Below are 144179 nucleotides of genomic sequence, written 5' to 3'. Positions count from 1 at the left end.
GCAGGTCCTAGATTCAATTAAAGCAAGTAATAATCAAGGGACTTTATAATATCTCCAGAAAGGTCCGCATTCCCCTTGATCTCAATGGTAGCTGTTCAGTTGGTGCAGGACCCCTCAGAAGATCTGCCATCTTAGTCGGTTTTGTGGCTAATATTAGACACAGTTTTTGGACTCTTTTGATAGTAACACGGATTATGCCCTTGTGGTGACTATTTTGAGCTGTGACATCAAGGCAGCACAGAGAAAAATATAATTCCAATTCACAGCTCACCAAAAAATGAACTGTCAATAGAGAAAGATGTTGTCTGCTCCAAGAATACTATAATTATGGTATCTAGTAGCAGGGGTAACTGGCCCATGCAAATGAGCCAAATCTTGACCCCTTGGTAATGATAGCCATTGCTCTCTAGCACTACTTCTGTTGGGTCCAGACCTGCTAAATGGCAGTGACATCTTACAGTAGAGTACATGAGATGGATCACAGAACAGTTATGTCCCTGACCTCTTAATCTCTAGGTCTCTGTGGGCAACTATGAGAGAGATAAAGATAGAGATGGGAGGAAGACAAGTGCGGAGAGTATTTAGGGATCAGAATGGTACAAATGTCATTATCTTTTAGTTCTGTACGTTTTTTGTTTGTTTGTTTCAAATAAGTACACATTTGGCTAGGGCAATGTGGAAAAAATAAAATCTAAACTAATTCATAAAATCTGAACTAATTCAAGAAACCAGTTTGAAGTTTAACTAGTCAGAAATGTAACTACAACATGAATAATATAATATAATCTTTATTAAGAACTTGCAAAACCCATAAAGTTATATTCCAAGTGCACCACATATGGTGTGTAAATGTAAAACAAATTCACTTGTTAAATATCTTTGCATAAAAGATTAAATATGAAGACAAATAGTGGTCTTAAATTTAAGTCTGGTCTTAAATGAGTCATCAGATGCAAAGTTCACTTTTACATGTTGTTTGAACATTAATGTGTGTTGGCAGTGTATGTACAAATCTACCCTATAATGATAAAAATCCATGCAGTGGTTTTTATTTAATCTGTAAAAGTAATATCCCCTTTTTCAAATCAAGCCATTCTCAGATGCCTGTCGGTGTGGCGTCACACCCACAGAGGCCGCTCTCAGATCAGCTGTCACAGTCTGACCTCCATTGTTTCGATGCTGGAGCAGGGATGTAAATTAGACAAGAATATCTCCGATTGAGCGATTGAGGTGTTGTGTTGCTGGATGTAATAATGAACGTAGTGGTCGTCATTTACTCCCGACATCTGAGCCGCTGAAGATACAGTGGATTACGTTTGTTTGTGAAGGGAATGCGCCTCCCGATCTACATAAATACATCTATGTTCGTGCAAATCATTCGTGATCCAGTTTCACCTACAGCAGAAGTGAATATAAGGAGTTTTTTTATGAATCTCTGCAATCACCTTTCCTAATAACGTGCTAGTTAGCAAGTTTAGCTGCTAAACACGGCTAAATGCAGCTAAAGTAAACAGGCTCGTCACTCCACAGAGAGAAGAGAGGGGCGGGGCGAGCAGAGCTCATTAACATTTAAAGCAGCCTCGACCAGAATGGATTGATTTTTGCAGAGCTGATTTTGGCAAGGCAAAAATGGTGTTGTTTTACACAACCGTTGAGAATTTTTAACCAAAGTATATTATAGACTTTTTATTAAGACCCTAAAGAATCATATCAACTTGTGGAAAATGGGCATCCGATGACCCCTTTAAACATTTTCTGCATAAACTAATTTAAAATAATAAAAATGCTAAATATTTCTTGGCCAAAATGTAGATGTTCAGTTTTAGAAGTCAACTCAAAAAGTCATGGGAATTCTACCGAAGGTTTAAAGCAGCTGAAAAAGCTTGAAATTAAAAGTTCAGACAGATTAGACAGCATTGCTACCATGATGTTAGCATGTTTCTAGCATGGTTACTATGTTGCTAGCTTGAGTAGCGTATTGTTAGCATGTTTTAGTGTGATGTTTTTATTTTGTTTTAGCGTGATTACCATGTTGCTAGCATATGTTTTCTGCATGATTAACATGTTATGCTTTTAACATAATTAGCATGTTACTAGCATGTTTTAACGTGTTGTTCACGTTACTAATATGTTGCTAGCATGTTTATCATGTTGCTAACATGTCCAGTATGATTAGTGTATTGTTAACATGTTCCTAGCATGTTGCTAGCATGCTTTAGCATGGTTGGCATATTATTAGCATGTTGCTAACATGTTTCTAGCATGATTAACATGTTTTAGCATGGTGCTAGCATGATTAGCACATTGCTAACATGTTTTAGTACATTGATAGCATTTTAGCTTGTTGTCTAAAATAGTCATTATGCTTTGCTAGTGATTGCAAATCATATTTTTGAAGCACTCTATGACCTGGTTTTACAGAATGGCCTTAGACTAAACCAGGATTAGGCTGTAGTTCAATTAGGACAAGTAATTTTTACATGCCTTAGAAAAAAGAAAACATTACTGGTGTCCATTTTGAGACAAAACAAAGGCATTAATAAGTTTTAAGATCAATCAGTGCAAGTTTCTTTCAGCTGAAACAGCTCAGACTTACATTTTAGCACTATGCTTAAGCCTTGTCTGTAAAACCAGGGTTATAAGTCTTACTGTACCAAATTTTGACCCCCTCAATGAAAGTCAATGGGATTTTTGATGTTTTTTGTAGTTTGGTTTTTGAAAACCGTTGGATCAGTTAGAAAAGATATAGCAACTAACTTCGGAAGAGCCTGAAGTTCTGACCCCAGTTTGGTGGTTGGAGCTTTAAAGCTCTAGCTGGATATACTGACTAAATTTTGGCTCAGAAGTAGTAGAAGAATAAGCTTAGATAGCAGATCAGTATGTTGTAATTTTCAAGCCAATCTAATGTTGACGTCATATAGTCGAATCATTTATTTATTTTTATTCAAAGCCATGACCTCAGTCACAAAAAATTGTCAAATAATTACATTCAGATTAATTGATAAAATCAGAAAAATCACTAAGTCCTACATTAGCTATTTGTATTTCCTTCTCCTTGTCTAATGTGATATTCCCTTGTGATATTATAACAATACATGAGGAAAACATCTTAAATGTAATGTAAATATGAATTTATGTATTACGAGACATGCAAAGGCTAAACTTCCTATTAGCTCTACATTTATTTGGCTTTTCTTTACTGATGCATTTTTGCAAATGAGAGGTATGAAGGTCATGCATATGGTGTGTGTTTGCATGCAGGGTCATTTCCCAGAAACGAATATCACTTTGGATTAGGTTAACATGACCATGCTCCATATCACGGCGTTTTGTGTACATGCGGGGGGGTGTATTTGTCCAAATCTTAAATCTTTTTTATGTATTATATGTGCATGTAAATGTGCCATCAGAGCCTTTATAATTGGGTTGTGTGCATGTATGCTATCTCTGTAATGATTTGGTATCCCAGCAAATCACACTCCTCATTAATTGACCCTTGAGAACATGGTAATGCTGGTCATCAGGGGTCACATGGGTGACGGTGGTACATTTGACTCCAGCCTTTGAGCATCGTATTGCTTTTTGTGTGTCATACAGATATAATTATCTATATCAGAGCAGCCAGCTCCATAATGTGATCATTATACAGCTCAGCTCATTATCAAAGACTCACAATCTTTGCTTTTTATTGGGATAATGTTGGTAAGACTGTAGGGGTCCATGTTATGAGGCACCCCTACAGAATTAAAACACTGAATATTCGGTGACACGTAGAAGCTGGATACGTTTGACACACCAAACACTCGTGACCTCTCTTTTTCTCGAACACACACCTCTTTACGGATTTAATGAACATTGCAAGGGTCATGTGCAGGTCACAGTCAATTTACCAGACTACTGACAAAGATCTGCACACGTGCACACAAAAACACAGACTCATTGTGTACATAACCCCAGTCTTTCTTGCCTGCTGTTTAGTGTTGTAAATCTGTTTTCCAGTGTAAGTAGTTAAAGTGACTTTTGGCTGTACTGTGGCATCTCTGTGGTGTTTTAAGCTGTAGGTGGTTCTTGTGGAGCTGGTCATCTCAGTGGGAGAGGCGCCCGCTCTCTTTTATCTGTTCTCACTGACTCAGAGACTACAGAAGACTGAACTTAAAAAAGAGACTTGGATCCAACATACACAGCCAATGAGAATCGCTCTTACTGTGTTAGTGATGCAGCTATTTTTACGTTCGTTTTTTGGTGAAATCAAAGGACAGCTGTTTGTGCAGTTCTGTGAAAATATTGCCCCTCTCTGAATTTCTTCTGTTTTTATGCACAGTGGAGATGAAAATTAAAGAACAATCTATAATTTCCTAAATTTCAAGGTCACTGGTTAGTCCTATTTGGAGTAGAAGGGCAGTTTTTAAGCATATTTGTGACCATGGACTACAAAACTAGTCACAAGGGTCAATTTTTTTAAATTGAGATTTATACATCATCTGAAAGCTGAATAAATATCGATGTATGTTAGGACAATATTTGGCAGAGATACATTTACGGTAGGAAATGTATAAAATATCTTCATGGAACATGATATTTACTTGTTATCCTAAAAATTTTGGCATAAAAGAAAAATGGATCATTTTGACCCATAAAATGTATTTTTGGCTATTGCTACAAATATACCTGTGCTACGTATGATGTTGCTACGTATGATGATGGTTTTGTGGTCCAGGGTCACATTTGATAAATTAATTGTATTTTGAAGCACAGTATAAAAACCCTGAATTGTGTTCAAAATTAGAGAACACTTACAGATACATTCAAGTTATGGGTATCAGTATGGCACCTAGTGCTAATTTCCTGAATTATATGACAAACCATATTTAACTGGCAGCATTCCTCCAACTTTCACTTAGATTACAAAATGGCAGACTGCTCTAAGGTGACTGAAACAGGTGGTTGTCTAGATGAAGGCCAAAGTGATGAACCTTTCAGTAATTGCAAGAGAAGTTGGTCATTCCAAATCTGTAATTTCTCCAATATTGCAGGTTTACAATGACACTAATTCATTTAAGTCCCCCAAAAAGGCTGGTCGTCCATGTGAGACAAGTGTATGAGAAGACGGGATAATGCAGAGACTCTCAATGGGGAAATGGTTCAACACTGCAGCTGGAATTGCTTGTCAGTTCAGTACTGAACAGGATAAGGATCTGTCCCAGCAGTCAGACTGAAAGAATCAAAAGACTAAGCTCACCTTTGCTGTGGAGCATGTGATGTGGAGAGAGGAGAACTGGTCCAAAGTTCATTTTAGTGATGAGAGCTAGTTTAATTTATTTGGGTCAGATGGGAAACATTTTGTTTGGTGTCAAACTGAGGAAAGACTTGAGTACCAAGTGAGTAAAGAAGTTAGTGAAAGGTGGAGGAGGAAGTGCCATGGTTTAGGGAATGTTTTCTGAAGTAAGTTAGTTTCTGAAGTTTTCTAAGGTTAGAAGAACAGTGGTATACTTACAGCTAATATTCCTTCAAATTTTGAGCAATGAAGATTAACAATATTTCAGAAAAAATTGTTCTCTAATTTTGATCTCCACTGTATATTTCATACTAAATAACTTCAGAGCTTCAAACGAAATCTAACATAAAAGGAATCCAAGTAAACAAATAGTTTTTTTATTTACTGAAGCAAAAAAGGGTTATCTAACACCTATAACTAAACTAAACGGAAAGGTAACTTTTAGTAGCAATAAATGGAATTGAGCTGGATTTTTGGCCTTTTAATTGCAGAACTTCTTTAGTTCAGCCACAATGGATGGTTTTGAGAGGTCAACTTATTCCCATGCTTTGGATCATTGTCTTGCCACATAATCTAGTTGCACTTGAACTTCAACTTAAAGACTGAAGACCGGACATTCTTCTTTGAGATTTTCTGGTAGAGAGCAAAACTCTTGTTTCCATCAATTATTGCAAGTTGCCTAGGCCCTGAAGCAGCAAACAGTTCTGTCTTCCAAACAGTTCCACTCATCAGTCCACAAAACGCTTTGAGGATCATCAAGGAGATTTGCCAGAATTAGTGGTGTCATTAACAGTGACCTTTATTTGATGTAAAAGAGGTCTACAGTTTCTTTATTGTTGTTCTTGGGTCATTTGTGGCTCGCCGGATGAGTCGTCGCTATGCTCTTGGAGGAATTTTGTAAGGTCGGCCAATTCTGGAAAGGTTCACTACTGTGCCAAGCTTTTTTCCATTTGGAGATAGTTTTCACTGTGGTTCTTTGGAGTCCCAAAGCCTTTGAAATTGCTTTGTAACTGTTCCCAGACTGATACACACTCAACAGCAACTTTATTAGGTACACCTTACACCCAGTTGGACCCCCTTTTGCCTTTAGAACTGCCTTACCTCTTGTTATGGATTTAACTGGGTGCTGGAAACATTCCTGACAGATTTTGGTCCATGTTGACATGACAGATATCATGCAGTTGGTTCAGATTTGTCAGATACACATGCATAATGCAAATCTTCCATTTCACCACATCCCGAAAGTGCTCTATTGGATTGAGATCTGGTGACTGTGAAGGCCATAAAAGAAAACGTTTGAGATTATTTGAGCTTTGTGACATGGTGCATTATCCTGCTGAAAATAGCCATCACAATGTGGTTACATTGTGGTGATAAAGGGATGGACATGGTCACCAACAATACTGAAATTGTGCTGTTTAAATGATGCTCAGTTGGGGCCCAAAGTGTGCCAAGAAAATATCCCCCACACCATTACACCACCAGCAGCAGCAGCCTGAATCATTGATACAAAGCAGGATGGATCCATGCTTTTATGTTGTGTATGCCAAATTCACCCCACTAATCGAACATCTCAACAAACCAGGCCACCTTTGTCAATCTTCCGTTATTTAATTTTGGTGAGCCTGTGTGAATTGTAGCCTCAGTTTCAGTTCACAGGAGTGGCATCTGGTATGGTCTTCTGCTGTAGTCTATCTGCTTCAGGGTTCAGAGTGTTGTGCATTCAGAGATGCTCTTCTGCATAACTCAGTGTTTTTTTGTGTTACTGTTGCCTTTCTATCAGCTCTAACCAGTCTGGCGGCTGGCCATACACCTTTGACCTCTGACGTCAACATGGCATTTTCAACCCACGGGACTCTAGCTCACTGGATATTTTCTCTTCTTCTGACCATTTTCTGTAAACCCTAGAGATGACTGTGCGTGAAAATCCCAGTAGATCAACAGATTCTTGAATACTCAGACCAGCCCATCTGGCGCCAACAAGCATGCCATGTTCAGAGTTACTTAAATCACTTTTCTTCCCTGTTCTGATGCTCGGTTTGAACTTCAGTGGATCATCACGCCATGTTGTAATTAAAAATTACAAAGTCTTCACACTCAAATTTATGCATTTCTGTGGCAACACTATCAACAACAAAGCATTATCATACTCGCAGAACTTACAGTTTGTAAGCTATGATTGTCCAGAAATCTATGACTTAAAACACGAGACCGCTGTACCACCTGACTGCCGCCAGATTCAGTTAAGTACTACTAGGTGCTAGAATGGTTTCACCATTCTGCCAACTTTATACTGTTAAAAAAAGTTCTGATTTAGCAATCAGGCCTAGTTGTGTCTAGTCCAGCTGAATCCCATTATGAATGTAGTGTCATACATTTGGGAATTAGGAAGTACAGGGGCAAATTTTCACACAGGGCTAGGTGGTATTAGTTTACTTTTTATTCAATAAATAAAATAGACATTTAAAAACTATTTTCTTTTTAATTAGGTTGCCTTTGTTTTATTTGAGGTTTCACAGAAACATAGGGAATAAGGATGGGACAAACACTTTTTCACAACACTGTATATCTGTGCATATGTAAAGTGTTAATTGTCTTTATTATGTTCTTGAACAGGAATGGACAATTTATCAGTTATTAGATTATTTGAATTATTTTTTTTAGATATTGGCTATTTAATTATGCATGCTTATTTTTCTTTTCTTTTCTTTTCTTTTCTTTTCTTTTCTTTTCTTTTCTTTTCTTTTCTTTTCTTTTCTTTTCTTTTCTTTTCTTTTCTTTTCTTTCCTTTTCTTTTCTTTTCTTTTCCCTTTGCTGTAATCTAATGCTCAATGGAGTGAATCTTTAGGAACAAGAAACTCTTGATGCTAATGTTTAAAAGTTTGGGGTTGGTATGATTTTTTTGTGTTTTTGAAAAAGTCTCACCAAAGTTACATGTATTTCATGGAAAATGCAGTAAAACATTAATATTGTGAAATAATATATTGTAATGGCCAAACAGAATTTTCAGCGGTCTTCAGTGTCACGTGATCCTTCAGAAATCATTCTCATATGCTGATTTGATGCTTAAGCAAACTCAATATTATACCGTTAATGCTGAAAACAGTTGTGTTGCTTAATATTTAGTTGAAAACATTTTTTTGCAGGATTCTTCAATGAATAGAATGTTCAAAAGAACAGTGTTTATGTGAAATTATTGTTGTTGTTTTGTCTTTACTGTACTTTTGATCATTTTAATGCATCTTTACTGAAAGTATTCATTTTCAAAAATTGTAAAGGTTTTACTTTTAATCTATTTAGAGAAGAATAATACAGAACTTTTATGTCTGCCCTTTGTTCTGCTATAAAATGAAAGTAGTTATAAGCTCATTGATAGAATATGTTTAAATATAATGTTGGTGTACTTTGCAGATTTTTTTTCACAAAAGCAGCTTGTAACTATCCACACCTTTGTGGAACTGAGAAATAATAGGGAGAGAGTTTTATTCTGTGTTCTGAATGCATTTCCCATCTGTGAAATACTAAGAAAATTAATTCTAATGCTTTCCGATTTGAGGCAGTCATATCCTTTATTATAGCTATCAAGAGCCAATGAGCTATTGCAAATATTTTATAGGAAAATTTAATGAAGCTGTGTCTTCCTGAAATTATGTTGCAAAAATGGCTCTTCAGTCGATCACACTGGAAGAGCAATGGCACCATTCCTAAGTATCCTTGAGTTTTTACTTAAATGTTTTTGCTGGACAGCCTTTAGCAAATGGTCCATGGAGGCAGACTATAAAAATGAGCAAGCGGCAGCGTGCGTGAATGAATATGATGGTTGAAATGATACTGCGTTCGCTGCTATTCATCAGCGTTTTCCATTATTTATTTGACCACATTTCAAGTTCTGCCAATAAATTACTCTGTAACAATCTGATATGTTGCTGTTTGCTTATTAAAAGGCAGGTCACTTTTCTGTTTCGCAGCTGGTATGTTGTTTCGAAACATGGTGCATAAACAACAAAAATCGAATCAAGTATCAGGCGCACACGTCGCAAAAAACAATCATTCTTAATGTCTTTAAATAATACACTTGAAACAAACAAACCATTAAAAATCTGACTCCAATCCTCCATCTAGCGTAAACACGCCTCATATGATGTCTTATCATTTTTCCTCTTTCACCAAATAAAGCAATCAGTCTGTCTGTTGTTGGCACAGTTATGTACTAACAATTAATTATCATGCCATCCTATTTCCCAGCACGGGATTGTGATTAGAATAATGATGTTTGTTGTTTGAATGAGGACATCAGCTCAATGTCTCTATAGGCTGCGGCTGCATTTCCTGGTGTGCTACAACAGTGCCATCTAGTGCGAATGATCTTCAGAACCCAAAATGGCTGTGTTTGTGGTATTCATTTGTTTTTCATTTATTTGTTTTGCATATGCACATATTTTTCTCCTGTCAATGAATTATGCAGGAAAGTTGTAGCAAACAGTTTAATTAGGTTCTAATATCAAGATATATTTCTCTGTGTAAGCATTTAAATTAATCCATGTTTTTGTTAGATCATATTTCATGTATTTGCCCTTAGCTCGTACATTTTTAGATGACATTTATTAGGGTGGTGTGAATATATTTAAAGGAATAATCTTGATTCATTTGTTGGTCTAGAAAACTAGAAAGCTACTGTATTTGTTAGCATTTCCATTCATCTCGATGGCAATTTGTCAGTTGGTGCAGGCCAGGGCACTTGGAATGAGACCTGGATGTTGTTGTGTTTGCTCATGGGCGCTCAATTTCAGGAACATTTGTAATGTGAATGATTACTTGTCAAAGGCAGCAGATGGGGGAAGTATTTCCATTAACTTGCAATTCATGTGTTGCTTAAAGGAAAAAAAAATAAATTGTCAGAATGCATACTTTTGATTGGCCATCACTAGAAAAGGTGCTCATAATTAAACATCTCATGACAGTTCACTTCCAGAACAAAAATTTAGAGATAATGTACTCACCCCTTTGTCATCCAAGATGTTTCATGTCTTTTTTTTCCTCAGTCGTAAAGAAATCTTATTTTTGGGGTTTTTGCCTTGTATTGATAGGACAGTAGTGAGGAAACAAAATGGGAGAGAGAGAGGGTGGACGGGATCAGGAAAAGTCCTTGAGCCAGGATTCGAACACGGGACGCCCGAAGCGCAAAGGCTACGAGGCTATCGGTGCCAACAAGAAATCATGTTTTTTGGAGGAAAACATTTCACGATTTCTCTCAATGTAACAGACTTCTGTGGTGCCCCCAAATTTGAACTTCCAAAATGCAGTTTAAATGCAGCTTCAAAGGGCTCTAACGAATGGTTATTTTCTAAAAAAAAAAAAAAAAAAAAAAAAAAAATTACAATTTATATACTTTTTAACCTTAACCAGAGCTAGACTTGTTTAGTCTAGCTCTGTGTGAACTGTTTATTTTTCCGGTTATGACAGTTACGGTACGTCTAAAAACTCCTGTCTCATTTTCTTCTCCAACTTCAAAATCATCCTACATCGCTGTTTTTACCTTTTTTGTAAAGGGTGTTTGAGCTCCTTTGTATGTTCACTTTGTAAACTCTGGGTTGGTACTGCTGCAGTGATGTAGGATGATTTTGAAGTTGGAGGAGAAAATGAGGTGGGAGTTTTTAGATGTACTTTAACTGTCATGACCGGAAAAAAACTAGAGCTAGACTAGACAGGCATTTGAGGTTAAAAAGTATATAAATGGTTTAAAAAAACAACAACAATGATCGTTTCGCTAGATAAGACCCTTTTTCCTCGGTTGGGATCATTTAGAGCCCTTTGAAGCTGCATTTAAACGTTCAAATTTGGGGGCACCATAGAAGTCCACTAATCCTGAAATGTTTCCCTCAAAATAATATTGTACAAATTCATGTTACCAGCTCATAAAATAATTGTATTTTCCTATGTAATTGGGTTGTCATAATGGTGTAGTTACAGCTGGTACCAGCAGAGGCTATTACCAGAGACCTACAGTATGACCGGTAACAGCAAATCCCTTTACTTCATGAAAAAGTAATGAAATAATATAACTAATAGATTTCTTAAAAGGGTAAGTTCATTGATTTTCAACCAGCTTGGTATTGTTAAAACACTGGTAGTATAAATAAACAAACTATGTGTAATTAGAATGTATTACTTTTCTGTTACCTGCACAAAGTATCCCTATTTATTCATAAGCAAAATCTGTGTTTTACATCATAGACTTTTACTCCAGGGCTTTTGTGAAAAACTACAGATCATACCCTGGCATTTGTGTATCCCTGTTAACAGGATAGTCTGATTGAGCCCAGTGCATTATGGGTGTAGAAGTTTTCCCACCTTTTTTTTTTTTTTTTTTTTTTTCTCTTTTCTCTGTTTTCCATAGCTGTGTAGCACCAATTTATTGTTTCAAGTTTCTACTAACTACTTAGACATCCAACTTTTATAAAACACCATTTTACAAGCAGTAAATTAATGCTTAAATGTTAATTATTACATTATTTAGCACATTTATTTTCTTCATGAGGGTTAACCCCACAATGTAGATCATTTCTGGTTTTACTACTGTTGTAAGGACATTGAGATACCCTTGTTCATTCATTCGTTCGTTCGTTCATTCATTCATTCATTCATTTCTAAAGCACATTTAAAAACAACCCAAGGTTGACCAAAGTGCTCAGGTCAGAATGCTCAAATAAAAAACTAAATCTATAGCAACCTATAAAACAATCCACATAAAATTAAAGTAGTACATTGGAAACTCACACTAAGAAGATGTGTTTTAAATTTTGATTTAAAGAGATGACACCATTCGGGTTGATACTGGTAGGCTATTCTGTTTCTTCTTTATATTTGCTATTATTTTATGCTACTATCCTAAAACCTAACTTATTATTGAAATGAAACCTGCATACCAGGTACTGTATATTCTATACATATTATTCCAGTGTATGTTCACTTGTATATAGTATGTCACATTGGAATACTGATCAAACAGCTTCACCCAGTGGTAGTCAGCAGGTATTACAAGATGTTAAGTAAATTATGTGTGTATGCAGGTTTTTTGAAATTGGTGTGAGAATGTGTGAACACAGTTTTTGTATTTATTTGGTCTTTTTTAAGTCTCAAACAGTTGCACTATAGTGGACTGATTTATACAGTAATGAGAAATAATGTCTGTTGTATGTAATTGTCACTAATTGTAGGCTCTGTCTTGCTTAGTAGTGTAAATTATGTACTTGGAGAGTTACATGGTATGTGCAATAAAACTTGTCTTTTTTAAATAATTTATGTTCTTTGATAACTTTTGTCCTGCAAAGCTCCAGTGTGTTGTTTGGCACAAATAATGGCAAATCAAAGTCAGTTCCTCCAACACATTGCATGAATATTTAAACATGTTTGTAATCTAGTTGTGTTATTAGCAGTCAGTGAGCTTTCTGCAGTCCATTTAACGTGACTTTAGATGTTTTTAGCTTTAATTGTGTAGTTTAACAAACTGAATATTGGGTTCAGTATACAGACAATACTGCAAGTAATGACATAACATTACTTACATACATGCAAGTTGCTTTCCAGGGATGCATTTGAGTGAATCCATGGGAAAAAACTCATTTGCTGGCTCAGGTGCGAACATGGCAACATCATAGCCCAACAGCCTGAGTCTTGTGCACAGCAGTAAACCTCACAATCGGATGTTATCAAAAGAGGCAGACAAATCCACTAATCCTGAATCCTTGTGTGAAAATGCTTAAATGCTGACCTTAGGGAGACTGATTGCCAGCGTTTGCATTTCAAATCTCCCTTCTCATGAGGCCGGTCAATTACTAGAGATGGAAAGTGATCTCAAACTAATGAGAGCCTGGAAGAGAGGTTTTCCAAGCCCCCACACTTCAAACAAAGTGCACGGGGACGGTAGGATTATTCATGTTTTAATTGGCGAGAGATTAATTAAAACTGTTTATCACCAGGAAGAATGTTTTTGTTTCCTGTGTGTGTTTTAGGCCTACTGGGTACATTTACTGTATACACCGTCAAACAATTCAGTAACCCAACTCTGAATGCCCAGTTCAACAACAGCAAGCAAGAATCTGTTGTGCTGTTTTTGGTCTTGATTCGGTACAATTCTCTGTACATGACCTGTCAGAAATTTGGACACACGTATTTATTGTTTATTACAATTTCAGCCATCTTATAATACATTTAGAATAAAAAATTATAAATGTTAAACTTATGGTGCCTGAGAGAGCTCAATGTGCTGCAAATGAAAGAAAACATGTTCATCAGTTTGACAACACATGCTGCAAATACAACACAACCAAATACAGAAATGTGCTGCAAATACTCACAGCACAACCAAATACAGAATCACAACACAACCAGATACAGAAGCACGTGCAAATACTCACAGCATGACCATATATACAAACACAATGCAAATACTCACAACCAAGTTACAGAAACGCGCTGCAAATACATACAACACAGAAAGGTGGAAATTTTACAGTAAATTTCGGAAACATTACAAGCATTTTGGAAAGCTTAGAAACACACTGCTAATACTCACAACAGAACCAAATACAGAAACATGATGCAAATATTCACAACACAAACAAATATAGAAACATGCCGCAAATACCCACAATCTGACCAAATACAGTAACATGCTGTAAATACTCGCAACACAACCACATATAGAAATGTGCTGCAAAAACTCACAGCTCAACCAAATACAGAAACGAGTTCCTAATACTCACAACGTGACCAAATACAGAAATGTGCTGCAAATACAACAACCAAATGCAGAATGGTACTGCAAATACTCACAAGACCAAATACACAAATACACTACAAAGCAAGCTACACAAACACAAATGTGCTGCAGATACTCGCAACACAACCAAATACAGAAACACACTGCAAATACTCACAATTTGACCAAATACAGAAACACGATGCAAATACTCACAATTTGACCAAATACAGAAACACACTGCAAATACTCACAGTTTGACCAAATACAGAAACACGATGCAAATACTCACAACACAACTAAATACAGAAACATGATGCAAATACTCACAACACAACAAAATACAGAAACGCGCTGCAAATACTCACAACACAATTAAATACAGAAACACGTTGTAAATACTCACAGTGTGACCAAATAGAGAAGCAGGCTGCAAATACTCACAACACAACCAAAAACAGGAATGCACTGCAAATATGCACATCGGAAATGTTTAAGGGAACCATAGCAATGGCGAACATGGCAGGTACATGCTTATCAATGTCTCTTCTGAAAGGTGAGATTTTTGTTTGTTTTAACATCCTGATCATATGATTCCTTAGCTTTTAAACCATGGTAACCACAAATTAACCATGTTTTGCTTCATTAACCGTAGTTTAACCATGGCATTTGTGCAACTGTGGTTATACATTTGGTTGTTTACTTAATTTGCTGGTGCTTTTTCTATTTTCATGAGTTTTCTTAAGTTGCAGTGTGTTGAGCTGTCTTGGCCAACGTATAAACTAATTAAAATGGTCTTTTATTTTAACTTTTTCAACATTGCCACCTTTTGTCCGGTTTACAGCATTGCACACAATTTTCTCAGCCAACCATAATCATCAAACTTTATTGAAGAAGTACATTTTTTCCTTCACTATTTGGTCTAGCTCTAAACAAAACAAAACAAAACAAAAACACAAAAATATAATTAAGCATGCAAGCAAAACCTGTAGTAAAATATTTTTAAAAGGAAATGAGCCTACTAGACAGTGAAACTGCTTGACTCTACTGTGAGTGACAAAATAGATTGATTAGTCATTGGCTTAGTCAGTGGCTAGGGATGCATAGTATCACAGCACTTGAATAAAATTGTAAAAATTATATATTCAAAACGAGTGTTTATGATATGCACAAGGTCTATAAAGTATTTTTAAACAGCTTTATTTATTGAACATTATTGAACAAAAAAATTGCTAAAACAAGTTGAGCAGTTCAAATGCATATTTATAAATACCAAACACGTTTTCACTTGAAGCGCTCTGATGTTCGAGTATTCACACAGTTTACATGTGATGGTCATTGTGAAATAAATTCAAACGGCTGCCTCCAAGACTATCGGCAAGAGTAACATGAGGGAACGGAGAGTGAGTTTATTACGGGTCTTTAGGTTTATATTTACTCCGTGAAAAAGTTAAAGCCTTTACTTTATCATTACTGTTTAAAGGAAGAAAGTGCGGCGGCTGTGTACCTGATAGTCTTATATTTCACCAAATAAAACATTGATGCAGCCTCTAAAGGTGCCATCCTTCTTACGAGCCAATTCTCAGACAATAGCACTTTGCGGGTAATTTGTTTCAGCCAAGATTTATGGCATTGTAAATATTTAAAATCAAATTTGGCAAAAAGACAGAGATGAATGTCATACCCTAGGGGTGCTGTGGAAGCCTCTCTCACTCCCTCCCTCCATCTTTTTCTTTTCACCCTCCTATTCGCCATCGCATCTTCAGTCCGGTTCAGTTCAGCCACTCTTGCCGTCGCCTCTAGGTGGCAGCAGAGCCTCAGCGCTGATTTAGCTTGGCTTTGGGCTGGCATGTGCAGACAGTGTGTCATGGGATGACAGAACAGGGAAGACATCCAAACATACCCACTGTGTGTGTTTATGTGTGGCCAGCACACTCCAGTGCAGCCCCTCTCTGACTCTGTTTGTTGGTGTTTGTGTTGGAAGAAACAGAAGTTGGAAAACACAAGGCAGTCAGCAGCGATTCAGGCCATTCATTCCGTCTGTCTGGAATGCAGACACAGGAACACATTACCTGAAATACAAGAAACCTCCTGCTGTTTGGTTAAATGTGCATTTAGTATGTGAAAAGCTTTATATTTGTAGCGAGCTAATCGAAGTGATCAGGTAAAGAAGCCAAAACCACAACCTGATATCATCTTAAGTGATGTAACACTACAGGAATGGTAATATCCAGACCAGACACTGGCTTCCTGGAAGCTGGATGTTTTAAAATCTGATGTGTTTGATGTATGGCCACAGAAATGCTTCCACATCTATCTCGGGCCAATAGTAAATGTTGAATTTTGGGGCTTGCCCCCTGGCCTGCTGTGATGGATGGCCTGCGTTGAGATGAAGGATAATGGTAGTGTATGAGTAATGTGCATCAGGGCACACTGTAAGCCTGTGCAGTTTCTGCTTACCTCTCTATGGTGACCAACACACAACACTATGACCACTAGAGACTAAAGTGAACTGGTCTCGCAATCGGATGAGTAAAACAACTCCTTTATGTTATAAATCAGTGTTATGCTGTCTATGCAGTGTATTCTCTTAATAAAAGTTTTATGTGTGTTTTTAGAGGTGAAGAATGCACCCCTGTGGTGAAGTCCTGCTTTAATATTTTATGCGTCATAACAGGTTTCTTACTTCTAGAGGAATTTATGTAGTGAGACATACAAACTGGAATTTTATTTTTTGCAAATGATTGTTTTAAAGGTATAGTTCACCCAAAATCATTGTTTACTTACTCTTATCTTGCAAACCTTTTTATTTATTTGGTGTAAGACAAAGAGAAAATATTCTTTAGAATACTGAAAACCAAACTACACTGAACCATTTGAATTTCATTGTATGCACAGAGGAAGTTTTCAATATATATATATTTTTAATTTTCCACAAAAGAAGAAGAAAATACTCACTATACATACTAAGCATTGTTATTCCAATTTTTTAGGGCTGTCAACCAATTAATCGCAATTAATTGCATCCAAAATAAAAGTATGTGTTAACATTATGTATGTGTGTATACTGTGTATATTTGTTGTGTATATTTAAATACACACACAGATACACGTGTATATTTTTAAATGTAAAATTTATATGTATGTCTATTATTATGTAATTTAGATTATATATAAACATTTTAGATATAAATCTAACTTTTGTCTTAAATATATATATATATGTATATTTATATACATAATAAATATCTACAGTACACAGGCATATTATGTAAACACAAACATTTATTTTGGATGCGATTCAATCGTTTAACAGCCCTAGTTTTTTATTTTTTTTTATTTTTTAAATAAATAATAATTTCTGGGTGAACTGTACTTTTAACAACCATCTTGACTATAAAAAAAGTTCCTGATTTTTTGTTCCTGATTATATATATATATATATATATATGTGTGTGTGTGTGTGTGTGTGTGTGTTTTAACAAATAATATAGAAGTAAAAAGAAAGGGGAAGCCAGTGTACAGAAGACAGTGTACATAGAGTACCATAACACATAACATTAAGGTTTTCTCTCTTAATATTGATGATATCAAGCGTTTCGGTCTCTTCATAAGGTTGTTGCCACTGGGGGGAGCCGTGTTGTTGATAATTTTGTACTTATTCACATACTCTAAAGTTATTAAAAAAAGCAACTCAAGCAAGATTAAATGGTTCCATGATGTGTTAGGCATTTGGTAAACAACAGAGTAAAGGAGGGGATGGCACGTGTTTGACTCCCGGAGAGTGGGCACACTGTGCTGGGGACCAGGTTTGGCTCTGCCCCCTGTAATTAAACCCAGCCCTGGAGCTCTAGCAAGGCCATGTTGGAGACATTAAGGATCTATGACGTGGTAATCAAATTGCATAAGGCCTTGTGATTAAAATGTGTCTGTGCCGTCTTTAAATGTGCCTCGGTTTGAGCGTGTTAAAATGTGCTAACTGTATATAGTGTATACTAAACAAAAAATTAAAATCTGTATTATGTTGTATGCACATTTACAATCAACTGATTAAAGGAGCAAGTCTAATTTTAAAATATAGGCTTAATTAAAATGTTTTTGAAGTGATTTTTACGTTACGCTGAGTCAAACAAATATAAAACAAAAGTAAGGCTCTTAGAATGTTCTTTAAACATTTTAATCATCATAAGACAGGATTGTGATGATATACATCAGAAAAACAACACACAAAAAGTACCGCTGGTACCTTGGATGTGTTACAGTGCAACTTTACATTTATCTAAAAAAAAACAAAAAAAAACAATCAATGACTGCTTAAGGTATTTAAAAAAAAAAAATAAATAAATAAAAACTGGCCACAAGCCTGACGTGATGCGTTTGATCTGACTGATCTCAAGCCATGTGACTTTTCCTCTTGGCCTCTCTTGAATACTCTTGACTGAGAACATGAAGTTGGCTAACTCAGCACACACACATACACCATTGTGACAGTTTGTATGTGATGTAGCCATCCTTCTTCTGCAGATAAAATCAGAGAGAGCACACACACATTTACCCAGATGACCTCGTCTTTGAGACGAGAACGCTTTATTAAAGCAGTTTGTGACACAGGACACAGGAAATGGATGCCAGACACGATAGTTCCCTGACCTTATCATGACCTCTGCTGTGGCCTGCTTGTGCGTATATGTATTTATACAGTGTCATGAAGCTGAATTAATGTAGGTCAAAGTGAATATGCCTATGCTTAGATGCAGATTTTTTGTAAATCAGCCTAGCTAGCTAATAATTTTTTATTTTATTATTTTTTTGAACAGCATAAAAGGTAATATTTTTAATCTTTAATCTTTTTTGGTATTGTTTATAAGTAAAGTCAGTACCATTTTAAACTTTAGTAAATGTATTTGATTAGTACATTTTATATTGAGCTTGATAAGATTTTTTTGAGGCAGTATATCTTAAATTGTTTTAAATTAAGTTTTTCTTACCATAAATACAAATAAAAACATTTCACCGGTCTAAGAGAAATAAACTTAAAAAAATTCACAATATATAAAAGTAAGGTTTATTGGAGGCATTTTGTACCTCAGTTGTAGTAAAAATGGCCTTATACCTTTAATGACAGATAAATAATATAATTTAATCTCAAATCAGTATTTATATAATTATTTATTGAAATGAGCTGACTACATTTTCTCCCTTATATTTGAAAACATGCCCATTTTGCACAGTTTTATTTATCAGGTAAAAAAGTCTTCTCTTAATCAATGTTTTAATCTTGTTTTTCAATGTATACTGTATAGATTTCAGAAAACAAGATAAAAATACTGATTACGACAATAATTTTTTGCTGTGATGGCCACTAAAACCAAATGGAAAAGAATATGGTGATGTAATGATTGTAATGGGAATGAATTTGCTGTAACATCCTTTATGAGAATGAGCTGTTTTATTGCATGTGAGTGGCCGATGAGCAGGCTCCAGTCTCAGAGTCTCCAGTTAGAGGGCGAGAGGTCGAGATGGCCTGGAATGGTTTATCTCTTCATGAGCTAAACTCACAACATCAAAACATAATGTTGTTTTTTTCCTATTTACTTCAAATATAAATTCTGTCATTATTTACTCAGTGTCATGTACTTCCAAATCTGTGTGACTTTCTTTCTTCCAAGGAAACATGAAGAGAAGATTTCTTTTCCATTTACGATTACACTGAATAAACCTTTGAAGCTTAAAAAAGTGACAAAATTATCATAAAAGTGCATTCTAAACCGTATGATAATAATATGCAAATAACTCATTCAGGTTTGGAACGACATGAGGGTCAATAAATCGTGACTGAATTTTCATTTTTTTTGGATGAAGATTCTTAAGTATGTTAGGCTCTATTAGGGGCAACGAAAGTGAACATGGGTGAATCAAAAGAAGGAGGGGAGCAGAAAGAGAGAGATGAGAGGAGGAAAAAGGTGAGAGAGAATCAGAGAGGAGGAGGGGTAGAGGAGAAGAAGAGCTTTTAAAGCAAGCTGAGCTCTCCGCCGCATCTCTCCTCTTATCTTAATAAGTAATGAGACTGCCATGGGCTGACAATGAAGTATTCTGAGAATAGTTGTAATGTATGGATGTGAATAGAGCGGCCAGGCAGTGATATATAGAGCAAACAGGGATGGAAACAAGTGAGATATTAATGACCCGTTTCCCTGCCAGTTAATGTGGGAGTTACCTGATTACTGGTGTGGGAGGGGAGGGGCTGGAGGTAGGAGGGTCATGGATGGCTGGAAGGTGAGATTGAGAAGTTTTGTGTGTGTGTGTGTGTAGCTGTGTGTGTATACACACAGGGATACCTGATCTGTTCCCAGCCTGCTTGGTTTAACCTGCTCTACCATGCTCCATATAAAACCTGGCATGAAACAATATACTAACATTACCTGCAATTAGCACGAGCTGTTCATCATTATTTGTGTGCTGAAACAAATGGTAACTCGTGTTCTCGAGTATGACAGCCAGAGGTGTACATGGTGGGATATTAAGTAGATATAGAGTTGAAAGAAATTCAGTGGTTTTCATAAGCGGTTGGGTACTTAAGTCGTTGTCTACATAGATATGTTACTCTCTCTCTCCCCCCGACCGTGTCCTGCCATGTGTGTCGCTCTCACACGGTGTGCTCTGTAAAAGTCCTGCTTTGGGGTCTTTGGTGGTCGAGGTGGGCAGCAGTTTTACAAATGTTTTTGAAAACTGGGTGGCCAACGCAGGAAGTGGATGAGGCAGGCAAGCTGTTGATGTCACGACTGCAAGGCGAGGAGCAGGACCGGTGTGATGACGGAGAGAAAGAAGAAGACAGGGTTGAACCATATATGATAAAATGTACTGAAACTTAGTTGCATTTTTATTTTTTCTCTCTTCATATTAAAGGACTTTCAGCTTTAGAAATAGAAATCAAGTGAGTCCCTAATTTTAATATATTTCAATCTTTACTTTGCATTTGTGTATATGTGACCCTGGAAGCAATAGCGAAAAAAAAAACATTGTATGGGTCAAAATTATCGATTTTTCTTTTATGCCAAAAACCATTAGGATATTAAGTAAAGATCATGTTCCATGAAGATATTTTGTAAATTTCCTTCCGTAAATATATCAAAACTTAATTTTCGAGTAATAATATGCATTGCTTAGAACTTCATTTGGACAACTTTAAAGGTGATTTTCTTAATATTTAGATTTTTTAACAGTTTTTTTTTACGGATAGATTTTTTAGTTGTGTCTTGGCCAAATATTGTCTTATTCTAACAAACCATACATCAATGGAAAGCTATTTATTTGGCTTTAATGTTATGTATAAATCTAAATTTTGGAAAAATGTACCCTAGTGACTAGTTTTGTGTTTCGTGGTCACATACATGCTTTGTAGGAATTATGCCTTGGTTTAATGTAAAGGTAAAGTTGTGCAAGTGGTTATATGGTGGTTATATGGACCACAGGAGGGCAGCAGAGTGACAGGTTGCAGGAATGTATTTATCAAATGTAGAGTAACGCTCCATCTTAAGATGCCTCTATATATTATCCATTCTACTTTCCAGGCAAATTGTGAATTTCAGGCGCTTCATTGTTGTGCTTTTTTTGTTGTTCTTTCCCATGTTCCTTTAAAGTGGTCTTTGTGTTTTGTAATCCTGACCTGTTAGTGTTGTTTTGGTTCATGTGTGTTATGTATCTGCACTTAGTAACTTGTTTGTTCTTTCTCTCTGCTGCTGTTTCAGTAGCGCAGGATAGATTTGGATTTGGCTTTCTCAGATAAGTGGTTCCCAAACCTTTCGGAATGCACATTTCCTCATTATTCTTCTCAATAGTTGTCAAACACCCTCATCTGCCTTTCTCACTTTGACATCAGGTATGTTTTTGGTGGAACAGACAAATCAGCATTTATTAGAATGTACATATTTCAGTTATAAATAATAATATTTGAATGGGTGTCTTTGAACGCTTACATCCAAGTTCAACCAATTTGTGAGATACAGATGGGTTTTACTTCTTTAAACCTTTTTTTTGTATTAACTTGCACCAATTATGGAAGACAAAATGCAAGTTGGTGTGTATTTAATTCATCTGACATAGATTTGGTTAAAATGATGTAGCCACAATTTGTTCTTATTCATCTTAAGTGTAAATATCTCACTCAGTGTCTCTTGGTAATTAAACAAGCTTGATAGAACAAACTCTTTTGTGAGCACCTAGCGCAATAAATAATCATTATCAATAGCCATAATCTAACAACCATAAATAAATGCACTTTTATAACAAATAGACATAGAAAAGCTTTTCTGTTTTTACTCTCTGGCTTTACATCTCTAGCTCTGTACTGTTCTGCTTTACTATTGAAATTTGATTTTGTGACACTTCTAATATTGTGGCTTTTTTAAGATAAATTGCTTGCGGTTTTCCTCATTTTTAAGTCCATTTAGATAAAAGTGTGTGCTTATTGAATAAATGTAAATTATTTAAAAAATTTGCTGATGTAGTAAGTGGAATTACACTGTAATGGAATATTGACAAAAACAATTAACCAGTTTTTACATTCATAGATTCAGGAATTGTTTTTTGGATAAGCAGCGAATGCATAATACATTGGGTATTATTATAGCAATTATAATCAATATTAATTCTGTTGTCTCTGCATTGCATTTTCAGTTGTCAGATTGATACATTTTGATGGTTATATACAATAAAAGCAGAAACTGGCAGAAAAAAAGTGTTTATAATCATGAGAAGAGATGAATACTAATTTGGTGCTTGAATGGCTGTTGCCAGTAAAGCTTGAAATTTGAATCTTTATTTCTCAATAAAACACTAACATATGTGACCCTGGACCACAAAACAGTCGTAAGTAGCACGGGTGTATTTGTAGCAATAACCAACAATGCATTGTATGGGTTTCATTAAAATTATCGATTTTTCTTTTATGCCAAAAATCATTAGGTTATTAAGTAAAGATCATGTTTCATGAAGATATTTTGTAAATTTCCTACTGTAAATATATCAAAATTTAAGTTTTGTTTAGTAATATGCATTGCTAAGAACTTCATTTGGACAACTTTAAAGGTGATTTTCTCAATATTTAGTTTTTTTTTTGCATCCTGCATAGTTGTATCTCGGCCAAATATTGCCCTACCCTAACAAACCATACATCAATGGAAAGCTTATTTATTCTGCTTTCAGATGATGTATACATCTCAATTTAAAAAAAAAAAAAGTACCCTTATGACTGGTTTTGTGGTCCTGGGTCACATATGACATCGAGTAGCCTACTGTACGTCAAAATGCAATTTATACTGAAACTTTCTGTCCTAGAGGACACTCAGGACATCTTCGGAAGTGCCTTTACCAGACTGAGAAGGATGGATAGCTGTTGTAGTTGCGCATTGAATATGGAACATGAGGCTTAGAACAACACTGACGTTCTGGATTAAAAAGTTCCGTTCTGTAATAACAGTGGCACACGGGATGCTTGGAAATGCCATTCAAGCACTGGAGAGGTCAATAGTTACAATAACTTTCTCTGTGAAAAAGAAGGAAGAGAAAAAAAAAAGAGTAAAGAGACTTGGCCGCATTATCACAAATTGCTTCCAGATTCTTTCTCAAAGCAAATTATTTCTGAAATTGAGTGCAGACTCTAACACTGTTCCTGCGGAATCAAACAGAGGACTTTGAAGTGCAGAATACAGACTCGTCCATGGAATCGGAGAGCTACACAAGCCCTTAAAGTTCTGCCTCATTTGCACTATCATTCGCTTACCCTCCTTAACTCCCTGTTTTAGTTTGCTTTAATTTTCAACAACAAAGGGAAGATCAGGAATGATTTTTGATCATGGAAAATTTGGGGAATGCTATAAAAATCACTCCTGCTTTTTTTCTGCGTGGATATGCCGAGAGGCTGATTCACTCCATATTTGGGTGGATTGTCTGATAAAACACACTTTTATCAAAATACAGAAAGGGCTGTTAGTTACAGTCGCTGTCTGCGAGGATAGAGTTAAAGCGTTCCACATGATAAAGACTAAATGCAAGGAAAGCCTTTGTGTGTGTGTCTGTGTGCGATTGGAGGGCTGGTGGGACATCTGTAAGGAAAATGAATTGAAAACTGCATGTTCCAAATAATAGTTCGCTCTATGCTTTCCTAAAGCGCTCTTGGAATTTGTCAAATTTAATTTGAGTGGCATTTGACATGCTATGACTGATCCAGTTACATGCTTGTGTATGACAACATCTAACAGATTTAACAGATTATCTTTTCAGAAGTACTACGGTACAGTCGTTACATGGACTGATTGCTTTAAGTACCATAACCGTGTATTTTAATAGTTAGCGTTGACTTCTGTTCTGCGTGTGTGTTTCAGACCTTGTATTACTGACACATTTGAAGCTATATACTCTACATTTATAGAAAGATTGTGTTCTGTTTGTTTAGCAGGACACTTTCTCTCGTCGTCACATGCTAGCGACCCTAACTGCCTGAGACTAACAGTGAAAAAACAAATGTAGGGTGCTAAAAAAGACAACACAGCACCCGAACTTTGATAAACGTCTGAAGAGGCGGGATCATCTGTGTTTGTGTTTCAGTGCTTTTCTCCTCTAAATGCGAACAGAAAAGTTGCTAACTCCACACTCAGTGCAGTCTACTCCTTCATGATGATGTATGTGTGTATGAGTGGGTGTTTTCTCTGTCATACCCGCAGAACTGTCCTCCTTTTTGCATCATCAAGTAAATGCACATTAAATAGAAGCAACTTAATCAAATAACAACAGCTCGACGTGTTCACCTGCGTGGGCCGTACACGTTTCAGCTGTAATATCCTGCTCCAGGGTCATGTTAGCTATGGAAGAACGCACTCCTGTCCCGTGTGGTGCCCGTGGCTAAAATGAAAAGCAAATATTAATAACGGCTGGTGCTTGGGAGTTCAACAACTAATTTCTCCCTGCTACTACAGTAAATATATTGTAAATGCTGAGCTGACACTTCAGAGTGCTGATGATATGGGTGGGAGTCATCATAGAGGCACAATTTTTTTGGGATGAGAAAGATAAACTGTTTAGCCTTAAAGGAATAGTTCACCCAAAAATGAAAATTCTGTCATTCATTTCTTACACCCTGTAAGACCTTCGTTCATCTTTGGAACACAAATTAAGATATTTTTGATGAAATCTGAGAGCTTTCTGACCCTGCATAGACAGCAATGGTACTACCACATTCAAGGGCCAAAAGTAAGGACAATGATAAAATAGTCCATGTGACATCATTAATTTGTAGTAATAGCCAAAAATACATTTTATGGGTCAAAATGATCGATTTTTCTTTTATTCCAAAATTCATTAGGATATTAAGTAAAGATCATGTTCCATGAAGACATTTTGTAAATTTCCTTACTGTAAATATATAAAAACCTTTTTGATTAGTATTATGCATTTCTAAGAACTTTAACATTTTACTTTACTTTACTACTTTAATATTTAGATTTATTTTTTTGCACCCACAGATTTCAACTTTTCAAATAGCTGTATCTCGACCAAATATTGTCCTATCCTAACAAACTATACATCAATGGAAAGCTTATTTATTCAGATTTTAGATGAATTAAGGACAATTCTCAATAAAAAAAAATAAATAAAAATTCCCTTAATGACTGGTTTTGTGGTCCAAGGTCACATTTGATGTTTGAATTTTTTTTAGCTTTTTGGTTAAACAGTTTTCAGTTGTTTAATACTGAGTCAAATAAACTCAGAATTTAGCAGTTAGATTCACAAAAATAACTTTACCTAAATATTACTATTATTAATATAAGTAATTCTCAATTAAAACAATTATGAATTAATAAATATTAATATATACACTATTTATATTAATTATATTAACATTGTTAAAGTCTACAGTAAATGGTAATTTAGTTACTGTTGTTTGGAAAAAAGTATAATTCTACATACTTAAATTTTCTATATCAGTATCATTCATAAAAAGGCAATTTTGTTCTTAGTTTGTTTTATGCTAAAAATCAGTTTGGAAGTTGATTTCAGTAAAGGATACAGATAATGTGCAGTAGTGTTAACAATTTCCACTTGTCTTTTTCAACAGGAGGTTTAAAAAAAAAATCAAAAAGAAATTGGAAATTGGTTCAAAAACAATTGGAAAGAAGAGCAGAGACCGCTCAGTGTTTACCGCTGTTGTTTCTAGGTACATTTTTCAGAGTTTTCTTTGCTACATTCAGGGAGCATCGCAATGGAAAACTAGCCTCAAGAAATTTATTTAGACCAGTTGCCATTGTAATACAACCGTTTGTCTTCCCTGTGTTTTTCCAAGTCATTTTTACACATTTCGGAAGAAAGATGAACAGTTCAGCGAATAGATGTACCTAGGCAGCTCTAAGCGGTAATCTCCCAGGGCAGAAAGTGGGTTAGTATTGGACTGTATTTATGAGGGAGAGGGCAGTATGTAATCTTGGATCCAATAGATGGTCCTCACTTCAGTGCTCCCACATTACTACACCAATTACTATGTCTGTGTGTGTGTGTGTGTCTGTGTGTGTGTTATTAATGGAGATAACCTGCTGGATTGAGAGGGCTCCATATTACCCAATCTGTCTGTGTCCATGGAGACAGAATTAACCCTGCTGAGGTTGAGCAGGTCAAAGAGTCAGAATAACCACTAACCACTTTCATTGCCGCTGCGTGGGTGTGAGTGCGTGTGTGCCTGTTGAACACTGACCCCTATCACCCCTTGGCCTTTGCATGCAATTGCCAATCATTAACAAAAGGGAACAATTATGGTAATGGTGTACAGAAAAAGCCTCCACAACAGTAATAAATATCTTGCGCAATGGTTAATGTTGTAGTAAGATTACAGGTCGTGACTACACTGGTCAGTTTTGTTTGTGTTGGCCTGTATGATTGAATTTATAGTCTTCTTTTAAATCATACCCATTACAGCTCTTAAAGGGATAGTTCACCCAAAAATGAAAATTATTATTTAGTTTCTTCTGTGAAACAAAAGATAATTTGAATATGTTTATATATACTGAATTTGATTTCACTGGAAAAAAAATAAATAAATAAAGAATTTTAACTAAAGAGAAGTTCACTTCCAGAAAAAAAAAATTACGGATAATGTACTCACCCCGTTGTCATCCAATATGTTCATGCCTTTCTTTCTTCAGTCGTAAAGAAATTGTTTTTTTGAGGAAAACATTTAATGAATTCTGTTTATATAATGGACTTCTATAGTTCCCACGAGTTTAAACGTCCAAAATGCAGTTTTGGGCTCTAAACGATCCCAGCTGAGGAAAAAGGGTCTTTTCTAGCAAAACAATTGTTTTTTTTTTTCGAAAAATGTATATACCTTTTAACCTCGAATGTTAGTCTTGTCTAGCTCTGCAATGGGCATGCGTACTCAGTGTAATCCAGGTCAATCCAGTTAGGGTATGTCAAAAAACTCCCATCTCATTTTCTCTTCCAACTTTTAAATCATCCTACATCGCTGTTTTACTTTTTTTTTTTTTTAAGGGCATTTGAACTTCTTTGCATGTTGACTTTGTAAACACTGGGTCAGTACTTCAGCAGCGATGTAGGATGATTTTTCAGTTGGAGGAGAAAATGAGATGGGAGTTTTTCGACATACCCTAACTGTATTGACCCGGATTACACAGAGTACACATGCGCATCGCAGAGCTAGACAAGACGAGCATTTGAGGTTAAATCGTATATACATTTTAAGTTTTTTACATTTTTTTTTTAGGAAATTACAGATCTTTTCACTAGATAAGACCCTTATTTATTTGTACTCAGGGTGAGTACGTTATCTGTAAATTTTTATTCTGGAAGTGAACTTCTCCTTTAATGTGAAATTTTGAAGTAGTATTTTGTTGTAAAATTTCTTCTAATAATATTTGTTGTATTTAAAATAATTAGACAATTATTTTACAATGTGTATGAACAGAAACAGCTACTGTAAAACATCCTTCAAAATATCTTTTTTTGTTTCACAGAAGAATCTAAGGGATACATGTTTCAAACAACATGAGGGTGACTGAATTTCAACTATTTTGTTTTATGTATTTTGGTTACGTATGAACTAACGGAAACATAGCTTTCTTGACTTCTTCTACATGCCAGTCACTCTTCTTCAGTCTGTTCTAACTTACAAGTTAATAGAGTGACCGGATTGGCTGTAACAAGGTTTATTCATATTAGCATGGCAATGGGGTTCACGTCCTGTCAGCAGGCTTTGAGTTATTACCGTCATTCTCTCCCCTTGCGGTTTTTAAGTTTTGCCATCCAGGTTTAAAAACATATTGGTGTTTATGCAATGCACTCTATAATGATCCATCATATGGTTAGAGTCTGTGTATAAGTGTCTGTGTGTGTGTGTGTCCCCAGCAACACATAAATAAGAAGCAATAGGACCATCTGTTTGAATTTCTCTCAGTCTCCCAGGAGATACCCATCTGCTTTTACATTATCCATTACAGTTCACACACACATACACACACACACACACACACACACCCCCTCACTGTGACTGGCAACATCACAGCTCTGCTAACACCCCACAACCTCCCAGACACCCTCCACCTCACTCTATCTCCCTCACACACACATAAACACATACACACAAATCACTCTATCTGCCCTATTTGAGAACACGACACTCATCTCACCCTCTCTGTGTGTGGAGCATGTTCATTTGAAAGCAGATGTCTGGCTTCCTGCTGGCATGCTCGGTGAATTTTCTCTCTTGCCAAAAAAGAAAGTAAAAGGCATTGTGGTGTTATTTTACTGTAGTCACTTCTGATTTGAGGTGTCACCTATATCAGCACGCTGCTCACAATGTTTTCAAAGCTGTACTTGCACAGGTCTTGATTAAAGAAAACTTGTTATTGAGAATGTGCATTCTCTGAATGTGAGTTTACAATGGGGTTAAAAAGTCTCTTTTACTCTTGGGAAAAATATATTTTTGAAAATATAAAATAAATAACAATTTCAGTTAAAAGTTGAATTGAGAAATCAGGGCTCAACATTAAAGATGGCCCGCTGGCCCGGGGCCAGTGTTAGAGAGTTTGGGGCCAGATGAACCATCAGGGCCAGAGCTGCGTTGGCACTGTATGTTGCTTTTATTTGTTAAACATTTTATTTTCTGTGACATTTTTTCCAAATTCTATTGGTTCCAAACACACATAAGGTTTTGTTGAAATGGCAATGTCACTTGTGATTTATGGCATTTTTTTTCATTAGTGTTTATGTTTTTTTTTTTTTTTTTTTTTTTTTTAATAACATAATATGTGGTGGGAAAAATTAAATATTTGTCTTTTTTAATTATTTTAACAAATATTTAATAATACAAAGAAAATGTGTACTTCTGTTTTAGAAACAGAAACAAATTTAGAAATAGTTTCTGCTGCAACATAGCAGCTAAAACAACAACATATATACAGTGCTTGCGAAAGTATTCATATCCCTTCATTTTTTTGACATTTTGTTATGTTTCAGGCTTATGTTAAACTGCTTTAAATAACTTTTTTCCACATAAATCTACAGTCCATACACCATAATAACAAAACACAAAACAGGTTTGTAATAACTTTGCAAATTTATTAGAAATAAAACACTGAAATGATTCCATTGCATAAGTATTCATACCCTATTCTAAGACACTTGAAAATTAGCTGAGGAACACTCATATCGCTTGTACAATAGATGTTACTACACTTTGAGTGGAGTTAAACTGTGGCAAATTCATTTGAATGAGTAAGATTTGGAAAGGCACACACATCTCAGAAAAGGCCTAACAGCTGAAAATACATATCAGAGCAAAAACCAAGCCCTGAGGTCAAAATAACTGCCTGTAGAGCTCAGAAACAGTCTTGCGTAAAGGCACAGATCTGGGGAAGAGTTCAGAATAAATTCTGCTGCATTGAAGGTTTACAGAAGCATGTAGCCTCCATTATCCAAAATGGAAAATGTTTGGAACTACTAGGACTCTTGCTAGAACTGGCCTCCCGGCCAAACTGAGCAATTGTTGGAGAAGGGGCTTGGTTATACTGGTGACCAAGAAGCTGACGGTCAGCTCCATAATCATATATGCTTGGAAGAACAAACATAATCTAGGCTTTATGGCATGTTCTCCTCAGTGAAGACACATGAAGACACACTTGGAATTTCCAGCATCATGTTTGAAGGAAACCAAGCACTGCTCATCACCTGCAGAGTACCATCCCAAAAGTAAAGTGTGCTGGTATCAGCCTCATGCTGTGGGGCTGTTTTTCAGTGGCAGGGACCGAGGGACTCGTCAGAGTAGAAAGAAAGCTCAGTGCACCAAAATATTGAGATGGTCTTAATGAAAACCCAGTCCAGAACATTCAGAACCTCAGACTGAGCAGAAGGTTCACCTTCCAACAGGACAATGAGCCTAAGCACACAGCAAGAGTTGCTAATAGACATCTCTGTGAATGTCCTTGAGTGGCCTAGCCACAGCCTGGGCTTGAATCCAATCAAATATTTTTGGAGAAACCTGAAAATGTCTGCCAGCCCTCATCCAAGCTGACAGAGCTAGAGAGGTGAAGAGGTGAGGCGAAGAATGGCAGATAATTGCCAAATGCAGATGTGCAAAGCTTGTCGCATCATACCAAAAAGACTTGAGGCTGTAAAGGTGCTTTAACTAATTACTGAGTTAAGGGTATGAATACTTATGCAATGTACTTATTTCAGTGTTTTATTTGTAGTAAATTTGCAAAGTTGTCACAAATCTGTTTTTTGCTTTGTCATCATGGTGTATGGAGTGTAAACTGATATCAGGAAAAAAGTTCTTTAAAGTAGTTTAACGTAAGGCTGCACCATAATGTGAAGAAAAATGGAGGGCTAAGAATACTTTCACAAGGCACTGTAAACTATTACAATGAAAATCTCAGGTACTGATTATGTGCTTTATTCAATGCTTAAAGTGTCTAATGTGAGTCTAAATATCATATTGCGTGGCATTTATAGCCATACTGAAAGCAACAACAGATAGTTTACCTCAGATCTTGAAAATTAATTAAAGCAAACATCTGCATTTAAAACTGTGACCTTAGTGCGAACCGACAAGTGTTTTCCATGACAAAGATGGTATTAATCACTCAGTATGTACTTCTAATAAGAATTAAAATTTCAGGTACACGATGTAAACCTTTGTTTATTTACTTGTTTAAACTACATTTTAATTCCAGATTATTCTGAGTCTGGTCTCAGATTTCTGTATGCCACTGTGTGTCTGTGTGTGTACAGATATAGATATGTGTGTGTGGGAAGCAAACCTCAGCCAGTGGACTTTGACGCCCATTCAGATGGACGCAGGTGCTTTTGTGAAGAGTTCATGAGCAGTTCAGAATCTGTGTGGAAACAGCAGTTCTTTGCAACACTTCTCACAGATCCCCTACATCTAACGCATCTCTGCAAGCCAATAATCCCCTTTTCTCCATCCCTGCTTCTCCACCTAGATCAATCCCCGATCGAAACATCAAATAGAACCGTGCTCTCTTACTTCGTTTTTAGCCTCCTTCCCATTCCCCCTCCTGCCTTACCAAAAAAAATCACTTACTAGGTGGTATTAGACAGGCTCGCAAAAGTGTCATTACTAGAGGGACCTTGGGAAAGAGAGGCGAGATAGATTCCTGTCGGATTGTGGAATATTTCCCGTGCGCTAAGCCCCCACGTTAAGAGCGTGGTATTATTGATAAGACCGTCTTCTCCGGACCGTCCCACTGCCAAGGGACTCGGAGAAGAGCAATCCACCCGAGAGCTCTTTCATGTCCGTCTGTGCAGCAGAACAAAGCGAGGATTAATGCACTGTCTTTCATCCAGGGGTGGAGGTGTCAGGAGGTAGGCATCCGGAAAAGAGGTAGCAGTGCCACAGAGTGTCTGGGATGAAGTGGCATAACGGAGAAGATCTTGTGAGACCTGGGCCCCTGGCGGCATTGACTGATGGCTGAAATGACATTCTGGGAGAGAGAAAATTTAAAATGCATTCTCAGACAGATTACACACATGGCAGATCTAGAAAGGCCTGTCCTGAATATAAAAGGGCTCATGATATTTAGGTTGATATGTTTTACAATATTTGGGTGCTGCAGAGGTGAAAAGTGACCCCATTTCAACAGATGTCTGTACAAATACAAAAATAACTAATTTATTAATGGCATCTTATAGTTATTACATTTATATTTATGCATTTTATTCAAAGCAATTTACACTGCAATCAAAGTACATCTAATTTCGTATGTATCAAGGGAGGCAGTGTCTCCTCAAAATATTGGATGGGTACAAAAATAAAACAACATTACAAAATACAATATTAAAAAATGCATAAATCCTTTGTTTTTCTGAAGAAACATTGTCCAACAGTGACACCAGCAGGTAAAGTTACAACTGGAGTCCACGTCTCTTTCGCCACCACTGAGCCCATTGAGTTTTTACAGACCCCCTAAAGCGTGCGGTGGGTTTGGTGGGGGGTAATTGAGAATTAATGGGAGAAGGTCACATGAGAAGAGGCAATGCCTCCAACGCAATATGACTGGTTATGTTCAGCTGTGATTGGTTCATGCGATAAATCCCGTCTCTTGTGTTCGTGTGCATTTGCGAATCAGTCTGAATGAACAATATTATGGTGTTAATGGGAAGTCTAATTAAAAAAGTAAGTAAACAACTTACACACAGACATAACCACTTTGTTACATCAAAATGAGACTTAAAATGGTATGGATTGAGTGGTATGGTATGAGATTTTAGTGAGTAATCAGCTTGGTGAATATCTGTGTCTGTGACCAATATTTACCAAACTTTGATGATTGACTGATGATCTGAAAAATTCAAAAATAGTTTCAAGTTAATTAATAACTAGTTAAAAAGAAACAAAGTTATTTAATAATTAAAAAAAAAAATAGCTGAACATAAGTTTACAAATAAAATATATTGTTTAAATTGTTACAGCCTTGAGTTCTTTTGGAATGAATGTAAAATGCTTAAAAACTTTAGGAGGTTTATACCTCTAATAAATATAACATTGATTTAATTTTTAATGTAAAAAATGCGAAATGAATTTTTTTCTCTTTCTGATAGTGTAAGTAATGTTTAACCAAGAAAATGTGACTAAAAAACAAAAAACTTTAAGGACTTTGAGTTTTTGAACTGTAAATTGTAATAGTAATTTACAGTTTTATTGATTAATGCAACCTTGGTGAGCAAAAAACACTTCCTTGAACCACAAACATTGAACCACATTTTAAATAGGGGTGTAAATCAGTTGGTTCCTCATGATACGCTACACTACTATACAATTCGATACAGGAGTATATAGACTGATATATCGATATTATGGTATTATGGTATACCTATTTTAAATACCCATCTACATTTTTATTAACTCACAAATGCAAATATATAACATGAACATTTATCTGAAATAAAAGTAAAACTCAGTGTCTGTGACCAATATTTATAGAGCTTTGATGACTGATGATCCGAAAAATGTTTTTTTTTTTATATTAAAAAGAAGAGCTGAACATAAGTTCACAAATAAAATATTTTGTTTAAATTATTGCTGCCTTGAATTATTTCTGAATAAATATAAAAAGCTTAAAACATTAACTTGATATGATTCATACTTGGCTTTATTAAAACAGAATATTGACTGCATTATTAATGTAAAAATATAAAATATAATTTTTTATTTTTTTTTTTTTCCTTTTTCTATTTTACACTGAAGACCATAATGGCTCCTGGAAATTTAGCTTTGCCACCACAGGAATAAATTACATTGTAATAATAATTGTATAACAATAATTATGTAACAAGTATTATAACAGTGTTATTGACTAAATGCAACCTTGGTGGGCAAAAGAAGCTTCCCTAAACCACAAAATAACATTTCAGTTCATTGCTTAAACAACATGGACAGAACCTGTAATAAATAACAATACAATTGTCACATTGTGATTAGTTTGTAAGAACTCTGTGTAAATGTATTTTTTTTTAAAGGTTTGTTCTTTACATGTGTTTATCAGATGGTCAGTAGCTCTTTTCTTCAGCTCTGCTGTAGGTCTTGATACCTACATTAGACAAAGTTGTGGGAACAGTGCACACCTTACCGGTCTTTGTAGACGTGTATTTCAACTTCAGTCTTGTCGGTCAACAGGCATGGACCAAGTAAATCATTCTCTAAAAGCAAATCCTGGCGTGATTTTAAGCGGAAGCACAGATATGGAGGAAATCATGCTTCATCCATACGGGCGGTTCATAAGTAGATTACCTTTTGTAATTCGTTTTGTTACAGCAGTCAATAAGCGCCCGATGCAAATGCGGTTCATTTGTATCTGAATTGATGTCCTGTCCCCATTAGCTTATGCCTTTAATGCATTCTGCTACATTAGTGAATAGACCTTAGCCGGATTAATCACAAGTTCATTGGGATCATTTGCTTTCCTGCTGCCTAATCGAATCTCTGACATTGGTAATAAGGGCAAATCTCACCTGTCTCCTCAGCCTCTCACAAACAAACAAGAGTGATTCTGATTGCCGACTCCCGATCCGTTTCCATTATTCCCTTCCAACAACATTTTAACATTGATTTTTGACACACAGACACAAAGAATGATATCAGAGTATGACTTAAGTGATTCCTGCAGCTGTTTGTCATTGTTTGTGTTGTCGTGCTTTATTCCGAATTTGATATTCAGGTGGACATGTGCTGCCTGGAGTTGAAGTAGCACTTAGTGTCTCTTATCAGACTCTCTTGCGCCGAGTGTTATAATTAATGACTTTTATGTCTGGAGAATAAAAACCTCTAAATAGGCTGCTCCCACATTATTTATTTAGGGCTAATTAATTAAAGTGGACCTGTATTGAATTCAACAAGGCAAGAGAAAAAAATGAGGGTGGGAGAAAAAGAATTGGAAAGAGAGAAAGAAGGGCCTCACTGAGATGAAGCATCTCCGTTTGCAAAGGTGCTGCGACTGTCTTGTTGCACTTGCAAAGGTGCTCTGGAAGACTGCTTGGGACGACATACATGTGAAAGTTGACATCAGATTGCACTGCTCACTCTAACGTTTCTCATATTTGTGCTTGGTGTAGCCTAAACTAATCTGGAATATATTTTCATTTATTTATATTTTATGTTTAGATTGTTGTAGTGAATAAGGTATGCAAATATTGGTAACACTTTACAATTAGTTAACTGTAGTTAATGCAACAATGAACAATACATTTAATACAACATTTATTAAAGGATTTGTTCACTTTTGAATGAACATTTCCTGATAATTTACTCACTCTCATGTCATCCAAGATGTTTGAGAAAACATTCCATGATTTTTCTCCATATAGTGGAGATCAGCAGGTTGAAGGTCCAAATTGCGGCTTCAGTGCAGTTTGAAAGAGCTCTACACAATCCTAGCCAAGGAATAAGGGTCTTATCTAGCAAAATGATCATTCATTTTCTGAAAAAAATGCAAATTTAAATACTTTTTAACCACAAATGCTTATCTCGCACTAGCTCTGCGATGTGCATGTGTGTCTTCACGCATTGTAATCACGTTGGAAAGGTCATGCGTGGTTAGTTCTTTATCTGTGTATGAAGAACTCCATCTCATTTTCTCTTCCAACTTCAAAGTGCACCGACATCGTTTTATATTTTTTGTAAACGGCGTTTGACTTTCTTTGCCTGTTCACTTTGCAAACACTGGGTCGGTACTTTCGCCTACATCACGCATGAACTTTCCAACATGACTGTGTAATGTGAAATAAGCATTTGTGGTTAAAAAGTATATACATTTTTTAGAAAAATTACTGACCGATTTGCTAGATAAGACCCTTATTCCTCGGCTGAGATCGTGAAGAGCCCTTTGAAGCTGCATTGAAATTGCAATTTGAACCTTCAACCTGCTGATTTCTATTGAAGTCCACTATATAGAGAAAAATCCTGGAATGTTTCCCTCAAAAACATTCATTTCTTTTTAACTGAAAAAAGAAAGACATGAACATCTTGGACGACATGGGGGTGAGTAAATCATCAGGAAATGTTAATTCTAGAGTGAACTAATCCTTTAATGTTTTTTTTTACGTAATTAAAAGTTCAATTGTTTATTGATAATTCTTGTTAGCCCACATCCATTAAATAATTTTAACAGATGCAACTTTTGTTAATTTGTAAATGTTAATTTCAACATTTACTAATACATTAATATGACTAATAAATGCTTTAGAAATATTTTTCCATTGTTATTGTTGACTAATGTTAACTCATTTTAATAGGGCCCTATAATGTCCGTGATGCAGAAAGTGCGGATGGAATTGCATGAATCCAGTCCAGGAATCCAATTTTTTAAAAGGGTTATCGGATGCACTTTTATATGTTGTTTGAACATAAATGTGTGACCGTCTTACCTTAGACCTGCCCTGATGAGCTGTAATAGTCCGGCTGGCGTTGTTTTGACTCCGGTGCAGTGGAAGACAAGAATGTCTCTGGTTGAGCGATTGAGGTGTTCTGTTGTTGGATTCAATAATGATTATACCAGTCGTCATTTGCTTTGAGCCACTGAAGACGCAGAGGATTAACACTACTTTCGTTTTTTGAAGAAAATACACCCGGCAATCTACATAAATGCGTCTATGTTTGCGTGAATCGTTCGTGATCCAGCTTCACCTACAGCAGAAGTGAGTTAAGGGTTTTTTAATATATCTTTGCAAATCACCTTTCTTAGTAATGTGCTAGTTAGCATGTTTTGCAGCTAAAGTAAACAGAACGGCTCGTCAGCCCACAGAAGAGAGGGGCGGGGTGAGCAGAGCTCATTAGCATTTAAAGGAACATGCAGCAAAACCTGTTGATGTCTGCAAAGCTGATTTTGACAAGGTAAAAAGGGTGTTTTTTACACTACACTACTAAGTATGTTACAGACTAAGACAGAGACCCTAACGAATCATATCAGCTTGTGGAAAATGGGCATTCAATGAACCCTTTAAAAGAATATTTACCAGAACAATTATTAAACAGAACTTATTTAGGAGAAAAATGTAAATACACAACAAGAAGAAAACATAAAATAAATAAATAATATCAATTATTTAGAGATGCTTTTGATTATTAAAATGCAATGAAACCATTAAAATGGAATCCAGTATATTACTGAAAAAACAGAATTTGGTAAAAATAAAACTGAATTTGAGAAAACAATAAAACACATTTCATAGGGCCTTTAAAATTTTAAAATTTTAAATGTATTACTTTTAATAAATTGCTGTTAAATATTGTAAGTTTCATTATTTGAATTAATTACACATGCTTTTTAATCAATTAATAAAGTGTAAGTGCACCAATAAAACACTGTCTAGAAAATTAAATTAAAAAAAAAAAAAAAATATATATATATATATATATATATATGTATATATAAAATGAAGAAAATTTCAAACAGAAAAAAAATGGAGTTTGGAGGAAAAAAAGGAACTTACCTCAGGTCCATCATATACACTTTTTGTGAAAGAATTCATTTGTTCACAGCATGACCCTGATGGGCAACGTTTGGATTCTCTGGTGGTTTTGCCTGTTTTGCACGGCTTACATTACCTTTATTTAGTGTGCTTATTTTACATCATTATCAGCACATATGTTTGGATCATTTTGAACTGTGGATATTTACAGCAGCACAGATTTTCCAAAACGGTCCCACATACAAAGTAGTGCTAATACGCCAATTTGCTGGTGCGCGTTGAGACGCGTGTCGTGAATTATTCGGGTCATTTCAGTGCGTGATTTGGACTAAGCAGTTGAATCAATGAGCCTCTCTCTGATGCTCTCTGTGAGGCCTGCTCTCTAATGGCAGTTATAATGGCCAAGCAGCGGAGCCAGGCGGCAGTGTTTTATGCGTTATGGTCATGCCTGGTGGATGCTTTTGGGCCAGGAGAGAGTGTGTCTGGAATAAAAAGGCCTGCGTATTGTAACTCACAAGACCATTGAGAACATGACCAGGAATAACTACTAAACCGCTTGCTTCTTGCCCATTACCCACCCCAAGACCTCTTTGCATTATGGACACTTAATAACCAATCAGAATCAACGATCAGTAGCAGTATTGTCATGTCAGATTTCCTTACACCTTAAGAGAATTTTATCCTTAGAATCACAGATGGGATATCTGTATTAAACTTCCTGCTCTGCAAAATAACTTCGAAATGCCATGCATATCTCTTAATGTACAGTATGTTTGTTTCTGTCCTCACTTTTCAACATTTTATTAAGACTTCTGATTTCCATAATATTATTACTGAAATGACCTACTTGGCCTTTATTGAATGTGAAACAGATACGCCTGCAGAATTTAACCCCTCCATTCATGACATTCTTCTTTTCAATAGCTACTTTGTTTAATGCAGAAACAATATAAGTATGTTTTTTCTTAATTTTTAATTATTTAACTTTTAAACATGTTGTTATTTGTTTTTCTACTTTTGTTATAAATTTATGTTCATTCTGAATTTGTCCTTATTCCGCCTGTATCCTTTCGTGTCATGTGGTTTTATGCCATGTGTGTGGTATCTTTTTAAGCAACAGGCTCCCTAACAACGTCTTCCATTGTAAAAGCAGCCGTTGCCCATAACCCTCCAATCAGTGCTGTGGGTTCCCTTTGTTTTAAAACCAGTCGACCATCTCCCTTCTTTCTGGCCTGCATGCCTTCCACATCCATCAGCCTAATGGAGGCATGGGAGAAGCTCACAGTCCAGGAGCAGCTTAGGAGACGTGCAAAGAAAACAAGGCCACTTTGACCCTCTAAAAATCACCATCAATAACCTCTAGTCAAATGATGTCATAGTTAAGTGTTTGGTGTTGTGTTGACACACCAGCATGCCTGTCTGACATACGCATATACACCCAACAGAAATGTGCACGATGAAGGATGGCACCGGAAAATCCTGACACTAATGCATCAGTCAGCGAAAAATATTTTAAATGAATCTTTACACGCATATGTACACACACATGCCCAGAACGCAACACAGACATGCAGGCACTACCAAGCTCTGTCATGTGACTTTAATACAAGTTGACTGATAGATGCTAGAATGATAGAGACATCTGCTTTTCTTTTACTATTTTCTATTAGTATCTATCTATATCTATAGTATCTATATTAAATACACTAATAGTATGCTATATATACCATATGTATGTCACACACACATGCATTGTATACACTACCAGTCAAAAGTTTTTGAACAGTAAGATGTTTAATGTTTTTAAAGAAGTCTCTTCTGCTCACCAAGCCTTCATTTATTTGATCCAAAGTACAGCAAAAAAAGTACAAAATGTGAAATATTTTACTATTTAATATAACTGTATTCTATTTGAATATATTTCAAAATGTAATTTATTCCTGTTACTTCAAAGCTGAATTTTTAGCATCATTACTCCAGTCACCTTCAGAAATCATTCTAATAATCTGATTTGCTGCTTAGATTTTTTAAAATTATTATTATTGTTATGTTGAAAACAGCTGAGTAGTTTTCTTTGATGAATGGAAAGTTCAGACAGCATTTATCTGAAATAGAAATCTGTTGTAACATTATAAATGCCTTTTATCATCACTTTTGATCAATTTAAAACATTGTTGTAGTATAGGATTATAGTGTATAATGTTACAAAAGCTTTTTATTTTAGATAAATGCTGATCTTTAGATCTTTCTATTCATCAAAGAATTTTAAAATAATGTACTCAACTCTTAAATATTGATGTTAATAATAATAAAAATGTTTCTTGAACAGCAAATCGGCATATTAGAATGATTTCTTAAGGATCATGTGACACTGAAGACTGGAGTAATGATGCTGAAAATGTAGCTTTGATCACAAAAATAAATAACATTTTAAAATATATTCAAATAGAGAGCAGTTATTTTGAATAGTAAAACTATTTCACAATATTACTGCTTTTGCTGCTTTAAAAAATGTAAAAAATCTTACTGTTCAAAAACCTTTGACTGGTGGTTGAATATCTTGTATATAAAAATATATATACTGTATATTTTTCTTAAAATAAATGTACAATATACATAAACCCACACACGCATTATTAAGATTATATCTTTCTTATTTTCTTTTCCTCTTTCTCGCAGTTCTGAGCGAAAATGAAGAAAATGATAATGAGATGTTTTAATGATGGTTGACTTTGACTCAAGCTATGTATAATTCATAATAATTGATTGCCCCTGTTTTAAAGGAATACCTTTTCCCATGAAAAATGATCCCATTAGCGAGTGTTTAATCCAATCAAAGCTGTCAAAACACACAGGTTCAATTCTATTCTCCACTCTGTTCATCGTCATAAGCGCCTTAGATTGATCACCCTCATTTCACCATAGCATTTGGATGTGACATTTCATTCATAATTTTGGCGGTTTTCCCCTGTTGATCCATTTTTTACATTTTAGTAGCTTGAGGGAGATTTTAGCGAAATCACTTCTGAAGATACATTTTCATGAAGCAAGGTACTATTCATCTTAAATCTGCTGAATCTTTGCTTGGCTCGAAAGGATTTATCACATTCTGTGGACCAAACAAGTACTTTCCATTAGAAGTAAGGAGAATTTCAAATGTTAATCTAATTCGCTTTTTTTATGTTAAATAGAAAAAGTGAGTGTCTCTTTTATTTGTAAAACAACAAAGTCATTCCACGATAAATCTCAAAGAGCTGACCTCGTAATTAGTTTCTTGTCTGTGAGAGTATATTATTAGATGTAAAACTTACATTTCTCTGGGTTTCCTTTGTGTGTGTGCGTATTAGCGCTTAGGCCTTTGTCTTTATTGCCTTTGATCGCGCTCTTCCCTCTATCAAATCTCACCCGTGCTGTCTTTTAACAATGCAACCTATATTTCAAGCACACTCTGTGATCAATACCTGTTAAGAGAGGTGTGGGAATGTAATAACACTGTGATTCATGTGTTTTAGACTCCGGCTTTATTTACTATCCTCCATCTATGTCCTTTGTTTGGTGCTGGTGTTTTAACTCACTCAGAAATTGATTGGTACACAAGGTAATCAGGCACGTATGATCAGATGGAAACTAATGTTTCCCTGTTCATCAGGCTGTATTGTGGGCAAATTACAGCTTAGGCCTGACCTTTGGGCTTCAGATTTTTTTTTGACACCAACATGTTTACGATTCGTGTGTTGCTGCTTCTCCGTAAATGCGTTACGCGAATGCCTCCCAGACAGACAACAGGAACAAACTATGCGTTTACATGTGATTTAATATTGCTAATAAATTCTAAACCCTGTTTTTGACCCGGTCATAATTGTTTTAACCCGTTTACCTGCTCTTACATTGCAGTTGAAGATCATTACTTATTTGATTGAGTCTGGATCACATCATATTAGAACATGGCAATAATGCCGGATTTGTTTTTAAGTCGATCATCTTGGCACTCGCGATGGAGTAGCGTTGCGTTGGATTAGGGCCGTGAGTTATGGTATAGTTTGCGTGAAGATTTGTGACTGTTGTGCGTGGCACTCTGTCCGACCGGGCAATTCTGATAAATAAGAATCGAATTTAGTAGCAGCTTTGACACGTTGATTGATAAAAAAGCTCATGGCTAAAGCCTCCCCTCTCTCCCATCTTATTCAGCTCGCGTCAAATGGTTTAAAAATCAATACTGGCCTTGTACACAAGCATCTGTGTCGGTGCTCTGGGGAGGGAGGAAAAAAAGGAAAGAAAAGAAAAGCAGGGAAAGAAAAACACCTGCTCTCACCATGATGATTACTAATTTTTCCTGTCAGAGATGTTTGAAGACAAAATAATCATTGTGCGTATGGTTTGAGGGCAGGAGAGATTATTGTGTGATCCATTCAGATATCCGGTGAGAGAGGAAATCGCCCCAAAGCAGATGGATTGAGCTGTTGGGTAATACGTCAGAGAGCTGAGGAAATAACTCAATGAATAGACACAATAGAAACCGCACAAACCTACCGTTTTATTACTGCAAGAAGCTGAGCGAGATGCTTTTTATCGTTCAAACGGTAAAAAGGCCGATGTGAAAACACTCACACGTTTCAGGCTCAGATACATTTTACATTTCCCTTCGGGTGGTTTGACTTGGAAATGTTTCCCTTTTTCTAGTATGTATTTATTTTGTAATTATTAATTATTTGTAAAATTTATATTATGTATAAATTTAAATTTTATAGTTTCTACTTTTCATGGTTTTAAATGTGCTTCTAAGGTTGTTAAGAGTTGGCGTACCACCACTTTGGTACCACTTGCTAATTATAAAACATTAAACTTAAATTATTTAATTACTATCCTTGCATTTTCTACACTAATCTGGCACAGTGGCATTGTGGTTAGACATGTCAAAAGTGTGCAAGGGCCCAACGGCAGACTTCGGTTGGGGGGTTTAACCCCGCATCTGTTTTGACCACTTGATGACACATATGGCTCGTTGTGGTGCAGAGGTCTTCCAGGGTCTAGTCGAACACCAGAGGCCCCCGCTTTCACTGCTGGACACGGGTCCTCAGGGGCCGGGGTGGGGGGGGGGTTGGAGCCTGTGGATAGAGAGATGAGTTGTGGATTATGTGTGAATGTAATGGATGGGCCTGTCTGAAGGAGAATGGCTTCAATCAGGAGTGACTTAATGATGATAGGCTGCTTGGTTTTGACAGTGACAGACAATCGATCCCTTCAGTGTTGGATGACAAACCGTTTTCGTGAATGTAAATGCTTGGCTCCTATTAATTTAAGAAACGCAACGGTATAATATGTGAATGACAGGGCTCTGCCCTCTGAGGAAGAGCTCTGTCTGTTTTTCCCTCCTCCATCTTTCTTTGTACTTGATTGCCTTCCAACTTTTTTTTTTTTTTTTTTTTTTTTTGCCCAAGATGGAATACATATGACTTGTTCACAGAAAAGAAAGCTGAGAACATGTTGTGTATATATATATGTGTGTGTGTCCTCTACCGCCTCAATAAATAACTCTTCTGCTCAATAAATAACTTTGATGATGTTTATGAAAAGTAATGGCTATTTATGAGGGGGCCGTTAGGCTTTTGAAACCGGGGAACATGCAGGCAGGCTGTGATTGTAATGAGTTTATTGAAATTAAAGTTGAAACCACTCCGGTTATTACAGTTAACCTGTCTACGCTGCCGGGCTCCGTCGTAAAACATGGCTCTGCCGCACACTTGCACGTTGACTTCTGCAACCTTTAATGGAAAGCTGAGATGTTCATGTAGAGTGTTTATCAGACTGACTGTCTGTGCCCCGAGGACAACCCTCTATTGAAACACTATACACATCATAACGCTGTCTCGTCCCTTGTATGGAGCTCGTCCAACCCCTAATGGCTTGGAAATATTTATTTATTATCCTCTCGCTGCTGGAATGGAAACTCAATTGGACTCATGTGATGCGGCTTTTGCGCATTATGTTCCACAAACACGGTAATGAAAAATGAAAAGCATATTTAGCTGTAATTGGCACTTGGGATATTTGCCAGATCGTGTTTCCTAAGTAAATGCTTAGACTGTGATGCCTGCTTACAGTTGCCACAAACCCGTGTGAGGATGTGTCGGCCATCGTAAATTGAGGCAGACAGAATTGCTCAAGCCTTTTGGTGTGTGTTCATGCTTGGGACAGTGGGCCGCTGAGGAGAATAAAATCACCCAAATTTTCCTCCTCATTTGTAAGAGTGAACCAGGAAGTACCTTCTCACTCAGCACTCAATTAGCCTGAAGTGAAATGGTGCAGCAAGGAAAAAAATGTCCTCTTTATTATAATTGTTGCAGAATTCCCCTCCAGCATGTGTGTGTTTGTTTTAGGGAAGCGAGATTATAGTTTTGGAGGCTATTTTTGCAGCTGTCTATGCAATGAACAAATATAAGAAAGAGGAGGGGCCATCTGTTAAATGGTCAAGGGCCACAAGACAAAATGGCACTTTAGCTATGTTTCTGTAACAGGATGTGATTTACCAAATGATATAATTAATAATAATAAAAAAAAAGAGTTCATGAGTTAATAAGTAAGGATTATTAATAATAATAATGATATATACATAATATGCTGAATAATGCTGAAATTAAAACATATTCTACACACTTTGCAACTTATTTTACATTTAACTCATTTTTAAAATTGAAGAAATAGGAAACCAAAATTGCTTACAAGTCACTAAAAATTTTTTTAGGAGAATTTGGAACTAAAAAATCAAGGCAGTAAACACTTCCGCAGGACTTGCAAAATTTTAAATTCCTCGTAGCCCTTTGAGATTTTCGTTAGCCCAAATATATATTTAACTAAAAAAATGTTTTAAATAGAAAATTGGATATGATTTGAAATGCCAATCAAATTTTCAAAACACAAATACCAACAAATGTCAAGTAAGAAATTTTAATTTTCAAAAATCTATTTTTTATGATCCTTTTTAAGACTTGCAAAAATGAAACTAATAGCATATGAACTAGGGCAGGGCGATATGGACAAAAATTATCACAACATTTTTTTTTTTTCATATCGGTTGATGTCAATAATCTTTTTTTTTTTTTTTTTTAATTTCTTTCAGGTTTAAAGGCAGATTTTTCTCCAATTTGGAAGTTGTAAAAAACAGATGGTTTAAACTATTCCTTATGGTCAGAACACAACAAACACATTTACATTTTTTTGTCTTTTAGAAATACACATTTGATAATAGCTTGAGTTAGAATGCAGATGTAGATTTATGATCATTATCAAAATCTGTAATATCTGTAAAAATTGTAGCAACCTCATTTTTATACACTGTTTGAAGTATTTTATTTTTTTTTACATTAACCATTGGTCTTCCATAGTAGCATACATTTAGATAATGACAATTACAGTTAAATTCACAAATATTGTACCAATACCAATACCATGGTATAAATGTAACATGGTTTCTAGGTATTTGTATGGAAAACAGTAGTCTAAATACATTTAGTATAAATCCATAAACACTATAGCTTAATCACAAAAAATACTGTAATTATATTTCATTACTCCTCCTGCAATACCTTTAATACATGTCTACGTTAATAATATAGTAAAATTCGACACGAATACCCACATTTCTGACACAATACCATGGTGCAGTTATTGCTACTACAGTAAATCTCTAGTAAATGATGATGATTTGTAGATTAAAAAGCCTTCTGACTGTCTCGTTGCGCACAGTGTTTTGTCAGTGCTGCATCATCTGGCTCTAAACCGAGTTATTTGTGTTCTTTGCTGAATTCAAGTGCTTCACACTGGATCTCACAGCGCTGTTTAGTGACTAAGACTCATCAGTGAGTGAACGCATTTGCTCTAGTAAACTCGTGTCCCACCGCTGTTTAAACTTTGATCCAAGCAGATAAATGGTCCGAGTGGCGCGCTTCAAATGGCTAGCGCTCTTTTGTTCTGCCTTTGCCGCATAAACATTATATCGAACATTTATGTAACTCTATATTTCACAATAATTATTGTTACCGATTTATCTCCCAGCCCTAATAAGAACGGGGTAGGGCAATGTGTATGGTAATATATTAAATCGTAAAAAATGACAAGATATACAGTTCAGATACAGGTTTTCACGAAAAAAAAAAAAACATTTTAAAGAAAAGGGATGAGTCAAATGTTTACACTATATAGCATTTTTTAAAAACTTAACTGTAATTTTTAGAAGGCACTTTAACTTCTTTCACATTTACAACTTCATGTTTGCTGCATAAAAAAACATGGGTCGATTTTTACAATGGTCTGAACAAAAACTGCAGATGATCTGAACAAAAACAGCCTTATTGAAAACGCAAACTCATTCTCTGCCACTAGGTGGGGCTTTTGGAAAGGCAGAAATATAGCAGTTTTTCCGGTAACGGCTGCACACTATGCAGCGCTGCATTTATAAATGCTAATTTTTCTGGTTACTTTACAGCTAAAATGAAATGAAAATGCCATCAGAACTTTTCTGAAGACACTTGGTTCGCTTCAGAGATACATTCAAATGAAAACACCAGTGGCGCGTTTTGAACCCTGTATTTAATGGTGTGTGCACACCAAAAGTAATTCAGTTATTTGTAAGTAGATTACATATAAAGTCAATGCAAATATGCAAATTGACGTGAATTTACAGCAGTATGGTGTACGCAGTATGGTGTCTGCCACGCAAGTAGAAAAATTTCAACTTGAGCAGAAAATTTGCATGACACGTTGTTGCGCAAAAGCCAATCTTCCAGTTTGACACGTCGGGTTGTATCAGAAAATGGAGGAAAGCATTATGCAATGATTTTATTCGTGCAAGTGACATGAAAAACCTCCCGCGAGTAATCTAGAGCGATAACGCAATGAGAACATTCACGTGTAAGATAGCCGACGGGTAGGCCGTTGACACATTTTAGTAGCCTGACTGGAAGACACAATAGCCTCTGTTCTGTTAATCGGCCAAGTGAAAATGGTTATTAACCAATGTCGATAATCTCAGAATAGCCAAATATGGACTGATTGTTTGGCCTGGCCAGTGTATCACTTACTTTGAAAAGATGTGGTCTGTGTACAAATCCGCTTGCTTTCTCGAGACTGAGCGATGTAAATGAAGACTCCTGGCTGAGGAATTATAAGGCTGATTCTAGGTGGTAGATATGGCTTTATTTCCTGTAGCAGGAAAACAATGACTTATCCATAGCTGCAGGGACGGCTATTTCTCACGCGGTGACATCATCATCAATCATCAGAATTCGGCAACTCTCAGTGTGGAGCGGTGAAAAACTCCATCATGATTCTGAAACATCTGAGTCCCACTGTACTCATCTGCACAGCCCTAATGCAGCCCACTATTAATGAAAAAATAACATATCAAAGAATACAAATGAGTGCTGTAGGACTGCAAGTGCTTCAGAAATGGAGAGATAATTAGACTGTCTGCTGCAGATTGATGGATGCGCAGTAATTGCCTTTGTGTTATTATTTCAGGTCCAGACAAAAAGAAAACGTACTTCTCTTGTCTTCTCACTATTGAAATTCATTAATCTCATTAATGTGTGGAATTAATATCATTTTATCAGACATTCCAGAACTGCTGGATGTGTGTGCAGCTACGCTTGCGATCCCGAGACTGATCAATCACGAGCTGCTCACATCTGTGTTTGTGTGGCTTCGCGATTGTATGAATGAGTTGGCGTGTTTATTCTGTTTGGCAGCTCCGGACTGGTTTGTTTGCAGGTGAGCAGCATGTTTCGTATTTATATTTGGTAGTTTATGTGTATGATTTCTTGTTAATTCAACATGGGCTTCCTGAAGGATTGATTACAGCTGTCTGGGAAAACACCTGCTGTAAATACACCTGTTTGACATACATACTGTACAAAATGGCCTGTGTTACTTCTGGGTTGTTTCAGCCGGCTTTCTACTGTATTCTGTGTTTGTTATACACTACTGTTCAAAAGTTTGGGCTAAGATATTTTTATTTTTTGTTAATACTCATTTAACAAAGATGCATTAAACTGATCAACTTTAGCAGTAAAGACTTTTATAATTTTACAAAAGACTTCTACTTCAAATAAATGCTGTTCTTTTGTACTTATCATAAATCCTTGTACCTTAGTTTACACAAAAATATTAATCAGCACTACTTATTAATACTATAAGTTATTAATAAGAAATGTTTCTTGAGCAGCAAATCAGAATATTAGAATGATTTCTGAAGGATCATGTGTGCTGAAGACTGGAGTAATTACTGCTCAAAATTCAGATTTACCATGACAGGAAAAATGTTGTATGGGAGAAGAATATAGGCTGTTAATTTATCAACTGAAAACAGCATAGACTAAAAGATCAATTGGGATTTAAGATTCAATTTTGGTTCATAAAAATGAGAATCTATTATCGATTTTTTTATGTTAACCAAGCATTGTTTACATTTAGTGGCCTCCACTGTCACTGCGGGGTGTGGTGTTGAACATGAAATGTTAAGGCCCCGATATACTTTAAACGAAGTTCGTTTTCGTTCTTTGTTTGGGTGAAAAAATAGGTTCGAAAAGGTTGAGAGACGGTTTAACGTTACTGTATTTGAACATTCCGACACCCCCGCGCTGCTGGAGGCAGGCTGTAGATTCATGTAAATATATGTCGCGCCTGTCACGCGTATGCCCTAAACACAACAATGATGCGATGATGAAATGTATCTACTGTAGGTGTAAGAAGGGTATCAATGGCCAGAATATTATAGACAAAAGAATAATGATTAGCAGCAGTTCAGAGTCAAAGTATCATGTTTGTATTACAAAACAACCATTCCATTTCCGCAATCAGTCCTTTATGGGACGTGAATAGTCTGAAAACTTTAGCATGATGGTAAAAAAGTATTGTCATCTCAATAACACAAACCTGTTACTTTATTATTATTCATTTATTTTATTGAACTGGGTAAATTATTGCACCTTTTTTATATTTTATGTGGTGTTATGATTTAATTTTAATTAAAACAATGGTTTATTATTATATGTTCTTTTGCCTTTTCATTTGTTGTACATCTTTTGAATTTGCTTACTGAAAAAAACACTCTCTTTCTGTCCTTCTCTTAAGGGCCTTTGAAATCAGTATTATTTTTTTCCCCCCAAATTCTGTTTTTTCGTTTTAACTTTTTGGGATCATGTTTCAATAGTTAAAATTTAAGTAATCAAAAAGCATGTCTAATTAATTGAAATCATGAAGCTTATACAAATGAACATTTTTATTTTTTCTCAAATTCAGTGTTCTTGGATTTTTTATGGATTCCATTTTAATAGTTTAATTAAATTTTAATAAATCAAAAACATATTTGTCTGTCTGTCTGTTTGTCTGATAATCAAATTAAGGCAAAAAACATTTGTCTTTTAAAATTTGTCTTTTAATTAAATGAAAAATAAACCCTTTCGTTTTTGGGGGGCAAACACTGTGCTGCATAACAGAAGTTAATGGTTAAAAGTAAAATTATGCGATTATTCCTTTAAAAATAATGATCAAATTATTATTAATGATACTTTAAGGTAGTAATAGATTCCTGTTACAATTTCTTCAAGTTAAACCGAACTTTAATTTTGACGAGTTGCCTTGAAGATCTTTAAGTTTCTGTGTGTATAATGATAGTAGTTAAATAAAATGGTAAAATGTTCATGAAGTGACTGTCAGAGAAGTTTTGGAGATGAAGTTCATGTATTCATGTCTCATATAGTGAGACGTCAGAGGCTGAAAACATTGTGGGCGTCATTTGTGCTTCAGTATGTGTGTCGTTAATGAAACCACTTGTCTGCACTACTCATTCACACAGACAAGCAGAACATGCAGGATTCATATTTAAATATCGGCATCCTTCCTTTTGTGATTTAATATTTGAAGACGGTCCAAATACTGATTTGATTGAAGTGTACTGACCTTCTCTGATTTATTCATCCGAAATGTAACAAATTTCGTTATATTCCACATCATAAAGTAATTTTTTGTTTTATGATTGGATTCCAGGAATCTGTCCGTGTTTTGTGCACCGTGGAAATCATAGGTCCCTATTTTCTGCATCTAGATTTGTTCAGATCTGCATTGAATGATATGTTTGTATTCTAGCCCATGATAAAAACAGCTTATCATTGTAGATATTTGGTAGATTCAGTTCAGGATGTGGGTTTGTAGTAGCAGATGTAATCCCCAATGATAACATTAAAATATATTTCACATAACAGTCACTGCTGTGTCTTGCACTAGTAAGATTCACATGAAAAGTATAGACATATATAAAAATGATTTGATTGTGCTTTTATATAATAAAATGTTTAAGTATGGGTCCAGGCTAGATGGTATGGTTGATCTCTTTATCCATGTGAGTGGACATGCTGTCTGTTTCTCATTGCTCTTCTGCTGGAGAAACACAGGGCGCTGGACGGAGCTCTATCGCAGTGACACAGGCTGATTGAGTGCTGTGACTGCAGGCCATATCTAGCATGTCAGTGGTCACAGCAGCTCCTGTGATTTAGTGCGGAGAAGCATGTCAGGTGAAGGGGGATTGTGAGGCGTGTGGTGTCAAACAGGCCTTGGGTTGTAAGTTATTTCAGGGTTAGCTGAGGCATGGCGGAGAATAAAATGAGTCTCTGTTTATTCATCTTCTCTTATTATTAAGTCATTAATAACCAATTTTTACAAATGCATTGCAGGTTTGACTCTTGGAAGTGAAAGTATTTCCATTTTCTGGAAGTGATCAATGCAAAATAAGCTAGATGTAAAGTGACGTTTCTGTGAGCGTTATATCATCTTCTGGCATCTGTTGTGATAGCTGTGAGTGTTTACTGGATAAAAACTGACCCAGATTTCTGAGGAAAGTATTCTAACCATAAAGAGGACTAATATTGGAAGTGTGCATGTAAAAATGTTCTTGGATCAAGCAAATGATGTGGGAAAAAACTACTTTCTGTACATGTTGCAACTTTTATGAACAACACTTTTTTTTTTTTTTTTTAACAGTGTCTTTGAACATTTTTTTATCTGCAGGTAATGGGGACGTACAATAATGGATGGCAGGGTACCACGATGACGTCATATCCCATCCTTGGACAGGTGTTTCAGTTTGCGATTGAGAGGAAATGGGATCTTTACACCCAATTTGAAGTGAAGTGAGTGTGCGTTTACATGGAGGATATCCCGTGACCCCAGCGTAATGACTTGCAGACTACAGGTGGGCTTGCTCCTCAGTGGCACTGATGGGCCATATAAACACACTCTATCACACTTCTCTTCTCTCCTACAGACTCTCTTTACCTCTGAATACTACTGATGTGTCAGTAGACCATTTAAGTCACAACACTGGAAATGAAAAGTTTAACAGGAATGTTGTTTGCATCTTGCAGATGAGAAAGTACCTCACAAATAGTTGTTTCATGCCAAGTGTCAGCATTCAGCTGCAGAATGTGGGCGTCAGTTTTGTTTGGAGTACAGTGACTCATGTTCATATACGGCTTGGTTATGAAAGACATGATTGACACATTCACATTCAGTTAGTTTAGTGACTTTAAACCTAGACAGGCAAATTTTTAGAGCTCATACAATATGTTCTGTCTACAACTTGTCAACTCATGTTATCAATATGAAGTATGGATGGTATGAGTAGCATGCGTCGCAAATTACTCTTTGCGGCAATTACTAATGTTAAGGCTGCTGTCAACCTCTGTCAGGTTATAAAAATGTTTAAAATAGCTATAGTGCGATTGCCAAGCCAAAAAAAATTCATATTGAGCATTTGGCCACGTAAGAAAAAAGTGGGGTTGGTGAGATTTTAAATTTAAAATCTTACAAATGAGGACAATAGAATGTTCTTGAATGAAGTCTTTTATGCTCACAAATGGTAAATTTAAAATAGCTGTTTCATGTTTTTTATATATCGTGAAATGTAATTTATTACTGAATTCCCACTAAATTTTCAGCAGCTATTACTTTAGTTTTCTGGAAATTGTGATACATATTTTTTATATTTATATTTCAGGATTCTTTTGTGAATAGAAAGTAAAGAAAAAAACTGCATTTGTTTGATTTTTAAGTATTTGATAGTGTGCGTGTTAATACACTACCGGCCAAAAGTTTTTGAACAGTAAGATTTTTAATGTTTTTTTAAAGAACTCTCTTCTGCTCACCAAGCCTGCATTTATTTGATTCAAATTACAGCAAAAACAGTAAAATTTTGAAATTAGTTTTGCTATTTAAAATAATTTTCTATTTGAATGCATTTTAAAATGTAATTTATTCCTGTGATTTCAAAGCTGAATTTTTAGCATCATTACTCCACATGATCCTTCAGAAATCATTCTAATATTCTGATTTGCTCAAAAAATATTTATTATTGTGTTGAAAACAGCTGAGTAGAATTTCAGGTTGCATTGTTGAATGGAAAGTTCAGAAGAACAGCATTTTCTGAAATAGAATGGTACAGTGTACAGTATAATTAAAAAAAATCTTTTTATTTCAGATAAACATTGATCTTTGGATCTGTCATATTCATTCAAGAATCCTGTAAAAAATGTACTCAACTATTTTAAATATTGATAATAATTATAATTAAAAAAATGTTTCTTGAACAGCAAATCAGCATGTTAGAACGATTTCTGAAGGTTCATGTGACACTGAAGATGATGGAGTGATGATGCTGAAAATTTAGCTTTGATCACAGGAATAAATTTTAAAATTTTACATTTTAAAATATATTCAAATAGAAAGCAGTTTTTCTAAATAGTACAAATATTTCACAATATTACTGCTTTTGCTGTATTTTGGATCAAACAAATGCAGGCTTGGTGAGCAGAAGAGAATTCTTTTAAAAACATTAAAACTGGTAGTGTATGTTTTTTTTTTTTTTTTAAACATTATTGTACATGATATCTATTCATAAAAAGTGTATTTGGTTTAAAGTTTTGTACCGTTTTGGAAAATATAGTAGGGAGAAAGTAAAAAAAGACAACAGCATATATTTGAAATAGAAAAGTTTTGTAACAATATAAAAGGTTACTGTTGCTTTAAAAAACAAAATACACACACACACACATACACATACACACAAACTCATTTTTGTGAAAACCTCAAATTCGACCAAAAACAACATCTATCTTTCTATCTAATAAAAAAATATAAATAAAATCGAAATAATAAATATTTTATTAAAAATCTATAAATAAATATTTAAATATATATCTTATGGATCTAAACTTCTGAACAGCAGTTTAGTTTTTGGAAAAACAAAGTTTTAATATTTACTCTTGCCCAAGCAATGTGAGCATAGGCAGTGTTACTATGAAGTGTAGCCCATTACATAAAACACACATGCTGTGATGATTGGTAGATCATTCTGTCAGTGACCACTACTACATGAGGCAGCATGAGGCTACTGTAAGCTCAATAGCGTGTTGTTTTTCCCGCCTTTTCTTTTCCTACACCCTCCTACATCTCTCAGTCTCGGTCTCCATCCCTCATCCTAAGGCATATGTTGGCCATGTGAGGTGTAGCTTGGCGGGCGTGGCAGAGGCTTGTGGTATTCCCGCGCTGTGACTACAAAAGGGAAACATGGCAGGCAGTGTAAGCCAGCACTGAAAACAGCTGTTCACGCATCCTTTCTCCTTTTAATGACACTTCCGCGGCTGCCCACGGGCAGCTCCAGCTCGGAGTACAACAGCTACTTTTTCCCTAAGTAAAAACGCTGTCTGTGTTTAATTGTTGGCAGATTTTTTTTCCCTCTCTGCTTCTTACACTGTGTCGTATGCTCTCTTTCTCTCTCACACACACAAACACACTTCCAGCCATGGGGATTATTAAGGGTGTTTTTTAGAGACGAAAGCAGCTCTAAGATCTTCAGTAATGCGTTTGGACCCTGAACAATACTGGGATCCAAAGTTTTGCGTTGTTCTCAGATCCTTACAGCATTGTGGAATCTGCCTGCCACATTTTAGAATGCGTCAAAACAATTTACTTGTTAGGTACAATTTACTTATTGTGTTGATGTATTGCAAAACACTTTTGCTGTTATTGACATGGGAAACAGATAAACTTCTGTTTCGTGGTATGTAGGGGCCTATGAAATAATTTTTTTCCACTATTTTTCTGGATTCGTCTGGAAAGTTTTAATGGTAAAATTAAATTTTATTCATCAAAAAGCATGTCTAATTACTTGAAATTATGAAACGTACAATACTAAACAGCAATTTATTAGTTTAACAAAATTTTATTTAATTTTTTTACCAAATTCTGTTTTCCATTAATTTTGTGGATTTCATTTTAATGGTTTCATTAAATATTAGTAATAAAACACATCTTTAATTAATTGATTTTATTAAAAAATAATTTAGTATTATTTTAGTAATTTATTAATTAATTATTATTATTATTATTATTTTTTATTTTTTTTTTCAGAAAAAATACCTAAATTCTGGAAAAACAATTCTGGTAATTATTCCTCTAAAAGTAATATTTTAATAATACTTTTATTAGAAGTTTTACTACTATAATTACATTAAGTAATATTTCTGTCACTGTTTCTTCAAGTTAAACACCATGCAGAATTTATAATTTAAGTAGTATTGTTGTTTTGATTTAAGTGGACTGTCCTACTTTGATTTATTCATTAAAAATGTTGCAAATTCCTTGACATTCTGTGTTATACAGTAAATTCCATTTTTTTGACTAGATTCTATGGATAGATGGGTGTAGGGGTAAAGACACTTTAATTAGAGATGTAAATTAATTACATATATAGTTACATGCAGGTATTTTTTTATAAATATGTGCAGTGTAAAAACATACAGTACACAATAAGTGCATTGTATTAAATTACTTGTTAATACGCAATTTGTAAAGACACAGTATAAAGTGAGTCCCTTGGTTTTTGTCTCTAGAAAGATTTTCAGATGTTCAGAAGCAGTGAATATTAAAATCTAAAGTAGCTTGGTGTGGTACTATTTTTGGAGGGGTTCCAAATTTGTGCGTCATTTTGTTGCTTTGTCTTGTCAGTTTTCAGTTTAGTCTTTCATGTGGGTTTTTCAGAGTTGCAACAGTGCAGTCCTCTCTGTCTGTATTTGACAGCCTGTCTGCTTGGACATCAATAAATGTTGTTGAGTAAGAAAAAATGTTGAGCTGTTTGACATCCAGCTTTAAAGCATTTAAGATCTGTCGGTGCTGATGTTTTGAGGCAGCACTGGCTCAGACGATGAGTTTGTGTGAGAGAGAGGTTATCTTTGGGGACTGCATCATATGAATGTCAAATCTGTCATCCTGCCTTTAATTGGGGGTCATTAATCATGTAGACTGTCCTGCAGTGAACAGGCCTGTGTTCAGACTCCAGACAGTTTGGCCTGGCCTTGGTGTCTGTACATATGTGCAACTTTCTCTAAGCTCTCTAAAACGCATATTAATTTTGAATGATTAATGCATTTTTTTTTGTTTCATGGCAATTTAAATGCAGCTTTTAATTGACGCTGTTAATTAATTGACAATCTTTACAGCTGTACCTCAAGTCAGAGTTCCTGATCATAGCTTGTAGAAGCCAGCAATTACCTTCCATAATGAACTGGTGATTTGTTCTAAAATGTATTCTTTAAAAGCATTATGCATTGCATTAACACATGTAGTAAAGCCTTTTAGTTCAGTGGTATAAATTTCAGAGTTCAGGCCAATATCATGACCCTCAACTCAGCACAATAGATCCTCTGAGCAGATAATCCATAGAGGCTGATTTGTGAGGGTGAATTAAACCCGATCATGTCCGAATTAATCATTTTTGCTATCCCACCATAAGCCACTGGACTGAGATTGACTTAAACATTTGAGTCTTGCCTTTTTCCTATAAAAGATTAGTTCTCTCCAGAATTAAAATTTCTTGATAATTTACTCACCCCCATGTCATCCAAGATGTTCATGTCTTTCTTTCTTCACTCAAAAAGAAATGAAGGAAAACATTCCAGGATTTTTCTCCATATAATGGACTTCGATGGGGATCAATGGGTTGAAGGTTTCAGTGCACCTTCTAAAGTGATCTACATGACCCAAGCTGAGGAATAAGGGTCTTATTGAGCTAAACGATTGGTCATTTTCTAAAAAAGAAAATACAAATTTATATACTTTTAACCACAAATGCTTGTCTTGCACTAGCTCGACTTCACACATTATGTAGTCACATTGGAAAGGTCACGTATGATGTAGGTGGAAGTACCGACAAATGTGCAAAGAACGTCAAACGCCCTTTACGAAAAAAGGTAAAACAATGATGTTTGATAACTTTAAAGTTGGAGGAGAAAATGAGATGTTTTTTGCCCTACCTGACCTTTCTGAACCAAAGTAGACAGACAAAGAAGTAACCATGCGTGACCTTTCAAATGTGATTATGTAATGTGTGAAGCCCTGCATATGCATTGCAGAGCTAGTACAAGATGTGCATTTGTGGTTAAAAAGTACATTTTTTTTTATACTTTTCTTCTTTCAGAAAATGACCGATTGTTTTGCTATGTAAGACCCCTATTCCTTGGCTAGGATCGTGTAGAGCCCTTTGAACCTGTATTGAAACTGCGATTTGGACCTTCAACCCATTGGCTCTCATTGAAGCCCACTACATGGACAAAAATCCTGTAATGTTTCCTGGGATCCTGGAAACTTTTTTTTGAACTGAAGAAAGAAGGACATGAACATCTTGGATGACATGGGGGTGAGTTAATCTTTTCATGTGTCTTGAATCTTAAACCTACAACCTTAAAGAAAAGCACATTATTTTAAAGTCATATTCATATGTGTGGTTTTAATTAGTATGTTCTTTTTCCTATAATGCTTACTTATTTATTTATTTTCAATATTTTTAAGAGTAGATTTGGCAAGAACAGAAGGACTTGTCATTATGTTGTAAAGTATATCAGGAAATGAAAGATATGAATTAGTTGATTCACGTTAGAAGCCCCAGCTGCACTTACTCAGGTGGTTAATGGTAAGGTAACACCACTGCTGAATTCCACTGTGTAATGTTTGGAATGTAATTATGAAAAAAAGCCATCCATCATATTTAAGTCTACTCTTCTCACCTTCTCACCCGACTGAGTGTCACCTCTGTCCTGCGAAAAGATTTTGGAAATTAAAAAATTTGAAATAACATTCCCTCAATGACTTCTTTTTCTGCACTGCTTTGATTTGACGTTACCTAGTTGGAATGTTGGAAATATTATGGTTATGAATACCTGCTCTTGTTACTGGCTGAGAGAGTTTCAAATGTGTGAGGTGGTGCATAGCTCTGGCCTTGTCTCTCTTCAGGTGGTCAGCCAAGGGTCAGTTCTCATGATGGCTAAGCAGATACCTGCCCATTATTTGTATTCAATTACCGTTATGAACTGTGCAAATAAAAATCTAATGGCGTTTATTGAATAAACTCAAATGCAGTTAGTTTCAATTTCAGTACATCTCTGTCAAGCCCTGAATGGAAAACCAGTGCAGAAAAGAGAAAACGCTGCACAAGATGACATCTAAAATGAAGATAATTAGTTGATTCTAAAATACAGAATCATTACAAGGAAAGGTGTCAGAGAAGTGATGAGGAACCATTAATCATGAACGCACACGCTGTACAGACTCACACACTTATAGCACACAGAACTTTATTATGGGTTTGACACACATTTTCATTTAAAATCTGCATGTTTTGGCTACATGATCATACATTCTACACAAACTGCACATTGAGAAATTTGTAGCTCTGAGCGCAACCCATGTGACTGTAGTAATTGAGCTGGTACCTCAGGGAGGTGTGTGTTTGGTGAAAGGTTAGAGGGGTCATATATAGTCTGATGCACAACAGTTGGTCCATTGTGGATGCCCTGTGCTGAACATGTAGTCGTATTTTTGTATATAAATGAGTTTTATACTGTTAACTCAGGTTTTGAGATTTTGTTCATTACGTCTGTTGTCCCAAACATCTAATAGATTTATAGATTTATTTAATATAAAACTAATATTTATGTTCGTTTGACCTAAAATAGAACAGGCAGATATTACTTAAGCACTTTAAGTATGTTTTGATTTAAAATTTCTATAGACCCCAATCTGAGCATGAGGACCCTGAAGATGACCACTACTGAGTCATCTGACTGAACATGTGTATGAGTAAATGTGAGGCTTGAGAAAATAAGAACAAGAGAGATGGCTGGGTGTGTGAGTGTTTAAGATCGAGAGAGTTCATTTTGGGGTTAATTTTCCATTCATTTTTCATTTTTGTGATCATTTCTAATCACTGGCCTGATGAGAGCAGCCTCTGGGCAGTTTGATAACTGTTATTCCATAGTGAATAGCCTCCATTTTTAAACAGAGGATGTTATGATAGCTGGGGTCAAATGGAGAGGTCACTCTTCATTCAGATAAAAGGAGGAGGAAATGACACGTTAATGGCCACTGCCTGTCATGGTGGTCCCACACAGAGTCATCCAGCTGTTGCTTGGGTCAAGCAGAGGATCATGGGTAAAGGGTAAAATGTCTCCGATGCCCTGTTTCCATTAGGGTTTTGTATAACAAGTTACTGTTGATTGTGCACTTTCTTATTTTTGACTGAAAAGGAATGTTTTACATATGGGAGTGACATCCAATATCTAAACATCCTAAAAGACAATGTTAACATCACTTGTATTATAGATCAGTGGTTGTCAGCTGGTCCAATCAAAAATGGATTACTGGCTTATTTTGATTGAAATTAATTTGTTGATTTTATTTCTTCAGTTTCAGCATTGGTAATCCAAAGAAATGTTTTTTTGAGCTTCAAATCAGCATACTGGAATGATTTTTGAAGGATCATGTGAGACTAAAGAACTGGAGTAATGGCTGCTGTAAATTCAGCTGTGTATCACAGAAATAAATTACTGTTTAAAACATGTTACTATTGTATTTAGGACTGTCAGTTTAACGTGTTAACTCAATTAATTAGTTATGAAAAAATAACGCAATTGAATTATTTTAACGCAGTTAACGCCCTCAGACATGTACATCATCTTATATTTCATACAGATAACTGTTGACAAATATAATGCGGGGCAACAACTCCATAAATGCAGTTATGCACTAAAATTCAAGATATTGGTGCAAACAATTGTGTTTTTGCTCAGTTTTGCAGAGAACATTTTACCTTTGAAGCCATAGCAGAATTGTTGCGCCTCTCCGAGCAACACAGCAGTGTTTAGTTTCTGAATGAATCTGCGTTTCGAATGAATCATGTGAATCAATGATTCAAAGGCCTGTTTAAAAAGAGAGCCATTTACTTAATTCCTGAATGAATCAGCCATTTGAATAAATCGAATTGAATGAGTGAATGACTCATAAAGACAATTACTGCCACCTGCTGGAAGATTTTGTTTCTTGTTTAGAGTATCGTTTCATTAAATAAAACAAAAAAATCAATCAAACAAACAATAATATTAATAAAGATAAAAACATTAAAGGGATAGTTCACCCAAAAAAATTTTCTGTCATCATCATTTACTCACCCTCATGACGTTTAAACCTTTCTTTTTTGGAACATAAAATACAGTATTTTGAAGACTGTTGGTAACAAAGCTGTTTGGTTACCATGACTTTCATTATATGAAGAAAAAAATATTGAGATGTTTCTCAAATGATCTTCTTTTATGTTCCATAGTTTACGTTAGGTCGTTGCTGCCTAAATGTTTATGTGTATTCAATTTTATGTTGAATTAAATATAATATTTCTTTCTAAAGCTACAAACTGTAATGTCTACTTGATTCTTTCTCATTTAACACAAAAACAGCTTTAAATAATCTTTTGTGGGTATTTTCAAGTGTCAAATTTATTTTGCGATTAATTCGATTAATTAATCGACACATCGAGTAATTAATTAGATAAAAAATTGTAATTGACTGACAGCTCTAATTGTAGTACAATCATTTTTATAAAATATTATATAAAAATTCTCTTGTCCCATCTTCATTCTTTCCTCGCTAGCGTTTTTGAAAAAAATTCCAGCCACAACCAGCGTTTTTTTTTTTTTTTTTTTCTCATTCATCATTTTTACTTGAATTGAATGGCCCCGGAGTGTTTTGTTGTATGAATATCTGAACATGCAATACATAAAAATAAATAAATAAATATAAATAATATTTTTAAAAAAAAAAATTAAGCTTCAAGCATTATTTTTTATCAACACTTAAATGTAGCGAAGTTTCATAAAAATAAGCAACATTTTGAGCTGGCAAAATTGCGATTTTTACCTGGATCATATTCAGTACCATGATCAAGGTAAAGATGCAATAGTTCACTTCCATCAGGACCCCCAAAGCTTGCACAGTCCTAAACCACTTTCTGGATCAACATTTCACTCTGTAAAATTAGGCAGTTTTCATTTATATCCTGTTTATTGTTGATGATTGCATCATTTCTCATATGCATCTTCATATGAGATCACTCGTTTCTGTATCTTCCTCGCCTATGTTTTTGATCGGGAGATTCTGGAGTGTGGAAACCCAGAACATTCCATGTTTGGCGAGGAAAGACTTAATATTCGGAAAATTTAGGGTGGGACTATTAATTTGTCTGATCAATGGCAGATGCAGGGGAGCGTTTGGGAGATCTGTTTGGAAACGGTCATAATTTTCGCAATTCCGGTTAGTGCCGCTAGTGACAGAAATTACACAGTTCACCTTTAATTCAGCTAACTACAGGCTTGAGGTTTGAGAGCCTGAATAAATGTAAGTTGAGTTTTGCTTATCATGTGCAGTGTGATGTCTAATAGTATAGCTGTGGTGTTATTATCTTTGGGATAATTAGATGCACACATCTGCGTGTCTCTATTCTGAAATATGTGTGCGTGCATGGACGTACAGACACAAACACATGCATACTTACGACCTACAGGCCTGCCTATTTACAGCCCCATATGCACAATTACATCAGACAAATGAAAGGCTTCAGTTCGGCTTATTTTGGTTTGTTGCATATGCAGTCTTTAATATTGCCAACTCTAGCAAACGTACGCTCTCACAGCGCAGCCCGCTAAAACGGCACCGTCTGCGTGCAGCAGCCACAGACATACCCTGATAATCATCCCGTATCCAGGCCTGCGGGGTGCATTCCCCCTGCCTCCCTGCTCTATGATGTGTTGAGTGCCGTCCTAATCAAAAATCAATGCCCCCACTTGAGCTGGCCGGCCTGGCCTCATGTCAGCCGCTTATGTAATCTGATAATATCAATCATAACTGCGTTGGAGGCCATCCGTCTAGTTCCCACTGCTCTGGGGTCGTGTGGGGGGGGAAGTCGTGTCTCCCGAGCCATCAATTATTGCTTATTATGGGGCTGTGGCTCAGGCAGAGAGCAGAGGAGCTGCTCCTCCATAAATAATATTAACAGCATCACCCCCATCAATCAATAGCTGTACAGTTGTACAGCAGCAGAGTTAATGGTCTTTCTCTCTCGCTCGCTCTTCATCTTTCTCTCTCTCGATTCCCTCTCAGCCGAGATCAATGCGTGTGGCTCCTCAGTTGTACTGAAAGTAGGTAAACTGGGTAAATCTAACCCCTCCGCTGCGCTGGAGTGGGGGGAGCCGATGAACGTGATCAAAAAGGACGGTGATGGGACTTGCCACTCTCTCCCTGTCACACTGTCTCCGTCTGTCAGTCAGCCTGTCTGTCTCTTTCCCACCCTCTCTGGTCACTGCTAAAATCGTGTTGGCTGTTTCTCTGTGTCATGAATAAAATGATCCCCTTGTCTAGTTTTTCCAAATCGACTAGTCAACTAATCAGTCTTAAGGAAGCCTGGGATAATTAGGTTTCGGGGTAACTTTTTCTTTTTTTTTTTTTAAATACATTAAAACATTGTGAAAGATGTTTTTTTTTTATGTTATGTCTTTGTTTCCATCATTTTAACTAAGTGCAATGGTTTAGCTGATTTTTATTCCGTTTTTTTTTTTTTTTTTAGTTTCAGCCTGATTCAAAAGCGCAGTGAACTTTTGGGGAAACTATATATATATCATACAAATTCATATATAAATGTATATTCCACCAAAAAAATAAAATAAAATACTCCACATTTATCCTAATACTTTTATGAATTTACTTTTTACTGTTATGAGTTTACTGTTTACTGTTTTATAATTTATAATTTACTTCTTTTTTTTTCAGCTTTTGTTTGAGTGTCTCATTTTCATCTGTTATCTCTGGAATAATTTTGTTAGGCAGTATTACACTCTAAAAATGCTGGGTTATTTATTTTTTTTTTTTTTTTTTTTTTTGCCTGTTGGGTCATTTTATTGGGCTGTTTTTAATATTTATACCCAAGTGCTGGGTTATTTTATATTTTTTTAACCCAAATGCTGGGTTCAACTTTTTGGGTCATTTTATTGGGTTATTTTTAAATTTTTTATTATCCAGGTGCTAGGTAGTTTTTCTGTAACTAAGTTGCAGGGTCATTTTTAACACTGGGTTATTTTTTCTACCCAACCGCTGGGTCGAGCCTGTCTCCAACAAAACAACCCAGGCTTTTTGAGTCCTCTACAGGAAAGGGGTTCTTAGCGCCGCCGATTTGGTGTTCTTCCTCAGTGAAAATAAAGGTTTGTTTACATTTTATTTAATTTATAAAGTTTTTACTGTGCAGTAAATTGTATTGTTTTATGCAACGCAATATAAGGACGAGATGTCAGTCAGCTGCATCACTTCGCATGATGGAAACACCTTTTGCCTGATTTTGATTTTATTTGTTATTGTACTTTTGAGTTTAATTTAGTTTAATATTAAAATATGTTCACTAATGTCAGTACTGTTTGTTTATGGACAGGTTTTGGAGTCAGTCACAGCATCTTTCAGCTACAAGTGAAACAAAGCGGTCTGAAGTTCACAGTTACACTGGCGAACAGCAGCCCTTCTCAAGCTTAGATTTCGGTGACAAACTGGCACGAGAATGAATGCTATTTTGGTGAAAAGCGATTACAGAGAATGGTTGAATACACTAAAATTTAAATGCTACTTTTAAATGTGACATTTTTTATGTCTAAAATGCTTGTCTAAAATGTATGTAATATTGTAAACTATGCTGTATTCACCCAAATAAATTAAATTTGTCTTGTAGTTTGTCCATGTGTTCTTGCTTAATAATAAATGTTCATTCTTTTGATTATTGCTGTTGCCTCTAGTAATTCTGTATGATTATAAGTTCCAGTCCATTTTAAGCCAGCAATATAATAATTTTTATACAGTAGTTGACTTAAATAAAAGCATGTTTGGTAAAAACATTTAACCCAACCAGCTGGGTCAAAGTAACTCAACATGTGTTCTGTCCAATATTTACCCAGCGCTGGGTTGCCAAATTACCCAATTTGGGGTGTTGTTAGCCCAGCCTTTTTTTAGAGTGTTGCTACACACTGCATCTTCTTCTAGCTTTTTTTCCCCCTGTTTTGATGATGGATGGCAACCAGTGAGGATCAGTACCACCACCTATGTTGTAGTGTCATTAGTTACTGCTGCTGGATTATTTATAGTTTTTTTGTATGTGTAGTATTAACATGATATTAATATTTCCTTTTTTTTAATCACAGTTATCGTAAATACCAGTGTATTGCGACATCCTTAGTCCCACTGCTAAAAATAATAATTTGAAAACATTTATGATTTTGTTATGATTAATTGTATTTGATTAGTCAGTCACTGGGAGACTAGTTGGCCACCATGACCCGGAACAGACTGCTTTTAATGGTCAACAGTGTGTTTTTTGGATAAGAACACTTTTAACTCAGGTTTGAGCTCAGTAGAGAGTCGTTAGGGCTGGGCTCACGTTTAAGGTCAGTGAATTGTAACACTAAGAGGAAATGTCAGAAATGGATGTCATGGAGAATAATTAGGTGGAATTAATGAGTCACTAAAATCCCCATCTCCTACTTTCCTGTTGCTGCCTGCTGAAATGGTGCGAGGCTTCGTGTGTGTATGTGTGTGAGTCAGCCTAGCACGCACAGCATGAACCAAGACATCAGGCGGGTGTGAGATGAAGGTGTTTTATGTGTGTATGATGGGAGAGACGGAACGAGTGTGTGTTTGATAAATGCTTCCCGTTATAAGTTTTTAACTTCTTTGGTGAGATGGCGAGAGGTAGATGAATATTACAGGGTTACAGGGTAAAATGGTAATTATGAGAGTGTGTTGTCTCAGCAGTATAGTTCAAGCAAAATTAATTGGCGTAATCATCATCATGTGACTGACAAGGAGACGTTCACGAGGAGGGGAAACTACACGCGCCCACACACACTCAAACATCCCTGCTGAAAAGTCCACGGGATGCTAATGTTCCCATCGGGCCTCTTCATTAGGCCTTGGGAAAGAAATGGGTTGCTGAGCTAGACTAGCACCAAACCACATAAACCATTCTTGACCAACATGGAAATTCATGCTGTGTGTTTGTATTTTGCAGTGGAGATAAACTGTTTTTTTCATGTCTCATTACATTTAAAGGCGAATTCACATTTTTGGGGTATCTTGAGAATTGGGGCCTGCATTGCATGGAAGGAAATAAATAAATAAATAAATAAACAAACTTCAAATGTAAAATATCTTTCATACAAGGAATGCATATCTAAGTGCTTTACAATTAAAGAAAAACAACAACAACCTTGTTTTAAAAACCTGATATTTATTCTGTGTTCACCATTTATATAGGAAAATGAAAATTTGTGAGATTTAAAATGTCTTTTATAAGAGTGTCTTGGCCAAGACATTGATACTTCATTAAATATAATAAAATCACAGTTTTATAATAATGTATCATTAGGGGTTCAAGCGCGTAGCGCTTGGTCATGGATCAGCGATCTTCACGTAAAACTGATCATGCAGACCAAACCGTATGTCGTAGAGACTTGAAACTTGAAGGAATGGTAGTACTCACACTGCCTACAACGTGACCAAGGCTTGCCCCAGTCGGCCTAATGGGGGTGCTACAGTGAACAAAAGTACGAAATCGCTAATAACTCCTAAACCATCAGTCGCAGGCTCATATGTTGTTGGAAACCTTGGCTCATGCCGAAAAATATGCGTTCCTCAGAAATTGAATAACATTCTTTTGCGAACTAATCCTAGTTTTTTTACCTGATCGGAACCAAGCCAGTGCAGAAGGATTCTCTGGAAAGTGAATATCAATAATTATCAAAAAAACTGAACTTTCGACTCACGGTCGTAAAAGGGATGCCAAAACGTTCGAAAGGGGCACGGCCACTTGTAGTTAAATGCCTGTAACTCCTGAGCAGAATGAGATATCTCCACCAAACTCAGAACACTTATGTAAGAGCTCAGTCTGAGGAAAAAATGCAGAGGTTGGCCACTTGGTGGCGCTATAAGAAGGAAAAAACATAAAAATGGCTATAACTGCGGAACCATTTGTCCTTTCATTTGTCCTTTCCAGACAACTTTGCCTCTAGAACCACTGCTGACGATAAAACCGCTTGTTAAATGACTGAGGTGTAAAAAAAAAATACTTCTGAGAACTAGTCCTAGGTTTTTCGCTCAATCTGGAAAAGAGCACTACAGTACAATTCTCGGGACTCTCTAGGCCAATAGTTATCAAAAAAAATTGAAATTTACCCGTTGGAAAGCTATAATGGGGTCATTTATGAAAAGGGGTGAATTTACCCCTATAAATCCTATAAATCCTAAAGGAAAACTCAGAACTTCAGAAAACCTGCAGAACATACGTGACAGGCAATTCTTAAAAAAAAAAAAAAAAAAAAAACAAAGCATGTAAAGTTTTAAGGGGATCTGGCGATATAACAGTCATAACCATTAAAAAAACATTAGATTTCTATGGTAAATTACCTGGATTTACCAAAAATGCTTTTTAAATAATTGATTTAGGTGGTTACAAGCTTGCTAAATAATGTCTTTTTCCATATGTGCTTAAATGCTTTAAAGTGCTTGAACCCCGGTAATCACTGCTTGCAGCTATATTTTTAATAATAAATATAAAGTTATTGTTTTATAATAATAATTTCACATAATATTTTTAATAATAAATATAATATTAATTATTGAACCTATTTTATGAATTTCATGCTTAATAAAACTACAAGTGCCTTTATTATGTATGCCATACTATGACATACAGGCCCCGTTTTTGTTACATAACCCGTTCTTTCCTCATTCTTTTTTCCCCCCTCTGTCTGTCTATCTATGCACCTATCTTTCTTTCTCTGTCTTCTACTTGTGCCCATGCCAAGTATATTAGCTCGCTGGAGCCCTCGGCAGTGCTTTCAGAGACAGATGACCTCTTACTGACTTGTTCACATCAAAGCCTGATCAGCTAACCCAGACTACACATCCCTGTACCAGCAATTTGTTTAACAGGAGAGGGCTTTAGAGAGAAATAAAGGAAAAAGGGGAGAGGAACAGTGAGAGTGTGTGCCTGTGGGAGAGGGAAAAGCTACTTTGAGATGCCCTGCTAACCCTAAAGCACATATTCCCAGCATGGACCTCCGGTATCCATTCCGTTTCGCAGGATCTGTGCGGATTTGGATCGTCATTTATGTTGAGCCTCCCGGATCAGACCGCGGCCACTACTCTGCTCCCAGGACAGGTGAATTCATTAGAAGGGGTTTCTCAAAGCAGATGGGCTGAGTGTGTGTTTGCCGTGCGTCGAGCCCAGGTGAATAATGAGACCTAAGCTATGAATGTGTAAAAGGTGCGGCAGGAGATTACACTTTTCCTCTTCCCTCAGTTCAGACTTCAGATGCCGCTCTCCTTTTGAATAAATAAGCGTTGGACAAGGACACAAAATTGCATCCATAATTAATGAAAAGACACATTAGTGCTGATGCGGTGCAATCCATAAAACAAGAAGAAAGACGTCTTTTGAGAGAAAGAGAGTGAGAGAGATGTGACACACAATGGTCGAGAGGAGGACACACAGAGACAGGAAGTTTCCTTTATGAAGTGTGAGTTCCCACCGGCGGTTTCAAATCCATATCTGGAGCCACTGATGTTCAGATGAAGATTGTCGGTCTGTAGACTCCAGCCTCTGTGCCTCCAGCGCGCCATATGAGCCCATATTGACTTACATCCGCTCTGCTGCCGGCTGCATGAGCTACAGGCAGCCTGTCGGACCACCTTAGACATTTTGTTCTGTACGTTTACACAAAGTTTTTTTTTTTTTCCTGTAATTCTTCACTTTTCCTTTAATTTGTATAATAAATGTGAATTTAATCACAATAGTCTAGCATTTAATCAGCAGCAAAATGCTTATAATTAAAAATAGACGGTGCAATACATAATCCTCAGTGTCTTCATAATCATATCGCATACTAACACCTCTTTTCCTTTCCTGCTGTGTAATACAGAGTCAGACACTAGCAATCATTGTCGGCAACATCTAGATGGAAATCTAGACATTAGTAATCAGCGCAGGCTTCTAGATGAGGATACAGTGTAAAGCTACGTCCTGTATTTACGTCTGCGCTCGTTACAGCTGGCTGAGAGCTGTCAGCTGAAGATGTATGACTGGGGATTTAAAATGGACATAATTTCATGCTGAAGATGGAAACTGTTATTGTTGTTTGATTGTCGAACATTTTTGGGACAGGCGTAGTATGCCTTTCTGCGGATGAGGGGTCAATTTAAGTCCTGGTTATTTATGTGCTCAGGGAAATGATGTTTTGAAATCTGCCCCCTCTTTAAACACTGTAAACAAAGGTTATCAATCATAAACCTTGTCAGCTGTAATTGTTACCAGATCAGCAGAGGATGCTTGATGAGCTTTACGCAGTCGTTCGCATGCATCGTATCCAGTCTGGCTGTGAACTTGCACTGTATTAATGTTTTATATATACTTTATATTTCAAAAATTGTTTAATAGGGCTTAGGGAACAGTAACTTTGAGTGTTTTTCTTCTTTCTCACGTGAAGCAAGTGAGTGAATTTTGCATTGCAATCTACTTAAATGTTCTTTCTTTAGCTTATTTTATGTAAAACATGTCAGTGTTTTGCTGTCAAGATTTAATTTGTAATTGTCTTTTACATAGCATGATGTTACAGTTGAAGACACGTTGCAGAATCTGCAAAATGTTCATTATTTTACCAAAAATAATTTGTCCACACTGAGGACAACTGAGGGACTCAGCAGCTATTACAAGAAGGTTCAAACGCTCACTCATGCTTCAGGAGGAAAAACGCATTAAGAGCCAGGGGTGTAAACTTTTGAACATAATGAATTTTTCATTTATTACTGCCCTTAAGAAGCTACAGAAGGTACTTACATGTTTCCCAGAAGACAAAATAAGTTAAATTTACCCTGATCTTTAAATTCAAAAAGTTTTCACCCTCCGTCTCTTAAGGTATTGTGTTTCTTTCTGTAATAGTTGCATCCCTCAGTTGTCCTCAGTGTGAAAAGATGGATCTCAAAATCATACAGTCATTGCTGGAAAGGGTTCAAATACACAAAAATGCTGGAAAATCAAAGAATTTGTGGAACCTAAAAGATTTTTCTGAAAAACAGCGGGCAGTTTAACTGTTCAGGACATACAGTGGACTCATGAACAACTATCACAAAAAAAAAAAAAAGTATGTGTAAACTTTTCTCTAGTATTATTATGTAAATACATATGCACATCTCTTTATTTATAAAGTATATAGTGTAAATAATGCACAAGTCTGTACATAAATCTTCTGTTCCAGATTCATACACAGTATCATTTATTTAAAGTTTTTATTTAAATGTTTTTCTGTTCTGATGTCAGATACGTATGTATGTATGCATGTATGTACCAGGAGCAAAAAACCACAACAAATTCCTTGTGTGTTTGTGCACACCTGGCGAATAAAGCTAATTCTGATTCTGATTTTGAACAGGGTTTTTTTTTTAATAAATTCAATTTTTCTTCTGAACATCTTTTATGTGAAATATCTTATTCAGGTCAGTACTAAATAAAAAATAACATGCATTTTTTATGATCTCTCTTATTTTGGTAAAATTGTTAAGATTTTGCAGATTATGCAAGGTGTATGTAAACTTTTCTGTAATACATCTGTATTTATTTTATAATTATTACTGATTAAATGAATCAGGGTCAGAAATTATTCAGGGCAGAAACTGACAGCATACAGAATTTCTCAGAATGACTGAAGAAATTAAGAAGTTTGAACATGAATACAAAACATATTAGGTGAAATTGGAAATTTTGAGTTTGGTTTAAGCCATCAGATCAATTGAAAATGTTTATTTTGAGATATTTATTTTAAAAAAGGCATAATCACTAAACCTGCAGATTTTTTAAAACTGTGAGCCATCACTTTTTCTTCCCTTTCTCTTCCCTACAACAATATTCTCTCTCTCCCTCCCTCTGTCACTCTTTTCTATAGCATCTTTAGTCCCTGATTGGCTATTGCTCCTTATTGATCATGTTGCGGATAATGTTCCATGCTACTCAAGACACAGTATGTGTGTTCGGGTGTGTGTATTTTCCTCCAGTTGGAATCATTTTACTGATGTCATGAGCCCTGCTAATCCTAAACACTAGATCAAACTTTTCAGAATTGCTTTTTATGTGAAGCAATATCAATACCATCCGTGCCCCAGAGAGAGCACAATGATCTGTGTGTGTGTGTGTGTGTGTATGAGAAAGTGAATAAGAGTTAATAGATGTGTGTGCGCGCTCTTACCATTATTGAACGAGCTGGTGTGGATTTTTATGGAGCCGGGGGGCCTCCGTATTGACCTGTGGCTGACATCCACTTTTTACTTTCATAACATAATCAGCATTTGACATATGATTATAATAACTCCATTCTCTTTAATGCATTCTCTACCAACAGATTGATTTTTTTTCATGCCCCCGAACCAATTACATAAATATGTGTGGCATAATTAGTTTACACGTTACTGAATTACTGACAGATTAGAAGTGAAACCCCACAGTTCATACAAAAGCACATAACTGCCAGAGAGGAAATTAATATGGATTCAAACCCTCCTTAGAGACTCGTGCACACACACACACATGCAGAGAAAAGAGAGATCTGGCACTGGTTTGAACTCGATATAAAGAACTTCAGATGAATAGAATACGACTATGGCAGAGAATAAAGGCAGGAAAACAACTGAAATCGTGGGTAATGGGAATTGTGGAAGGAAACACTGTTTGCTGCTGGTTTCCAGTTTCCTACTGAATCCGTTAATCCGGGTAATGTAGGTCATAATGAGATCAGCATATTAATGGCGGGAGTGAGGGAGATGTAATTAAAGGCTGAGGGAAAGGGCTAGATGAAGATCATATGCAAGGCCCAGAATGTTTACACAAAGTTCAAACACAAAACTTTTGAGCGATTGCTTTCTCAAATATCAATACGGATGAAATTGCACTTCCAGTTATCAGAGAAAAACAGCGTCTGACCTAATGGGCCTCATTCACAATACAGGAGCTGAACGAATGTGTGTGTATGTGTGTGTGTGAATCGTTCATAAAAGAAGAATGGATCGTAAGAATGGATTAAACGCTGAAACCCAAAAGTTGATTTTTGGATTTGTACAAATATCCTTCCACACATCCACACGCAACACATACACACAATGTTTTCCTTGTTGTTCCTTGTTGCCTGGATCTTCCTGACCTTTGCTGGCAGTATTGATCCGACTTCTTCCCCGGCCTTCTCTGTTCAGACTAACACATATAATTGCTATTGGGTTCCAATGACCCTCTCTGCATGTCTGGGGATGCTTTACTGCTGATATAAATCAATTCACACTCACAGAAACAATATGTGGCCATTACTGCTGACGAGGGTTTGAAAAGGCTGCAGAGGGAGAGGCTTCAATAAAGGATGATTAGAGCACACAGATCTATGCCAGAGGAAGTGATAGTAAGCAAAAAGCAAGCAGAACGACAAGCAAAAGTCAATCATTCTTGATTTTAGCTTCCGTGTGCACGAGCAATTGTGATTGAACTGAAGTTGTTTAGAATTAATGTTAAGATAAAGATCGGGGAGATGTGTTTGTTCCTTTTCAATGAAACACAACGGCTTCCAAGAGTTGCGCATTACATTTTTTTCCCCAAAACTTGTTTATAAGCCAAGTTTCTTGTGTGAAAGTTTGTCACCATTGCAGTGTCTCATTTATCATTTCGTGTCTCGGAACATGGAACGTTGGTGATATGATTTGCGAACTATGCTCTAATTGTGTTCCCTTTCCGTCTCCCGCTAACGCTAACTTCCTGAGCTCGTCTCTTCTCAACAGGTGTGACTGTATAAAGAGGTAAAATCATTTTTAAACTTCATAGCCTGCGTTGTACCCACACCTCCATCTCGCTTGCATATCTCTCACCTTTTCATATGCAAAAAGGTCTCTAATATATTTATCAAAGGTGTGAGGTTGTGAACACACAGCCCTGGGAAACATTTGCATAATTATTTTGCATAATTATTATGCATGCGATTTATACAGCAAGGTTGAAAAAGTTTTTAGCCTAGGTTGCTGTCAACGTAACCTGTTTTTTTTTAAGTAGCATAATTTATAGCACAGGTGCTGATGCTTTTTTTCCACTTGGAGTTAAATACACGTCATGGGAATTTGAAACAATTTTCACTTCGAAGCTAATTATGTCACATTTCAGTTATTATATTTGAGCATATGAAGAAAATTTAGTAAAGTGTTAATTAATTCAAGACAAATGAACAACAACGTACATTTTTTGGATTGTATCATTACGTTGATGACTGAAGTGAACAACATACTTCTTCATAAGATTAACATTTTACTACAGAACATCTCTGGATTATCATTTGTGACCCTGGATCACAAAACCAGTTTTAAGTAGCACGGGTATATTTGTAGCAATAGCCAAAAATACGTTGTATGGGTCAAAATGATCAATTTTTCTTTTATGTCAAAAATCATTAGGATATTTAGTAAAATCATGTTCCTTGAAGATATTTTGTAAATTTCCTATCATAAATATATCAAATCTTATTTTTGGATTAGTAATATGCATTGCTAAGAACTTCATTTGGACAACTTTAAAGGTGATTTTCTCAATATTTAGATTTTTTTGCACCCTCAGATTCCAGATTTTCAAATAGTTGTATCTCAACCAAATATTGTCATGTCCTAAACAAACCATACATCAATGGAAAGCTTGTTTATTTAGCTTTCAGATTATTCCAGGGTCATATTTATGGTTTATAAATGTGTTTCTGTTCAAAAAGACAGTGAATGAATGGAAGGTAATACATTTTTTTTTCCTTCAGAGAGGATTAGTCCGGTAGTTTTGTTACACACACACACAGAAACATCCTCACAGCAGCTTCATTTGTGTGTGGATGTGGCCGACTTGCGTGCAAAGTTGTAATATTCAAAACTCAGTGCATTTACTTTCATTCAAGTATGAAAAGTGCCATTGCTCCTCTTATTTTGGCTTCCTGGTTAGCCATGGCAACACCATTACTGTCGTATTTTCAATAATTAATCATTCATGTTTTTAATATGACTCGTCCATTCGTTTTTTTTCCGTAGCACCTTAATGGTTTTGGGCTGTTGCAGATTTGGAGTCTCTCTTGTACCTGTCCACAGAACATTCCGGGTGTTTATACAGCTGCCGTGTGACTTGCTGTCCTCTCTCAGGCCATAGGACCTGGTCCCAAATATTTCATTTCCCAACTAAAACAACCCCCCCTCTCAAACACACACACACACACACACACACACCCAACACACACGTGTGCACACACACACACATACGCGGTGATGAATGTGTAATCACACTGATTAAGTTGTTATTAGAGGGCAGGAGATCCTCTGTAGGAAATGGGGGTGAGACACACAGATGATTATTTACATCCCTCTATTCTAACCACAGCTGGAATAGAGAGGGGGAGGCAGAGAAATATGAATGTACGGCTTGGTGGGGTCTAGGTAAGCTTTCTGTTTTCATTACGCAGTGATGAAAATGGTGAAAAGTATCATTTAATATAATCACTGTACAGTTTTATATTTTTTTGCTGATTGTTCACACTTTTTCTGCTTTTTGTTTCCTTACAGTTCATCTCTTTAGCTCTCCAGTGTCTTTTGCCTCCCTCATACATGTTGTTACCAGAAGGTGGTGCTGCTGCATCTTCACTATGAAACTTCAAAACCTCAGACAGAACAAGCTTCGTGCTGCTGCTTGGTACTCAGGATCTCTCTCTCTCTCACACACACACACTCACACACACACACACACACACAAATGGACGGAAGAGTGGCGTACAGTATCCCCTGAGAAGGGAAGAGAAAGAGATATATACTGTATATATATTTTTATTGAAAGTTTCTGATTTGTTCCTGACTTAAAGTGTTTGTTAAAATTAGATTTCCTGTTCTGGTTTTGGGTGTAAATTAGTATAAATGAGAAGATTGAGGAAAAAAGGTGTCATTACCGGCTACGACATGTAACGGTTTTTGGACTTTCACTCTTCTTTTTCTTCTCTCACACGCTCTTTCGCTCCCTCTCTTCTGTGCTGTGTGTGATGCAGCAGCATTTAGAGTGTCGTTCTGTGACATTGACTCTAGAAAAGAGATAGAAAGAGAAGGGAAAGAGAGCGAGAGAGAGAAGCAGGAAAAGAGAGAAGAAAAGAAATTGTTGTTGGTCTCGGGGAGAGTGAGGGGCAGTCGAGCAGTGATGCGGCGGGAAGCACCGGTATCATGGAGTTCTCAGTATTCAGAGGAGAGAGGTGTGTATTTATGTTTAGTGTCTTTACTGATTGTAGCATGGTAGGGAATCAGGGTATGAGGCCTACTCAAGTTTAAAACAAGTATTTTTTTTTAATTGATGATGACCTCCTTTATTATTCCTGTTGGTATTGTTAATATTAATTGTAGCAATATTGTTTTTGTCATATATGTTATCATCAACATAGCATTTTGCCTGTAAATCGATTGATAGTAAATAGCCAGCATTTTTATGTTTTGGGTGTGTAAGTGTGAATGAATGAATTGTGTTTTATGGTAATTTATATATAAATATAGTGTGAGAAGATTGTCTTTACAGCTTCAGAAAGATACAACAGAAAATGTACATATGTATATTCTGAAATATAAAAGCACACACACTCAGCGTTAGAGATGAATTGACAGGTTGGGATTGGATACCTGTTACCATGACTTTACAAATATGTGTAAAAAGAAACAAATAATATTAACAACATATATCGTGAAGATCATTTAAATACATTTTGTTCACAAGAAATGGAGCTTGAGCAAGAAATTGACTGAACTGCGCATAAAAGTAATGATATATAATATAACGTATTAAAAAATGTAGCATTTTAATACTTCATTTTTCACTTAATTATACAAATGCACACATTAAATATAACAGATCAAAATCGTGGATACATTCATATCCTGTGCAGCAGCTTTTACCAAATACACTGTCGACGTCACACCTGTGCGTGTCCTGGTGTGTGTTTATATGTTTTGTGACAGCGTCTCTCTTGACGTTCTTCTACATGTTGGCAATGATTTTAACAGTTTAAAACCGATCTCTCACTTACTGGGTTCAGAAGAGAGTCTCTTCACAGTTTGGTTGTCGTCTAACTGTTGATTGTGTGGCAGTTCTGTCACCGCTTTTCTCTTAGCTGACAGCTAATGGAGTGTATCTTTGGAGCACTGCAACTCTATTTTCAAGTTACAATTAGGGGGAAGTTGTCATTACACACTGCAGTCATTTTCATGAAGTTAATTGGAAGAGATTCTTAAAGTTCTCTTGGCTCTTCGAAAACGGTGCTCAACAGTCTGCCTAATTTTCCTGTCTTAAACTGTGTGTTCAGGTGTGCCGAAAGTCTTATGGATGATAGGGCACACACACACGCACACACACGTCAGTAGCTTTGTCTAGAATTGGATGTCACAAGCCTGGAGTCATGAGTTTTCTATCTAAATTATCTTATAGAGTAGATTCCACCGCCATATTAAATCTGGGGGAGCTCTCTTATTGGGGGAAGGCTCTGCGCTAATCCAATTGTGCAATTAGAGAAGGAACAGGGGGAGAGGAGTGACAAGAAGAGAGGTTCTTGGTCTGTACCATTGACCTTTGACCTCAACATGAGCTAATGTAGGAGATGAGCAACTTCATCGGCGCTCTTACATTGTGACCGTAGTGTGTAAAGTATCTGGTCAAGGATAGACCAAAGCTGATGCCACCCTTTACTTTTAAGCAGCAAATTATTATATTAATATATATAAATGCCGTATTTCTTGTTCCAAGATAACACAATATGTTATAATAATTAAACATTCAAATACACTTGATTTTTAACGTATGTAAAACTACTGAATGTATGTATTTTAAAGCTTATTTGAAGAATTTGTTTTTTGTTTCAGATTTTGTCGTCACATTTAATTACAACATATTTTAAACAAAATACTTTTTTATACAAGTAATGTTGTCTCAACATACGTCTTGAAATCACAGCATTAATGAAGCACTTTATATACACTTTATATAATGTGCATTATTTTGATTGTACTTATTGTAATTATTCCCCAGTTATGAGAACTAATCCAAAACTCTTTATGGATCGTCCTTCTGTAACCTTTCACAGACAAACAAAGCTGAAGGATTGTAATAAACCTATACAATCCTTTTCTGTACGCTATAATTGCTTATTTCATGTAGTCTATGTTCACACATAAAACGCCACCATGTTGCCTAAAAAAAACTGCATCTCAGCTAGTTCAGTTGATTTTTAAATCCGTTTTTGATCATGAGCCTTTAGCAGTGTTTCAGTTTTTAAAAATTGTGTTGTTGTGGAAATTTGGAGTAGCTTAATGTGACTTTTTAAATGATTTTTGATTCATTTATTTACCTAATAATTAGCAGAATAATTTTAACACAACGATTTAAGTGTGTATGTGTGTTTTTGTCATACAGTGAGAAAGGAACAGGAATTTATCTGAAACTTACATATTAAATCTATACTGTATGAGCTACGAAATGGTTTAATATTTCTCTAGGCTAATTTCAGCAATCTAATTGCTGCCCAGTCATTTTTATTGGTTACTGAATGCTATGCCTGTTTTAGTATATTTAAATCCAACGTATGCCAACATATAAAGCAGCCGTGTTGTGAGGTCAATACAGTAATTGTTTAAGACTACTGTACCGTAGAAGCCGAACTCTTTAAATATCATGTGATATTTATTTGAGGGACCAGAATTACTAAAATTTCAGACGAAATGCCAAATAAACGCTGACTCCCTTTACTTTCTCTGATTTATTTGGAAAAGGATCCGGTGGGGTCTGGGTTTCACTGTTATAGTCTGGTTTACATTTGGGCTCTTGTTTGTACGTGGCTGTGTCTCAAAGAGCAGACCATCTCCCACCCTGTTTACGACAGAGTATTTACACACATTCTCTCACTGGGCTGCTACAGCGTTTCAGTACCTGACACTGCCAAGTTTTCCCTGCTGAGAGTTCTTTTAGCCCCTAACCAGCATTTGGGTTAATCTATTATTAGTGGGATTCATTTTCCGAATAAAGGCCTGAAATTAGACCTGCTAGTATAAGAGATTAAGCTTTTTTTTTTCTAATTTCTTGAAGATAAATAACGTCTCCTGTGTGTATATTAAAACCGGTTACATTATTATATTACGTTTACACCTGTTTTGTGTAAAATAACAAAAAGTTCTTAAAGTTCAGATTGGGCATTACGTAAAATATTTTAGATATTTTATACTAACTTTTGTGTGCGTTTGTGCCCCGTTCGCTTTTTTTTTAATACCTCAATCACCCTGAAGTAAATATAACTGTTTATCTTCTGTTTTTTTTTCAAATGCTATCATCAACGTTAAACTCCCTTCCTCTTCTGACTGCTTTTGTTTCTATCTTTGTTTGTTTTTTTTCCTCCACATTTGTTCCAGCATTTAGCCCCCTGATGCATCTACGCAAACTATTGTAGCGCAAATAGTGTTTACTGGAGGCTAACCATGACATCTGTTATCTCTAATACCCAACAGACCAAACAATATGGTTTCAAATAAGATTATGATCGTCGAATAAGCCTTATCTGTGTAATTTAAAAAATATATATTGACTTAAATATGCTTTGTAGATGTAAGTAGATTAGGTAATCTGGAGTCCCTATCTGCTCTCAGGTCTGCGCTGGTGGGGGGGCACTGTTATAATCCCACGGAATAATCCTATGATTTCCACAAGCTGTTTTGTGTTATTAAATGTCGAGTGTCTGAGTTGATTTAATGTCATATTAATCCCGTTAACCACCATTTGCTGTCTGCCACAAAAGAAACAGACACTTGTCTTTTAATACATGTCTGCGTACAAAGTAATTAATGTGGCTATTAATTCAATCATTGTCCTGTTTGATGTGGATATTCCAGTCAGAATGGATTATCGTATATTAACACGTATGTTAAATGTAAATCGAATAGTGATTAAATTGAGATTAAGTTTATGGGATGCCTTGAACGTGTCTCCATCAATCTTTTTTGTTAAATATTAATTCCAGTCTCCAGTTCTACATTAATGTAACTGTACTCTAGTAGACTGAATTCAATTACAGAGAAATATTTATATTTAATGTTGAGATGTAAAATATTCAGGACCTTTTTATTATCATTATTGCTTAGTAAGACTAGTATTAATAAATACTGTGATATAATATAAATGCTATTCATATAATAAAAACGTGTTTTGATATTAATAAAACTAACTTAAAATATTCAGAATCATTTTTTAATATTAGTAAAGCTGCTAATAAGAATATATTGTAAAATATTATATACACGTTGAAACCAATATAAATAGTATTCATGTTTTATTAGATTTTTTAATCTGACTTGTGTTGTCAACGTGTGCAATTTGAAACCTTTTTGTGATTGCAAATCTTCATCTTCTCAGAAACAAGAAGTAAAATTAATCATATTGTTAACACTTTATTAGTTAACGTTAGTTAACGTGGACTAAGAATGAACAATACTTCTCCAGCATTTATTAATCTTAGCTAATGCTAATTTCAGCATTTACCAATGCATTATTAAAATCAAAAGTTGTGCTTGTTAAAATTAGTTAATGCTTTGTATTTTTATTAACTAGCATTAACAAACATGAATACATTTGTGTAATGTATTGCTCATTGTTTATTCATGTTAGTTAATGCATTAACTAATGTTAACTAATGTAACCTTATTGTAAAGTGTCACCATTGTATCTTTTGCTGTATTGCATCTGTTTACCGTGATTAAATGCTGACCTTTCTGTCTTTGACTTTGCAGCTACGGCTCTCCAGGACATGACAAGAACAAAATCCATCAGGTGGCCGGTGGAATTTGCCCTAATTGGTTTTTACAGTCATACCTTGTTTAATATAATTGGACTGTCATATAAGGGTTATCCTGGTTGTTATGCGGAGCTATTTTTACCGTACTGTTTATTGTAAGTCAATTCGGTTCCTGGAAGATCCCTTTAATGCCCTGACTTGCATGTCCAATATTATTAGGTGCTATGAGTTCAGCTTGTGCAAATCGCTTAATGCATAAGTCGGTAAGAGGCTCTGTGCTGGCAGGTCAGACTGAAGGTACAGCAGATTAATATTTGATCATGCAGGAGGGTTTGTAATCACAGCTGATTGATCCTTCAGCTGAGTGCCCTGGCAATTATCATAATTGTTGCCCACCGTACCGGCTTCTCTTTCTCTCTCTCCCTCTCTGTCGCACGTCTCCCTCGCTCTCCACGTAGCGTGGGCCGCAGGTTGAGAGTGTGTAAGACCGGAATTCCTGTACAGGACTGTTTGTGTGAGTGAATAATGCAGGAGAATTGTTGAAGAGAGGTTCATCAGAGGCGAGGTTTCCCTCTCTCCTTGTGTGTGTGTGTTTGTGTCTACAGGGGCAGTGGGACGTGGTTTGCTTGTGTTGGTGTTTCCGAGGACACACACATGCTGTATTCTGGCAGTGTTCAGAGTTAATCCCCACTCAGCCACGCTCCACGCTCACGCTGCGAGACGGCAACGTAACACACAAACGCGCAGGAAAAAGACAGGAAGCTGTCTCTATTAACACAAGACTCTTTTATCAAGAAGTCATGGATTATTTTGAATCTGTCTTTCTCTCTGGTTTGCTTCCAAACACTATGTGATTTTACTCACTGATGCTGAATTGCCTTATGGTCCATAACCTGTAATAATAAAGCTTGTGTATTATTTCAGAAATGTATGTTGAAAGACTCTAGCCTTTATTATACGCTGTGTTTGTATGTCTATATTTTCCCAAATATTTCCATTCATTCGTGTAACTTCTGGATTTCACGATGGTGTGAATTCGATTTTGTTCTTTTAAAAGCCTCTTTGTCTAAGTGGAAAAATACCAAACTGTTTTTTAGTTCGTCTGCCTTTGAAGCTGAGGGGTATAAGTGCCACTGAATGTGTGAGGCAGCCAGTGCTGTGCCACACTGTGTGTGGGTACTTCCTGTGCCATGTTTTGTGGAAGTAGGTTTTTTTTTTTTTTTTTTTTTTTTTTCAAAGTGAAGAGGCAGGAAGAGGTTTTCTATGCCAGCACACTCCCTGTGAATGGATCAGCGGAGGAGATGTGACCAGTTCTGAGGTATGAACCGCTCCGTTTGTCCCTGTGTGAGCTTCCGTAGGGCATAATTACTTTAGGTAAAAGGCGACTGACTGAAGACTGATGAAGTTTTGCCGGAAAAGGTCAATGCCGCACATGCACACGTGGGATGTGTACACGCATGGCCTTGTAGAGGACTGTTGTGATGGCTTGCAATTATTCAACTAGGCTTTTCTGTCTTGTGTATATTTATGAGAATTCTATAAAGTTTATTTAAAATATTTTATGAATGTTTGTAGTTTATACGTTCTATATAACGTTTTTTTTTTTATTCTTTTATTCAGCAAGGATGCAAATTTGATCAAGAGACAGTGAAGAAATTTATAATGTTGCAAAAGATTTTGGTAACACTTTATTTTGATTGTCCCTTTTCAACATTCTGTTGACAAAAAGTAACGTTAGGGTTAGGGTTACCTACATCTAACTCCCGTTAGAGAATTATTAGATCGTCTGCTTAATATCTGCCAACTCTTTATTGTGATAGAGTCCCAACAGACATTCTACTGACTGAGTCACTTTGCAAGTACATGTAAACATATTCTAACCCTAACCTTACCAGTCTACAAACACTAGTGGTATTTGTAGAGATAGTGGATATGTAGGTCCAACATGACTTAAAAGTCAACATAATGTGTTAAAGAGACCTATAGATTTCTATAAATGCTGTATTTTTAAACTTTTTATTCATTCAAAAATCCTGAAAAATATTATCTCAGTTTCTGTAAAGAGCACATGTCTTTGTCATTGATGATAACAAATGTTTCTACAGCAAATCAGCAAACACTCTTAAAAATAAAGGTACTTTATTGGCATCAACGGTTCTATGAAGAAGCTTGAACATCCATTAAACCTTTAAAATGCAGAAAAAGTTTGAAAAAGGTTCTTTAGATTTTTAAAAATTTCTTCAAAATGGTTCTTTCAGAAACTGTTCACCGAAAGGTTCTGGGGAACCAAAAATGGTTCTTTTATGGCATCACACCAAAACACCCTTTTGGAACCTTTATTTTTAAGAGTGTATTAGAATGATTTCTGAAGGGTCATGTGACACTGAAGACTGGAGTAATGGCTGCTGAAAATTCAGCTTTGCCATCACATTAATAAGTCGCATTGAAAAATATTATTTAATTGTAGTACTTCACAATATTGTCAGATATTTTATAGTATTGCTGTATTTTTGATCAAACAAATGCTGCCTTGGTGAGCATAAGAAACAAAAAGTTAGCTTATGAATGAATTTTTTTTGCCAGTCACAGTGTAAATATTCAACCTCTTAACTTCATTCATTTATAAAACATGTTGAAGTTTTGAGGTGAATCAATTGGTACATGTATGCTGTTAAAAAGAAGAATAAAACCAGCTTTTTTCTCAGTCGTGTTTCGGATTCTCATTGTCTTGTCTTCTCTGATGAAGTTATGCTGTGTCGGATCATTTGTCATAAAACATGTCTTTAGGAAAAGTCAGTCTGTGAGCTGCTCTCCCTGAGAGAGAGTCATCTATCTATACACACACACACACACGGGATGCAGGACACACTGGGAGATGGGCTACCATTAATCTGCTGTGACTGGGGGAAATTGTGTCTTTGTAATGAGTATTAGGTGTGCATCTACATGAATTAAAGCTAAATGAGTGTCTGATTGATCACCAGTACTAAATGACACAGAGCAGAGCGTCATTATGCTTTAACAGTGACTGTATCATATCGGGATGATTAACACACTGGGCCTGTCTGAAGAACATGTTTATGTAAACAAAAGGGAAGTGTGGCTAGCTGGAGCATTTCTGCCTGCTTTCAAAAGCATTGTAGTGGTGTGTTTTTCATAATATGTGTTAAATCCTCTTGTGAGTTATTGTGTTTATGTGTGTGTGCTGATCTCTGAAACACAGCATGATTAGTAGCACCCCAGATGCGCTGATTCCAGCTGTTTATTTAAATTCGCTGACAGTATTTATGTTTATATTTCAGCTTAGTGTTGAACTAATTGAATTTTACCTATAAACAATACCTCAAAGTCTGCAAAGGATACTCCATTTATCATGTAAAACAATGTTTATGTACGTATTTTCTAAGATACTAGATATACACGACCATTCAAATGTTTGGGGTCAGTATGATTAATAAATAAAAATAAAAATAGATTATTTTATTCAGCAAAGATTTATTAAGTTGATCAAAAGTAACAGTAAAGACATGTTATTATGTTACAGTGATTTAAAAAAAATACTTTTTTTAAATAAATGCTGTAATTCTTTTCAGCAAAGAAATCTGAAAAAAATTCCATTATGGTTTTCACAGAAATATTAACTGTTTACTAGTGATTTTTTATATTGATAATAATACAAAATGTTACTTTAGCACTAAATCAAATTATTAGAATGATTTCTGAAGGACCATGTGATGCTGAAAACTGGAATCATCTATGCCAAAAAAATTCAGCTTTCTATCACAAGAAAAAAAATCAATTTTAAAACATATATTAAAATAGAAAAAAGTTATTAAAATACACAATATTGCCGGTTTTACAGAATTTTTATCAAATAAATTGCACTGGTTAACATTAAAGACCTATTTAAGTTAAATTCATTTTTATTTTTATAGCACAATACGTATCGTTTATGTCTCGTGGAAATGTCCATATTGCAGTAATATGCAGATTTAGATAATACAAATCATGAACATTCATAAACCTTAAAACATCTTACCATCCCCTAACTTTTAAACTTTAGTGCACTGAAAATTTGCGTGATAGATTATTTTTTAAATATTAAGTCTTAACTAGTAACTTTTCATGTTGTGAATAAAAATAAATAAATAATTATATCATTATAATTACTTTTGCACAAAAATCAGCATATTAGAATGATTTCTTGAACGATCATGTGACACTAAAGACTGGAGTAATGACTGCCGAAAATTCAGCTTTGCATCACAAAAAGAAAATCTATTTTAAAATATGTTAAAACAGAAAACAGTTATTCAAATTTGTAATAATATTTCACAATATTGCTGGTTTTACTGTATTTTTCAAATAAATGCTGTATTGGTAAACACTAGAGACTTCTTTCAGTTACATTTAAATTCACTTTTTTTTTTAGCCCTTTTCACAATACATATTGTTTTGAAATGTAGGTGACTGTGCCAAAGAAATGTCCATATGCAGAAATGTACAGTTTTAGGATAATACAAATCATGGGCATTCATAAAAGTCTTACCAACCCCAAACTTTTGAACATTAGTGTACTGAAAAAAAATTGCATGATGGTTTTCACAAAATATTGTGTTAACTAGTAACTTTTGATATTGATAATAATAGAAAAAAATCTTTTGTAGCACAAAATCATCATATTAGAATGATTTATGAAGGAACATGTAACACTGAAGACTGGAATAATGACTGCTGAAAAATCGTCTTTCCATCACAAACAAAAAATCTATTTTAAAATATATTAAAATAGAAAACAGTTATTCAACTGCGTAATAACATTTCACAATATTGCTAGTTTTACTGCGTTGGTAATCAAATAAATTGCATTGGTAAACACTAGAGACTTCTTTCAGGTAAATTCACATTTATTTTTAGCACTTTACACAATACAGTTCGTTTCAGGCGACTGTCAAAAAAAATTCCATATGGTACAAATGTACAATTTTACGATAATACAAATCATGAACATTTATAAACTTTAAAATGTCTTACCAACTTTAAACTTTTCAACGGTAGTGTATTTCCCTAGTAAAAAAGTAATAGATTTAAAATGCATTTATTTTATACTAAGTATAGTCTATTAACATATTTACTGACATATCGCTTAAGACTTACTGATATAAAATAGATTAAAAAAGTTATAATTAAACTTTATTTGGAGTACTTTTTGTGCACAATGCACATTTCTCAATACTAAGCCTAAAATGTTTTAATGTCAGTATTGATGAGAATTGTGTGATCTTTAAATAATATCTGTCTTTAAATGCAAAATATTTAAAGTATACATGCAACAGTTCCACTTTAACACAATCAACTATATCTTTAGTTGGACTTCTGCACAAATAAAGTGTGTTAAGTACAAAATTAATTGTTCCAATTTAGCCGACTTTAAATATACCAGTTTAGTAAACTGGTATAAGTACAATAAAAGTACAATTGCAGGGTATTTTTATGAAGTACATAATTATGTAAATGTATTTGTAGTATACTTAGCATGAAATAAATGTATTTTAAATACATTTTAGTATATTTATTTTTCACTAGGGTTCTATTATTATTTACGTTCAAAACATGCATTGTTTGTCTACTGAGTTGTTTCTCTAAAGCTGTATAGATAAAACACCCAAGCTGAAGAGAGACAAGGAGCTCTATTCTCTCTGTAGTCACTGGCACGCACACAGACGAATGTGTGTATGCGGTGTGTAGGGTGTGTTTGATGTTTCAGCCAAATTCTCTCAGGTGTTTTTACGTACGGTCTGGCATTTATGCGCTCCAATTGTTTTGTCTGCAAGCACCTATACAGCACACCACTCCGGCTTCTGTTACTTCATAAAGTCCAGGCGAGCTGGTGCGTTGGAGGTCTAAAACTTAACTGGAAACTATGGACACATCAACCGTCTCTGTAACTCACAAATCCAATTGCTGAAGATGTATAATTAGCACAAACTTAAAAAAAAATAAACCAAGTTCTTTGTTCAAAGACATAAGACCCATGGCAGACACTGTAATTTTCTAAAGCCCATTAGGACACAATTTCACAAGGGCAGACACGTATCTAGATGCGGGCTGTGAGGGGTGCAAGGTCGCGTCACCTCGGGTACCGACATATTTACTGTACCTGGACATGTTAATGTTCCACTGTAACCACGGATACCATAATTATTCTGTCGTGCTCCCTGTTGGGCTAATTGTTCTAAAAACCGTAATTAACAGGCATCAGGACGCAACTCCTCTTTCACTTTCCTAAAACTCATTTACAACCCCCTCTTTACTTTTTTTTGCACTTTTTTTCCACACTCATTCCCTCTATCTTATTTCTTTTATTATATTGTTTGGCCGTCTCCCCTAAAGGCCACTGCTGCAAGACGAGCTCATAAATTGATTTTGTTCCTTAGATTTCTTCATAATGAAATATTATCATGTGTTGAGAGCAACACATTCAGTCTAGAGCATGAATGGTGGATTGAATGTTTTTATTTTGATTTAGTTTTTTTTTTTTATATTGAATGTAGGCCAACAAGTGATAAACGTGACAAATTCATTTAAATTACTAATAAAAGTAAATCAGCCGCTGTACATGAAAAATCAAGTCAGATATTAAATGAATGCATTTTTGATTTTTGTTAATACTTTTCCATCAGAAAAATACTGTATTAGACTAGATGAGGTACTGAACAGTAATTGAGAGGGGAAAAAAAGTCAGTTTCTGTGCCAGACTTGTTGTTTGAGCAACATGCAGTAACGAATCACTTACCATATTAAAGCTGGGACGCATAAAATAAAAGCAGTGGTCTCGTTCCAGGCCTTCAGTCATTTCGTGCTGCTTTTGCTTACTTTAAATTATTCAGTGCTTTGACTTTTTTTCTGTCAGCAACTGTGTGTTTCCCAGTGACGATATTCTGGCTGTGCTAATCGTTTCCTAGCGTCTGCCGTTTTATGACTGACATAGCAATAAGCAGATTGTCCTGATATTTATGCCTTGTGCAGCTTAGAGAGATAATTAAAGTATATAAATTAATCAAGTGCAATTAATTAGGGGCTTTATGTTGGCAGCGGTACATCCTCGCATGTATAATTTATATTTATTGATTTGTTTGCTTTCATTAGCCTATGAGATAACAGTTGAAATGCATTAGCGAAGAGGGAAATGCAGAATTAGAATGAGTGCGGGCGGCAGGCGAATCGTGCGGTCGCTCGGTAATTGATAGATCAGCGGCCGCTCAATGCTAATATGCTGCAGTGTTAACTGTCATAAGTGCACAGGATCGATGACTGATATTTTCCTCCATATCTGCTGCTTGATTAATGATGTTTTTGAAAGCAGCAACCTGGTTAATGGTAAGTTGATAGGCATGCTAAATTTACTGTTTAATCAGCTTGTGGATTTATAGTGGCAGTGCAGCCACAGTAGCTGGCCTCAAACGGGATGGTGCTGCTCGAGAAGACTATTTGCACCAGTCAGCAGCCTGTATAAGCATTTAGGGCTCTCCGCTGATTTCTCATTGACCCTACAGCTATCATTCATCAAAAACCTGTTGAGAATGAAAGCGACCAATTTACAGAGAGAGAAATTTATTTCAGAAATTCGCATGAATCTAAGTTACATATTTTGGCCCCACTTTATATCAGGTGGCCTTAACTACTGTGTACTTACATTTAAATGAGTCATTTGGTACAATGCACTTATTGTGTACATACTTACATTAAAAGACATGCACGTAATTGCATCTGTAATTCATTTCTGTAATTACTTTTATAATTACACTGTTGTCCCATCCCTTTCACCTTAACCCTCTCTTAAACCAATGCCACCATACCTGTGCTTAATCTTAATAAAGTGGGACCCATAATTTTGTAAGCAATATTTAGGTAATATGTGTAATATTTTATTCTTTATGTATAACTTGTATTGTATATGTTTAATAGCACCAAAGATCACTGATTCTTTAAAATACCTCACCTTAGACAAAGTTCTGACAGTAAGATAAAGTATAGTATCTTATGTTGCTGTTGGCTTCACATTTATTTGACAAATGTCCTGTGTGTCCGGTCAGAGGTCGTTGTTATGGTAACCTGCAGTAAGACAGATGGTGGTGCCTTAGGTCTCATTGTACTAATTGCCCAGGTAGAAGGACTCCTCGCTCTCTTTCTGTATTGATTGTGTGTGTGTGTGTTTATGTATGTGTGTTTGATAATCTTCATTGCGGTGTAATAGAAGAGCTCCTCAAAACAACCCCCATCCCCCCCCAAAAAAAAAAAAAGAAAAAGAAAATGCATCCAATAATTTTCACTTTAATAACACACACACACACACACAAACCTAGCAATAGCTATAATAAAAAACAACAATAAAAGTAATTATCAATATAAATGTGTATTATTATACATATTTATATTAATAATTACTATTATTATTAATATGCATTATTATTATCATTATTATATGACTGGGTGCACATTTCCGAGTTTGAGGAGCTGTTCTTGTGAGATGTATTATTGTTGTTGTTATTATTATTATTATTATTATTAGAGGATTGGATGCCAATTTGGGTGTTTTGAGAAGCTCTTTTCTGAAGCTTTTATTAAAATAATACATTTCACAAGAAAAGCTCATCAATACTCTCAAATGTGCACCCAGTCATCTAATAACAACATCAATAATAATAATAATAATAGTAATACATTTCACAAGAAAAGTAAATAAATACCCTCAAATGTGCTCCCAATCTAATAATAATAATAATAATAATAATAATACATTTCACAAGAAAAGCTCCTAAATACCCTCAGATGTGCTCCCAATCATATAATAATAATACATTTTACAAGAAAAGCTCCTCAGTACTCTCAAATGTGCACCCAAAAATCGAACAAATACAGAAAAATAGACAGAAGAATAAATAAATAAATAATAATGATAACAACAACAATAATAATAATAATAATAATAATACATTTTACAAGAAAAGCTCCAAAATACTCCCAAATGTGCTCCCAATCATATAATAATAATAATAATAATAATAAATATTATTATTATTGTACGTTTCACAAGAAAAGCTCCTCAGTACTCTCAAATGTACAACCAAACACCAAATAAATGAACAAACAGAAATAAATAAATAAATAAATAAATAATAATAATAGTTGTTGTTATTATTGTTACACTCTAAAAATGCTTGGTTAAAAAAAACCCAGCACTGGGTGAAATATGGACAAACCCAGTGACTGGGTTAAATGTTTGACCCAGCTTTCTGGGTAGTTTTATTTAAATAGGGTGGTTTTAATTTTTATTGTTTAAAAATTACTATATTGCTGGCTTAAAATGAAACCAAAATAGGTTGTAAATTAAAAATCAGACACATAATTAGAGGCATCATCAATAATCAAAAGGGAAACATTTTTTAATAAGCAAAACTTTTTAAAAATGTTTATTACCTAATTCTTATTTATTCAACTTCAGTTCATTATTTTAACATATCAATAAATGTTAATTTCTAACGTATTTTGGGTTGATTTTAAGCAAGAAATTCAGTAATTTTAAGTAATACTTGAGTTTAATAAAACTAACCAGAAGGCTGGGTTAAACATTTAACCTAACTGCTCAGTCAAAACAACCCAATTGCTCTGTTTGTCCATATTTCACTCAGCGCTGGGTTGTTTTAACCTCACATTTTTTAGAGTGTATTATTAGACACTTGTTTCCTTTAATATTAATTTCTCTTTTTTAAATTCTGTTTGAATTAGGCAGTGAAAATATTGAATGGTGCTGATGAGTTTACTATTAATAACAGAAATGTATCTGTTTACCCATCAGTAACAGAAACCTTTTAACCTTTTTGCTTTCTGCTATGGGTGTGCACACACGCACACACACACACACACACACACACACACACTGAACACTATCCTGGGAACAGCTGGACATGTTTGGTGTGCCGCGCTCCTGCGTCTGTCCTGTATCAAAATGTGTGTGTGGGTAGAGAAAGAGAGACCATATTGACAATACTAGCTGGCTGTTTTTTTAAACCCGCTGTGGGCTATCAGGTTTCCCACTATGGACCCCCCGGGACTAACATGGCTTCCACTTTTCTTTACGGCTGTGGAAGTCACCGACTGAAACCAACCGGGGGGTCAAATCAATCTGAGTATTTATGACCCAGAAATGTGACACTGTTTCTTAAATGCTGTTGTTCCTTCTTGATTTAGCCTTAAAGGTGCGTGTGTGTGGGGAGAGAGATTCTTATGAGTGTGTATCAGTGTCTCTTCGTGCGCGTCTGGCAGAGACTAGAGTAAGATGCTTTATGACCGCTGCACCAAATTGTCTTTTCCCCCGTCTCACCCCTTGTAAACAAAGATGGGTTAATACGTTCTTTTGATGACAGTTTTATGGAAAGCTTTTAGTCCTTGAGTATGTATCATATTTACTGTAAGTATACTTCAACTACAAAGGCATGTCACAGACTCATAAATCCACTCAGGGGGGGTTGTTACACACAGCGAGTCATTTATTCAAATATAGTGCGTAAGTATGATTGTTATCTTATTGGCTGAAGACATGAAACCTTTTGTAACTCCTCTCGCTACAGGAAGTGATGCAACTTCACAGAAACTGGCCTGTTTTCAGCTGGACTGTCTTTTTTGTAATCGGAAAAGTTTTCTTAGCAAAAGTGAACAAGGCTGTCAAGTTCATTACTTATACATAAAAATGTATCTTGTCCCTTTACAAATTTTTGTACCTGTTGACAAGGTACCGCCCCAGTGACAGCTTTTGTACCTTTTTTTTTGTTAGAAGAAAAGTTACAAAAGCTGTCACTGGGGCGGTACCTTGTCAACAGGTACAAAAATATACCCTTTAGGTATATATGCATTCTTTAGGGGTCATTCTATAATTAGGGGTACATTTAATTTGACAGTGTGAAGAATTTTTTTTCCTTTTTCCCAAAAACTCAAACATGACCTTACACAGCTACTTTGAAACTATCTATTTTGTATAAAGTGATATCCCTCTATGGTACCGTGTTGCCTCCAGGCAACACAGCCTATTTTTGTTTTTTCCTAAATAAAATGAGCCACACATTTAATGAATCAATGCTATCTTAGTGAAGAAGAAGTCAAATACTAACAAATGAAATTGCAAAAAAGTGGTCACATGACCCATAGGGGTCTATTTTGCTTCCTCTTTCAGAACATGTGCATGTCACATGACTCCATATTTTGTCCAGAGAAAGGTGGAGATTTCATCAATTTTCCTTCATATAATTGCCAACAAAAAATCTGAATCACCTTCACTGATTAGTAAAGAAGTATTTTCAAAAACTTTTCATAATATATCATCAGATATATCATAGGAAATTACAAAAAACTGCATGTTGCCTCAAGGCAACATTGTACCGTAATGGAATCACATATGGCTATACAAGGCATATAGCATAGCATACATGTATATGATATTTGTAAGAAAAAAGTTAGAATTATCTAAATGTATTTGCATTTTTGCATGATATTGTAATGCATTTATAAGAATTGTAATTCATATACAATATCTGCACATATTCTGTTGAGAGGAAGTGCTTCCTCAGCTTTCACAAGCAGTGAGGAGTCATTAGCGAGGAAGGAGATTTTACATGCATGTGATTGTGTGTGTATGTGCATGCTTGTAAGGAAAAGTTATATATTAGCATAAGGTTATGATATTTTTATTTTTTTTACTTTGAAACAACACTAATTATAATGTTTTGGTATGATAACAGATATGATAGTTTGGATATACTTGTGATTCACAATGGTACAGTGTTGCCTGAAAACAACATGTGGGTATGAAATCTCACTTTTTGTTAAATATGAGATGTGCAAAACATCAAAAGTGTGACAAATCTGTTTGTTCAAATGTTTGATTAAAGAAATTGGTGTTTTAAATAAATTGATTATTTTTTTCTGCATGAAAATATCAATTGTTTCATTTTGTCCGCTGTGGTACAATGTTGCCTTGAGGCAACAAATAAATTAATTAAAAAATTATAAAAATCTTTATTGATATTATCATAGTTTCCAATTTTAAGCAGGAAAAACATCGCAAATAATTTTTTCCTCATTGATATCATATTGCGTGCCGTAAATAAAGGTGATCTTTAGGAATATGTGCATAAAATACCCACTGTCCACCATGTTACCTTTACCGGGTAACACAGTTGACAGGTAACTTAGTTGACATTTTTAGTGTTTCGGGCCTATACTCAACATGGAAGCCTAGAACTACTGAGCATATGGTATGTTTAGAAATATATTTTCATAAACAAAACATGAATTTCAGTTAAATTGTCTTGTTAAAATTTGCAGCAATAATACTTGTGTAACACTGTTGACAGATAATTTATCACTCTTGACACAGGTTTGCTAGTTTAACCAATATTAGGGGAAAGAGATGGAACATAACTTCTAGTGTTTCATCCATGTGCTTCTAAGTATCATCATACTGTGCAAATTATGCAAAAATGGGACAAACCATTCCTTTTTGAGTGGGTAACTTGACAGTGGTTTTTCGGACACAAATAAAACAAGTTCACAATAAACACTTATTATTTTTGAAGCACACACCCAAATGTCTTGATAACCTAACTGAAGGCAAAACTATGAAATTAATTTTCATGCTTACATGCAGATGAATACCAGGGTTGTATGTGATATGAACATCATTTTTGAACAAAAGATATGGCTTTTTCAACATATAGTAGTTTGAATGGGAAAAATACAATTATGTACTAGAAACTGGGGCTTTATATTGATGAAAATATATTGAAAATAGACTTCACAGACATGAGATGTACCCATAATTATAGAATGACCCGTGTACCTTTTTTTTTTTAAATGTACACTGTAAAAAACAATTTGTTGAGTCAACTTAAAATAATTTGTAACCTGGCTCTTTAAAATTTTAAGTTCAGTCAACTCAAAAAAAAAAAAAAAAATTAAACTTGAAATGTTAAATTATACTGAGAACTTAGATATTTGAGTTGAATCAACTTAAAATTTTAAGGCAGCTGGGTTACTTACCCATCTGTTAAGTTTAGCAAACACAAATATCTAAGTTGTTAGTACAACTTAACATTTCAAGTTAAATAAACTTATTTTAGTTGACTGAACTTAAAATTTTAAGGCAGCAGGGTAACAAATTATTTTAAGCTGACTCAACAAATTGTGTTTTTTATTTTTTGCAGTGCCACCCCAATGAGTATATGATCTTTGTGTGATTGGTTAAATAACAGAAAGATTCATGCAGAAAATAAAACATTTGAGGAAAAATGCAGTAAGAGCAGCAAAAATGGGAAGGGGGGAGAGAATGCGGCAGCTCAGTATGAGGATGATTTTGAGAGGGCCTTGGAGCTTATTGAAGGAAAGGCAGTCTGACAACTCATCAATGTTCTCTGCCACTGCACTAAACTAATGAAAGTGCTATTTGATCTCGGCCTGAAAAGGCTCAATACCACTCCTGCTATCATTTAAGTCCCAGACTTCATCCAAATCTGTCTCTAGATCCCCAGATATCAGACCAGTACATGACTGAATAAACTGTATTTGTTACAAGCACTTTGTGAGTTGGGTAGTGGAGGGAGAACTGTTCTCCTTTTGCTTGATGGAAAATGTGTATCTCAGTTGTGTGAATTATTTAGTGGTGATTTTAGTCTTGTGCAATGAAAATGTCTTGTGACACCTAGCACAATAGGCAGCTTCCTTAAAGATATTTGAAATAAAACACAAAAGTTTTTTTGACAGTGGCTAACTACGTGTATGTTTGGTCAATGTAAGTCCAATACTGCTTGAACGAAGCACTTGAGGAAACTGTTGCTGCAGTATAATAATGCGGTATACTAGAAGTATATATCTCAGTTGACAGCAACCATTTTCTAGCCTAGTCTGACTGACTTCTTACTGAAATGTTGCTTCCTTAAGGGGTGTTCAGACCAAACACACCCATCATTTGCAACGTGTATAATATGTTATGTGTGGAGAAGGTAGTTTAGTATCATTGAGATACTATTGTAGTTTTTAATTTTTATATTTTCATTTTCATTTACCTAATATTTTAGTCATATTTGGGGGGGGGTTGTTTTATTTTAAACATCTATATAGTTTTTATTATTATTATTATTATTATTATTATTATTATTATTATTATTATTATTATTATTATTATTATTATTATTATTAGTATTAGTATTAGTATTAGTATTAGTATTAATTGTTTGTGCCAATTTTTTTTATTAGGGGGCAGCTGTGGCCTAATGGTTAGGGAGTCGGGCTTGTAACAGAAAGGTTGTGGGTTCGAGTCCCAGGTCCGGCAGGGATTGAAGGTGGTGGGAGTGAATAACCAGTGCTCTCTCCACCCTCAATACCACAACTGAGATGAGTCCCTTGAGCAAGGCACAGATACCCCAACTGCTCCCCGAGCGCTGCAGCGATACCAATATGGCTGCCCTCTGCTCCGGGTGTGTGTTCACGGTGTGTGTGTGCGCGTGTTTGATCACTTTTCACTACTGTGTGTGTGCACTTGGATGGGTTAAATGCAGAGCACAAATTCCAAGTATGGGTCACCATTACTTGGCCACACCTCACATCCTTTCCTTTCCTTTTTTTATTAAAGATTTTGAAATAGCCCTTATGTTTACTCTATTTTTATGCTGCATTTATTTGATCAAAAATTAAAAACAGTGGTATCGTGAAATATTATATTTATATATTATAAAAGAATAGTTTTTTTTATTTTAATATATTTCAAAATGCAGTTTATTTCTGTGATAGCAAAGCTGAATTTTCAGCAGCCATTTCTCCAGTATTCAGTGTTACATGATCCTTTAGAAATCATTCTAATATGATGATTTGATACATTTATTATTATTATTATTATTTTATTTTTTATTTTTTTTTAAATGAATTAATTTTTATGAATATAAAGTTCAATACAACAACAATTTTAAAATAATGTTTGTTAATTGTTCAAATATATTTTATATTAAAAATGATAATAACATTGTCTTTACCCTCAGTTTTGATGTCAAAATCATGTGTCCTTTTAAATAAAATTATTAATTTCTTTGGGGGAGAAATAAAACAGGGCCCCCAAACTATTGCACAGCTTTTCAAAACATAACTTTTATGGTTGCGTACATCTTTAAACACTGCCAAAATCACTTTTTTTTTTTTTAGCTTGCGTTTCAAGATCACTTCATATAGTATATGTACAAATAAAATTTTCCAAGTCTCATCGTTTCTGCTGCCAAAAGATCAAATTCCATGTTGTTGGCATTGTCAGTCCAAGGATGTTAGAAGTGAATAATGTGTATAAGTGCAGTTTTGGCCTTGTCTCTGTATATCTGTGCATCACAGATTGATAATCTTGTTTTGTGCTCCTGATGGCATAACACAGGCTAGGTTATTCCCACACTGAATCATAAGGAAAACAAAGTGTTTCAGGGGAGATGTGTGCAGGCCACCCTGATTGTAGAAAGAGAGAGAGCAAACGAGACAGAGAGAGTGAGCGAGAGACTCTCAAAGGCTTTCTGAGAAAATCAGAAGCACATAGTAAAAGAGAGCGAGTGCAATGAGGGGAGACAGAGAGCCTAAGGATGACAGATTTGGCCTAAGTCTGGTCCAGGGAAAGGGGTGATGCGTCATCGCCATACTTGAGTCCTGCGAATGAAAACAGCCCCATGCCTGCACTTGAACTGAAGTGTTTCAAGGTTATGCTAACCGAAACATGGTGAAGTAATAACATAAACAGCTTGATAACCAACCATGTGGGAGATTTCTGTCATAACTCATGCTCATAGAACGCCAAAAGACAGCTTTTTGTTCGCAGGCAAAAGTTTGGGATAAACAATATTTTCATTTTAAAAGTTAGTTTGACATTGCTTTTGCTGCATGTACATAAACATAATCTTCTTATGTTTGTTATTCTTTGAAGTTATTGTAAAGCAGTTAGGACACTCATTACGATTAAACTGATCAAAAGTGACAGTAAAGACACCTATATAATTACTAAAGATTTGTTATGAAATGCTCAGTTAAAAAAATCATACAAACATATAAAAATATACCAAACACAATACCAAAATTAAATATATAAAGTATGCTGTTGTTTAAGGAGTTTGCAGTGTTAAAGGAGCAAATGTTTCAGCTACTGATGTACTAATTAGGGCTGCAAGTCGATAAATTTGACTGTGAAAATAGGCACAAAAGCTTATTTAAAGCTATTTTTGTGTTAAATGAGAAAGAATCAAAAAAACATTACAAATTGTAGCTTTAGAAAGAAATATTTTATTTGATTCAAAATATAATTTATTACACATAAACTATGGAACATAAAAGAAGATACTTTTCGTTTTTTTTTTTGTTCGTATAATAGGTCATTGGTAACAAAAAAAGCTTTGTTACCAACAGTCTTCAAAATACCTTCTTTCATGTTCCACAAAAGAAAGGTTTGAAACGACAGGGCTGGGCGGTATGGGCAAAAAAATTATCACGATAATTTTTTCCATATCAGTCGATATCAATAATTATCACGATAAATGTCAAATCTTTATTTCTTTCAAGTTTAAAGTCAGATTTTTGCTCCAGAGTGAAAGTTGTAGAAACCAGACCATTAATTTTCCTTAACAAACTAAATATCTAAATAGAAAAATTAATTTCTGCATGTTCTAATGAGTTATATTGTTTCAAATCAAGAAAAAGGATTGAGTTGTCTGATAATGATATTATTATTGCTGTTATTATGATTAATTATTATTATTAATAATAATAATAATAACACTTTTTTTTGTCTCTGAGCAGATGCAGAAGTAAAATTTTTTTCATTATCAATCAGTGACATCTGTAAAAATTGTAGCAACCTCAGTTTATATGGTTACATTTATTCTGACCCAGTTTTTTTTTTTTTTAATTAAGCATTGGTCTCCCATAGTAGCAAGCATACATTTTAAATCATGATAAACACAGTTAAAACCACACATAATGGTACCTCAATGCCATTGTAAAAATATAACTACATGGTTTTATAGGTAGCCTATTTGTGTGAAAAACGGTAGTCTAAAACCATTCAGTATAAATGCACACATGCTATAGCTTAATCACAAATACATACTATAATTATATACCATCACTCCTGTAATTAAATTCTATGTGAATATCCCACACTGCTGCCACAATACCATGGTACAGTGAGTGTTACTACAGTAAATCCATGGTAAATGATGGCGATGTGTAGATTGAAAAGCCTTCTGACTGTCTCGTTGCAGACAGCTTTAAACTAGTTTGAATCACAGAGTCATTTGTGTTTATCATGAATTCAAGTGTTTCACACTGGATTAGTGCTCGCGTGATGGAGCCGTTCACATATTGCGTCTTTTGCACGCTCAGGTTCGTTATTTCAAATGAGGGTAAGCAAATGATGACAGAATTTTCTTTTTTTCTTTTTTGTTCAGGTGGTGGTAAATGTCTTTATGAGTCATTCATTCATTCATTCATTCGATTTGTTTAAACGGCTGATTCATTCAGGAATGAAGTAAATGGCTCTCTTTATGAACAGGCTTTTGAATCATTGGTTTACATGATTCTTTTAAAACGCGGATTCATGCAGAAACTAAACGTTGCTGTGTTGCTCTGAGATGCGAAACAATTCTGCTATGGCTTCAAAGGTAATATGTTCTCTGCAAAATTGAACAAAACACATAATATAGTGTTTAAAATATAACACAGTATCAACTTCTTATTTACTGAACTGTTGTGTAAAATCACGTTTAAGTTTTATGATAGATTGGGACAAAATCAGCTCTCGTGTCATATTGCTTTATTGCCTTTGTGATATCTTGTGATATGTGATATATATAAATATGAGACAAAACACATACAGGGCCATTTTTTTGCACCAATGTCTTGAATTTCAGGGCATAACTGCATTTGTGGAGTTGGTGCCCTGCATCATATTTGTCAACAGTCAACTATATGAAATGATGACGTACAGGTCTGGGGATGGGGCCAGCGTGTTAACTGCGTTAAAATATTTTAATCCCGTTATTTTTCATAACTAATAGTACTAATATAAATAATAATGAGATTACTTAAGATACCACAACAAAACTTTTCATAAATATGTTTTGTGTTTTCATCCTAGCAAAGAGAAATCAAAGGCAAGGTGAGAATGACAGAGAGACAAATACCAGTACAACATGTGTGGTATAATTTTTTGCCAGACCAAACTAAGGTTTAGCCCTGTGAATCTCTACATATATATTCTGCAAATTAATCCTTATAATTCCCTTCACCTTACCTGTGCTACCCTGAAGTTAAACTTCTTAATGAATCAGACATGAATCAGGTACCATTACAGCGATGTGCTGTGCATGTTCTGGTTTAAATCCCCAGAGGCAGAGGCCACCAATTGCTCCTCATTTCCTCTGGTGTGCTGGCTAGTGTCATTAGAGATTAGTAGTTAGAATTTGTTAGAATTTAATCCTTGGAATTTTAAAAAACATTTTTTCTATTGAATTTGGGTGGAAATGTGCATTGAACACTAGTGTCAGCAAGATTATGAGTCTTGATGATTTTATAGATTTGCTGTTAAAACTATAAGCTATTTTTATTTTAAGTTTATTTATTTATTCATTTCATTTATTCAATAAAATCATTATTATCATTGTTATTATTAATTTATTTATTTAGCTACTAACACTTGTGCTGGGATGTATGTATCGCTTTTTGATTTTTGTTTTTCAAAAAATCTTTAGCCTAAAGTTTTGAAATTTACCCAAAACACAACTGGATACAATTGTAACATTGTAACTAATATGTGATAAATATAACATAAAGGTGGAAAATGCTGTTTAATGTGAGTAAAGATATTTCACAGTTTGTCTACCTACTACCATTAGTCATACTAACATAAATCAATGAGTCATCCTCAAACCTCTACTGTAAATTTTAAGATTGCGCAGTATGTGCTTTTAAAGGGTTAGATCAGCCAAAAATGAAAATTCTGTCATTTGTTACTCACCCTCATATCTTTCCAAACCCGTAAGACTCTGTACGTTCATCTTCGGAACAGAAATTAAGATGTTTTTGATGAAATCTGAGAGCTTTCTGACCCTGCATATTCAGCCGGCTCCTGCGTCAGCAGTACCACACGCATGGGGCGTGGTAATCCTGTGAACGTGCGTCGAAAACTGACACGGAAGAGAATAAATTGTTGAATAAAGTTGTTACTTTTGTTTTCTTTTGCACAAAAAGTATTCTTGTAGCTTCATAAAATTACGGTTGAACCACTGATGTCACATGGACTATTTTAATGATGTCCTGACTACCTTTCTGGACCTTGAAAGTGTCAGTTGCATTGCTGTCTATGCAGGGTCAAAAAGCTCTCGGATTTTATCAAAAATATCTTAATATGTGTTCCGAAGATGAACAAAGGTCTTACTGGTTTGGCCCGACATGAGGGTGAGTAATTAATGACTGAATTTTCATTTCAGTGGCATCAGACTGCATGTAAACAAAGGAGTTGAAATTGAAAATATTTTAGTTTAAAACTAATGTAAAACATTTTTTTTAATAAATATATGTCAAAAAAAGGAGGACATTATTAATCTCTAAATGTTGTTTTTGGAAGGAGGCGGTGGATTGAATCGCGCGTCCACATACAGCCGCTGTGAGTGAGTTCCAAATTGTACATTTATTGAGTGTTCCACTTATCCCTGCTCTCACTTTACAATTGGAATAATGTAATAATGAAATGTATTTGGTATCTCAAATCTATCTTTCTCAGTGACCCGCCGGTGCTCATGTGGAGCGGCAGCACACGTAGCACACACATCCCAAGAGACGACCTCAGTCGCTTGCTGTCTTATTAACCAGTCTCCATTCAGGACCCCCGCTCACCACCCCCATTAACTCAGTCAAGGTCAATCCACCAAATCTACTGCTCCGCAGATGAGGACCAGGCCAGCACACTGATAACTGACCTGCCCCTTTCCGTCCGGGTCAGCTGTGTTGAGCGGAAAGGTCGTCTGCAGGCTGAAGCCGAAACGCTTAACAAATGAACTTGGCCCGCTGATGTTGGGGGTTCCGCCATCCTCGTTTACGCCGGCCTGTCCTGAGAGATGGGATTGTGTGATGCCGAGATTGTTTCCTCGATTAGGCAGTGGCAGAAATGGAGAGAACGAGAGAGAGAGAGAGAGAGATCTGGATCTTTCCCTCTGTCCTCGCAGAATCGGCTTCATTCTTCCGACCTCTCGGAAAACAATACCCAGCTGTCCCTCTCTACTTTGATCAGCCAAATGAAAGATGCTGGCATTTCTTATGGAGTGGAGATTGCTTATCGATCTATATCAAAATATTCATGTTAATCCGTGGGCAGACCGAGCGTATTTTCAAGCCAGGTTAGCAATCACAGCTAGCCGGTCTGTCTCAGGCAATTGGCAGAGCCATGGAAGATAATCAGACTGGGGTCCAGCAGTCAAATGCACTTTGCTGTTTAAATTTAGACCCCTGACAGTGATGGAGGAGTCCACAGAAAGGTGTTGACAAACCAAATTGTTTGTTCCAGCATTATTTTGCCAGAGATCAAGTCCAGAGTAATGTGGATTTGTTCATTACAGGGGCCGGCTATTGAAAGGGATGGGATACAGAAGAAAGAGGGGGGGTCATGAGTAGCCCTAGCAATGAGTGTGTTAGTGTGTGTGTGACAAGTATGAGATTAAACTGTTTGAAAGGCTAAGGAGGACATGAGCTCACCTCATTTTGTGCAAAGATTGTTTGTGCGCTCGAACGGACTTATGAGAAAACTCTGGAGATTCAAAGTATGAAATCCACAGACAGATTCTGCAGCGCTTTGGAAATGTGTATTAAAGTATGTCACGGCCAGAAACAATATGCGTTTGAAGGGGATATAAACCTGAAAGTGTTTTCCGAAATGACAAGTGTTTTATGAATTGACAGAATAAAAGAATCTCACTTTAGTACTGGGTTTATTCATCTGGTTCAGGTTAGACAATTTTGTGCTTAAAACAGTTAATGGAAGACAGTGCTCAGTTATGAATAAAAGCATCCAAAATAAACTTTTAGTATGATCTAAATCTGTTAAATCAAAGCCAAGTAGTATAACTTCACTGTAGCAGAATTATGAAAATGTCAAATCCTTATTTTCAGTTTGGACCCTTTCCACATTTTCGTGGATCTAAGAAATCAAAGTTGTCATAGTTGGGTAAACTTCAATACTGTTTAGTGGAAACTACAACAAATTTATATTTGTGTGCATTCTCCATTGCATTTCTGTGACTTCCCAAAAGAGGAAAAAACATGGAGAGATTGATTACCATGATCTGAAGAGATTTCTGTAATGTTAAGTTTTAGTCTTGTAATTGTACAGTACATTTTTTACATGTATTGACACAACAATAACTATTAATAACAGTGGAAATGTGTCACAGCCAACATCTATGTTTTTATGCGCATTTTAAAGTATCGCATCGGAAACAAGTGATGGTAGGGCCCTATGAAATCTGTTGGTTTTTTTGTTTTTTTTTTCCCAAATTTCGTTTTTTCCATTTTAATTTTTCTGGACCCATTTTTTATGCTTAAATGTATTAATCAAAAGCATGTCTAATTAATTAAAATCATAGAGCTTATACAATTCAACATAAATGTATTAAAAGTTTAAGGGCCTTATGATTTTTTTTTTCTCACCTTATGTTTTATTGTTACCAGATTCTGGGTTTTAACATGTCTGATTATTTGAATGCGTAAAAACAACTTTTATGTATTCTCAATAATAGCTTTATAATATTTTTTTGCTTTAGCAATTCTGTTTAAACAAATGAAAGCATACTACATAAATGTATCTTTTTAATTAATGAAAATGTTACTTTTTTTGCAAACAAAGTGGATTTACTATTAAAATTAAAACATGAAAGAAATATTGTGTGATTATTTCTTAAAAAATAAAGTTGTAATAATTTTAGTAGTAGTATTACATACATTCTACTGAACAATAGTAACGTATTTCTGGCACAATGTCTGGCACTTTGGCACAAAGTTAAACTAAACTTTTATTATTCGCCATTATGTTTGTTATAAATGCATCAAATGATGTGCAACAAGATTTGCTGTTTTCCACCATCCTGTCCAGTTATTTGGTTGTTAGATTACAGTAGATTATGTATCCCGATTTCCTCTCACGAGCTGGATTATGCCCCGCCCTCTAGCTGTGACGAACAGCTCACTAAATCTGTCTCAATAAGTTAATACTGTCATGCAATTATTGCTCTAAAGAAATCTGTGAAGAACCAGCAGTGCCAGAAAGCAGAAGCTAATCCTGCTGAAGGCCAAAGGGTAACAACTAGCGCCATATGGCCGCACACGCGTAATGACGAGCGTCCTGCTTTCAGGTCAATCATACAAATGTATTAGTGTCAGGTGCGGATTAATGCAGTAATGTTCCTTCACCCGCAGACAAAACACTCGCTACCTGATTCTGGCACTTTTCCACGTTAGGCCAACAGTTATACAGCTGTGTTTACTGCTCATGCTAAATCTCCAGTTCTAAGCCTTCGGACCTGAATGTCGCCACTAAAACCGATGCTGTTGTTGATCCACTGTTTTTGCTGAAAAGTGAGCAGAGGGATTATTTGTGCAATTGTTTGTTTTAAAGCGCAGCATTCCAGTTAAACATGATAAACAGTTCACTTAAAGAGCAGTAAAAATCTGCAAGCCGATGCGTGCGGTAGTGTAATATGCCATATCTGCTAATCAGTATGCACATTTTTATTTCAGCACTGATAAACATATCCCTTTTAATGGTCAATTTTATAATTACTATGAGGATTCATATTACACAACATTAACGTAGGCATAAATACACTGCAGCTTGTATATACATTTTCAAATTATTGTGATATCTTAAAAGCATACTTCTCTTTCTGCAATACCTCATTATGCTTCATTTATATTTTATTCAGTATTAAATAAAATAAATATTTAAAAAATCTGGAGTATGTGCGTCCGAGAATGCGACATACAGTAAGAGACACTAAGTTAGCACTGCGGTATGTATTATAACATGCAGATCTCTTATTAAAGAAGAGTGCAAATGAACTTTTGTTAAGGACATCTTTTTGATATACTGTACAATAAAGATAGAATAATGCATAGGTATTGTGCAGGCAAGTTGTTTCCTGATGTGAATACGAGCGGAAGCAAGTGGCATACAGATGGGCATATACTCAAGATATTAGGTGTCAGCAGCAGGTTTTTTTGTCACCGTATGTGCTCGAGTGTACTTGTGTGAATGTGCATGTGTGTTAAGGGTTTGCTGTAAACGTGAGAGTGAGTCTCAGGAGTGATTTTGTGCGATAACAGATGGATATGCTTTTGCATACATGTAAATAACACCGTGAGCTATTAACATACATCTGTACAGATGGTGAACCATAATAAAGAATAAACCATACGGCTGTTTTTTCTTCTTTTGTTTTATAAACTTGCAACCGTTACTTTATACGGGTATATTTAATAATGTTGTTCATCATAATTAAACATGAAAAATGGAAAAACTCATTTGATTAAAAATTTGGAGTATGATTTTTAGTCAGTTATGCTTACATCGTTGCAGAAGTACCGACCCAGTGTTTACAAAGTGAACATGCAAAGAAGGTCAAACGCCCTTTACACAAAAAGGAAGGTAAAACAGCGATGTAGGATGATTTTAAAGTTGGAGGAGAAAATGAGATGGGAGTTTTTTGACATACCCTAACCGTATTGACCCGGATTACACAGACTACGCATACGCATCGCAGAGCTAGACAAGACGAGCATTTGAGGTTAAAAAGTGTATACATTTTTAATTGTTTTTAGAAAATGACCGATCGTTTCACTAGATGTTACTAGATGAACTCCATGGATGTCCACTATATGGAGATAATTCCTGAAATGTTTTCCTCAAAAAACATAATTTCTTTACAACTGAAGAGAGAAAGGCATGAACGTCTTTTATGACGACGGGGTGAGTACATAATCTGCAAATTTTTGATCTGGAAGTGAACTTCTAATTTAATATTTTTGTGGATTTTTATAATGCATTTTCCAGTAATCCTTAATTAAATATCATTTATCTGAAACAGAAAACTTTTATAATGTTGTAAATACCTTTACTGTCACTTTGTATGAATATAAAGCATTCTTGTTAAAATAAAAAGATAGATTTTGTACAAAAAAAAAAAAAAAATCAACACATGACCATTTTTTTTGGATTACTTATTGTGCTCTTTGTGGGGTAACTACCCAAATTTGTAGTATTTTGTTGTTTGGGTGTGTGTGTGTATGTGAGAGAGGATTGCGTGCCAGTGTAAATGAATGCATCTCTTGGTGCATGTGGTATCGCTCCAAAAGCAACGGATGTGAGGAAGAGAGAAGGAGGGAGAGACTGAGCCATTTCAGGAACCTACATAGAGCTCACTCTTAACATGTGTCTCTAATGATAACTAAATTATGTGTCCACATCCAGGTGTGTATCACATATGCATGTGTTTTAATGCTGATGATGTTCGGTCTTTACATGCAGCACAACTCGCAAATGCAAGTCACCGCTCCACGCCATCCTCATGTGACATGTTCAATTGCCCTTATGTACCACACATGTTGCACACGGACCTCCTGTGTTTAGCCCCCGCATACGTATCCTCTCAGATCCCCCCACCCCAATCACATCTTAAACAGTGTTGCATACAACTCATCCTCAAATCTCACATACTCTCGAATCTCTGTACACTGCAAAAGTGTTAACAAACAACCTCAAATAGTCACTAATGCAGTGAAACGAAGATTTTCTAGGGTGTTTTCACAACAAAATACACTCTTAAAAATAAAGGGGCTTTAAAAGGTTCTTCAAGCGATGCCATAGAAGAACCATTTTTGATTCCACAAAGAGCCATTCAGTCTCTTTCTTACCTTTTTATAATCATGAAGAACCTTCTTTTGCCAGAAAGCACCTTTTGTGAAACAGAAAGGTTCTTCAGATGTTTAAGGTTCTTTATGGAATCATTTAGACAAAAAAGGTTCTTCTATGGCATCGTGAAGCATCTTTATTTTTAAGAGTGTGCATAAAATATTACATAAAAGACACTGGCTTGGAATAAATGATTTTGATTCACTTTGGCATCGTATTTCCTGTGTAGCCTCATTAGATATTCAGATTGGAGGTTTGCCAAAGGCTGGCACTGATCTTTCATGTAAATGAATGTTCAACAACATGTTCCAAAAAAAGCTCTGAGATGAAGAAAGATACCTCTAGGAAGTGTTGTTCATTAAATGTGTAACTTTTCTGCCACACACTACTAAAAATTCTACAGAGATTGTGAGAAAAGGGTTCTCTCTCGCTTTCCCGGTCTCTTTTCTCTCTCTCTCTCTCTCTCTCTGTTCTCTGACAACATTTGAAGTGAAAATTGGCAGAGTTCTTTACACATTTCCGTGTCTTTTCGCCATTTCCTAAGAATTTCCAGAGTCTTGTGTGTGATGCCTGCCTCGCAGCTATGCTGCATATGTTAAGAGTTAACCACAAAATACCGAATGCAAAGAAAAGATGCGGCTAAATGGCTCGGACATGACAAGCTGTTTGATGTTTCCTAACCAAAATTTCATTTTATAATTCTATAATACTATATAATATGTGTTATTATGCATAATGTGAGTCTTTACTGAAAACGAACAATCTAGAAAAGAATGACAAATATTTTGTGGCAAGGACAACTTTGAATTTTTTTAATTTATTTATTTATTTATGAATAATTTTTTTTTTTTTTTTATTATTCAGTTAAGGAGCATTTGTCTGTGTACCCACTGAGAGTCTGTAGCACTCAACAGGTACACACTCACACAAACAAAATGTGATTTTGCTGATCTATGCCTAATTTTGCGGAGACCCGTATGACCCACACACACATTATAAATGGTACAGATTATTCTGACAATTAGTCACCATGATGTTCCTCTCTAAAGGCATTGATTAAACCCTGACATTCAAATCTTTACCAGACCTGCATTTATTGTACACTATGTGTGTGTGTGTGTGTGCACTGAGAGAGAGAGAGAAAGCGCTGGCCTCACGCCTCAGAATATGGCTGCCTTTGATATCCAGCAGTTCCGTTTTCAGACCTTATCTACCTCTATGAAGAATTATATCAGCGTATGAATCTCAAGCTTTAATCATGTTAACCTGCGATAGGACCTTCATTGCATAATGAGTTTATGGGGTTTGTAATAGACCTTGGAGGATTTCTTTCTCCTCTTCCTCTCTTCTACAACGCCTCTCAGGCTTAAATTCTATTTATTACATGCAGGAGACTTGACATGCAAATCTGCTTTATCTCTCAGTTTTTTTTATGCTAATACAGATTCATAATTGAATGCATACATTTTATTGATCTTAATATTATAGTGTGTGCATATGCATTTATGTGTGTGCATATGTACACTGCCATTCAAAGGTTTGGGATCAGTAAGATTTTTAATGTTTTTTAAAGTCTTTTCTGCTCATGAAGGCTGAGTTTGTTTGATTAAAATACGGAAAAAAACTGTTTTCTATTTTAATTTACTTTAAAGTATAATTTATTCCTGTGATGCAAAGCTGCATTTTCAGCATCATTACTCTAGTGTTCAGTGTCAAATGATCATTTAGAAATCTTTCTAATATGCTGATTTATCATCAATGTTGGAAGCAGTTGTACTGCTTATTTTTGTTTATTTATTTATTTATTTATTAAAATGTTAAAAAAACAGCATTTATTTAAAATAGATATCTTTTGTAACAATATACACTACTGTTCGAAGTTTGGGGTCAGTAATTTTTTTTTCTTTTGTTCAGCAAGGATGTTTTCAATTGAAAAATATATGTATATATATTAAAGAAATGCTGTTCTTTTTAATTTTTTATTCATCAAAGAATCCTGAAAAAAGTATCAGATGTCCCAAAAAATTTGTTAAGCAGCACAGCTGTTTCCAATATTGATAATAAATCACATATTAGAATGATTTCTGAAGGATCGTGTGACACTGAAGACTGGAGTAATGGCTGATGAAAATTCAGCCTTGCATCACAGAAATAAAAGATATTTTAACATATAATAAAATAGAAAATGTTATTTTAAATGCAATAATATGTGACCCTGGTCCACAAAACCAGTCATATGGATCAATATTTTGAAAATGAGATTTATACATCATTTGAAAGCTAAATAAATAAGCTTTCCATTGATGTATGGTTTGTTAGGATAGAACAATATTTGGAATCTGAGGGTGAAAAAAATCAAAATACTGAGAAAATCGCCTTTAAAGTTCTTAGCAATGCATACTACTAATCAAAAATTAAGTTTTGATATATTTACAGAAAATATCTTCATGGAACATGATTGTAATATCCTAATGATTTTTGGCATAAAAGAAAAATCGATCATTTTGACCCATAAGGTGTATTTTTGGCCTTTGCTATTAAGACTGGTCTTGTGGTCCAGGTTCACATATTACTCTTTTCTGTATTTTGTTTAAACAAATGGAGCTTTGATGAGCATAAGATACTTTTTAAGACATTAAAATTGTACTGATCCCAGACTTTTGAATGGCAGTGTATATATTTATTAGTGAAAAAACTACAATAGAAAAGTGTTGTGTACAGTTCAGTATTGTGGGTTGTGTAGTGCCCATTGTGTTTGTTGCAGTGTTTATAATACTGTGTTTTTATGGTGCAGGTTGTTGTGCGATCAGTGCAGTAGTGCATGCTTTTTATTAAACATTTTTAATGTGCCATGGCTCATGGCTGGCAGCATTTCCCGACTCAGTATGGCTGGCTGGCTTGTGTGTGTGCCATCCATTTGATGCCAGACCTCCTCATTTCCTATCAGTGGTTATTAAAGGTGTTTCCGCTGTGTGTGTGTTTGCGTTTGTCTAAGTGTGTATGTGTGTGTTTGGCACCAGTGTAGTGATATTGGTAATACTTGAAAAAGGAAACCAAAGCAATATGCGTAACTTGGACCAATCGAGTCCAGTGAAACTGATAAAAGTTTACAGTTCATTTGATAACCTTGAGGGGAAAGAAAATTGTCAAAAACTTGAAAAGAACTCTTGCTATAAAAGTGATTTTAAATCACCTGCTCTTTTGGGACAAGCCTGTGTTAATTATTTGTTAATGCGTATGTTTAGACTAATTTTGTTTTGTTGTTCTGGATATGTCTAGCTGAAGCGCAGCCATAACTGTACAGTTATTTTAGCTATTCTGGGGGCATTTAAGGTGGCCTGGACAGGTATGAGGTGAAACCAGTTCAGAGTAATCTTCTAATACATTAAACTCCTTAAGAGTCATTTTAATATATTTGTGTCACAATTAAGCAGAGGCAGATTGCACTAGTCTTATAGATCAACACTAAGGCATATTGTCATTAGATTAATGCTCACCCTCTGCACGGCAGACCTGCTTCTCCCCCCAGTGCCTCTCTCACTGTGAAATATGTTTAATAAGTGCATAATTATGACATCTGTTAGCCTCATTGTACCTTTCAGTGGCAAGTGAATCACAGGAATAACAGGTTTAAGTACGTGTTAACACTATGATAGCATGTTTAATTGAAATATGACTGGGGAGCAATGAAGATTAAATTAACCCTGAAGATAATCGCCTCACACGAAGATAATTGAGTCGCAATCATCCTCGCTGTGCAATGAAGAATAGCAAATAGAGAACAGAGAGAGAGAGAGAGAGAGAGAGAGAGAGGCGGTAGCTGGGGGCCATAAATAATCAGGGATTTCTCCATCTGAAATAAACCTGTTTCTTGCTGATAGCAGAACGATAATTTCAGTCGTCAGATTAAAGTGTGATTAATCAAAGCGCTAATCCTGCATTTGAGTGGGAATGAGAATGGCATATGTCTGTTTTATGTAATTATGTTGTGCTGAGAACATCAAGGGCTTTTTGAGATCTCCTCATCATCTTTGCGTTTGAAGATGAGTTATCCGATTGGAAAGGCTAGCAAAATGTTTTCATCTCACTCTCCCGGTGTCTATCTGTCTCGCTCTCTCTCGCTCTCTCTCTCTTCCTGCTCAAAATAGCGCAAGAGGGCCTGTGTTTTTTCGTGTAGCATATGGTCCCAACACAAGTGGCCGTGATGGTTGAAAAGAGATTAGAGAGGCAGCATAGCCGATCCTATCCCAGACATTTTTGTCTGCATCTGAAATGAAAAGGATCTCATTGTCTCAATTTCATCATTAGTGCAAAATATCTGCTGAGCTTTTTAGCATGTGAGTTCATTGTACTTTTATGCAGTCCAGAATCTTATTTCACTCATCCAGCCTCTTTATGACTACTGCGTTAATATTTCTGGGAAGATTCGAGACATCAGACACATCATTTAAACAAGATGATAATAAATAACAATTGATAAATAAAAAAAAATTGGCTTTTTTTGGCTTTTTAGTTAAACTCCCATTTAGGAGATTTGTCAGATAGGCTATGTCAGTTTGTATATTACAGTGCAAATGGCTATCAAGAGCTTGAGTGTTTCTATGTTTGCACTCCAAACCAAGAAATTCTGTTAGTTAAAAATTTTACTTTTTGGAAACACTTTACAGTAGTTTCATTTGTTAACGTTAGTTAATGCTTTAGTTGTCATAAAGTAACCATTTGTACAGCATTTAATTGATGTATTTTTTTAAATTACACAATTGTTCATTTCTAATCAATGTTTGATTATTATTATACTCTACAAGGGATATTCATTTAAGTGATAGTTCACCTAAAAATGTCACCATTTACTCACCCTAATGTTGTTCCAAACCCATAAGACTAGGGCTGGGCAAAATAGCCAAATGATAAAATTTCTCAATAATCTTGATAATTATCACAATTCATTTCAAAACTTTATTTATTTTTTTTTTTCTTTTTCAAGTTTAAAGGCAGATTTTTTGCTCCTAAGTAAAAGTTGTAGAATTCCAACTGTTAATTGTGGGGTTTTAAAATACTCCTCATGTTCATTTTTGAAATTTGTTACACTTTTCCACTTATTTTTTTCTTTAACAAAATAAATATCTTAATAGAATAATTAATGTCTTAGTTTCTGCATGTTCTGCTGAGTGATATTGTTTCAAATCATGAAACAGGTCTGTGTTGCCAGACTTGCAGTGCTGGCTGCAATATTATTTTTACTATTATTTTATTTATTTATTTATCTTTTAGAAATGCACATTTGACAGTAGCTTGAGTTACGATGTAAATTTATGTTGATGATGAGCGTTTGACATTAAAAAGTATATAAATTGTATTATTTTTATGAAAATAACTGATTGTTATGCTAGATTGTTACGCTTCTTTCTCAGCTGGGATCGTTTACAACCACATTTGAAGCTGCATTTAAACTGCATTTTGAAAGTTAAAACTCGGGGCACCATAGCAGTCCATTACATGAAGGAAAATGCGGAAATGTTTTCCTCAAAAAGTATAATTTCTTTACGACTGAAGAAAGAAAGACATGAACATCTTGGATGACAATGGGGTAAGTACATAATATGTGAATCTTTGTTTTGGAAGTGGACTTCTCCTTTAAGAAGATCTGTATTAAAGTACTTCTAGGTATTTTCAGTCACACTTTATTTTAAGGTCCAGTTCTCGCTATTAAAGGGGTCATCGGATGCAAAGTTCACTTTTACATGTTGTTTGAACATTAATGTGTGTTGGTAGTGTATGTACACATCTACCCTATAATGATAAAAATCCATGCAGTGGCTTTTAATTAATCTGTAAAAGTAATATCCCCTTTTTCAAATCGAGCCATTCTCAGATGCCTGTCGTTGTGGTGTCACACCCACAGAGGCCACTCCCACGATAGTTGATTGACATGAGCATCTTACCTCAGACTTAGACTCAGCTGTAACTGTTCGACCTCCATTGTTTCGATGCCGGAGCAGGGATGTAAGTTAGACAAGAATATCTCTGAGGTGTTGTGTTGCTGGATGTAATAATGAACATAGTGGTCGTCATTTACTCCTTAAACCTGAGCCGCTGAAGATGCAGTGGATTACGTTTGTGAATGGAATGCGCCTCCCAATCTACATATATCCTTCTATATTTGTGCGAATCATTCGTGATCCAGTTTCACTCACAGCAGAAGTGAGTATAAGGTTTTTTTTTTAGGAATCTTTGCGATTGCCTTTCCTATTAACGTGCTAGTGAACACGGCTGATGTAAACAGGCTCGTCACTCCACAGAGAGAAGAGAGGGGCGGGGCAAGCAGAGCTCATTAACATTTAAAGCAGCCTCAACCAGAACAGGATGATCCTTGCAGAGCCGTTTTTGGCAAGGTAAAAAAGGTGTTACTTACACTACCATTGAGAAATTTTAACCAAAGTATATTATAATATATAAGTATATTTTAATTCCATGCCGTCTGAGCTACCGGGCAAGCTTGTAACATTCGGTGTTGTGTCCATTTTCGACATTTTCAATAATATGTCCACCTGCCATATTATTGCCCCCTCTCATTGAAATTGCTACATGATTGGCTAATCCAACCCCTCCCCCGCACCTAACTTTAAACCTACCAATACTAGGGGGTAGTAATCTAGCGGGGGTCAACACCGGAAAGCGAAACATATGGAGCTGTAATCAAAAGTGCTCGCTGTTTTACTGCCTCTAGTGTTCATTTCTGTTGGGAGCTGCAGTGATATGTACTTATTGGTATGTATTTCACGTCTTGCGAAAAAAAATGCCACGGTTACGTTTTTGTCATGAGATCAAGTAGGGTTTTGAAAATGAAAGAACTGGAGGGTGAGTAACTTTAATTTTAATTTATATGACATATAATATAATATATATATATATATATATATATATATATATATATTAATAAATGTATTCATTCTTTTACAGACTTCTAAATGCTATAAAAGAATTATTCATTGTTAGTTCATGATACTAAACTGTCAATCATTATCTTACACCCCTGACAACATGACACATCTCTTGGAAGCATTATCGTTTTGAGTGAACAAATTAGATTCCTCAGGCAGGTTGCTAAAGATATATAAATAAGCTGGGGGCAGAAAAATCATTCTTCAGGGGTCAAAGGTCATACTTTATGGGATAACACACAACTATGAATAAGTTAAAGGGCTCACACGCGTTCAGCAGTTCTGAATATTATCAGTGTATTGTCAAGAGGCTTTTTCATATATCTGTGAGCGAGATAAAACAGTGGCAGCAGTAAGCCGGCTCATCTTTTACTATTCAGCGGGTTACATTTTCACAGCCTGTCTCTCGGCCTCATGCATTAATTAGCAATATTGATCGTCTGGACCTTTCTGTGGAGATTAAAATCATAAACACTCTGAGGACCAAGGACACCACCTGAGTGTCAAAACTCATAATCCCTGAGAGTCTGATAAGGCCTTACAGATATGCATGCACATCACATATAGCCGTAGACAGAATACAAGCAGCACACATGGAGTAGGAAATGAGGACCGGGCACAGACTCTCTCTCACACACACGCATGCACTCACAAATGGAAAAGAGGGGAGTTATCAGTGAATCGACTGCCTGCTATTGATGTGAATGTCATTATCTGAAGATTGGCTCTGAATTAGAAGAATGGCCACTCCAAGCCCATGTCCTCTGGGCTGAGCTGCATGTGGAAGACATTAGAGTGCTGTCATTAAGCCAGGCTGACCAGGTCAAGACTGTTTCTCTGTACACTCAACATACTCTAATTGACTCAATGGCTGATTACTTTAAAAAATCTCTTCTTATGAGATATATATAAATAAATAATTATGTTTCGATGTATACATAAATTATGCTAATTAACAAATTATATTAATTATTAAATATACAATACAGTTCAGAAGTTGATCTTTTTATTGCGCGAGGACACGTTAAAGTGACCGTAAAGACATTTTACAACGTTACAAAAGATTTCTATTTCAAATAAATGCCGGTCTTTTGAACTTTCTATACATCAAGGAATCCTGAAAAAAGTTTCATGGTTTCTATAAAATTATGAAGCAGCACAACTGTTCAACAATGAATGTTTCTTGAGCACTGAATCAGAATATTAGGATTTCGGAAGGATTGTGTGACACTAAAAACTGGCTTTGCCATTTGAAAAACTGTTTAAAAGCGAAAAGAATTATTTAAAATGTTAATAATATTTCGGGCACATTTTAAAGTCCAATTCTCAGCATTAACAAACTAGTAACTACAACTTTTCCGTCAACCAACTTCTTTTTTGCTGTTTATTAATAGTTTGTAAGGTAAATTTAGGTATTGGATAGGATATAAAGGGATATACAATATGGTTAAGCAGAATTTGTGCTATATACAGTAAAGTACTAATTAATAGCCAATATTTTAATTATAGGCATTCTAATAAGCAGCTATCTAACTGTATTTTTGATTATAAAGATTTTCGGTGGCACTTTATTTTAACTTTATTTTCAATTCTCACTATTATCTAGTAGCTTATTATTTTTCTAAAGGAAAATAATTCCTTTAGTTTCCTTGTCTAATTAAATATATTTCTGAATTTTTTTCTTTTTCTTTATCAAGAATTGTTTATTTTATTTTATTTTCCTCCTCTACTTTTTCTCTTCTTCTGGTTTTATGGGTATTTTAAGAGTCTGTGAAGACACTAAATTGTATACATTATTATTATTATTATTATTATTATTATTATTATTATTATTAATTATTATTTACATTTTTAATTAATTAAATATTTTTTGTCTCTGGACTGGTTCATGGATATTTTAAAAATGTCTAGTCAAATAAAATATATTTCTTTTTTTTTCTTTTTTTTTTTTCTTTTTCTCTATCAAGAATTATTTTATTTTATTTTATCCTGGTTTTATGTATTTATTTATTTAAGCAACTATCTAACTGTATTTTTGATTATAGAGATTTTCGGTGACACTTTATTTTAAGGACCAATTCTCACTATTATCTAGTAGCTTATTACCATGCATATTACTAGCATATTAGCTGTATATTAGTACTTATTTGGCACATATGTGACTCTGGACCAGTCATAAGGGTCAGTTTTTTTAAATTAAGATATATACATCATCTGAATATTAAACTGAATAAATAAGCATTCCATTGATGTATGGTTTGTTAGGATAGGATAATATTTGGCCGAGATACAACTATTTGAAAATCTGGAATCTGAGGGTGCTATATATATATATGTGTGTATATATATATATATATATATTGAGAAAATCGCATTTAAAGTTGTCCAAATGAAGTTCTAACAATGCATATTACTAATAAAAAATTACGTTTTGATATCTTTACAGTAGCAAATTTCCATGATTTTTGACCCATACAATGTATTTTTGGCTATTGCTACAAATATACCCGAGCTACTTATGACTGGTTTTGTGGTCCAGGGTCACATATTAATGCCTTATTCTGCGGAACCACGTTCTAGATCCCTTAACCTGACCCCAAAAGCTTAACAACTACCTTACTAACTATTAATAAGTAACAAATTAGGAGTTTATTGAGGGAAAACTTAAGTTAACAGTGAATATGTGTTCCCTAATCTAAAGTGTTACCAGATTTTCTTTCAAAATTATTGAAAATCTTACAGGCCATAAACTTTTGAAGGGTAGTGTGTATCAAATTTGAGTAATTATTAAATACCAGATTATATTAATAAACCCTAAATTGATGTTAATTGAATACATTATATTAATTAAGAAATTATAGTAATAAAAACACTCTACAAAAAGCAAGATTTGATGATTTTTTTTTAAAGGTAATAACATGTATGATGCAGTCATTTGCATGTATGAACTTGTAAAACGTGTTTCTACATGTTATTTGTCCATTTCCTTTTGTAGAGAAAGGCATGAAATGCATCAGTCTGTGGTATGACAGAAATCTGTCATACTAATACTTCATCTAAGACGGTGCGCAGAGTCATAAAGCAGGCCAAACATTCCCATGTCACCATGGCACCCTGGCATACACACTCGTGTGTGTGCTTTTTTGAAGTCGCTCCCTCGGGGGGGATTCACTTGTCTGTGTGGAAGTGTCCGCCAAGAAGCTGCAAAGACCAGCCCTGTTCCCAGGAGCGAGGCCTGTAAGGCAGTACAGACGCGGCCACGCTCTCCCCTTGAAGGCTGGGAACCAGAAAGATAGCAGCAAATCAGTGTTTGTTCAGCCTCTCCGCAAATATCCCGTGTGCAGATTAGTAGGGCTTTCAGGAAATAGCAGCGCGTCCACACTCTGAGCATAGCACGGTGGCTGTCCATGGCTCTCCAGAGTGCTTGCGCTAAACACGCTAATAAATTTAACATGTCCGGCTTTGTTTTGGTTTCATTAGAGCTAATCTCCAGCGCAGAACAGAGAGTGTGTTTACTCTACAGGCACTGATGGATGGCTGTAGCTGGCTCTCTCTTCTCTTTGCATTTCCATAACTATAACGAATGAAAGAGCCGCATTGTTAGAGACAGAAAACAAGCGGGAATTAACAAACATAAAAGTTATCATTTGCAGCTGGCCAGATAGGCGGTCGCAAACGCTACTGTGACCTGTCCTGAGTGACATTTACAGGAAGAAGTGCATTCTGGCTTTCATTTATCTCACATATGTTGTTATTCATGTCAATCATTTGTTTGTGATACTGGCACAGAGTACACTGTTGTTCGTTTTCATCTGCATGCAACTGACAAACTGCATTTTAAGCCATTTCACCATGAGAATCTGTTTCAATTTCTACAATAGTGATTTGAATAATTTTGTTAATAATTGTGTGGCTTTGCATCTAATTTATTGTAAAAACAATTGTCTCATAGTTGTGGTCAGTGAAACATACAGCAAGAGAGAAATCCTGTTACTTTGATCTCATTGAAAATTTGAAGTGGGGGGCAAATTCCTTTGAAGGCAGAGAGAGTGTTGGAAAAGAGAAACCACCATTCACAAAAATGATCAAAGTTTTTTTTTTTTTTTTTCCTCTTAAATCTTACAAAGACTGGGGAATGACAAAGTGGGAGCAACACTTACTTCCATTATTGCCTTGATAGTTGGAATGTGGTTATATTGTATTATAGTTCTATAATATTTATTTTTCTGTATCAAGAAGTTTTATTTATCTATGTATTTATTTATTTAAAAAATAATGCCTTAGTTTTCCTAGTCTAATAAAATATATTTCTGAATTGATTTCTTTTTCTTTATCAAGAATTGTTTATTTTATTTTATTTTTCACCTCTTCTTTTTCTCTTCTTATGGCTTTATGGGTATTTGAAGAGTCTGTGAAGACACTAAATTGTATACATTATAATTATTTGTAGTAGTAGTAGTAATAGTATATTTTACTTTATTTTATTATTTTTCTCTTCTTCTCCTCTCCTTTTTTTCTTCTCCTGGTTTTATGAATATTTTAAGAGGCTGTGAGGACACTAAATTGTATACATTATTATTATTATTATTATTATTTACATTTTTAATTAATTAAATATTTTTGTCTCTGGACAGTTTTTTTTTTTCTCTATCAAGAATTATTTTATTTTATTCTGGTTTTATTTATTTATTTATTTATTTATTTATTTATTTATTTATTTATTTATTTATTTATTTATTTATTTTTATTTACTTATTTATTTCTCTGGAATGGTTTATGGATATTTTAAGAATGTGAAAAAATAATGCCTTAGTTTTCCTAGTCTAATAAAATATATTTCTGTATTTATTCTTTTTCTCTATCAGGAATATTTTTTATTATTTTATTTTATTTTATTTTATTATTTTATTGTTCTCTTCTTCTCTCCCTTTTCTCTTCTCCTGGTTTTATTGATATTTTAGAGTCTGTGAAGATGCTAATTTATTTATTTATTTATTTATTTATTTATTTATTTATTTATTTATTTATTTATTTCTCTGGACTGGATTATGGATATTTTAAGAATGTAAAAAAATAATGCCTTCATTTTCCTAGTCTAATAAAATATATTTCTGTATTTATTATTTTTCTCTATCAGGAATATTTTATTTTATTTTATTTTATTTTATTTTTATTTTATTTTAATTGTTCTCTTCTCCTGCATGGTTTAGAGTCTGTGAAGATGCTAAATTATTTATTTATTTATTTATTTTTATTTTTATTTTTTTAATTTATGTATTTTATATTATTTATTTATTTATGTCTCTGGGCTGGTTCATGGATATTTTAAGAATGTGAAAACATAATGCCTTTGTTTTCCTAGTCTAATAAAATATATTTCTGTATTTATTCTTTTTCTCTATCAAGAATGTTATTTTATTTTATTTATTTAAAAAAAAATTCTCTCTTTTGCTAACTGGTTTGAATATTTTAAGAGTCTGTGACGATGATAAATTGTATATATTGTTGTTGTTGTTGTTGTCGTTGTGATTGTTGTTTTGTAACACCCTACACAGGACAATTGGTTTGGAAAATTGATGGATGGATGTATAAACAACTGATCTATAATAATACTTTTCCACTTTTTGTTTTGATGCAATTTGCTTCTAATGTGTCACTGAAAATCATTTTTCTGTGTATGTTACAGACTTTTGTTTATCACGTCCAGTTATAGATAATAATGCTATTTTCCACTTACAGTTTCTTTTTCCCTCTGCATTTTGAAAAACACAATTAAATAAGTAAATAAATAAATAACGGCTTAAGAAATATTTCAGTCCACAACAGAACATCTAACAGTCATAAAATGAACACCTCCTGTTTGAATGGTCAATGTTATGTGAGGGTCACGGAGGGTGTTGTTTGATTGGCTGGGGTCAAAAAGCACCTTACTTGATTGGCTAAAGCGGCGGGTCATACTGTGCCACGTGGCCTTTGTGCTAACTTTTAAAAATGTTCAGGAAGTTAGCTTCACCCTTTACAGCCTGGGACATTTCCTACTGCAGGAGTTAAGCACTCTGGACAGGAAGCTATTCACTCCAGCTGTAAGATCTTCTTAATGAGTGTCTAACTGGAACCAGACTGGCAGAGAGTGAGAGAGAGAGAACGAGAACGAGTTTTGGGGCTGAAACCCTCTCCATCGTTACTCTCTCTTTTTCAGGAGTCTTTTTGACATGGGAGCAATAAAATTTACAATGAGCGCCCTTTTTTCTATCCGATACAAGGCAAAGTGTGGTCAAGGGAATGAAAAAAAGAAGAGATGAAAACAGCTTGCAGATCTCGCCTGGGCGGCACTGTGTAGTGTTTGTGTTTAAACAGAAGAAAGGTTAAGAGGGGAGCGCAGGCAAGAAAGTCAAGTGGCCCCAGAGGAATCTGATTTGTTTGTTTCCTTTTTCATAGCTGTACATGGGATCAATTGGATAGTGTTTCTTTGTAGCTCTGTATATACGCAAGAAATGTATATGTAATAGTGGTGAGAGCCAAATCATTCAAAATTCTCCAAAGTAGGGTCTAACAACAAGCTCTTATGGTTTCTGATAATGACAGACTGGAGTATTGACAGGCTGTGACAGACACTGTATATTTCTCGTTAGTGTTCACCGTGCACTCTGGGGAACTGAAATATCTTCTTGCAGATACTAAAACAATGATAAATGAAGTCTGTTTATATTAAATCATTGTTTAAAGTATGAGCAGAGAGATAAAAGTAGTGAAGAAAACTGTGTGTGTGGCGTTTGTCACCCCCCCCAGCAGACTCGATCAAGGCAAAAGTCTCTCTCTCCAAAAAAATCTGGCTACTTTTTTTCCCCTAATATGCCACCCTGTCTGTCCGTCTGGTTGAGGTGACACACTTCAGTACTTTAGTTTCACGGCATTTGGTCCCCCCAACCTCTTTCTCTTGCTCTCCTTCTCTCTCTCTTCAAGGATTTAAACAAACCCAGTCAGAACTAATTAGTGAGGAGTGAGAACAGCGCAGGGAGAACTGGCTCATGCTAACTTTGTTCAGCTGCTTCCCGCTGTGAGGAGGCCTCCTCTAAATGATTCGCTCAATAACCCTCAGAAACACCCGCCCGGTGGGGGGGTGGGTCGGTGTGGAGGGCCGTCGGAAGGGGCAGGTAAGTGAGGTCTGAGCTGACCACTGTTGTCGCAGGAAGTGCCGTTATCAAAGCACGACGTGTGCATGTGTGTGCACTTTTATCGTACTTCGCTGATAGAAACATTTACGATCAAGGCCGTTTCACAGTAGACACAATATGAAAGTATTACGAATACCTGCAAATCTACTCCATGGAGTCATTACAGCACACAAAAAAAAAATTTCTCTCAATTGTTTTCAATGTTAAAAATCAGTGTTATTTATATATATATATATATATACACACACATACAGTACCTAACCTGTATTTTTCTGTTTTTGTTTTGTCATTTCCTGTATTTAATATTAAATTAATAAAAAGTATTGTTGATTACAAGTATTTCTTCAACTTGTGCACTTAAAAAAATACAAACACACAGACACACACACATACATACATATATATATATATATATATATATATATATATATATATATATATATATATATATAAAGTCAATAAATTTGGTTTACAGGTTATAATATATAATTCAAATGTGTATGTATATTTATATATATATATGTATATATGTGTGTGTGTGTGTGTGTGCGTGTGTGTGTGTGTGTGTGTGTGTGTATTTATATATATATATGACCCTGGACCTAAAAACCATTTTTGTACATGCAGATTACTGTTATCATACATGTTTTCTTCAAAAAATACAATAAAAATCAAATCTTGCTTTCAGCAGTTGCTAATTAATATTTTTATTACTATAATTTCTTAATTAACATAACATTAAATTAACATTCATTTAGGGTTTAGTAATATAATCTGGTATTTAATAATTATTAACATTTGATACACATTACCCTTCAAAAGTTTGACAGAATATACACTGTATGGGTCAAAATTATAAATTTTTCTTTTATGCCAAAAGTCATTAGGATATTAAGTAAAGATCATGTTTCATAAAGATATTTTGTACATTTCCTACCATAAATATATCAAAAAATAATTTTTAATTAGTAATATGCAGTTTCATTTGGACAACTTTAAAGGCGATTTTCTAAATATTTAGATTTCTTTCTTTTTTTTTGCACCCTCAGATTCCAGATTTTCAAATAGCTGTATCTCAACCAATTACACACAGTACACACACATATATTAGGCAAACACAAACTTTTATTTTGTATGTGATTAATCATGATTAATCATTTGACAACCCTTTTTAAAACTGAGATTTATTCATCATCTGAAAGCTGAATAAATAAGCTTTCCATTGATGCATGTTAGAATAGGACAATATTTGGGCAAGATACAACTATTTGAAAATCTGGAATCTGGGGGTGCAAAAAAATCAAAATATTGAGAAAATCACCTTTAACGTTGTCCAAATGAAGTTCTTAGAAATGCATATTACTAATCAAAAATTAATTTTTAATATATTTACGGTAGGAAATGTACAAAATATCTTCATGAACATGATCTATATCTGTATCTGTATCTGTATCTGTATGTATGTATGTGTATTTACATATGCAAAGTTGCACTTTAAGCTATGTGAAACAGGGCCAAAGAGAGAGCAATAGTATGATAAAGAAAAAAGACTGAGTGACTGAATGAATGAATAAATGATGTTAAGTATGTGTGTGTGTTTGAGCATGAGTTCTCGATGTGAAACTCTTTGATGTAGTGTGTGTATTGTCTTGGCCAGTCTGCTACTGCAAGGCTTCCAGCAGATGGGCCCTTTGTAAATGGAAAATAAAAATCCAATAAAAATGGTAATTATATAAAATGCATCACATTGCTGACAGGCCCTACAGAGGGGTCCTGTAGTTTGGAGTTAGTCCAAAGATTGACAAATACGTCTCTCTCTTGCTCTCTCTTTCTCTCTCTCCCTCTCTCTCTCAACACAAGTCATAACACAGTGAGAGACGTTAAGAGAATGCAGAACAAATTATTGCACCACCCCCCTTGGCTACTTTGGCTCGTTGTCTTAGAGACTCATTGAAAAACGGAACGAAGAAAAAAAACTTTGCCACAGCTTTGACATGCAGCACTTGTTACTGAAATACTACAGGAGGATTAATATGCCATAACTAATTGCTCTGGGGAACACGCAAGTCTGAGCCAGAACAGACATACAAGAGAAAATCACTGATACTTTACACTAACTCGCAGACACTGACGCGTACGCGCAAACACAACGAAAGAGCGCGCGACTCTGATGGGCAGTTAATGATTCATAGGGGGATTGGGGAAATATCAAAGACTTCACACGCCACATCTCTCCTCCTGCCTTTATCTTGAGGATGTTCTCTCATCTTCTGTCTTTAATAATGTCTCAGACTTCAGCTGGCAGTTTTAAAGGGCCCGTTTACACGGTTTACGTGGTCGTGGGTGTTGTGACAACCACACAAAGATGACGAACTATAAATGCAATCCGGTGACCCGAAGCTATGATGTGCCACTAGGTAGAGATACATTCTAATTTGCTCTTTGGGAAAAGACGGACACAGAGAGAGAGGTTGTTCCTGAGTGCCAGCCGTTTAAACGAGACCGTTGGAAGTTCGTTGTGTCATCCTAAACCAACGCCGTTTATCACCCGCTATAATTTTTTTTTTCTCTTCTGCTCTTTTCATTTAATGTCATCGCTATGGGAACCGACAGCACCCTGGAAATCATTTTCAAAACAGCGTATTTGTTGAAAGGGGCCGATTGGGGGTGAAATATGTCTTTGGCACAGAGCAGGACATGGTGGCAGGGTCTGATGCATTAATAACCAGAGCTCCAGGAGGGGAGCGGGGGCCCAGCCCACCCTGTTCTCCACACACCAGAGGTCTTTGTCAGAGTGGGGCCATTGTAAAAGTGCCCCTTTATTGCTTCTTCAGCCGCATATTGTCACACATATACTGTGCCTTTCTCGCTTTTTCACGTCTGAGATGGGTTGATTTCTCAGCGAGGACGGTTGGGGAGAGAGGGGAAAAGCTCGGGGAGAATAAGAGAAACTCAGCAGACCTTGTGGCACCTCATCTGAGTTTACTTCACCGCTCGCCTCTCTCTTGTAAAACGCTTTGTGTTATTAAAGCCGACTTTCCTGCCGTATGGACGCGTGGAATTAAAAATGCCTTTAAATTGACATTGAGTGTCAGGCTTGATCACCTTGGTCCAGTGTTTGTCAGCACGGCTGTATGGCTCCTCAGTTGCAGAGTGTGTTAATCAAACAGACGTTATGATGGCCACTGGCAAGCGCAGCTGCTTTAGAGGCTGTGCGCGTCTCTGTGCGGCTGGGGTGTAAAAGCTCACCTGGGCTCTGTCGTAGGCTTGGTTTTAGTGGCACAGACGTGGACTGGCATCTGGGAGCCTTATTTCCCACTCCTGTGAGGACGTCTCTGTTGGCGTCATTCACTTGAAGCCCACTTGTGACAAGAGCACCTCCTTATGAGTTTTGCCAGCCAAGGACAGTGCGAGCTGTGCTGTGGTTGTAATCTTGTCAGTGCAGCGCTGGCATAATTATGTTAAATAACCTTCTTTGTTATATGCTGGATATAAAATTAAGAGTCAGCTACTGGCTTTCTTGTTTTTGTGCAACATAAAGTCTCATTTTGTCCATACAATAGATATTTTATTTTATTTTATTTTATTTTGTATACAGAAGAAAGTTTGGAATGACATGAGAGGGAGTAAATGTTCTCAGGCTTTCCCTATAAATAAATGTAATTTTGTTCATAAGCATAAAGTGTAGATTGTAGTTGTAAGTTATTGCTGAATGAATTAGTGTTCATTTCTCTTGGTGCCTATAACCTGAAAGATCTCTGCATTATTAATTAGCTTATTGATTTACAGGGAGTCTACTTCCAACCCTGCTAAGCCTACCTGTGACCCTGCTGACCTTACTGATTTTTCCAAATTCATCCAAATCTGCAGATAGCATTGGGAGAGATTGCATATTGGCATTTATAACAATTTAGGTTTCAAAGGTCAAGGTTTAGACATTGTCTGAAAAGTTTGGTCAACAAATAAAAGTGTAGTGTCGAGTGTAGAACTTGAGCTTTACTTGAGTCCAGCTGAACTGAATCACCTTTTCTAAAAGTGAAGATAATAAAGTGGCTGATGGTGCTGATGTAATCTGTGGAAGAGAACAAAAATATTCACATTACCAACAAAAACTATAAACACCACTGAAATAAAATTTGATTGCTTGTCACAAACATGTGTGAATTCAACTACACCGACTCCTCGCTTCCTCACCCAGTATTTAACTGAGCTTTTGCACTGCTGGAGGTTTTACATTTTAGATTTCTTTTTGCTTAATTCACTTGATTTTAAAGCTGTTGCAATAACTAAAATGCACGTAGGCCTAAATAAAGTAAACCCTCTTTCTTCATCAGCCTGTATTTTATCATCTTGTCACCTTATGAAAAGCAGATATTGGTGCTATTACCTTAATTTCCTGTATTTATTAATAAATTAGCTTGGAAAATTGAAAATCTTCAACTTGTGCACTTTTATTTCCATTTATTTAATTATTTATTTATTTATTTGCTTATTAATTTGTTTTTAATTGAAACTAACAGGTCATCATTTTATTATTATTATTATTATTATTATTATTATTATTTGTGTTTATTTTATTTAATTATTTTTTTAAGTAAAGATCATTTTTTCCCATTCCTTCAAAATTCATTTTGTTATTTTTTACATGCCGTTTATGTATATATGTGACCCTGGACCACAAAATCAGTCATAAGGGTCAATTTTTTACATCAAAGCTGAATAAATAAGCTTTCCATGAATGTGTGGTTTGTTAGGATAGGACAATATTTGGCTGAGATACAACTATATGAAAATCTGGAATATGAGGGTGCAAAAAAAATAAAAATATTGAGAAAATCGCCTTTAAAGTTGTCCAAATGAATTTCTTAGCAATGTATATTACTAATCAGAAATGTAATTTTGATATATGTACTGTAGAAATGTACAAAATATCTTCATGGAACATGATCTTTACTTAATATCTTAATGACTTTTGGCATAAAAGAAAAATTGATAATTTTGACCCATACAACGTATTTTTGGCTATTGCTACAAATATACCAGTGCTACTTATGACTGGTTTTGTGGTCCAGGGTCATATATTTATTTTTTATTCATCCTTGTTTCAGACTCTTAAACTATGAAAATTCATTATATTATAAAATCAATAGAAATATCACTAGTATGCATTGGTTCTTATTCTAACATACGGCAACCAGCTTGTTAACATACTAACGTTATGCTAGCCAGTTCTATTAAACACGTTACGCTAATTAATTCTATTAGCACATTAAGTATCTATCAGTGTATTAGCATGACAGCCTAACTCATTCTGTTGTTGAGAACAAGGCCAGGCTACAGTGTCATACCATCGTGATGTATATGACCGTGATATTAATATGCTATTCTATAATCAAAGTGATCCATCAGTTTATTAACATGCTAACCAGTTCTGTCTGCGTGTTAGCGGTGTGTGTGAGAGTACAGCTGGTTGTAGTCTGTTCACTTGAGTCAATTATGCATAGACCAGGACTGTGCCACTGCTGTCAGATCATATGATGAATGGGCCAACTTGACAAGATGCTGAGGAGCAGAGGCCTCTGTGATAATTGGATTATTTACACACAAAAGCTCAAGAGAACGGTGTACGTAACAGGCCCAACTCAGCGCTCAAACAGAGGAAGAGGCTTATGAAGACAGGAAGGACTTTAAGACTTTTAGGCAATTGTATAAAAGAATCAGTGCACATATATTTATATACACGAGCAGTTGAAAGTTTTTGAACAGTAAGATTTTAATGTTTTTTAAAGAAGTCTCTTCTGCTCACCAAGCCTGCATTTATTTGATCCAAAGCAAATGTTTTCTATTTGAGTATGTTTTAAAATGTAAATTATTTGTGTGATTTCAAAGCTGAAATTTTAGCATCATTATTCCAGTCACATGATCCTTCTAATATAATATAATTAGTAATAATACATTTTTAATAGTTATAGTATAATATTTTCAGGTTTCTTTGATGAATAGAAAGTTCAGAAGAACAGCATTTATGTGAAATAGAACTCTTTTGTAACATTAAAATGTCTTTATCATCACTTTTGATCAGTTTAAAGTATCCTTGTTAAATAAAAGTATTATTTTCCATTAAAAAAAATATATATATATGTATATATATATATATACTGACTCCAAGTTTTTGTATGGTATTGTGTATAATGTTACAAAAGCTTTTTATTTCAGATAAATGCTGATAATTGGATCTTTCTATTCATCAAAGAATCCTGAAAAAATGTACTGTTTTAAATATCGATAATAATATTAAATGTTTCTTGAAAAATCAACATATTCTGAAGGATCATGTGACACTGAAGACTGGAGTAATGATGCTGAAATGAAGCTTTGATCAAATAGTTATAAATAAATAAAATAGTTCTTTTACACAGTAAAAACTATTCAAAATTCGTACTGTTTTTGCTTTACTTTGGATCAAATAAATGCAGGCTTGGTGAGCAGAAGAGACTTAAAAAACATTAAAAATCATACTGTTCAAAAACTTGTGTCTGGTAGTGTATATACATATTTAATGATTTTTTAAATATTCTTTTAAATACATATTTGTATATATTTTAATGTATTAACGTTTTCCTCTTTTAGTTTATTTCTATAAATTAAATATGAATTATTTATAATATTTTGTGTTTACTTTTGTCTTTGCATTTTGTCTTTCCTTCCTCTGTGCTGTTGGTGTCTCGCTGCGGTAGACAGAGAGCGTAAGCATGCTCTGCACGTGTGATTTAGTTCATTCAGCAACGAGAGTTGCCGCACACTACCTTCATTTTGTTATGAAGCATCTCTGTTTTATTTTAGCCAATAAAAGTTTTTAATGCAGAGTGATTTTTAACATTGGATTAATATGTAAATTTCCACCTGGCTCCCTGTTCTATGCCAGCTCATATGATGTTTTTATGAGTTTGCTTTTGAAAATGAACAGAGCCCCTGCAATATAAAGAGTGGTGTATTAAAAGGACAAAGAACCGCGCTTGCCCTCGAAATATTAAATCCTAACAAATTGGAAATGTAATCAATCACCCAACGCCTGATTATTTTTAGCGTTCGCCATGTTACGTCAATCTGATGGAATTTATGTAGCAAAAGGAGACGTTTGAGCAGTTTAGTAAGCGGTGTCTGTCTGATGCTGGCGGGAGACTGAGGCCGTTGTAAATCTATCTGTGAAAAAGGGTGGAGAGCCTTCAGCCCGTCTGAGAGCAACTTGAGGAAATTCAGGGGAGTTCAGGAAGACTCCAATACGCTTGGCTGTAGTCTCGTCACATGACCCTAGTTACATCTCAAAAGACGTACGAGCCTCGATGCTTCACGTAATTACCAGCATGCGTGACTGCTTAGTCTTTTTTAAGCAAGTTCATCATTTAATGCTCTCCGGTACCGTAGGATCATAGATAGGGAGGGTGCATACATGCTGTTTCTCTAACTGCATAAATCCAATGGAAAATTCCTTAGGATTGTTTTTTATTAGGCTGAAGTTCCCAGGAGCACAGTGCCCAATAAAAGGCAAACCAGATAAAAGAGAGAGAGAGGGATTAGAGGAGGATGAAAGCTGTAAAATTTTCCATATTATATTGTGAACTGCTATACTCACCTCTCTCGGTCCTACAGATCTCGGGGAGGAAGTGGCACTTCTGGTGCTTGTATTCGGCGCAGTCTGATGTTCAGATATCTTCTTTTGAAATTGCTTTCTTTGATTGGTGGAGAGGGGCAGCTCAGATAAATAAGGCCCATTGTGGTGCAAAGGCAACCTGCCTGCATCGCCGCCCTCAGCTTTCACCCCCGCCCTCGGCTATTGCGTGTGTAGGAACCGCATGGCGAGTCCTAGTGGCTCGTAAAGAGAAGGCAGAAGAGACATTGAAATATCTGAGGCCGGCGAAGATAAACAAACCGAGGTATTCATTGCCGACTTTATGAGCTGTCCAAAGAATCCTGTCCTCTGTCAGAGCTACAGGAGAGAGGAGCCAGCGTTCGGACTCCAAATCAGTGTACGCCGTCGCACAAACACATCAACTGTACTCGAGCACCTCGGCGGCCCGCGCACACGGGGCCTTTCTCGGATAGCGAGCGCGCACACACATAAAGTCGGACTACATGCAATAAGTAGTTTAATGAATGAATAGATAAATAGGCTGTACTTTTTTCCCCCGTCTGAGAATTGGTTTTCTCTGGCCTCCTCTATAGAACCATCTGGATCCTTCCTTTTCAGAGTTCTCCGCACTGCCCAGATGCTTCTATTGTGATGCCCTCCAAATCTTAATAAGCAGTTAAAATATTTACTGAGGCGCCTTTCTCTCCCACACCATTTCTTTCCCCCCTTGCTTTTCTTTTTTTATCGTTATTATTATTATTTATACCTTTTCAGGGACAAAAAAATGGAGATGTCCACTAAATGTGATTGATTGGGCCTAAAAATGGCCATTATTGCCATTAAGACCCACATGTCAGCTGCTGCCTTTGTGCCGGCTGTATCTCTAAGCTAACCACTGATCCATGAGAGGAGGTGGGGGAAGAATGTACTGCCCTGAAAGAAATGCCCATTTCTCTATGGATCCTGCCTGATTCAAAATACAGCTGCGAGGAGGAGGAGGAGACTTATAGAGAGAGAGAGCGAGCGAGCGAGAAACAGAAAGAAAGGAGAAAGTTTAAGAAAGGGGGTAAGGAGTGAGACTTTTTCTTCGCCGCATACAAAAAAGGCTTTTGACAAAAAGATTAATAACTCTGGCTAGCTAATCAAAATTCAACACAGTGATAAGCTTTGCGACTCTTTACCCTCTCTCTCTCTCTCTCTCTCTCTCTCTTGCTCGCTCCCGCTAATGTATTCATGTGTTTTGCGTGTAAGACGTAATTAAATTTTCTCCACACATATGAATAATAGAGCACGGACTGCCGAACGAGTTGGTGGGGCAACCGTGTAGGTTGTCCAAATCGTTCTTTTGTTTGCCTTCTGTTTGTTCTTGCTTCAAAATTTTAGTTGAAACAAAAAACATACAACAAGTGTTTTCGAACGAGAGTGCCTGAAGGGCAGGGGTGTTACAGAGACACAAAGACTTTCTGGCTGTTCTCTAGGTAGCACAATGTAATGTACAACAGCAGGTGTTCATCATGCAGGGATGTTGGAAACAGAAGCTAACATGCATTCAGCTGCACATGTGCGATTGAAAATTGAGAAATCAAAAATGTATTCGTTAAAGTTACTAACTTAAGTTCATGCATAAAAATCACTTTGGGTTTCTGGCTTCAAACGTGTTTATTCATAAGCCTATGATGGAGTGCCTTTTAAAGCTTAGAGATGTGCTGTATGCTGTGTATACTTAGAGCACATTCATTCTGTTCCTGAGATGTGACATATTTGCACAGCAGTTCTGGGCATGTTGTGTATATTGAGTGCACTTAACACATTTACCAAACATTTATCATTCTGATGACATGGGCAATGAACGCAGATGAACGGTGCCATTTCTGACCTAATGAATCACAGCGCGCACACACACAACCTCTAAGTTGCACTTCCTGTGCACTAAGTGCTTGCACATTTTCACATCATCACACAAATATTTTGTGTGTGCGAGAGACTATGTGTGTGTTGTCAGTCTGAAAGCTCTTATTAAGAAATATGTTTTGCGGGCATTGTTAAAAGCAGGAAATAACACTGAAACAACTTCCTCAAAATTTGTCTATACATGCTTATCTCAGCTTTATCATATCAGCATTATTTATTATTGGAGTTCATTTAGAAATGTTATATTTAGAACTGTCATCTTATCCTGGTCCTTCCTGTAGTCAAATATTTTTCTTTTCTTTTATTTTATTTTATTTTATTTTATTTTATTTTATTTTATTTTATTTTATTTTATTTTATTATTTCATTTTGTGAACTTTTAGCCTTGTAGTGTCATAGAATCATTGAACAACAGCAGCTCTATCATTTGTGTATCAAGGCCAGACGTGGGCTTGCTTGGTAATTATTAATACGGATATTTTCCCTTTTGTTTGCACTTTGAAATTTGTTTTAAAATTGTTTATTGTACTTTGAACTGTGTGTAAGATGACCACACTCAATGTAATCAGGGAACTGTATTAAAGTTCACAGAAACATACAGCCTCTCTGTATCAGATTTGTCGTAATTCCACGTCACTACATTATTTGTATACTACACATATGAAAAAGATGTGTATATGTAATATATAAACATTGTTATTTGTGAATATAAAAAAAAGACATTTAATAACATAAAACTTGTGATTTTGGACCATCCTTTCATTGAAAGTGATGTACAGTAGGCTCATTTGTAGCCCAGTCCCATTTAAGCAATATAAGTGTTTTGCTCAGTGGCCCATGCAGTGTGACCTTCGTGACCCTGTAGTTGCTCATTCTCCCCACCTTTTTAGCAGCTCACGATTCAAAGCACAGGACTTCTCTGTGATGAACCACATATTGACTGCCAGAATGACACCAGCCAGCAACATTTCAATCCTTTTACTGGTCACAACTGTTACTATTACTGTAAATTCACCCGTCCGAGCAGGATACAGAACGTTTTCGGTCACTATTTATTTGACTTGTTTGTAGAGATAACAGACACTATACAGTGTGCGCTGCGCTGCCCTCACAGGCCGTTCTAATCCAGTGTCTGAGGTGATTTCTGAGGGATGTCCAGGAGTTATCTAACATATATGGGGCTGGGAACAGAGAGGACAGCGGTCATCCATCTCTCTATCGCTCTGGTTTACTCATCTGTCTTCCTTTTCTCTTTCATTCACTCCATTAATCCCCGCTGATGGGGTTTGGACTGTTTTTAGCCTAATGTCAGCATGTGCAAGCACTACTGCTCTTGGACTGAAAGTGCAATATGACTGAAATTAGGTGATTTGAGGTGCAGTCAAGCTGTCACAGATCAATCCATACATGTTTTCTCACCTCAGGGGTACAGCAGTGATCTGATCTGAAAAGCTTGGCTTATGAATATTCATTAGGTGATGTAACATTAGTTCAGTAGTCTTCCTAAAGGATTTGATTAAAGGCTGGTAAATGGGAGCTAGTCATAGTAAGATTACTGCTTACTGCTTTCGTTCAGTCCACTACAGATCTTATACACTGAGAGTGAGAGACAGCTTGGTTTTAATTTTTTTTTTTTTTTTTTTTTGAAGTGAGCAGGGACATGTCTCCCCCAACTTCTTCTTTTTCTTTTTTTTTAATTATTGAGGATGTCTAATTAAGTGAAATCATGAAACTTACAGAACAAGAGTTTATTAACAGATTAACAATCTTGCAATTCTGACTTTTTTTTCTCAGAATTGGTTATTTATCTCACAATTCTAAGAAGAAAAATCTGAATTGCGTGAAATAAACTTGCAATTGCGAGTTATAAAGTCAAAATTGTGAGACATAAACAATTCTAAGAAATGAACTCAAAATTCTGACTTTTTTTCTCAGAATTGCGAGTTTATATCTCACAATTCTGACTTTATAACACATAATTGTGAGTTAAGTCAGAATTGTGAAATATGAACTCGCAGTTTTTCCTCAAAATTGGACTCGCAGTTGCAAATTTATATCACAATTCTGAGAAAAAAAAAAGTCAGAATTGTGAGTTTGTATCGTGCAATTCTGAGAAAAAAGTCAGAATTGTGAGATAAAAAGTCACAATATTTTTTTTATTCAGTGGATATCTATCTATCAGTCAAAAGTTTTGAACTTTAGGATATTTAAAGTTTTAAAGAAGCCTCTTCTGCTTACCAAGCCTGCATTTATTTGATCTAAAGTACTGCAAAACAGTAAAATTTTGAAATATTTTACTATTTAAATTAGCTGTTCTCTATTTGAATATATTTTAAAATGTAATTTATTTCTGTGATCAAATCAAAATTTTCAGCAGCATTACTCCAGACTTCACTGTTACACGATCCTTCAGAAATCATTCTAATATGATAATTTGCTGTTCAAGAAACAATATTATTATCAATATCAATATTATCAATATTATCAGTCTATCCAAAAACATACCTAAAGAATTGTTTATCCAATTCATTTGGAGCTTGTGTAGTAACATTTTGAACTAAATGTACAGGGCTGTGGTATAGAGACAGATTGTGACGGTGAATTTTTCTCATTACATCATATCTTTACTCAGCTGGTGAAGTTTCGGAGTGCCGAGGGCCACCCGCTTTTATTTACACCGCTGGCTGCTGCGCTCTTCCACTGGAGAGGAGAATCCTGCTCTACCTTCACCGTCTCAGGATGAGGCCTCTATCACTCTTTCATTTTATCTTGCTTTTTTAACTGTCTCGCCGTCTCTCTCTCTCTCTCTCTTCGTCTCTCTTTCTATTTCTCCCCTCGCTCTGCCTCCCCCACCATCACTCTTCATCCCTGGTTAGTCTGAGTGCTCTTCGTCTCTTTGTTTCTGAGCATAGGCAGTAACAGTTTGTTTTAGTTATCTGACGTCGCGGTGCCGTTGCATAGAGGTTATCTTCTCACTCTCTCTGCGGATCGCATTACTGCCTGCACCGGGCCCTGACCCAACGCAGAGTTCACCTTAGAATCTGATTCTTATCATTACCTCTGTGATAAATAGAGCGGGCTTACTATGAGATTAGTCTCTTTCTCTTTCCCACACATACACACGCACACACGCGCCGCTCCGTCCTAGAGCTGGGCTGTCATCGCTGCGCTCTCCAAAGGAAGACGCACACTCCCTCGGTTCCTCTTCAGATTTGGGGACTTTAGAGAAAAAAAGGGAAAAAACACACACTCATTCCCTGGTGTCCGCTCTCAGATCCCGCAGGTATCAACATAAAGCCTTGCTCATTGCCATTGAGTCACACGACAAGTCAGGCTCTGACAAGTGCTCTGGAGGAATCGATTTTTCACACGAAGATTATCACCTGTGTTTCTGAGAGAGAAAGTGAGAGTTTGATACTTTCTGATGAGTTCTTCCAATACCAGAGGTGACGCGTCACATGCTCTCACAAAATAGCTGTCGTCTCCCATCTGCCTCTTTAATTGTGTCATTTGAATACTGTATGTTTTTTACATAGGGATGTGCCGGTGAAGTCATCCATATGTGTGTTGTGTGTGTGGTAATATATACCGGAGGTGTATTGGTTCTCTTTGACTGCTCTGTCTCGGCTGAATCGGTCTTCCTTGATTGATTGGTCTCTAAGCGCTCTCTTTCATACACACACACACACACACATATGCAATACTCCATTCTGGCAAATATGGAATTCATCAATAATGTTCCCTGCAGATCCCTCATCCTTGAGGGGTCAAAGGTTAAACTGGAACCATGATAAAAAGAGCTCAGGGGCAAGATTAGGGTCTGGAACTGTCACACACACTCACACGTGTACACACAAATGCCCCACACACAGTCTCTCTCTCTCGCTCACACACACACACACACACAACAGCTGGGTCCACTCAGCTGGCAGTTTTAATACAAAGCTGATTGAATGTGTTCTGATGCATCTGCTATATGAAACAAAGGTCACATAACAAAAGAAACATAACAATCCAAAAATATTGTTTTATCACTGATTCTGTACATTCTCTCTCTCTCTCTCTCTCTCTCTATCTATCTATCTGTCTGTCTGTCTGTCTGTCTGTCTGTCAATCTATCTATCTATCTACAGTTTTATGCAAAAGTTTGGGAACCCTGAAAATGTCTGAAAAAATCTGTGAAAATGTGAATAATTTTAACAAAATAAGAGAGATCATACAAAATCCATATTATTTTTTATTTAGTACTGTCATGAGTAAGATATTTTACTTAAAAGATGTTTACATATAGTCCACAAGACCAAAAATAGCTGAAATTATTAAAATAACCCCCTTCAAAAGTTTGGGAACCCTTGGTTCTTAATACTGTGTGTGGTTGCCTGGATGATCTACGACTGTTTGGTGATTGTTCATGAGTCCCTTGTTTGTTCTGAACAGTTAAATTGAGCACTGTTCGTCAGGAAAATCCTCCACGTCCTGCAGATTCTTCAGTTTTTCAGCATATTTTGCTTATTTAAACCCTTTCCAGCAGTGACTGTATGGTTTTGAGATCCATCTTTTCACACCGAGGACAATTGAGGGACTCAGTCATAACTGTTAAAAAAGGTCCAAACATTCAATGAAGCTCCAAAAGGAAACACAATGCATTAAGAGCCGATAGGTGAAGACTTTTTGAATTTGAAGATCAAGGTAAATTGTACTTAATTTGTCTTCCCAGAAACAAGTAAGTATCTTCTGTTGCTTCCGAAGGGCAGTACTAAATGGAAAAAAATTATACTTGAACAAAATAAGAAAAATTTGGACATCTTAATTCTGTTCAAAAATTTTCACCCCCCCGGGTCTTAATGCGTTGTGTTTCCTTTTGGAGCATCAGTGAATGTTTGAAGCTTTTTTAATAGTTGTGTATGAATCCCTCAATTGTCCTCAGTGTTAAAAGATAAATCTCAAAATCATACAGTCACTGCTAGAAAGGGTTAAATTATGCAAAAGATACTGAAATACTGAAGAATCTGCAACCTGAACCTGGAAGATTTTTCTGAAAAACAGTAGTCAGTTTAACTGTTCAGAACAAACAAGGGACTCATGAACAACCATCACAAAAAAAAAAAACAGTTGTAGGTCATCCAGGTAACCATCAGGTAAACACCTTTTATGTAAAGTATCTTACTCAGGACAGTACTAAATAAAAAAATAACTTGCATTTTGTATAATCTCTCTATCTATCAGTGTTACATGTGTCTAGTTACATGTAACGGCATTACACAATTTAATAACAAAGTCAATATTAAGGTTACTTGCATGTAATTATGCAAAATTAATAGTTGTTTTAATAGTAAGTACATGTTTTTTCTGTCTGTATGTTGTTCTATTGTTCTGTCATTCTATCTACCGTTGTATCTATCTGTCTCTGTCATTTTCTGCTATTCTGTCTCTCTAAGTGCTGTGTATGTTTGGGTACTCACTGGGCTGTGCCGGGCCCTTTGACCTCTAAAGGCTAAGCCCTATTTGGTCCAATTATTAGCCAAAATGACAAATTTGACGTCCTTTCAAAAACCTTCATATTAAAGGCTAAAGTAGCGGGTTCGGGCAGTGACTAATAAGAGCGAACTGGTCCTTTAACGATGAAAGATACACCACGCTACTCCTTGGAGAACAATCATTCCCACAGTCCCCTACTGTGTTGTGACCCCTTGCCCTCTCTACGGACACAGGATAGAGGGATCCATAAGTTGATTTGGAAGCTGCAGTGACCAGTGCTGAGCGCTGCCGTTGCCTAGACGTGAGTTCTGTTTGCTGGGTAAACATACCTCACATGGCCTTCCTCCTGCCTTCAGCACCAGGGGTCTAATCCCAGTCTGGAACAGCCCTGTTTTAACACTTAGCTACTGTGTGAAACTGTAGGATGAGAAAAAGATGCTCCAGCACAAGTTTTTGTTGTAAAAATGTCCTGTGTGTATATGTGTGTGTGCAATAAGCACACAGAAGCAGTTAGTTGCCAAACACCTGCTCTGACAGAAGCATCCATAGGCTGGAGATCTGCTCCTGTCGTTTATTTTTTACACTTCTTCCAAATGGGCTGCTGTCTTTACAAGCAAGGTGATAATCCCACTTTTTATAGCTGTTAAGATTGCGAACTGGCCTGCTTTTGGAGTGTTAAAACCCATGACTGGGATCTGGAAGACAGGAGATCTCTAAACAGCAGTCGCAACAGCCGCTCTGAGCGAGGCCTACTGTATGTCTCAGCCAAACTGGATTAAGTCCTAACCTCCTCTTTACAGCGATCTTCAGCATGTGAAACATGACTGTGGTGGGATGAAGCATTTCTTTTGTGTACAGACTGTATAAAAAACTGAACTGAGGACAACAAGATCCCCCCAAAAAGTCTGGAGGAAGAAGAGCTGTGTGAGACCAACTGAATGCCATTGTTTGTCTGCATGTTGTTTTTGTGAGGTCGTATATTGATGTAACCTCTTATCAGAGCGAGGCAGGTCAGTTTCATCTGAACGGCATTAAATGGAGCCTTTCATACGTGTACCTCAAATACAAACACTCTTCATTCAAGGCCAAATTGTTTTCCATGAAAAACTGATAAAAAATGTGTTCATCGCTGTGCAAACACTGACCATTATTTACATCTGTGAGGCAAAAAAAAAAAATCCATTTTGGGGGGGAAGGAACAAGGATTGATGACTTATGGCTGACAGGGCGTGGGAGGAGTGTTTCATGTGGTCGGGCTACTTGTTACTAAATATCTTTCTCACCCTTTCTCTCTGAAACTCTCTCACCCACTATGTGCATGGTATAATATCACAGGTTAAGTTTATTAACCTTGCTGGTAGATGATTTCAGACCTGCTCAAGGTCTGCTAGACATAAAGGAGAAACACAGATGGGAAAGTTCCCAGAATTCCAGACATGTTAGTAGTTATGACCTCAGCAAAAAAAAAAGCTCGTAACACTTCCAGGTCTTACTGTAAACAGCAGAATGCTGAAATCACACACAATGCAGTGTGGTCATTCAGTCACCAGATATTATGGTAAAGCAATATTGTTTTGCCAGATGTTGTTTTCCCTTCATATTTACAGCAAACTAGATAATTAGCCCACATTTTCCAGGAAATTGTGCACAGTTGTCATAGGAGAACTGACTCATACCACAGCTTTTAAACAAGCGACATTATAATATAGTGATTCACATAACTTAAATAAGCACTTATTTCTGGAAAACCCTGTTTTGCTTAAACATAAATGCATAGGTGTGATTTTCTTTTTTCGATCGTTGTACTTTGTGGTCATGTTGGACTGACTTTAAATTATATTTTAATAAATATGTTAAATATTTGATTTAATATTATAAGTATTGCACATATACAGTTGTAGTAAGTTGCAGAGAATGTTTGGTACATTTAAAAAGTTTTTTTAATAGTCCATTTTTTTAAACTCCCATCGTCATCCCAGGATGCCATGGTCGGATCTATAGTATCTTGTTCTTGTCAGTGTCAGATAGAGGCTGCATGTTCAGCCTGCCTGTTCCCAGCTGGAGGGACTGGCTGATCAGAGCGGACAGGTGTTCACAACACAAGCACAAAGGCACTGCCATTGATGACTACATGTGCCTGGCACACAAAAATATCTATAAAATAGATCCTTCACTAGAGAAAACAGATAAGGTCAGGCGGTGCGGGAAAAAAAGAAAAGAAAGAAATCTATACGGCAATGATGCTGAGAAAAAACACTGTTAAGCAGATTTTTATGGTATGCAGCAAGAACCTTTCTAATCAGCGACAATCTATGAGAACTGCAGTGTGGCTGTTTGTGCACACCGTAGCGTGGAAACCAAGAGGCATCATAGCTTTGAGACGATTGTGTAAATGCGTGTTTGTAGGCAATAGCGTGTCAGGAGAAAGCCACAAAGCCAGATATCATAGTCCTGGAGAATTTGTCACCCCCATAGAATAGCCACCTCACTGTGTTTTATGACGTTCAAAAAGTGTAAAACCTCCTGCTGTAAAGACGTGCATGGATACTAATAATTTCAGGCATCGTTGTGAACTAATGATGTTAAGCTTCTAAATTGTATTAAATTAAGAAAAGTGAAAGAAAGAGAGAGGTAAATGTAAATCACTCTTTCCCAAGCATTTCTAAGATTCATTATGTGCATAACTTACTTAATAGCATTCCATTCATGCTGGCTAGGCGCTATGTCTTCCCTACATGCACTGCAAAGCCTTTATATTCTCTTGCAATGAAGGAGGGGGATGAATGGAGGCTGGGAGGGAGGGAGAAGAGGGTGCAAGTGGGAATAAAAAACATTTTAGATGTTAAGAGTTTAGTGCATTTTCAACACAAAACATCTCCAAAAGTGGGGAAACAAAAAACGTGATGTTTGAATTTCTGATGCACACACACACACAGACACATGCACAGAACTACACATGAATGTAACGGGAAGGGTACATTATGTTTTTGGAAATAAAGCTTGGGGTGAACAAAAAATGTCGTAATAAAGGGGAAGCCACCGCAAACAGAGCTGATTAATCCCCCCTCCCTTCCTTTTTCTGTCTTTCGTTCTTCCTCTCTCTCTCTCTCTCTCTCTCTCTTCTCTCTCTCTTTCTCTGAGAGAGACACACACACATACCTCTGAAATGGTTGAAAATTATTCAGCGCAAGCTGTGGAGCTTTTGGCTGTGTTTAGAGCAAATGTAATTATGGTCTTGGGTAAGCAGGCTTCTTTTCTCTGCGTCTCTCTGCCCCACACTTCACTACCTGATGATGTCATTGGCCTTTGTGAGATCGTAGCAACTTTTCAAATCAACTGCTCGCCGTGACCTTTTCTTTCTCTAAAGTGCTTATCTTCTTTACTTCCATTTCTTACTCTCTCTCTTTTCCCCCTCAACCATTTATCTTAACCAAAGTCTTTAAATAGTATATTAGGCCGCCGATATTGCCCTCTGAGAGCTTGAGACACATTTCTGCGTTTTAATGACCTAATCAAGCCTGTTCAGGTTCCGCATGAGGTTTTTAAATTTACGAAGGAAAATGGAGCATGATTTTACAAATACATTATTTGGATTTTGCAGCCTTTATGTTTACCTTTTGAAAGCGTAAAAACAAAGTCAGACCCGCCGAGCGGTTCTGTAGTCAAACGGGTATAAATATAGAGTATAAGTGCATTTTGCTGCCATTATAAATTTTCCAGTACGTCAAAGGAATGCAAAAATCTGGAAAACAAATGTTGTGACAATTGGTCTGTTAGTCTGGAGAGATTTAAAGAGCGTCTGCCTGTTCAGTCAGCGGTTTAAACATATCACACACATCTGCCCATTAAACCAGCGGTTCAACCATATCACACACATGCTTGGAACAGCATTCCAACCCATCTCGATTAAACGTAGGCCGTATAGATCCGAACAGAATCCAGAGTGTGTGTTAGTAGCAAATACAGAATTGCATTATGCTTCATTTTATATCAGCTCAATACAAAATAGCTGGCAAGATCGTTTCTCAGCAGCCCATATGTTTTATATAAATAACGGGCTGAACAGACAGTGACAGTGAATTGGTATAGGTCTATTGGGTGTATACACTGTATATGGCCCTTTAACATCCATTCATCCATCCGTTCTCATCTCTGTGGCTCTCAGCCCCCACCTTTACAACCTTCCCTCCCCCTTTCTTCTTCTTGTTCATCTCTTCCCAGAAAGAGCGATAAAAGACCTCCTATGTTACTAATTTGGCTTGCAGTTTATTAGTGATACTATTATCAGAGGGGCTCTATTCTTGCCTGTCGAACCGTGTGTGAGCGGGAGACAGCATACAGCTTTCAGCACTATCCATAACTTAGACAGGCCAGTTATATACGCTCTTTTGTGTTTCTCTTTCCTCTCTTATCCTCCTCAGCACAGACACCCCTTTTCTGTTCTTTTCTTTTCTTTTTTTTCCCCTTTTCTTTTCTATTCTTTTCTTTTCTAGTATTTCGGTTTTTAGTGTAATGTGACATTTTGCATTGAACATAAAGATGGTGTTTTTAATATATTCTTAATAAATATTCATTACATATTAATAAGTAAATGAAATATTAATTAATTAAGATCTTTACGAACTGTACACGCACTTGTTCGTTCTCCTGAGATTTTACAAATTCTGTTTTTTCCATTTTAATTTTTCTGGATTTCATTTTAGTTTTATTACATACACTAGTTTTATTGGTAAAATTACATTTTATTAATCAAAAAGCATGTCTAATTAATTGAAATCATGAACGCACAATATTTCACAAAAATAACATTTTAAAGGAGAAGTTCACTTCCATAGAAGTCCACTGTATGGAGAAAAAATCCTGAAATGTTTTCCTCAAAAAGCATAATTTCTTTACAACTGAAGAAAGAAAGACATGGACATCTTGGATGACGAGGGGGTGAGTACATTATCTGTAAAATGTTTGTTCTGGAAGTTTTCCCATATCTCTAAGAATATCTCTAAATAATTTATTTTATTAAAAAAAAAATATATATATATATATATTTTCTTTCTTTCTTTTAGAAATACATTTTAAATAAATGCTAAATAAATTAAGGTAAATACTTTTTCTGGTAAATATTCCTTTAAAAATAATGTTTGAATAATTATTTTTATTAGTAGTAGTAGTACTATCAAGGTAAAGCAAACTTTTATTATGACATGTTGCTGTGAAAACCTTTAAGTATCTGTGCATATGATATGATATGCATATGATATTTCTTAAAAGAAGTGGTAAAATGCTAATGAAGTGACGCAGAGGCTGAAAACAAGGCTGAAGCATCACGCGCGCTTCAGTATGTGTGTAATAAATGAAAACGCGTCTTCGTCATTTATTCACACAGAGACACACTGAACATGCAAGATTCATATTTAAATAGTATTTTGCGAATTAATATTCACAGACACTCTATACGATTTAAGTGTATTGACCTGCTTTTGATTTGTCTATTCAAAATTTGGCAAATTCCATGACATTCCATGTTATAAAATGAATTCAATTTTTATTGCTGGATTCCGCAAATTCCGTCTGAGTTTTCCACATCACAGAAATCATACGGCCTTAGTTATCTCTGTAAGCTATAATCTGGTTATATTTTTAAGGCTTGTGCATGACATCTTGGTTATTTTATGACACTTTTCCCTGTTGTTTATTACTGTGTTAAAACCTTTTCAAATGTAGTATTTTTATCTTCTCAGCAGGACCCAAATGAGAGACTCTTGAGTATTCATCTGCTTCAGCAGTATAGGATCAAAGACGTCCAGCAACTCTGGGTTTAGCAGTTTGATAGACATGACTCCTCCCCTTAATGAGCAGCCTGTTGTTTACTTCCTCCAAACTGTCTAGCGTCAGACAGGTAGACAGGAAATTCATCCCTGCCTTTTAGCAGGCTGACCTTTGAACTTCCTGTAAGTAGATGATAGATAGGTAGATGGATAGACAGACAGATAGATAGATAGATAGATAGATAGATATTATTTTGTAAATGTATAAAATCTCACACAACACTGATCTCTCATTTGATTCATGCTCTTTTGTCCCTGTAAATGTATGATCCTTAGTGACCATTAAATTTGAACAGTTAACAATACCATTAAAATATTTTCCCACAGCCCAGTATAAAGGTCTTTCTGAAACCACCTACTTAATAATATGTGTGTGAGATGGCTTGAATGACTCATAGATTTGTTCATTGTTTTGAGCACATGCAGTACCACATCATGCATTTCCCTTATTACACAACATAATACACATTATGTCAATGAAATATGAGAATAGCTCACCACATGCTTCACAAGGTGTGAGTTTTGTGTTACTGGATGTCATGGTTTGCAGAGTTCATTGTGTGTAATGACTCAACCTTATGACAGGGATAGGAGTTTAGTGTATAGCCAGAATGTTAAGCACTGATGTTTTTCAAACATGCCAAAGTTTACGACATGAGGGATTAACATATTTTGGAAAAACTCTACCAGTCCGCTATCTTTGTGTGTGTAAGAGAGAGAGAGAGAGAGAGAGGCAAAGAGAGAGTTATCCTTTGAGAGCCAGTGAAGCCAGGGAAAATTGTTTGTTGACTGCACAACAACAGTCGAATCTCAGCTGTCAACCTCCACCAGACAGCTTGGAATTCCTTTGGGAAACAGATTAATAGTTTATTTTCATGGCAATTGCATTTAAAGAGGGGAGAAAAAGAAGCAAAGTAGTTTTGCTCGAACGTAGCCCTTGTCGCCATTAATTCAGACTTTTTTTTCCCACCTATGAATATACCTCATAATGCCTGCTGGATTCTCGACATATCCCATGCATGGCTTAACATATGCTAATACAGGGGACGGGGGAAATAATGTTTCTTTAGATGAACGCATTCTTTCAATCTGTCCGTCAGCGAGGAGGAGTTTTGTTACCCCCCTATTTAAAAACTACATAATATATGGGAATGAACTCTGGGAAAAAAATCACTGCTTTAAGAAAAAGAAATTCATCGCTGGTCTAAACAGATTGTCATCAAAGACGCTCCAGACAAGACTTGAATTTTAAAAAAGATTCCAGTTTTACGATATTTGCTCTCTTTCTCTAAAGTCATTGGAAAATGTTATATGAAGCTAATTTTAGTATGAATATGTGACCCTGGACCTCAAAACCAGTCTTAAGCAGCACAGATATATTTGTAGCAATAATAGCCAACAAAACATTGTTTGGGTCAAAATGATAGATTTTTTAATGCCGAAAATCATTAGGATATTAAGTGAAGATCATGTTCCATGAAGATATTTTGTACATTTCCTACTGTAAATATATCAAAACTTTTTTGATTAGTAATATGCATTGCTAAGAACTTCATTTGGACAACTGTAAAGGCCATTTTCTCACTATTTTTATTTTTTGCAACCCTTAGGTTCCAGATATTCACACAGTTGTATCTCAGCCGAATATTGTTCTATCTTAACAAACCATACATAAATGAAAAGCTTATTTATTCGGATAAGATTTATTCAGATGATGTATAAATCTCAATTTCAAAAATGGACCCTTATGACTGGTTTTGTGGTCCAGGGTCACATATGGTCTGCAATACGCTATACACACACAATACTCTGCTTGAAAAAAAATTACGTTATCTTATAATTGTTATATTAGCATTGGAATTAAATTATATTTAAATCATAACGTTTGAAACAGAATCAGTGTAAATTTGATTAGTATAATCAGTGTACATTTGATTAGCATACTTTACTAATATTTGATTTATTTTTGAAACAGAAAACAGAACTGCTGGTTTTACACATCAAAGCACCAATTTAATACATTTTGGATGTCAGAAAACAAACGTTAAAAGCTTTGTCTCCTGTGTCTTTAGACTTTGAAAGTGTACGTTTCTCCTTGAATTTTTTTGTGTCATCCTAACTTTTAAAGGTGTTAAAAAAGCCCTCAGAGGAGGTGATCGATAAGGCGTTTGGTCGTTTACTGTGCATTAGCAGCCACATTAGCCTGCAGTGGATTTATGAGGGAGCCCCTATAAATGAGGAGTGAAATCAGCATAGTGGACTGGGTATAAATATCTGTATAATGGCAACATTGTCCTATTGTTGCTGTTGTATAACGGAGCCATTATCGATTGTTTGTGCTTAGCATGGGTTGGCTTATCAGTGCGCTCAGGAATCATAAATCTGTAAAAGTGTAATCAGGGACATATGACGTACAGTTTGAGAACTATTACCATACTGACAATATCCGCATGCATTAAGCGTGTGTTGCGTGTGAAGAGTAAAGAGTCTGAACCGATCACCCCATCGCCGCACCGGCAGGATTTGCTCTCTGGCAGATAGACAAATGCCCAAGTTGAGCTTTCTGTCATTCTAAGAATTTGTGTTAGCCGTAAGGGTTATCCTTCCACTCTTCGCTGCATTTCTGCTGAACGCTGTCTCTTATTTATTGAAGGCGGTGAGAGCAGCATGTGAAATCCTTTCTCTCACACAGACATTGGTTATATTACACAGAGCATCACTCATGAAGATGGCTCAGGTCAGGGGGGGGTTGCGTTGTGCCGGATGATGAAAAGGACATTTTAAATCTATCACAATGAAAAAGAGCTTGCTTAAATCACAACACATTGTGAGCATAAACTTCACAAAAGAAAGACTTTAACAGAACTGTAGATTAGGGATGAAAATCCTTTTTAAGCCAATTGTGTGTTAGTGTAATGCCTTGAAGGACATGCGGAAACCAATCCTCTCTCTCTCTCCTTGTAAAACCCTCTTTTGAGAATGAGGCGTTCTGCGAGATAACCCTCTGAGCCTGCTCAGGTTAGACCGATCTCACACACACACAAACGCATCCTCACTCTCACATACGACATATGGCTCTGCGTTTTATGTGGAATGGTCTTATTCCAGATTAAAGTTGGATTTTCAAAGAAGTGCTTATCATGCTCATTAGTTTAATTTATGAGTCTAGTATGAATATTTTTCTCCGATGTACAGCAGTAAACCAATCTACATAAGCTGCTTTGTATTGTGAAATATGTATTTTATAATCATTGAAATTTATAAATGTATAAATTGACCGGACGTGGATTTCATATCGTGGTGTCATAACTTCATACCTCAGTGTCATTTTTAGAAATTAATCATTTTCTTGAGCAAGTTGTTCTTGAGATACTGAGCTCTGTTGTGAATGAATGTGCACTAGCAGTCAAAAGTCTTTGGACAGTAAGATTATTACTGTCTCTTCTGCTCAGTAAGCTTGCATTTATTTCATCCAAAGTACAGCAAAAACAGTACAATTTTGAAATATTTTTATTATTTAAAATAACTGTTTTCTGTTTGAATATATTTTAAAATGTAATTTATTGTTATTGTTATTTCAAAGCTGATTTTTTTAGCATCATTACTCCAACCACATGATCCTTCAGAAATCATTCTAATATTCTGATCTGCTGCTCACAAAACATTTGTTATTATGATTATTATGTTGAAAACATATGAGTAGAATTTTTTCAGGTTTCTTTAATGAATAGAAAGTTGAGAAAAACAGCATTTATCTGAAATAGAAATCTTTTGTAACATTATAAATGTCTTTTTTACCACTTTTGATCAATTTAAAGCATCCTTGCTAAATAAAAGTATTCATTTCTATAATTTCTTTCCAAAAAAGAAGAAAAAATTATACTGATTCCAAGCTTTTGAATGGTATAGTGTATAATGTTACAGGTTTTTATTTCAGATAAATGCTGATCTTTGGATCTTTCTATTCATCAAAGAATCCTGAAAAAATGTACTCAACTGTTTTAAATATTGATAATAATAAAAATATTTCTTGAACAGCAAATCAGCATATCAGAATAATTTCTGAAGGATCATGTGACACTGAAGACTGGAGTAATGATGCTGAAATTTTAGCTTGGATCACAGAAATAAATTAATATTTGAATATAAAGCAGTTTTTTTTAATAGTAAAAATATTTCACAGTATTACTGCTTTTGCTGTATTTAGGATAAAAAATACAGGCTTGATGAGCAGAAGAGACTTGTTTAAAAAAACATTAAAAATCTTACTGTCCAAAAACTTTTGAGTGGTTGTGTATATATTAAATCACTATTAATAATTAATATTATTAACTTGTTTTTTAATATGATTAATTTAACTTAAAATATTATACTACGTTAAAATAAAAAATGAATATTAAATAACATAAAACAATTATTTTATAGTACACTTAAAAATACAATGCTAATATTTACTTTTTTCCCATTTTTAATTTATTTTTATATGAACTTTCATCATTCATCAAAACTAAAATCATCACTTATGTGCACCCTTGTATATACATACACTTATATTGCTCCTTTCTGAAGTGATTACCACATAATAAAAATGACTACAGGGAAGTTTTAAACATCCTCAAAATCAGCAAAAGTTTCATGTGGAGTTAAAGCGTACATATATAAGTGCTGTAAATACAGGTAAATACATATTTATGTGTGTGTGTTGCTGGTAGCCAGCGCCCGTGAGCAGAGCTGAATCTTTCCCTAAAGACACTTGAAGAGTTTGACCCGTTGAACTCCTCTGCAATGGGACTAATGCAGATTACAATGGGACAAGCGTTGAAAGACTTGACCAGCTGTTTGTAGTCTCACTTTCTTATTTGTCATCTAGATGTGAGAAAACCTTTCCTTAAAATCTTAAATCAAAACGTGTAATGGTTTAGAGTATTACAGAAATTATAGAGCTGGAGAGAAACTACAGCAGTGAGTAATTAATAGGGTGTGTGTGTGTGTTATGAGAGCGGCACAAGGAAGGGGGGAAAGCAATAACTGGTTAGCATTTTCAAAGAACACTCATTTCAAATAAAATGCTTGCATTCCACTACAACGTCATCTCCTGTAACTTGTTATTTTTTTTAATCAGCTTTAATGGAATTTGATAAAAAAGGACATCTTATTTGGTTCCATAAATGCCTCATAAAACCAGTAGGTTAATGCTTACAACCTGTGAGGTTCACAGTAATGAGATTTTATAATTTCCCTCTAAAACCCGGTCCCTCTGTGCATGCGTATGTGTGTGTGCGTGTTTGCGACTTTAAAGCTGTGTAATTCATTATGCTTTGTCAGTGGATCGCTCAATGTATTGAATGTATTCTCTCTAAACTAACTGACTAGTATGGCAGAGACAGGCTGAATTACGCCAATAGGCCTCAGGATAGGAAGTTGGACTTGATTTACTACTCTGAATGCTGAGCTGAATCAATGTCCCAGCCCCACAAAACCCAAGCATTCCTCCACTCAAATCATTGTTATAGCCCAGAAAAGGGAGATTATGCAGCCCTAATGGCTTTCACTCGCTCGGCGTGTTTGTGTCAGTCTGAAATCATATTTAAAGCCTGACTTCTCTCTCGCGCGCATATACCATCTGTTTCTTTCTCTTGGTCTTTCCGGAATATGACAAATGTCAAAATGAGACTGATCCGAACAGTTTTAGTCATACGGATTTGAAACGAGTAAATGATGACAGGATTTTAATTACTGGACCCAAAACTTTGAGCCATATTCCCACCTAACCTCGCAGCCCCGGCCTTTATCTGAGCGAATGTTCATTTTTTCATTCATCCGTTTGTTTGACGCTTTCGCGGTAGTTGCCTGGGTATGTAGATGAGAAGTGTTGTGAATGCGTGTTCTGTTAAGAGAGAGCGAGTCTGTTTCCCTTCCCATGAGTGGAGATGTCATTTATCCCGATCAAGCAAGAAGGGAGCCGCGATTATATTTCCACAACTACTACTGCATTCATTTGCAAATCGCCCTCGTCCTGTTTCTGTCTCTCCCTCCCTCTCTCTCTTTCATCCCTGAAATACTTCTAATTTGTAATGAGAGCTGAGAGAAGCAAACATTTGGCTTTATTCCTGAGTAGCCGCTCCAATTCACCCCCCTCTTTTTCTCGCTCGCTCCTATTCTCCCTATTTTTATTTCTAATTCTTATTGAATCTTTATCTGCTGGTCTCGCTCATTGTTTATGTGACCTGCCTGACCACTTATCTGCGGAGGGCAGAGTCGGTCTGCACGAAACGATCACATTTACTAGTATCGCTGACGCACCGGGGTGGTTTTGCAGCAATATTCCCACAATGCTAATCTGATCAGCTCTAACAGCCAGAGAT

This window comes from Labeo rohita, chromosome 7, assembly GCF_022985175.1.
Source record: "Labeo rohita strain BAU-BD-2019 chromosome 7, IGBB_LRoh.1.0, whole genome shotgun sequence".
NCBI lineage: Eukaryota > Metazoa > Chordata > Actinopteri > Cypriniformes > Cyprinidae > Labeo > Labeo rohita.
Note: the sequence above shows the minus strand (reverse complement) of the source record.